This window comes from Heloderma suspectum, chromosome 2, assembly GCF_057233095.1.
Source record: "Heloderma suspectum isolate Gila_16-S chromosome 2, 16-S_ref, whole genome shotgun sequence".
NCBI lineage: Eukaryota > Metazoa > Chordata > Lepidosauria > Squamata > Helodermatidae > Heloderma > Heloderma suspectum.
Genome location: NC_139459.1, coordinates 123,965,070 through 124,086,586, shown reverse-complemented (window position 1 = coordinate 124,086,586; position 121,517 = coordinate 123,965,070). Strand labels below are relative to the sequence as shown.

Genomic DNA, 121,517 nt, shown 5'->3' with positions numbered 1-121,517 from the left:
TAAATTAAGGTCTGGTGGCTGCATAGTTTCCCAGCCACATTTGAGCCAAGTGGGCTCACAGTGTTAAGCTCGAAAGAGAAGGGAGCGACTAATAGAGGGAATCATGTGTGTGACTACGGTGGCCACATAAGAATTGCCCCCCCCTCCCAGAAATGCATCACCCAAAAAGAGGGCAAGAGAGGACACCAATTTGCATAAAATTTTGCATATGCTTATGTATTCATATAGATGCAAATTTAGAAAAAATTATTCAAATTTAAACAGAAATACAGTATATTTCACCATAATGTGGAAGACTGTGGCCAGGTGAGCTATGTGCCTTGCTCAGTCTGCTGTCTGAGGTGGATAGGTAACTTCAAGGCCCAGCTCTTTATCTTTATCCCAGACTTGGATGGACAACTCTTCAAACAGAGGACTGTCCTCTGTAAAAGAGGACACATGGCCACCCTAGTGTGACTAGCCCACTTGGCATAACGTGGCTGGGGCAGTTGTGTGGCTCCTGCCACCTGGCCTTAATTTAAGACAGCAACAGGAACCTTACTCCTAACTCCTTTTGCCTGAGGGCCCGATGAGACCTTCCAGGAACCAAACGCTGCCCATCGCCTGCTAGTTGCTGGTCCGCAGGCTAAGGTCAGGGTTAGATCAGGTGAAGAACCTTCAGCAGAACGTGACAGTCTGGTGCAATCTGTTTTCTGAGAGCATAACAGTTTGTTCTTTCTAAGTATTTTTATTAGATTCAGCAGTGCTAATAATCCTAGGCAATGATGATTTATTAATGTCCATCAAAGGCTGGGAACTCAGCCCAATGCAACACACCCTTCAGTCTGGTAATTGGACTCCCCCCTCCACAATATATTTATTGGAGTAACTGCAGCAGACTATAAAACGCCATATTGGGCTCCACCCACCCTTTGTTTAGAGCCAGTGTCACAAAAAGTGCTTCAAAATGTTCACTTCATTACGATTCTTGTTTTCTGAACCATAGGTTTGGAACAATGGCGAGCTGTAAGGCAGGGATGAGGAACGTCTGGCCCTCCAGCTTCTTCCCTAGGCCCCACCCCCTTTTCTGGCAGGGAAACACCTTTATCTCCGATCAACAGCTGATCAGAGATAAGAGTTTTCCCTGAAGGGGAGAGGGAGCAGAGCCTGAGGACGAAGCTGCTGAGTGAGTCAGTCCTGCTTACTTCTGAGGCTTGCCCTGCTTACTTGTGAGTAGGCACTTTGTACATGCTTACTCCTGAGTAGACACGCAGAAGCATGGTAGTTGGGATGCTATTTGAAAGTGCTGTTGAGTGATTCAGACCTGCTTACATCTGAGTGGACAAGCAAAGTCTTATCTGGCTTACCTGTGAGTAGGCTTAGAATGTATAATCATGTCATTTTTGGCCCTGGCTGCTTTGTCTTTGGCCACAGGTGGAATGGGCCCCCTTCAAGACCTTTCCCAGATTGAAATCTGGCCCTCGGGCTGAAAAACATTCCCCATCCCTGCTCTATGGACTTAGCAACTAGTTTTATTGGTGGGCCACTTTGGGGTGGGGATGGTGGGTGGAGAGCCAGCATCTCACCAAGTCCCCACAAAAGGAGACTAATAGCCAACTCCATGGCCACAGGCACTTCTCCTTACAAATATACCCTCCTGTCTCTGTTTGGCAACTGTGGTTTGGATTTGGCTCCGGGACAGTCAGTTGCTTATTTCTACTCTAAAGCCTGGCATGCAGAACCTGTTTACCAGATGTTTGCATCTTTGCCAACAATATAAGCAAGAAATGCCCATTTTCAAATTTCCAAACAGAGCAAAATAATAATGCTGCCCATAGGAACCTGACTTATCCAGGGTCAGAGTATTGGCTCATCTAGGTTAGTACTGGCAATGCTGATCGGAAGCAGCTGTCCAGGGTTCCAGACCAGGGTCTTCTTCCCACCCAGGGACTGAACCTGGGTCCCTTTGCGTGCAAACCATTTGCTCTGCGACTGAGCTACAGCCCTTTCTCAAATGTGTTTCCAGTTAAAGCAGGAAGACATGTGACAGTCGAATTTTTTTAAGGGGCCAGGTAAAGAAGGAGGGAGGCGACAGTCCATTACTTGGAGTCTGTTACTTTAGTTGGATCAGTCGTGGCTTAAAATCTTTTCTGCTGGATGGAAAACTGAAGATGTCCTTTTACGGACAGGGATTTGCTTTTGCTTATACTAAAACAGCTGTCACATTCCGCCTTAGATGTAATTGTGTATCAGTGATTCACAGACAACCCCCATATGGTTTTGCAGTTTGCTTTACTGCAAATAAATAATGCACCTTTGAGGAGATGATGATGATGATAATATTACAGAATTGCTTTAGTACACCTAGTCCCTGGGCATCAGGTACTTCGGTGCCTTTTGGGGGAGATATCAAGGAAGAAGAAAAACTGCAAAAACCTAGGACATTTTCTTGCACTATAAGTCAATATAGTAAGGTGGGAGTGGGAAATGGAGAGGCTACATCCAGGTCCATTCAACTTTTGCCTCCCGTAGCAAAATCCCATGCATCAATGGGGACCTTTTGAGAAGCCTGGCACAAAAGAATGTCTTCTTTTAGCTTTCAACTCTATGTTCATAGGAATGTGCTTAGTTAAGAACATAAGATCATAAGAAGAGCCATGCTGGATCACGCCAAGGGTTCTGTTCACACAGTGGCCAACCAGCTGCCTATGGGAAACCCACATAGCCATCAGGGTGAGTAGCCATTTACAGCTGAATTGTTAATCATTCTCACATGCCTCCACTAAAGGAATGTGCAACACCAAACCCCATATGGCAGGGGTGTTGAACCTCTTTCAGCACGAAGGCCAAATTCCATTTTGGGGAAAGTCTCGGGGGTCGCAATCCAGGGGTAGTTTTTAATTTCCTTATGGACAATTCATGCCTATGATGACAGATTTACTGATTCAGAAGTCAAAGTGGGACTTTTGCTTTTTTGTGAGATGGAATTGATAATATCCATGTATGTTGGCTGGTAACAATGTGAAATTTTGTTTTGTTTTTAATTATGTTTTGTAAAAATTAAAAAAAAAACTTTCAATAAGCAAATAAAAAGCATTTAGGAAGATTTGTTAGTTTTGCTTTATTCAAAACAAAAATGTTTTGAATACTCATAAACAGATAACTAGCAACTTATGTTTACATATGTATACTGCATAATGAATATGTCAGATGCTAATTATCTCAATTCACAGGACTGTTCCTGGCATGATAATAAAACACACTCTGTCCCTGAGCAGCAATTGCTGAACTTCCCTCTCCAGCTATCTATCTTCCACTTCGCAGAAACTTCCATCATTCAGAATCTATTTCCAAGGCATGACTCTGCTTTTGCACTCCACTCCAGATCTTAAAGAGACCATTTATATCTGTCTTCTAGTGCAGCAACATCTGTTTTCAGTTCACACAGTGAAACAGATTCTGTTCCAGTAAAAAAGCTAAGATAAAATGGGCGATCAGGTGAGTAAGCAAGTATGTTCCAATTTACCCTCGATTTCTTCACACAACACATGATTAATTTTCAAAACTCACTTGCCCACAGTGGTGCTGTTCGTACATTACTGCTCTTGTGTGTATGGCTTGTTAGACTGAGAACAAAACTTGTGCCCATGCTCAGGCCCTCCTCTCATGCATCTGGCTTTGGTGCTTCTAGCCTGATTCATGAAACTGCAATTCCACATTTGAGCTGGGAAATTGTGGTTTAATCTCTTTAACTAACCAGGATATGAAACCAGGATTTATTAGACCAATATTGTTATGGCTGAACCGGCCAATGTTGTGATGGCCATTACACTCAGGTGATTGCTCTCATGAAGGATAAGGTGATCAAAGGCTACTAGTCAAGATGGCTATTTATTAGTTCCATTTTTTTATCCAAGGCTTTATGTATACCAGTTATTGGAGAACACAGGCATCTGGCTGGCCATGAAGGAACAGAATGCTGGTCTGAGCCAACATAGCTCTTATGTTTTTAGATGGCTTTAAAGTATTTTGACCCTGCTTCATCTTATACAGGACTTGTTTTGGTAATGATTAGAAGTGGGACCTGCGATGATCAATGTGACAAAATGTTGCAGTGGATTTCAGCCAGCAGGTTAGCCATGCTCTTTTCCAGGATACTACATTCCATCCCCCCAGTTTTTCAATCCCACTCCAACAGTCAGCATTTTGTGTCCACTGAGCATGTTCAGTCCCCATCAAGCTATTTTTGGATCCCTCCTTTCAGATACTTTTTATACTTCAGCACATTTTGGGGTTCCCCCAAGCCTGCTGATACCTTGAGCATGGATAGTACTGTTTTGCCTACCTATGGATCCACATTTGGAGAATGAATTCACTATCAGAAAATGACATATGGTTATGAAAGAAACATTCTCAATCAAAATAAAGTTAAGAAGAAAAAGGTTAGCCATGATAGCTAAATGTGGCATTGGTGTTCAGAGGAGGATATATATCTAAATTCTAGATGCTGGGGAGAAAGCACAGTGGAGAGTTGGTGTTGCAACACATGCTCTGCAGGCATAAGGTTGCAGGTTCAGTTCCCACCATCTGCAGCTAGAAGGATCTCAGAAGGCTGGAAAAGGTCTCTGCCTGTGATAATGGGGAGCTACTAACGGTCAGGCCAACCTTCTCCGGCTTGGTGCCCTCAGTATGTTTTGGACTAACTCCCATCAGCCCCAGCCAGCCTGGCCAATGGTCAGGAATGCTGGGAGTTGTAGGCCAAAACATCTGGAGGGTGCCTTAGGTTGGGAAAGGCTGGAATAGGCAATACTATTGGGCTAAACAGACCAATGATTTGCAGCGTCGTGTGTTCAAAGGAAGCCTGTTGTTGCCTTCTTGTGCAGTTCCCAGAATGCTGACTTAAGTGGACCTTTGGTCTGATGGAAGGATGGGTGAGAATTTCAGTTCAGTTCAGTTGTGATAAGAATTTATCCAAATTTGCTAAGTTTTCCATATTTGGGATAAAACGAACTTGAGATTAAAAGCAATTGATGAGGGAGAAACTGAAAGTGACAGATTCATCAATCCAGTTTCAGGGGTTTGAATGCTTAGCTGTTAAAAGTCTGGGTTTGAATCCCTGTATATTCACCATGTTAGTGTTGAATTAGGGTTGCCACCTCTTTTTTTCCTGACAGGCTCCTCGTCTTTAACAGCAGCTATATGGCAGGCAGGTACATCACGGTCCTTTCCATGCTGGGAATAGGTGGACCTATTGAATTTGGCTGGTGCAGATGAGCAAGAATTTTGTTTCTGTTCGCTTCTGATAATAATTTACCCAGATTTGCAAAGTTCTTCGTATTTGGAAGAAAAAAAAACTTGAGATTTTAACATTCTGAATGCGGGCGAAAGCGAAACCGACAGATTCACCCATCCCTGGTCTGTTGCAGCGAGGGAGGAAGTTTTTAAAGACATACAGTCTTAGAGGAGAACAATGTGTTTGTTCACTCATGGCTGACATGGAAGCGTAACACCTTCTGTTGTACCAGGCCAAGCGATTATTTTAGAAAGGCACTGAGGCATTGTGCTTCTTAAAAGGAATTCGAAAGGGATTTGTGTTCTCTTGTTTCATGAGCCCCCATGTTTTTGATACTGACCTAAGTGGAAGCACACCAGCTGGTCACGTCCATCACCACAGCCAAGTCGGAGGATTCCTGATTATACTTAGAACCCACAGAGTCAGTGGCTGAAAGGAACTTTGCAATGAACCGTGCTGTAAAAATTCAGCAGCCAAGGAGGAATATGTCTGTCTTTGACTAAAGACGACGAATCCCTTTCTCTCCCCCTCTCTCTCCCACCCAGACCGGATTAATCATGAAAGATTCACTCAACATTCCACTTGTACAGATCTTCACTTTGGCTGCTTTCAGCTTGGCTGAGAAACTCCCCAAAGGTTGGTGCAAATAATGTACATCTTCTCTGCTTTGCCACCGGTGATATGTTTACTCTATCGACTGGGGTGACCCAGGCAATGGAATAAATATATAAGCCACCAGGATCTGTATGAATGAACTCCTTTCTCCTGTAACTGCATTGGGAATTGCCTTAACTATGAAAAAGGCATGCCCCTTTTTGAATTTACAAATCGTTGTAAGTTATGCTCTGATGGGCGAAGGAATTCCTCTGCATCACTTGCGTGGGAAGTCTGTTTATCTTATATTTCATGTCAAATAGCAGTGATAAGATGGAAAAGGTCTTTACTGTACTGTTAGCAGAATATGATGTAGTCAGCAGTCCTGAGAATGCTTTTTTGTCAAACTCAGTGGGACATCCAAGAAAACATACATATGATTAGACTGCCTGGAGCAAATGCTTAGAGGTATTCTAGATGGATGGATGGATAGATAGATAGATGCGGTTGGATGCAGACGTATTCATGCTTAGAGAAGACCCATTGAAATCAATGGGACTTGCGTTAATCTGGCTTGAGGAATTACGTCTTTGGTAATACCAGTACAAACTGACATGATCCATATCTCCTGGACTAATGTGCATATTGGAATTTACAGCATAATCCTATGCATGTTTGCTCTGAAATAAGTCCCACTATGTTCAGTATGATGTACTCCCAGGTACGGCTGCATGGCACTGTAGCCTTAAAGTAAAATCCTGTACAGGACTACTGAGAAGTACGTCCCTTTGGCTTCAGTGGGATTTGCTCCCAGGTAATTTGGTACAGGATTTCAGCCTCAGTTATCCACTGGCTTTCATACTTTCCAAAAGCTCTGATGTCGTTTTTGGCTCTTAAAAACATATGAAAGTACATTTAAAAATGAGTGTTTTGAGAGAAAGTCCATTTAGAAAGGCTTATTTTTAGAAAAAATATATAAACGTGTATTGAAATGTGAATTTTGTGTGGATTAAAAAAAACCCTATTAATGCAGAAATAGGACAGGACAGACATACGGGTGAGCGTATGTGAAAGTCACGGAGACTGGGAATGGAATGATTCCCCTATCCCAAGATCGACAGATGTTCTTATGTTTTATGAACACAGACACAAATACTGATTGTAGTCCTTTGAACTATGAAAGGCATAGTCCAACTGATTTCAGTGGGGCTTACACCTGCATTATATATACCTATGCATGATTTAAAGATTCCAAGTACAACAATATAGGGCAAAATCAATACAAAGTTAAACATTTTTTAAACTATGACTGATTTCAAGGTGTGTGTGTGTGTGTGTGTGTAAAATAGATATGATTATGTGTAAAACAGATATGATTGTGGAGTTTTGTGGAAACTACACATTCAGGGAGTTTTGTGATTTTAAAATAAAGGCAACTCCGGAAGGATGAAATTGGAAGTGGAGGTCAAGCAGGGGGAGGGATTGCTTAACCCTTTGTCCACTCAGCTTCCCCCCAAATTGCTTTCATACCCATGGGAGAGAACTACGAGAACTCTATCTCTCTCCCTGCCACCCCTGCCTCCCCATAGCCAGGAAAGCAGCTTGAAGGATGCAGTCTGGAGTAGATGTACTGCAGAAAGGGAAAGGGTTAGCCACCCCTCCTCCAGGCAACTGCTCTGCGCTCAATTGCAGGCTCCAAGGCTGCTTTTCAGTTAAAAATCCCAAACCACAGGGTACAAGAGACATGCAGTTGCACACAACATGTACTTTGGCCACTAAGGACATTGGTTTTGCAAATAGCATCTTTATCAGTTTGGCATATAAATGACATTACATGTGCAAAAATGTGGCAGAAGGAAGACTTGCAAAAATATTCCAACCGAGTGTTTGAATGAGATCAATTAAAATACTGGCATTAAACAGTTCAACAGGTTGATAAATAGACTTGAGTCACAAGTGCAAAATATTAGCTCCCAGTTAATTTCCAGGCCTACAAAAGCTGATGCCGCAAGGCTCTTTGTTGCAAATAAAGAATGAAATGCATGGCATTCATTTCCTTTTCCTGCCTAAAAGAGGCATAAAGGAGTTAATATCCCTCCAAGAAACACCCCCAGTGGATTGATTATTTCACTGAGAAAGCAAAAACATGTCAAGGCATATGTTGATCATCATGTGTCACATGAGGCTTTTAAGATGTAAACAAGCTGACAAGAAGAATGCTTTGTACTACATTTACAGATATTAGGCTCAGCAGTAGTTACGAGCCTCAGCGGGACAACACTTGATCCAAAGCGTCCTTGGGAACATGAAATGCCCTGTCTCCTCCCATCACATGGCAGAAAAGCTGATGGGCAACACACACACACCCTCCACAATTCAGAATCGGGCTCAGCAAACCAAGCTATGTCCCCCAAAGTAAACAAATCAGAACATGGCCCCATTAATTCCAAGTGGATTTCTAAAAGCAATTTGGACTCCATCACCCATCAGATGAATGCAGCAGGGTCTAAATTCCTACCCTTGAACACTCAGTGAGTCCCCTGAACACCCTTCCTCTGGTTGCTGCTGCACTATTGGCAGTTAACGTTGATGCTCTGGTAGCGACAGGGGCAGAGAAGTAGGTCTCTTTCCCTCTCCCTTCTGCATCTCCTTCTTTTTGGTAGTGGCAGGGAGGGAAGAGGCCTTCCTCTTTCCCTGCCATCACATACGTGAGTGGGTGCACGGAGAAGGGGACAGTGGGAGGCAGGCATTCCTCTCTGGCTCAGATTACAACGTGAACCGGAGAAGAACTGTCAAGGAGTACTTCTCCTGAATAATAATAATATTTTTATTTATTTAGTTTGAAGAAAATGACACTCAGGGCGGCTTACACAATCAAAATTGTGTAAAATTGATTAAAAGAATAAAATAATACATTAAAGTACAATAAGAACGTAACAATTACAGGAATAATTTAAAAAGTAAAGAATACTGATGCATTTTATGAATAGTCAGAAAATAATGTTATGAACCGGGTCATTATGAAGTCTGGCAACATCATTAGTAATGGTGAAAACCTGCAGCCTAACACCTGATGTGTAAACCTGCAAGTTACGCTTTTGCAATCACAGAATTTGCTGCATTCTCGCTTTATGTGTTTTGCTTGTGTACTTAGGAGTATACAATATTATATGGCCTATACAACTCCATCTAATAATAATATGGAATGTGTCATGTCACGAGTGGGATCTCCAGCTCCAGCAATAAGTCGTAGACCCAGACCCAAATTGAGACTGTACGGCAGTCTCAAATTGAGACTGTACGGCAGACTGTACGGCAGGGGTGCAGAATGTCTTTCAACCTGAGGGCTAAATTCAGTTTTGGAAAAGCTTTTGGGGGTTGCATTCCAGTAGTGGGTGGGGCTGAAGGCAAAAGGGGCAAGGCCAAGAATACCAGCAGGTTTTAGCTTAAACAGCTTAATGAGAGTAACTAAGAGCATCTCTATACCACCCTAAAGTCCTGCATTTAAAATGGGGCTTTCTGCTTTCATTTTAAATGCAGAATCACGACAGACTGCCTTTACATGTGCTTCCTTTCTCCCCCACCTTTCCCCCCTTCTTCTCCCCCTTAACTGAGTCTTCCATATGTTTCATTGGTCTACCTCCTCTTCTTATGGCTTTTCCTTTTTCATGGAGGGAAGTCAAGCAGAACACAAGCGAGGCAATTTCATAGCTCCTCATCTCCGATCTTTTGAAAAATGGAATAAAGGTCATTTCGTGCAGGAGATGACATCATCTAAAGGCCTGCAAACTTCTGTGCGTGAGCAATCTCAATAGCAGGATAAAAGCTCCATGTGAAGAAGCCCTAAGCAGTAACAGAGGCATTGCAACCTTTTAGAATGGGGAAAAAACTGCACAAAAGCTGGGAAACCACCAAATGATTGGTGGTTGGAGGAAAGGGGATGGGGCCAGGGAAAGGGGTGGGGCCATCTGGGGACCTCAGGAGGGCTGGAGTTGGCCCCTAGTCCTGAGGTTCTGCACCCCTGGTGTAAGGCATGCTGCTACTGTGAAACTATGACATTTAACAGTCTGCCAGGGACCAGATAAACTTGAATCAGAGTCTAGGGGTTTCTCCATACGGGGCTCTTATCCTGCTATTGAGATTGCTCACTCATGGGCCCTTCACATGATGGCGCCAACCTCCAGGGCGTCTGGCACACTAAATGACCTTTATCCCATTTTTTAAAAGAGCCAAAATAATGAGCTATCCAATTATAGCGCGTTGAGTTCCCTTGTGAAAAGAGGAAATCTCGCAATAAGAGGAGCTAGACCACAGTGCCATCTAATGGCTGTATAATGAAACATATAGAACATGCAGATAGCAGGGACAAGTGGAGGGCAAGGGAAGCACGTGTAAAGAGAGTCCGTTGTGATCCTGCATTTAAAACAGAAGCAGAAAGCCCCGGTAAAGTTGCAGGATTTGAGCTTGGTGGAGAAATGCTCTAGATCCATCCCAAAGGCCTCTGTCTGGCCATCGCTGATTTAGATCTTATCCGTCACAAGGCCTCTTTGAGAGTAGGCTTTTTTTTTTTTTTTTTACTCTTAGCTTAAGCTCACCTCACTCGGTCTTTGTAACGATGTCCCTGTTGTAACTGATCTTTGGGCTGGGCAATGTTTTAGCATTCTGTGAAAGTGAAGGGGTGGGGGGAATTCTCTTTTCCACTCGTAGCATTCCCTGTGGTGTGCTATTAAGAAAGTGTCAAACACAGCTGTCAACAATATCTGGTACACAAAGCACTGGATGGATGTCTTTTTGGCAGACATACTTTGAAAGAATGGTTCATGGTATGCCTTTGTGTGCCAAGAGCTGCGGGCAGAGGGAAAAGATTTCATAGGAGGTGCCCCCTTGATCTCCATTGATCATAACTTTATGACATGACATACATGTATTCGCACACAGTTCTTCAAGGCCATGCTGGGCCATTGCACTAAACCGCTGATCTTCACTATTTTGAAAGTAGGAGTGACTTTTGTTCCAGGCACTGCCACTGAGGCAACTTGGGGGCCTTTCCTGGGCCATGGGGGGCTTCTGTCCCCACCCCAGTCAAGCAGCAATGCTGGAGGCCCTTTCAAGCCTCTCCTCCCCATCTCCGTCCGTGTTGTCTAAGCCAGGCCTCAGCCAGTAAGTCACCAAGTCACCAGGCAGGCACATTCTGACAGGCTCACTTAGTCCTTTGGGCTGTCTCATTTCATTCATTTATTGTATTTCTATACCGCCCCATAGCCCAAGCTCTCTGGGCAGTTCACAGAAATTAAAAACCATTAAAATACATTATATAAAATATAAAAACCATTCACATAATGATATAAAACAAATAACACACACAACTACAACAAATACCTAAAACAAATTTAAACGATCAGCCAGAGACAATCAGAGGGATGGATCTTTTCCTCATTGCTGAGGGAGTGGTCTGCTTGATGCAGTACTACAAAATCTCCCAGTACAGGTCCACGCTGCTGTGTCTCTTGGCCACGTGTTCAGTTTCCCCTCAAACGCCTGTAGAAAGTAGTGCAGCGCATCACTGCAGCTAGCCAATCATGTTTCTCTTTGCCTTTTGGACTCCTCCCATACCACAGCTAATTGGCTGATTGCTCCTGCATGCTTCTCCCACCCCCCCAGCCACCTTACAGCTGACGAACGGCAGGTCTCCTGAGTCCCCACCCCAATACACCCTCATTAGTCCAGATCACAGCCGTCGGCCCACCGCTAAAGCAAACAACAAAGCAAAGCTAGAGGGCCCCTGCTGAGAGTGAGTAGCTACTGCAAAATAAAATGAGGGAGGGACTGAATGAGAGAGGGGTGGGTGGGGAAGAGAACTGCATTTGAGGTAATTGGGAGCTGCAAGTAGCCATCAGGCCAGCAGTGAAGAACAGTGCCCTAAGCAGAGAGTTAGATTTGCATTTAGTATTCATGACACAATATGTGCCATGCTTCCAAAGGGAAAGAAAATAGGTGTATGCTGTTCTGTGATGTTGCTGCAGATTAAGGATATTCCTTAGAATTGCCACTGAAATGGTGTCAGGTGAAATTTGGCATAAATTGGGAGTGGGTAGGTCCTAATTATAGGCAAGAAATCTTGCAGGTGCAAGATTTGGGGAAAATTAAAAGAATTTTGATGAGATCAGTGTAATTTCTTAAGGGATGAGTGGTGGTGGTTCATACCTCTAATTCATAAATTAGAATTCATTAGGGCTGATCTTAATGCTCTAAATTGAACATTTTAGGTTTGAAAGGAAGGCCTTGGTGTGTGTGGGGGTGTGAAAGGATTCATGAAGGCATCCTCTTGCTTAACTTGCTTGCACCTTCTTTGTGGTACTGGAGGTGGTAGTTGTGCTCTCAGTCACTGCCCGGCACCATTGCTTCCTGTGCCACACAGCATTGCCTCCACTGTGATCTGGATTTCAACACCATGACACAGCCAGACCTAATTGGCTACATGATGTCATCAGGAAGCCAAATCAGAGCAGGGCAGTGCTTCCTGATCTCACTCTGACACTGCATCATGCAGCTAACGGGGAAATGATGTTGCCAACTAGCAGGGGAGACTTCATTAGCCACCACCATTATGTTAGATGAATATTTTGCCTCCCCTGAAGAATTATACAAAGATGGGCTCTTTGCACCTACAAAGTGAGTGATGAAGTTTTGGTTCAGTCTGAGTTTAATTTAGTGCAGTGTAACGAGCTTGTATAATACAGTGGCAAAAAAGCAGAGCTGTTTTTCTCAACCTCAGCTCCCATCTGCAAAATGGGGATAATGCTGGCCTACCTTACTGCGGCCTTCCCCAACCTGGTGCCCTCCAGATATTTTGGACACTTCCCATCAGCCCCTGCCACCATAGCCAATAGTCAGGAATGCTGAGAGTTGTATTCCAAAACATCTGGAGGGCACCAGGTTGGAGGAGTCTGGGCCATTGTAAGAATTACTGAGAGGTACAATGCATATGAAGTGGTTTGAACACTCAGCTGTGCTATATGAAAGCTAAGGATTGTTCCTATAGAAATGATCCGTATGTTAATTTCAAGTGAAGCATTCAAAATGCCATTCATTTCTTTATGGGGCTGCCTTTAAAAACTATTTGGAAACTTCCATTGCTCAGAATGCAGCGTCCCAAATGCTACCTGAGAGTCCATTAGACCTATCTGAAAAGACCACTATTAGCTCCCAGATAGTTTGCAGGTGCTTATCTAGTTTCTAGTGCTTATGTTTAAAGTCCTAACTGTCCTTGGCCTAGGCGACCTGAGGAAGTACCTTCCCCCACATGAAATCCACTCTCCTGCACTTAAGGTATCTGATGATGTCCCACTCTGAATGTTTCCAGTGTATAAAGTTTGGCACATAACAACAACACCTTCCCTGTAGAATATTATCTCACAAAGGGCCTGCATGACACTCATTCTGCAAGTAATTCTGCCATTTGGACGAGCTTCTAATACTTTTACTCGTTCCTAATCTTTATTATTTTCAATTGGCTGTAATTGTTTTTGGCTTCCAAACTGCTAGAATTGCTATGTTAATTGCTAATTGCCTTGGGGGTCCGTTTCCAATCCAGTTTTCTGGATAAAGGACAGGCATTTGTTTAACTGATGTCAGGATTCTGCCATGAAGATGATGGATTTTCTCAAGCTATCTGCATTGCCTCTTGTTTTTTCTGTCGGCAGCACCCATGATCACCACCCCTCTTGAAACAGTGGATGCCCTAGTTGAGGAGTCGGCCACCTTCATGTGTGTAGTAGAATCTTTTCCCCAGGCAGAGGTTACCTGGGCACGTAATAACATTCTGATCAGGTAAGAATTATGTGTGCAAAAGAGGTACAGGGTTTCTCCAGAAATGAGCTAGCAATACCTGACTCTAGAATACATAGAATACTGTCTGAGACCTATTTGGCCACAGTTACTTGTACACCCCATTCTACGTCTTTATTTGCTGGTGCGATAGGTCTCCTAGGACAATAGGACTGGGGTGGGGAACGTGAGGCCCACAGGCCAAATCCGGCCCTCCTGGGGTCACAAGCCTACCCTCTGGGATTCCCCAGATGGCCACATCCCCTTTCCTGGCCACCCCCCTGTAATAACCAATCATTTGGTGGTTTTACAGCTTTTGCATTATTTCCCCCCATTCTAAACAATTGAAATGCCTGTCCCAAGGCTTATTTACAGGCAGTAAATAAAGAGAGGCTTATTTACTGTAAGAGGTTTAAGCTAAAGGTTTAAGCTAAAATATGCTGGTGTTTTTGGTGTTTTGCCCAACCCTCTTTTGCTTTTGGCCCCGCCCACCAATGGAATGTGGCCCCTGAAAGCTTCTCTGAAATTGAATTTGGCCCTTGAGCTGAAAGAGGTTCTCCATCCCTGCCATATGGCTTCTTCACACATTACTTTTATAGGTGTACACCGGAGCTTTTTTAATGTGCACACCTAAACATGAAAGTGTGAATGTGATAAACACACATTTGCCAACACGTATGCAGGTTCACTCATCAGGAAGCACATGGCTTCCTGGGTGGTCTATGCCTGGGGTGCTTCGAGAAGCCGGGCGCCTAGTGCTACCAATCAAAAGGCAACGTGCAGCTGTTCCATCTCACCCTCTTTAAAAGATTGTTTCTGGCAAGAAAAAAGATGGAAGATGTGGTGGGAAATCACAGGGCATTTGCAAATGGAAGAAGATGTCAGCTGCCCCCACCCCCCAAGGATTCCATGAAGCAGGAAGTGTGATTGTGCAATAAAGGCCTAGTCTGGAAGCCCCCTTGGTGACAAACACAAGTTAGAAACATGAAAGCTTGCATAGACCAAGTCAGACTATTGGTCTATGTAGCTCAGAATGGTCTACACCAGGGGAGGTCAAACTGTGGCCCTCCAGATGTTTTGGCTTACAGTGCTCATCATTGCTCACCACTGCCTATAGTGGTTAGGGCCGGTGGGAGATGTACACCCGGATAGAGTTGTACAACTGGTTGCCCACCTCTGGTCTACACTCAATCAGTAGCTCTTCACTGTTTCAGACAGAGGTCTTTCCCATTCTTACCAGGAGAACTATGGCCCTTCTCCAGTAAGGAAGTGTCTTACATCAGGTTGCAGGTAGTTTAGGAACACTGGAACCTTCCCATGACGAACTATTTGTCTATCTAGCCCAGCAGTGTCTATTCTTGACCCTCAGCAGATCTGCTAATGAACTATGGACCCTCCACATGGTCTGGATCACGTAACGTGTACAATGATCTTAGGGCCAGGATATAAGTTTTGCAAAATCGTAATTTGTCAGCCCCCCCCCCCCCCAGTCTGTCACTTCTTGCTAGAGTTTTGTTTAACTTTGGTTAAATTGTGCTCATCGAGAATGTCAAGATCAAGTGAGAGATGGCATACACTGAAGTTAGGCAGAATGACAAATCATATGCTTACATTCACTGATATCAACTAGATATTACTTTGCCTCCCCCAAATTAAGGGAACTGCACTGGCTGTCTATTCGTTACCAGGCCAGGTTTAAGGTATTAGTATCAAGCCCTAAACAACTTGGGGCCACGATACCTGAGAGAGTGCCTTCTTCCTTACCAACCTGCCCGGTCACTGAGGTCATCAGAGGGCTTGTTCCTGGTGGTTCCACATGGCCCCATGGCCTGGCTGAAATCCATCATGAAAAGAGCCTTCAGTGTGGTGGCCCTTTTCCTGTGGAACTTCCTGTCTTTGGCGATCAGGCAGGAGCCAACGTTGTGTTGTTTCCGGCACTGCCTGAAGATATTGTTATTTTGGGAAGCCTTTGTTGAGTAACCAGCCATGGTTAATTAAAATCGGTCTTATCAGAATTTATTTATTTTCAAAATGTTTGAAAAGAACGTGGTGTTTTATTCTTTTATCTTTGCTGTTCACCGCTCTGAAATCTTTTGATGCGGATCTTTTGAGCCGTATATAGATATTGTAAATAAATAAATTAAGTGAATCGAACAACCATCTGTTCCATAAGTTAAAAATTTGCCTCAGTCTAGTCCACTGTTTCTCAAACTGTGGGTCAGGCCCCACCAGTGGGTCTCAGAAAGAGTTGCTTAGACACCAAGGTTAATATTTTTAAAAATAATAACAATAGCAATTTTTTTTTTTAAATGGGCATCATAATAATATTTTAATGGGAATAAAGAAGAAGGATAAGAAAGGGAGACTGTTATAGGAGGAAGTGAATGTAAAAGTAGAAGGAAGGAGGGATGAAAGAAAAGGGCAGTGTGTGGGGATACAAGTTAAGTGTGAAAAAGAGAAGGGTAGAAGAAATAAAGGAGATGGGTAAGAAGAACGTGGGGGGAAGAGAAAAACAATATCAAATAAGTTTTCTCTACTTAGAGCAGGGGTTCCTCACCTTTTTGTGTTAGTGGTCATATTTGGAATTTTGAGAGAGTGCCATGGCTACTCTCACAAAATGGCTGCCATGGTGGGGCTTGCTCATTCATAAAATGCCTGTCATGGTGGGCATGGCTGGTTGCAAAACACACATTTCCCAGAAGGCACACTGGTGAGACTAATAGAAAAATAACTAGCTCAAGAACCTACGTACAAGGTAGAGCTAGGGGGTCTGAGCTCCAAAATACAAAGCCACTCTTTTTAACCAAATAAAGATTTTCAACCCAAATAAAGGGCAGCACTTTGTTTTGCAGCACAGTAAATTCCAAGTTTAAAAAAAACCCTGAAGAAATAAAATTAAAATCAGGAGCGGCAGGGAGCCTGGTGGGCACCAAGAGAGGTGTCCATGGGCACATGGTTGCCCATGGGTGCCATGCCGGAAGCCCAGACTTGGAGCCTTTGGCTCAGCAAATTCTTCCCCAAATGGGGAAGTTGGGTAATGAATGCCTCCAGAGCCAATATCTGTACTTAACTTGAGGAAAGCTGAATTATGGAACCCCCTGCTACAAAGAAATGGCTGTGGCAAAGAATTTAGCTATTTTCAAAGAGGGATAAGATACCAGTGATGAGACCATCATTTGGCAGCTGATCATGCCAAACTCCACCTCCATCTGTCACCATTTTGTGACTGTTGGGCCTCGGTCATTTTCAACTCTCTCAAGCGGGCCCTGGAGGCAGAAAGTTTGACAACCCCTGTCTAGTCAATAGCTTTGAATGAGCTCAGGTTTAGAATGTGCAGCCTTCTTTAGAATCTCCTTTTAATGCATTTCAATGTGTTTTCAGGCTCTTTGACACACGGTACAGCATACGGGAAAACGGACAGCTCCTAACCATTCTCAGTGTGGAGGATAGCGATGATGGGGTGTACTGCTGCACTGCAAACAATGGAGTAGGAGTACAAGCAGAAAGCTGTGGGGCGTTACAGGTGAAAATGAGTAAGTATATGTACATTGTACTGGATTAAACCTGAGTTCATGTGGGAAAAGCAAACGAGACAGTATTTTCTTTGCCTTAAGTTTTGTAGTATCATACGTTTCAGTCTCCCTCCCTCTCCAGGTCTGTATATTTATTATTACATTTATTTTCCACCATTCTTTCCTCTCTTATCTTGCAAGGAGCCAAAGACAGCTTACATGGTTCTCCTCCTCTCCAGTTTATCTTCACAACAACCCTGTGAGGTAGGTTAGGCTGAGTGTCAGAAACTGGCCCAAACTCACCCAGTGAGCTTCATGGCTGAGTGGAACTAGAACCCAGATCTCCTGAATCCCAGTCCAACACTTTAACTGCTACACCACAAAGGTTATTCAGTTTGGAGCAGGGTTTTTTAATTGGTTACAGATGCACCAATTATCTCATGAAATCACAGGCTTGGGGATATATCATCAAGATCATGTAATGTAGATTAGTTTCCCTTTATCATCCTCTAACATTGCCATCCATCCTCAGAAAACAGTATATGTATGAATGTGGGTCAGCGGGGAACACAACCCTCCATTTCAATATGTACTTTTGAGTGAAGTTGGGATTCTAAACTGCAAGAGTGACTGTAAGTGCAGAATTGGGAAGGGGACATCTTACTCTAGATTGTGAATCCTGTTTAGAGCTTTTTATTTGGCGAGTTTGTTTTAATGAGCCTGTTTTTACATTGTTTGGTTTTAATATTGTTTAATTGTGGTATTCTGATTGTTTTAAGCCATTCAGAGTCATGTGAACACATTTGAACAGAGGGATATAAGTCTTAATCTTTAAAATGTGTGATTAAAAAAAATGCTTCCTTGATATTTTACTTTGGAACTCAGTCATGGGATGGTTATAAACTCTGAAGCTCCATCCTCATCAAAGGGGATTTATAAGGCTCAACTTCCCATGGGTTTGCTGGTTCATCACTCATTTTAGATGGATTTGTTTAATATTATCATCATCATTATTATTTATTGCATTTATATCCCGCCTTTTTTCCTCGTGCAAGGAACCCAAGGCGACTTATATTCTCCTCCTCCTCCTCCTCTTCATTTTATCCTCACAACAACAACCCTATGAGGTGGGTTGGGCTGAGAGTCTGTGCCTGGCCCAAAGTCACCCAGTGAGCTTCCATGGCCAAGTGGGGGCTAGAACCTGGATCTCCCGACTCCCAGTCCAACACTCTTGCCACTACACCACACTGGTTTATTGCATTTATCTATACTGCCTTTCTGGAACCAACAAAGACATTTTACAAAGATTCAGAAAACAAAAATGTTTGTTTTTGTTATTTGTTGTAGTTTGTTATTGTTTTGTAACGTTAAATATAAACATTAGGGTTTATATTTGAACGTGGTGAAATGTGAAAAACCGCCTTAAAAATCATAACAAAGATTTTAAAAGCCAAATTAAAAGGATGTGTTTTGACCTTCCTATCTGAATGCAGAAAGCGTGGGGGTCTGTCACAACTCCAGTGGGAGTGCGTTCTAGAATTTGGGAGCAATGCAGGAGAAAGCCCTTTCCATGTGTATGACGAACAGGCTTCTGCAAGCGAGGGTGTCTTCAAAAGGGCCTGTTCTCCTGATCCTAGTAGTCAAGTAGGTTCTTACCAAGATAGGTGGTCCCTCAGATAGCTGGGCCTTAAGCCGTTTAGAGCTTTAAAGGCTAAAACCAACACTTTGAATTGAGCCTGGAAAACAATGGTCTAGTAGTGCAGATCTTTCCATATTGGACTGATGTGATTGTGATGCCCTGCCCTGGTTAGCGGCCAGCTGCCACATTTTGGACCAGTTGAAGCTTCCAGACGCTCTTCAAGGGTAGCCCCACGTAGAGTTCATTGCAATAGTCTAACTGTGATATAACCAAGGCATGGACAACTGTTGCAAATCAGACTGACTCAGGAACAGCCACAGCTGGCACACTAGACTTTATTATGCAAACATGCTCCTTGCCACCTGTAGATCCAGGGAGAACATAGGATCCAGGAGCACTCCTAAGCTACAGACCTGATATTGCTGGCAGAGTGTCAAGGTTCTTTGCTTCAATGAAACAAAGAATCCTCGATTTCCACTTCTTAGGGTCAATTTGGCACAGGGAACCTCTCTGACATCAACAGAAATAAATCTATTATATGCGCAACACTAACTGGAGGAAGATCTTGATAGTAATTGATTTGTCTTTCTCATGTATGAAAATTCCCAAACAGGCAATAGGATCTGACAGTCTGCATATTCCACATGATATTGCAACTACCAAGCAATGTACCGTGCAATAGTCCTGCTGATTTAACAGTCAAAGAATAACATTGGCCCATGAAACATCTGTACAAGTCATTAGATACAAACATCAGACTTGGAGGACAGATAGCTGCATTTCAGTTGGCGGACTTGGGTATTTTGCGATTAGAAATAAATTAAATATGACAATAAGGGCTCAATAGCATCGTTAATGAATCCCTTGAGAGATTACAGCAAAACAACTCATGTCTGGTAAAACTGACCCGGGCAGGGTGCTTCAGAGCAAGATTGGAATCCCCTTTTAAAAATCCAGCTAGGGGAAATTATTTCCTAGTAATAATGTAATATCCATATTTGTAAAATCTATTCCAGTTACCATTCTAGACTTCTTAGGGCCAAAACAGACATTACTTTAAATATGTGTCTAGCAGCTATGGCTCTTTTTCATTTTTACTCTAGAATATGTGCAGACCACCCAACTTGTATTGTGTGGTGGCGGTTGCGTAGGTGGGTTTTTAAGATTCAGATCAGGCCCCCTGTACCTACTGTAGAATAAAAATGAAAACAAGACATAGCTGCTAGGCACACATTTAAAGTAGTGTCTGTTTTGGCCCTCACTATGATTATAGGGGCAAAGGCATATCACATTGAAGCAAAGAATACATAAATGTATGGGATCATGAAGGTTTTACCAAGTTACCCCCCGCCCCAGTCCCTGTGATCAGTGCCCCAATTATTATGGTGTTTAGTCCCTCACATTATCCTGTTCCTCCCATCGCTTCTCCCTCTCACCTATCTGTGCACAAGGAACTCTGGAACTGGTAGTTACTGAGAGTCCATGTCACAAAGGGAAGCACAAATCTTTCTGTTTCTCAACCTACAGGCCCTAAGCCCTGTTCAGGCATTCACCTAAAGTGTGTACTGACATGGGGCCATACATACTGGCCTTGCCCCCTATGTGTGCCACCCACCCTGCTCAGTTCAGACATTCCCCAAGGGGGCAGGGGTGGGGCACTGGAGATGTAGGGGGTGAGGCCAGCATGTATGGCCCTGTCCAAGTACACACTTGAAGCTTTCATGCATTCAGGTGAATACCAGAATATGGCTCTAGTTTAACTGCACACGCACATTCCCTCTGTTCTAGACAAAGGCCTGAGCCAGTAACTCACTGTTAAGGATGTTACATGTTCTGCCCTAACAGTGCTTCTAACTGGCTCCAGCAAATCTCATATGAGCTGGGCAATAGGGATATAGATACACGGAAATGTGTTCCCTAAAAATCCTCTAGCATGATATACAATTTAATTCCAATCTGCCCACCCCCGCCCCAGATTAACAGGCCCTGGTAAAGTGTACCCCACCCCACCCTGCTTGGGCCTGCAGGATGTGTGTGGGGCAGAGTTCAGGGTTCTCAGCTGCCTCTTTTCCAGTTGAAATTTCTTCCCACCCTCTGCATTACAGGTGTTTGGGGGCAACCTGTGATTGAAAATTGCTTCCGTTCTTCTGATCTGAGTTGTAAGCAAGGAGGGATATTGTTGACACAAACAGTGAGAGGGAAAGTACCCCGTTGTCCCATTATGAAGCTGTGTGATTTTTTAATATGTGGTTGCAACCTCCATCTCATTTTGACCTTTTTAAATTTCAGAACCTAAAATAACCCGCCCACCTTCAAATGTGAAAATAATCGAAGGATTAAAGGCAGTTTTTCCATGCACTACAATGGGGAATCCCAAGCCTTCAGTATCATGGATCAAAGGAGAAAACGTTATAAAGGTGAGTAGGTGCTTGGATTTAAATATAAGCCCTGTTCAGGTGTTCTAAATAAGGGGAGGGTAAACATGCGAGGACAGGGAGCACGCTAGCTCCGCCCCTCTCTGCCATCGCTTTTACCACAGTCTACACGTGGAGGACGACTTTGTGAGGAAGAAAGCTTCCTGTACTCATGGCGGCTCTCCATGCACGCTGGATCTCCTCTTCATAAAGTTGCCTTCTGTGGGTAGAGGGCGATAAAAACAACAACAGAGGGGCCTGGGCTAGCATGCTTCCACTTCTTGCATGTTTCATCTCTCCTAATTTAGAATGCCTGAATAGGGCTCTGGGCACCACCCCTTTGCAGGAGTGAGATGTGGTGGGGAGGGGAGGGGTACTCAGCACAGCAGGCCCATAGTCTGAAAGGCCCTCACTCCTGACATAAAGGATATTCTCTCTCATCTCACCCAGAGCCCAATTTTTTTGTGGCAGGAAAACACTCGGATTGCTATTCTTGAATCAGGCAGCTTAAGAATTCATAATGTTCAGAGAGAAGACGGTGGTCATTATCGATGTGTGGCAAAGAATAGCCTGGGGACAGACTACTCAAAGCCGGTCCTTCTGGAAGTGGAAGGTGAGTGAGTGATCCACATGCACAAAACGCCCGAACATAGACTCTACTTTTGATCCAATGTTCATGAATGGAAACACGTGTTAGAACAGGCGGGGGTGGGTGGGGTCAAGCCTCTTTCAGCCCAAAGGCCAAATTCAATTCCAGATAAGTTCTTGGGGCCGCATTCCAGTGGTGGCTGGGGCTGAATGTAAAAGTGGGCAGACCAAAATACCAGTATATTTTTGCAGGAAGTTGTTATTGTCAGTAACTAAGCCTTTTAGAATGGGGAAAAACATGCAAAGGCCAAGAAACGACCAAACGATTGGTGGTTGGGGGAAAGGGATGGGGCCAGGGGAAGGGGGCAGAGCCACCTGAGGAACCCTAGAGGGGAGGATTGGAGGCTGGATTTGGCCCCCAGGCAGGATGGATTTTGCCCGTGGTCCTGAGGTTCAACACCCTTATGTTAGAGGAAATGTGGAGGTTAGAAGAGAAGCTTTGATTCCATGAGTGAAGTAAGAGCTAATCAGCAAGTCTGTTTGTGAAGGCCCTAGCAGCCTGTGTGTGTGTGTGTGTGTGCGTGCGTGTGCGCATGCGTGCACATGTGCGAGCTTCTGTGTAATTCTGAATTTAAACACTTCTTCAGGAACATACATTTGTGAATTCCTTTCATGTCATTGCCCCACACTAGATATAAGTTAGGGCTGTTCCAAGATGTTTTTTGGTGGGTGAGATGTGATACACTCTTCCACAAAAGTACAGGAGATAAGGTCATATTTACATTACCCAGAGTGGCATGGTTGCCACCAGCTCTGGAGCCACTCCAGTGTTGCTTCCAGGTTGGCTGGGGGATGCTGGAAGTTGTAGTCCAACACATCTGGAGGGCACAAGATTGGGGGAAGGCTGGTCTGGTTCTTCCAACCATGTGAATAGGAATGTACCACCCTAGTGATCCATCCCCTGTTGAACCAGGGGCCACTAGTATGGTACATAACTATGTGATCCACATTACATCACTTCATGGTTCGGAGATTTAGATATAACTAGGGAGGGCACAAGAGAAACCTCAGAGGTGGCGGCAACCACACCAGATAGGTAATGTATAACTGGAGCAGTCAACATTTTTTAGACAATAGACACTGGTGTCTTTTCTCCTATTTCTAAATAGGCCTTCATGTGCTAAACTTCATGCACTAAAGCAAGGTATTAAGTAATGGAACTTCTAATTGTTTGTTTCCTGGGGGGCATATATGGGTCCATCTCAAGCACTATGTCACTGCTCATGCCATCTCTTCTACTGCTCACTTGTGAGGAAAGCAGTTCCCAGAGAGGCAAATATCTCTTGACCCAATGTTTCAAGCCTGTAAGTTTTAAAACTTGTCAACTGGGATCTTGTTTAAGTGAAAATCCATCTTCAAGGGATATCTATGTAGTCTCACCTTGAATCTTAGAGTCGGGGAGGTCTTGTGGACCATCTAGTCCAACCCCCTGCTCAATGCAGGAATTCCAGAGCTGGGGCATCCCCAACAGATGGCTGTCCGGCCTCTGCTTGAAGACCTCCTGGGAAGGAGAGAAATCAACCCTCTAGGTTATTGCTTTTATCCTGAAACTGCTCTTACTGTTAAGAAGTTTCTCCCGATGTTCAACTGAAATTAACCCTCCGGTAATTTAAGTCCATTAGATCTAGTCCTGCCCTCTGGGGTAGCAGAGAACATATCTTTGTCTTTTTCTGTGTGACAGCCCTTCAGGTATTTGAAGAATACTCTCATGTCCCCTGCCACACTTCCAAGTCAAGTCTCCTCTTCTCCAGGCTAAACATTGTAGTCCAAACCATCTGGAGAGCATCACACTGGGTAAGGCTGTAATGCATGGATGGGCAGCTGTTTTGGCCTACAACTTTCATTAGCCCTAGCCAGCATAGCCAGTGGTGAGGGATGATGGGAGTCATAGGCCAAAACATCTGGAGGGCCACAAGTTGCCCACTCCTGCTGTAATGGCTAGAGAGTGTTGGGCTTGAAGGTGGGCCAAACTAAACGTTCTGCTAATCACGAATAACAGAGCAATGCGTGATTGGCTTACTTACTTGAGTATAAGCCTGCGTGGCCCCAATTCAGATCAGGACCAAGGTGATTCGGGAGGGAGGACACCCCCTGGGGAGGAGCTTAAAAAAAATAAAAACAAATGTTCCCATTGGACATTTAGTAACACCTGTTAGCATCACCTTTAGTTTGGTCCTGTGAGCAAGTCCTGTTCAGCCTTGCAGCCTTGGGCATGCTTTTCTCTCTCTCAGACTAACCTATCATACCTGACAGTGGTGGTTACAAAATGGGATACCCACCCTGATCTTGGAGGAGGGATAAGATGCCATGGTGATGAATAAAAATAAAACAGCATAGCCTAAGGATTGTGTTTTGAGGAGTTCTTTGGCTGAATTGGTATGTCTGACATCTGCTAACTACATAGGGTCTGTACTAATCAGAGATGGGGCTGACTATACAAGCTGTGGCTGTCTGGGCAAACTACTTGGGAGTAGGGAGCTACGAGATGTTTGTTTCCACTTGCAAAACAGTCGAACGTGTCCCATTCACAACCTCGAGCGCGAACAGAACAGAAATCTCCAAAAATGTTCATAAATTCTTGAACACACACTTGCATTTGAAAATTGCACAAATTTCAGAGAAAACGCAGTTCAAAATGGCACAATTTAAAAAGTGCCCAATTTCACACTTTGGCCTATGGGGGAAAATTGCACAGCTTTGAAAAAGACTCAAATGTATGCACAATTTTCCTGTCTGATCGTGTTTGATTTGTGTAGTTTTCCCGTCGTGCAAATCAAACAGTGATCGGAAGCACTCACAGAAATCAAAGGAGAGACAAACATCGAGTTGTCACTTGGAAAATCTGGGCAAATTGCTTGTTGGCCCATCTTGGGAGCCTTGAAGAATCCACTTACAATCTCGTGGGTACATCGCAGGATCCCTTCCAATAGTTTCTCATGACAGGACTCCCGTACTTTCAGGAAAAGCTACTAAGATTGTGATGAACAGCTGTTTGGTGTACTAGCAAATGACCAGGACTAGCCCTGGTGGTGATCCCCTCATTGGTTCACAGGAAGTGCCTATCAGCAGCTGCATCACTAAACCTCCACACTAGGTGGTACCTCTTACATGAAGTACCTTTCCCTCTGCTTTTGGTTTCACGCTAGAGACACTGGAGAAAGCCTTCTGGGCCTAATCTTAATGTTCAATAACAGCTGCAGTCAAACTAGTAGTTGTTGTATACTGAGATGAACAGAATCCATGAAGTGCACAATGTTCATGAGCTTTGGATTGACATCCGCCAATTTTCTATCATTAGAATGTCAGCTGTATTGGATTTGTTCATACTTTCTGACCTGTGATCCTTGTTGAATTTGAGCTTCCAGCTGTCAGGTCTTAGAGTGGCTTTGCAAATGCAAATCCCACACCAGAGTATTATACACCAACATGTGTATAACAGGGAAACATGCGTACAAAAATGTGTATATTTGGAGAACTGTGTACAAAAATGCATACATTTAGATAAATAAATGGAGTGATTCATGCATTGATACTTCTACACTGGACTGTTGCAATGCACTCTATGTGGGGCTGCCCTTGGGGTTAGATTGGAAGCTGCAGCTAGTGCAAAATGCAGTGGCCAGGACACATAGTAGAATATCCTGTTGTGCACATATTATACCAATGATGAAAGAATTGCACTGGCTGTCAATATGCTACTGAGCTGAGTTTAAGGTTTTGCTGCTGTCTTAAAAAGGCGTCAGCAGCTTGGGCCAGGCTGTCTGAGACACCGTCTCCTTCTGTATAGACCAGCCCATTCACTGAGATCACTGGAGGAGGGCACCCTAATCATGCTGCATTTAGCAGAGCTACATGTTATAGTGACTTAAAGGAGGGCTTTCTTTGTGGTGGCCTCCATATTGTGGAATGAGTGACCTCCCCTTAGTGATCCAATGGACACCTATGATGAAAGTGTTCCGCCAGTTAGTAAAAACCTATTATTCATGCCAACATTATTGTTGGCATAAATAGACATACTGACTAGTATAGACATACTGACTAGGGCTGATGGGAGCTGTAGTCCAAAACATCTGGAGGACATCAGGTTAGTAAAAACCTATTATTCATGCCAACATTACTGGACATACTGACTAGGGCTGATGGGAGCTGTAGTCCAAAACATCTGGAGGACATCAATGTAGATGAAAGAAAATTGCTGCACTGTATGTGGAGTATATCATTTGACATAGGTGCATAATCAGAGAATGTTAGAATAAAGTGGAGTGTTTTTTGAATCCAGCATTTAAATATACCAGTGGAAGAAGCTGGATGGATGCCAGAAGGTAAAGCATTCTGGTGGTAAGGAGCACCAATGGGAAAAGGGTGCAATCAGGAATCTGAGGATGTACTTTTGGGTTTACAGAGGACAAGGGTATTAGAAGAACAGAGGGAAAGAGAAACAATAAAGAGATAGAGAAGGGCAGATTGATAAGTAAGTGCACGGCTAGCCCAAGGCATTTTGCTATCTGAGGCAGAGCAGCAAAGGCCCTTCCCCCTTCCCAGCCAAGATGCAGTACCCACGGCCAGTCCTGTTCTTTTTGCACCTGAGGTAAAAAATAAAAATCAACAAGTGCCTCTGCCCTTCCCTGGTATTAAAAATACAATATTAATAAATGTACACTGCAATCCTATAGATGTCTCCTCAGAAGTAAGCCCCACTGAATTTAGTGGGACTTACTCCCAGGTACGTGTGTATCGGATTGCACCCTAAGTAACTAACGATCTGCACCCTTTCATGACACTCAGAATCAGCTGCTTGAGGCAGCCACCTCACTTGGCCTGGGAGCAAGAGAATTAAGATGTTTGAAAGTCAATAGAACATGTTTTAGTACAATCTGAAAACAGACATATGCCCCAAGCTGAGCTGCTGAGACGATCCTTTTGGCAGACTTCATAACATTTTTATTAATGATCTGCTATTATTTAATCTTCACTATATGATGAAGCATAAGCATCAAGGAGCAGTATCCAATGGTGTCATTCTGCAAACTCAAATAGTGCTAGCAGAGCTTTGCTGAATCTTTCTGTTGAGGAAGCGGTTGCCCATTACACTTGTGCAATTGGTTGCAAGCAGAATGTGCAACGGGTTGCACCATGGGTTGTACAACCATTTGCGCAAACATAATTTTAGTTGGATTCCTCTTTCCGCTAGTGCAACGTCATTTGTGTTAACAGAATGACACAGTTGGATACTGCCCAAAGTTATTTAGGTCATTACCTATAATTTGCCTCCATAGGAAAGTAAAAATAACTTTGTATATCTTCATTAATCTGAGGTGTGAAATTTTTGCATATTGGATCAATGTTCACAATAGACTATAAGGCTTGAATCAACACTTCAGCCTTGCAAATATCTACAGCATCCGTGCTTGTGAATACAAAGCTCCCATTTTAATGCTGACTTCTATCAAAATTAAGCATTGAATTTAGGATTGAACATGATGATAGTAAGTAATCTGGCTTTCTTTAAAATGGTGGAGTACGCACTTTTTCAAATATAAGTTACGATATTCATCCATTGTTTCCATTTCTTTGTTGTGCAGCTCATAATAAGACAAATTCAACAGATGGAGGTATTTTCAGACCGTGTGTGCTGTGCTTTAGTGGCTATAGTATTAATGATCTTTGCAGTGACAATATTCCAAACCATCAACTCTGTTTGGTTGATGACACTAACAAAGCTTATTGGAATTGATGGAAGAGGGAAGAATATGTGGGAAAGTTAACATGGGGGAACGCTATAAGCCACTCTGTTCTCAATAGAACCCTATTAGTCAAACCCGATTTATACTAAACACCGAGTTACACAAATTCATTCTGTGTGTTCACTGCATAGAGTAGTGTAAATCATGTAACCCCATGTGAATTGCATTCCCATTTATCCAAGCTTCTAATATCTGAATGATTTGGAAGTCGTCCAGGATAAATGGGTACATACTGTATTGGAAAACAGCAGCTCTTTGGCAGTTATGAAAACTGCCCCTTTGTGCATGCATTTTGCATGGTTTAACAAAGTGCATGTCCTAAGCAAAGGCCTTTACAATAATTAGTTTTATGTACAAAGGTGAGATCTAGTAAGCACTTGCAACCTCAGAACCTCATTGAGATCAGCAGGACTGTGCTAGCACTGAAAAAGAATTTTTGAAAAGCTGAAGGTGAAATTCCTGGTTCCAGTGAAATTAATGGTAAAAGCCGCCATTGATTGTAACATACCTTGGATCGCTTCTTGGAAAGAAATGCATTCCAGACATAGGCCAAGTGACATCAGTGGAATTTTCTCAAGGGTGAGATAATCTATGATCAGTATATGGAGCTGGCCAGAAAAAACACGCACATTAGAAGTAAATCCCACCAAATCCAAAAATACGTGTACATTTTGTGATCTAATTATACTTCAACATGCATAACATTTAACTATTGATCTTCAGGGAAGAAATGTCAACTACAGAATAGGTATTTCTATACCACAAACTTATAGGGCTTTTATACAAGTTTAGGTGTCATGCTTTCCCCCTAAAATTCCTGGGAATGACGCTATGAATTGTCTTGGAGAGCCCAGCCCACAGAAGTCCAGTTGCCCATCTTCTCTGAGCAGACAGGAATGACTACTAAGTCTATAGCAATATGTCCCATACATTTAAGATAGATAGACATTTCAGAATTCAGTAGGGAGAGGGCAAAGAGCTTTTGAGATACAGTGCAAGATTCACTGCAAATTTTAAAGACCCATTCTTGGATATATTTAAGATAAAACTGCAAGAACAACAGCAAAGACACCAGTTTATTTTCAGAGCATTTGTTGTGGTTACTTGCATACCTCATTATAATTATAGCGAGGTCATCCACATTGGATAGAATCCTACCTCCTCCTCCTCTTCTTTTAAACAAAGGGATTTGCACCTTTGGCAGGCATATCTAATACATAAGCCGATTTAAGTGTTTATAACAATAGCAATTCAGTGTGCTTAACCAATGAACTGGCCAGAAATACAAAAGGAGGAGATGGTCCTCCCTAAATGTTGCACCTCACTGGAGGTTACATGCCATCTATCTACCTTTTTTAGCTTGTCTGTTCCCAGGGCCTCTGGGAAGGTAACAATATACTTAACAAGCAAAGAGTGCAGATTGCACTGGCAAACAGTATAAATCACCATGATCTCTTATGCGTCTGATGTGCAACTGATCCTGTAGACTGTGCAACCAAACCATGGATTTGTGCTCAGTAAGAATGGTGGCAAATGTGGGGAATCATGTTCAACTGTAGAATTTCATGAGCAGTACCACAAACAGGAGTAAAATGTAGTGTAAAATGTGTCAATAGCAGATGGATATTAAGGAGGCATATGGTACTTTCTGCAATGTCCAAAACACTAATTTTATCTCTGTCTGAGGGCATTTCTACCCCAGCCTAAAATCCTGCATTTAAAATGGGGCTTTCTGCTTCCATTTTAAAAGCAGGATCACAACGGACTCCCATTACACATGCTTCCTTTCCCCCTGTCCTTTTCCCCTCCTTCTCCCCCTTATCTGAGTCTTCCATTATCTTTTGTTGATCTTGCTCCTTTCCTTGCCGCTTTAACTCTTTTCATGGAGGAAACTGAAGTGGAACACAACAGGGTAATTTGATAGCTCATTATCTGTGATTTATTTAAAAACGGAACAAAGGGCATTTAGTGCAGGAGGGTCACAGCAAGGTCATGGCGTCATGTAAAGAGCCCGCAAACTTCCTTGAAGGAGCAATCTCAATCGCGGGATAAAAGCTCTGTGTGATGAAGCCCTGAAAGAGAATCTCTCTGGTAGATGGAGTGCTTCTATCTACATTAAGCCAATGAACAGATAAAGCAATGTTTGCAATGTTATATTTGAACAGTGAGATGTTGCCAAAAGAATACCGAAACCATAACTATTTATTTAAAGTCTACTTATTAAAAACAGTAGGTTGGATCCAGAATTAGTCATGTGTACAGTAGACCCACTGAAATCAATGGGACTAACTTGTCCCATTAATATCAATGGGTGTATTCTAAATATGACTCAAGTTTGGAACCCATCCATTCACTCGCATGTCTTCTTGGAAAAGAATTCATATGGTGACAGCCAGTTATCTGAAAGGGTCACCAGTGAAAATAGCAGGAGACTCATACAAGTGTTTGCCTGGCAATCTTTTTTTTTTTTTTTTAATGTTGAACCATCCAGAAAATCAGTGTCAAATGCATTCTTGGGGAATGACAAAGACTCTCTGGAGAGACCATCACTGCTAATTGAGCAGCCAGTTTGAATGTGGAATATCAGTGTCTTACAAAAATCTGGAGAAACTACAGGGCCAAACTTGAAGTGACATTTGTCATGTAGTACAACACTGAGTAGTTGATTTGTTTAAAAAAATATTTCAGCCAGCATGGAGGCCTGCTATTTGCAATGGGAAGAACGCTTCCATGGGTGGCAATGAGAACTTCCATCCCATTACAAATAGCAGGTGCAACTGGCTGTGTGCGTGTGTGATTCTGATCAGGACTATGGCAGGGGCGAAAGGTTAAAGCCCCCCATCCTTCCCACCACAATCCTGATCCAGCTTCCCCCCCCACCCCTCCAGCTATTTTTAAAACAAAAATCAGTGACTCAGCGCCAAACTATGTGACAAATGTCACATCTAGTTTGGCCTTTATTGGACTCAGTCCAGTGTAGAACAGAAAACAAAACACGTCCTGAAAAGACTGTATGTGGGCATGATGAAGATTGGCACCTAAATGCCTTCAGCATGTCTTGAAAGCTAAACATTCTCCCCGCTTGCCCATTAGATGTGGGAGAGGGCTGTACTTCAGTCGCTACAATGAAGCTCACGAGAATGGAAGACCAAGCCACTGGTGCTTCCTCCTCTTCTCTGCATCATGTAATGTCTGACTGTCATGTGAATTCTTCACGCACAAATCAGCAGCTAAGTCATCATACTTCTGCCTTTGGATGAGGCAGGAGGAAGACAGACAATGTCCTGTTCTGCTCTGGCTAGCCTATGACCCCGCATGGCACTAAGCAAAGGCCTGGCGGGTTTTGACTTTGAATGAGAGACCTCCAGCAGCAAGACAGTGGTAGTAAGTACAGGTTCCAAATAGCAGGAGGAAGTACTGCAAGATCTGTTTGTTTGTTGATGCAATGTATGAGTTGCCCTATAGCCAAAACTCTCAGGGCGGCATGTGTAATAAAAATGAACAGAATGAAATGAATCACCCTGTGGGATCTGGGAGAGTTCACAGGGAAGATGAATGTTGCTTTAAGAGTGGTTTGAGCTCAACACATCTGAATAGCAAAGCAGGCCTTGGAGAGTCTAAGCCATGCCTCATTGCTGAGGGCACGGTCCAGGCTTAGAGTAATGCATCCTGGCATCACTGGATGGCACCTAGGTGAATTCTGGAATTGCCGGAGAGCCTGTGTCTGTTACGTATCTCTGCCAAGCGCTTGTTACGCTTTTAATGGAGTGAAGAAGCTTGGGCAGTTTGTGAGCTGTGGATTCTACTGCCTCGCTTGAGGTCTCTGAAGGTCAGACATTACTTTAAATGCGTGTCTAGCAGCTATGTCCTCTTTTCATTTTTATTCTAGAGTAGGGACAGGGCCCCAAAGCCCCTTACCCCCGGCACTAGGATTCCAATCCGGATCAGGGGCCCTGTGACCCCTGATAGGGGAAAAAAAGACATAGCTGGTAGAGACAACTTTAAAAAGTGTCTGTTTTGGCCCCGAACATCTGGCTGTATGGCAGGAGTGGGCAACGTGTGGCCCATCAGCTGGATCCCACTGCCCCCCCCCCATTGTAATAACATTAAAAAAAAATGAAATTGCACCTGGAACGGCCATTTTGAAGCCTTTATGGCCTTAGCTATGACAAAGTTCCCAAAATGTCAAAATTAGCTTGAAAATAAGCTACTCAGGACACCATTTATTTATTTAAAATTTGGGAGGCATCACGGGGAGAGGTGTGGCCCATGGGGGGATTTGGGGGGCAAAATGGGGGATTTGGGGGCAAAATGGGGGATTTGGTGGGCAAAATGGCCCCAGACCTCCTGAAGGTGCCCACCCCTGCCTTGGCGTTTAGAGCGAGGCCTCATTTTCTCTTCTTCTGGATAGCTTGCCCTTTCCTCAGACTAAGCCAAGGGTCCCCAGACCTTTTGGGCTGGTGGGCACATCTGGAATTTAGAGAGTGCCGTGGCCGCTCTCACAAAATAGCTGCTATGTGTTTGTGTGTCTCTGTGTGTGGGGTGTGTGTGTTGCCCATTCATAAAATGGCTGCCGTGCTGGGCATGGCTAGTCAGAAGCCACTCTTTTTCTAGAAGGCAAACGGTGAGACTAAAAGAAAAGTAACTTGGCCAAGAACCTAAGTACAAGGCAGAGGTGAGGTCTGAGTTCCAAAGCACGAAACCACTCTTTTGAACCCAAATAAAGGTCATGCTGGAGGGAAGCACTTCGTTTTGCAGCATGCTTGTCTCCCAGGCATTTATTTGTAATTAAATACTTTTTTTCAATTAAAAAGAAATCCGATTAAAATGAAGAGGGACGGGAAGCCTGGCAGGTGCCAAGACAAGTGTCTCTGGGTACATGGGTGCCCGTGGGCACCATACTGGAGACCCCAGGACTAGGCCTCAGTTCAGTTTGGCGTCTATGAGATGATGGAGACAGACTCCTGCTTAGTCAAGGCATCTGGGGAGTGGAATATTATACTATGCAGTACTGGATTACACAGACTGCAAGTTTGTTTTCATTGTTTGTCCGTTTATCAGTATTTATATCCCTCCTTTCTTTACGTGGACATGCTCAACGTGACATACAAGTTAAGAAAATACAACAAGTAAGCTATAATACAAACTAAAAATAACAATGAATAACAAAGAGCAACTATAAAACATACCAGCGAACAGCAACAATAAAATGAAGGGCATATATGCAGTAACTGGGTCAGTGGGAGTTCTGTGGCATTGGCATTCGCTGCACAGGGCCTTTGAGGAAAAGCTTGACATCCTCATGAACCTCAGCTCAGCCCCTTCGCTGTGGGAAAGAGTGGGTACAGGCAACTGGGGCTGTTCAGTCAGTTCATTTCTCTGAAATGAACAATATAACTAAATTTTACTATTGATGTGGATTCTGTCCAATTGCGAATCCCCTCATCAGAATAAGGAAAGATCAATCTCTTTAGCCTTTTAGATGTGCAAACTTAATCTCCTCTTGTTCAGGTTCTGGTCCTTTAATATCCTTATCAAATCCAACCTAGAGATGTGAAGGTCTGGGGGGAAAAACAGGGGGAAAATGGCAGGAAACCCAGGAAAATTAAGATAAAACGGGTATCTCCCATTATTTTCCAGGGCGGGGGGAATTTGTGGGGGAAAATTACCCTGCTTTTTTTGGTTTCCCCTCCCAATTTTTCTGGGTTTTTTTAGGCCTTCACATCTCTAGTCCAATCTCACTTTTCATTCTCTTCTCCAGTACTGCAGCCCTTACTAAACCCAGCCTGCAACAAGCAACATTCACTCTTTTAAACAATAGAAGTCAACACTTATATTCTCTTGCTTCTGACAATGCTCAAAGAGGCAAGAGGAAACCAAATCAGGAGGGTGAAGAAAACTGATTCCCCTTTTGAGGCTATCCTGTGGCTAGCAAGAAAGCACACAGTGACTGGCACATGTCCACCCAGCCAGGTTTAAGTGTGAGTGCTGGTGGCGACCATGACCACTTGCATCCTTGAAGCATTGTGATAAAACAAATCAGGTGAGGCAAACTTAAGTAAAACAGCCCTAATGGGGCCTCATGGGTAATTGACACTGTCCAGAATCCATGGGAATGTAGGATGCAATTTAACTGACATCTTCAAAAGAAACTTGCGTATATCCCCCAGCAGAACAAAAGCAATAAAGGGGTAGATGTGAATGGATGTGATGTTTGTTCCTTGCATGGCAACAATTCATCCTCCTGCTCATATATGGGGAAATGATAGAAATGTCTGCATTAAACTGAAAGCAAATGACATGTTACCTTGGTGAATGCATATTCCCAAACCTTCATCTACTGTGGTAACATGCAGGGGCGGAAGGGGCATTTGTAGCTGAAAATTGGGGAAGGAGAGTGCTTAATTTCCTTTGCACTTGCCAATTCTTTCCCTGAAAATGCTTCTCCTGGAAATTTCCCCCTCAGCTGGGCATACTTCTTTGAGTGTTGGAGCTCAGCGTGGAAAAGGAATTTACAGCCTGGGGCACATTTGCAGGGGAGAACCATTGGTCGGGGGAATAGTTCAGTATGCCCAAATGCTCACTGAATCTCCCCTCCATGTGCCCCCCTGCCCCTGTGTTTGACTTATGATGAAGAAAACACATGCTTGTAAGCTTGTGTTTGCCTCCCAGTGTGTTGTTGTTGTTGTTGTTGTTCAGTCGTTCAGTCGTGTCCGACTCTTCGTGACCCCATGGACCATAGCACGCCAGGCCTTCTTGTCCTGCGTTCTCTCCCGGAGCGTGCTCAAGTTCATATTCATTGCATCCGTGATGCTATCTAGCCATCTCATCCTCTGCCGTCCCCTTCTCCTTTTGCCTTCAGTCTTTCCCAGCATCAGGGTCTTTTCCAGGGAGTTTTCTCTTCGCATTAGGTGGCCAAAATATTGGAGCTTCAGCTTCATTATCTATCCTTCCAATGAGCAGTCAGGGTTGATTTCCTTTAGGATGGACTGATTTGACCTCCTTGCAGTCCAGGGGACTCGTAAGAGTCTTCTCCAGCACCACAGTTCGAAAGCATCAATTCTTCGGCGCTCAGCCTTCCTTATAGTCCAGCTCTCACAGCCATACATTACTACTGGGAAAACCATAGCTTTGATTAGACGGACCTTTGTCGGCAAGGTGATGTCTCTGCTTCTTACTATGCTGTCTAGGTTTGCCATAGCTTTCCTCCCAAGGAGCAAGCGTCTTTTAATTTCATGGCTACAGTCACCGTCTGCGGTGATCTTGGAGCCCAAGAAAGTAAAATCTGTCACTGCTTCCATTTCTTCCCCTTCTATATGCCAGGAAGTGATGGGGCCAGATGACATGATCTTAGTTTTTTTAATGTTGAGTTTCAAACCAGCTTTTCCACTCTCCTCTTTCACCCTCAACAAGAGGCTCTTGAGATCCTCTTCGCTTTCTGCCATTAGGGTGATATCGTCTGCATATCGGAGGTTGTTGATAATTCTCCCGGCAATCTTAATTCCGACCTCTGATTCATCCAACCCGGCATTTCTCATTTCTCTGCATATAAGTTAAATAAGCAGGGTGACAATATGCAGCCTTGTCGTACTCCTTTCCCAATTTTGAACCACTCGGTTGTTCCATGTCTGGTTCTTACTGTTGCTTCTTGACCCTCGTACAGGTTTCTCAGGAGACAGGTAAGGTGGTCTGGTACTCCCATCACTTTAAGAATTTGCCACAGTTTGTTGTGATCCACACAATCAAAGGCTTTAGCGTAGTCAATGAAGCAGAAATAGACGTTTTTCTGGAATTCTCTTTCTTTCTCCATGATCCAGCGAATGTTGGCGATTTGATCTCTCGTTCCTCTGCCTCTTCGAAACCCAGCTTGTACTTCCGGTAGTTCTCGGTTCGCATACTGCTGAAGCCTAGCTTGTTTGAGCATCACCTTGCTGGCATGTGAAATGAGCGCAATTGTGCGGTAGTTTGAACACTCTTTGGCGTTGCCCTTCTTTGGAATTGGAATGTAAACTGACCTTTTCCAGTCTTGTGGCCACTGTTGAGTGTTCCAGATTTGTTGGCACATTGAATGCAACACTTTAACAGCATCATCTTTTAGGATTTTAAATAGCTCGGCTGGAATACTGTCATCTCCGCTAGCTTTGTTGTTACTAATGCTTCCTAAGGCCCACTTGACTTCACTCTCTAGGATGTCCGGTTCAAGTTCAGTGAGCGCACTATCATGGCTATCAGGGACATTCAGATCTTTCCTGTATAGTTCTTCTGTGTATTCTTGCCACCTCTTCTTAATCTCATCTGCTTCTGTTAGGTCCCTGCCTTCTTTGTCCTTTATCATGCCCGTCTTTCCCAGTGTGTAGTACTTACTGATTGCTCGGAGCTTTGGGAGCAAGTAAGTTGGTTTATTTATTTAGGACACAATCCTATGCATGTGTAGACAGAAAGAAGCCCGACAACTCCCAACATTCCCCAGCCAGCCATGCTGATTAGGGAATGCTGGGAGTTGTAGGACTTTTTTTTGTCTAAACATTCATAGGATTGTGCCCTTAGTTTATCTCCTGCCTTTCTGCCAAAAAAAGACAGTCACGGCAGCTAACAATAAAATCCAGATTAAAATCTTATCTAAAACATAACATAAAAACAAATATATTAAAAGCACAATTAAAAACACAACAATAAAAGAAATAAACAGCACCAATGAATTAAAAACCTCTTCAACAACAGGCCAGCTTATACACCAAATACCTGCTTGAATAAAAATGTCTTTACCTGCCGGTGAAAGGACAACAAAGAGGGGGCCAACCTAGTCTCTCTCTGCAACTTAAGTCAAAGTGATATTTTACTTAGTTCTTTGTTCAGTCAGTGCCTTTGGCCTATAATAGATGTAGCTGGGCACAATCCACTGAGCATTTCTCTTGCACAAACTCTCTCTTGTTGCCGCTTCCTTTAACAGGAGAATTCCGAATTGATTGTGCACTCGACAGTGGGTTGCAATGTGAAAACCTGGTCTCCTGATACTGATTGACGGAGTCTTTAGGGTTGTTGCTATTATTCCCCTTTTAATTATTTGTTATTGTTTTGTTGATGCGACTTGTGAAACTTTATGGACATTCAGAATACTCCTTTGCATTTTTCCTCAGCCCTGTTATATTTGATCCTGCAAACTTTACAAATAATGCAGCCTGGAGAATTAAACAAAAGGAACTTTATTTATACACTGAGCAACTTGTATAAGACAAAAAACAGCAACTGGTCTAGGTTTATTTTCCTTACTTAGTATTCTCCAGTACTGTTTCCCTCATTACAACCACTCACAGGACACTTCTGGCTCCTGCTTGGGGTCACTGGCTGAATCTGAAAACAACGAAGTCCTGTGGCATCTTATAGACTAACACATTTATGATGGCGTAAGCAATGGAGGCTGGTGGCGCTACACCTTAGATAGCTCTTTTAGAGTTCTGACTGGTTCTGACTGAAACCTGGAGCAGATACACTGACTCACTGACATCGGAGCCACCAGCCTCCACTGGGTGTAAGTCAGCCTTCCCCAAGTGGTGCCCTGATGCATTGGCTGGGCATGATGGGAGATGCAGTCCAACACATCCAGAGGGCAGTAGCTTGGGGAAGGCTGGTAGAAGCTTTCGTGGACTAGAGTCCCCATCATCGGATTCACTGGATGCACTTGGCAGCTGAGCCAGCACACATGGCCCAACTTTAATCTTATACATCCGAGCAAAGGCGCCTTAGTGCGTGCATAGAACAGGGTCCAGCACTGGCATGGAAAGAACTTCCTTACTCATTTCCTAGGGAAGGTAATTTTAACACATCTTATCCTTGCATGCACTTGCCTTTGGGGACTTGCCATGTATATAGAAATGAGTCATTGTATTACAGGAGTTTTATATAGAGACACTGAATATAAATTGTTTACATTTTAGGTACTTTTTTTTTTAACCCCAATTTGCTGTATCTAAATCTGTCAGCAGGGGTCCTTTTGATAATTCACTGGTGGAATACATGTGGCATGAACTCTTTTCACTGATGGTGGATGAATTTGCAAGACCAGACAATTAACAGGGCTGGCCTGATTCTATACGGAATCCAAGCATTTACTTAGGGTAGGGATTTTTAGGGGTACCAGTGAGGCCCACAGTGTTTGACTCAGAATCCAGTCTGAGAGGGGGTTACCCTAATATCCTTTGCACAACCTTTTTGGTCCTAAGGGCTGCATTAGATGCTGGTTTGGTACATGCGCATACATGCGCATACACACACACAGACACGTATACACACACATAGACATGCATACACACACATAGACACATATGCACACATAAAGACACACATGCATATACACATACATATTCCAGTGATCCTGAGGATCAGATCCTTAGGCTGTCAGGTGGAAGAAGTACAAATCCTTCTCTCCACTCCTTCCCCCAGCACTCCTGATACAAATTATTCTTACTTCACTGGTGCTACCAGCAAGGAAAAAGAAATCTGTATCACAATCTCTGGGGGAGGGAATTCAATAGTGGCAGCAAGGAGGGCCAGAGCGCCTGTGGTGGGCCACAGTTAAGGTCTCCGGGGGCTGCATGTGGTCCCTGGGCTGCAAGTTGGGCACCCCTGCTTTGCAAAGAGGTATGGGTTAAATACGATCTGAGAATCACACTCCTGAATTCTTTGTGGCATTGCAAGAGATTCTGGGGTGTACCCTTGGCGACATGTGATGCAGACCACACAATGTCTGAGGCAGGACCTGGTGGTCAAGAATCATTCATTCATTCATTCATTCCTATACTGCCCAATAGCTGAAGTTGTATGGACGGTGGTGTTTGGGGCCACAACCGAACAGGATGTTCACAGCAGTACAGGAGTTGATGGGGCTGGGACCCTTGAATGGACCACAGAAATGCTGCAGATAGGGAAAAACTCGGTTTGGTGTGGAAGAGGGGAGGGCCACCATTTTTGGTCCAGGGGCTGGGTTACCCACCTTCCCCAACCTGTGAGGCCCTGATCTGAAGTCCTGTTCCCTCCCATGACATCATCTGCCCCACCCCACCGACTTTTCCAATTAAAAAAAAATCACCTCCATGCAGAGAGAGGCATGGAGCTCTGTGCCTCTCTCTGTATAGAAAAGGGGACTCACCCTGGCCTAATGGTGCAGGGGAATCCTCATCTCCAATCAGAGATAACAAAGGGATTCCCCTTTGTGCCACTTGTCCTCTGATTGGGAGATGAGCAGTGCAAAGGGGAATCCCTTTGTTATCTCTGATTGGAGATAACATTCATTCATTCATTCATTCATTCATTTAAAAACATTTCTTGGCCGCCTTTCAGAATTCCTCTTCCCCAGGGGGTGGGAACTCAGGAGGGCAATGGCTGGGCTCTGCAGAGGCTGTTCAACCTTCTGTGGGCCGGATTGGGCCTTCCACAGGCGAGATTAGCCGTGTGGGCCAGGGGTTACCCTCAGCTGGTGTAGAAGGAAGAGGCAAAGGCCTGGTCTATATGCTGCAGAATGAAGTGGTAAAATACACAGAACATGTAGCTGTTTGAGTATGTGGACAGTGGACATGATCCTACTTCCCACCTCCCCATACATTTAGTGTATTCATGGAACACAGGGAAAGCAGCCAATGGAGATATGAAGACTCTTATTCATGTCCTCTTGAATGCTGGGCATATCACCCAGTGAACTTGCTGCTAAATTGCCTCTGTGCTGTGCACCTCTTTCAACAGTGTAGGCCGTATCTTCTGCTCTAAGACATTCAACTAGCTAAGGCAGGTGCCCCTATAATTTTGACATCTAAGGAACTGGACTCATTTGCCTCTGTGTTTGGGCCTGCCAGTGACTGGGGTGTCGTTTCAATTAAGCCCACAGCTCTGCCTACCCTAGCAGGAGTATCCTAAAGTATTCAGTGTGACCAATGAGATGCAGTAGTGCGTAAGTTTTAACATTTGTTCATGCCACAGAAGCCATCTTTTTGAGAATAACATTTGGGTTACCATGATGCAGAATTCTGATGATTTGAGCGTGGAGTACACATAACTCTATGTGTGTGTATGTGCAGAATTGGTGGGAAATATGGTTTTATCATTTTGTTTCTTAAAACATTCCCAAACACAAAACCCAACCTTGAAATCTATGCTCTTTGCATTCAGTAATTATTTGGGATCAATCCTTTGCATTGGCTTTGCATTAATGCTTTTATATTGTTTTATCTTGTGCTTTTTGTTTTTAATTTTTGTGAACCACCCAGAGAGCTTCGGCTATTGGGTGGTATAGAAATCAATCAATTAAATAAATAAATACAATAAACATTCAGTGAGCTTTCTAAAGTGAAAAAAATTGCTCATGTTTGACTAGTGGCTGATCTTTATTATGAATCATTTTATTAATGTCTTTGAATTCCTCCATACAGTTTTTGCCCGAATCCTGAAAGCTCCTGAATCCTACAACGTCAGCTTTGGCTCTGTGGTAACACTACGATGTGCAGCAACAGGCATTCCAACTCCTACTATAACATGGCTTGAGAATGGAAAAGCTGTAAGTGTCCTTGCCATTCCTAAGATTTTGTGGTAGGACCTTGCATGATTCTTTAACCAAGGTTCTTGGATCCTTTAACCAAGGTTCGCTGTCACTTGGGCCCTAAAATCAGGAAGAAAATAATAAGCAAAAGATAAAGGCCTTTGCAAAGCAAGCAATGTTGCTGAATGTTGAATGAAAACACAACTCATTCTACTTTCTGATGCAGCTGTACTGTATGACTTATCTGTCCTGAGTCAATCTTGATTGACAAGCAACTTGTTGATATGAAGCCTGCACATACCAATGAATGGACACCTTCCCTATCTAGCAACACTCCCCCCTTTATGGCATATTCTGCAGACCTGGGCAGGATTGTTGAGTTTTGTGGCAACTTCAGCGTAAGAAAATGTGGTTGTCCAGCAAGAATAGTGCTGGTCCTCAAGACAACAGAGTTTAAGAATCATTAGCCTAAAGCTCAAAATGAATGCCTAGAATGAGAAGGTGAAAGAATCAATGCAAGGTTCGGCAAACATTTAAGTGATCTGGGGGAAGTGCCTTAGCTCATTGGCAGAGCACCTGCTTTGCATGCAGAAGGTCCCGGGTTCAATTTCCAGCATCTCCAGCTGGGCCAGGAAAGATCCCAGTCTGAAACCCTGGAGAACCTCTACCAGTCAGTGCAGACCAGGGCTGGGCAACTTCGGAGGGCCCAGGGCCCAGTTTTGACCCCTAGAACTTAGTGGTGGCCTCCACCTCTACAATTGTTGCTGCCAAATTGTGGTTGAATTTTGATGGTGATTTGGCAGTGAAACCCTCCCCCCCCCCATTTTAAAACAAGGCATGCGGAGAGCGTGACCCTTGTTTTAATGCAAAGTCATGCTCCTGGAAGCTGCGAGAAGCACAGTTTTGCATTATAACAAGCTTTATTTCTTACCACTGAATTTGGTGGCAGGGCAGTGGCAATTTGGGGATGGCAGGAGCCACGAAAAAGGACAGGGGAGTCCATGTAGCAGACTCCTGGTGTGGACAATACATGTACCAATGGTCTGACTTGGTGTTCTATACTCTTACTGGGTTCCTGACCATTTCATTTTCTCTTTCTCACTTTGTCATCATGATGTTTTTATTCCTACTCTTAGAATCATAGAATGGTAGGATTGGAAGGGGCCTACAAGGCCATCGAGTCCAACCCCCTGCTCAATGCAGGAATCCAAGTCAGAGCATCCCTGACGGATGGCTGTCCAGCCTCGTCTTGAGCGCCTCCAGTGTGGGAGAGCCCACCACCTCCCTTGGTAATTGGTTCCATTGTTGTATTGCTCTAACAGGCAGGAAGTTTTTCCTGATGTTCAGCCGGAATCTGGCTTCCTGTAACTTGAGCCCATTATTCCGTGTCCTGCACTCTGGGATGATCAAGAAGAGATCCTGGCCTTCTCCTCTGTGACAACCTTTCAAGTACTTGAAGAGCACTATCATATCTCCCCTCAGTCTTCTCTTCTCAAGGCTAAACATGCCCAGTTCTTTCAGTCTCTCCTCATAGGGCTTTGTTTCCAGTCCCCTAATCATCTTTGTTGCCCTCCTCTGAACTCTCTCCAGTTTGTCTGCATCCTTCTTAAAATGTGGTGCCCAGAACTGGACACAGTACTCCAGATGAGGCCTCACCAGTGCTGAGTAGAGGGGAACTAGTACTTTCCGGGATTTGGAAGCTATGCTTCTAGTAATGCACTCCAAAAGAGCATTGGCCTTTTTTGCAGCCACATCACATTGTTGGCTCATATTCAGCTTGTGATCGACAATAATTCCAAGATCCTTCTCGCTTGTCGTGTTGTTGAGCCACGTATCCCCCATCTTGTAACTGTGCATTTGGTTTCTTTTTCCTAGGTGCAGAACTTGGCAGTTATCCCTATTAAATGTCTTTCTGTTTTTTTCTGCCCAGCGCTCCAGTCTATCAAGATCACTTTGAATTTTGTTTCTGTCTTCCAAAGTATTAGCTATTCCGCCCAATTTTGTGTCATCTGCAGATTTGATCAGCATTCCCTGCACCTCCTCCTCCAAGTCATTAATAAAAATGTTGAAGAGCACTGGGCCCAGGACTGAGCCCTGCAGTACCCCACCCGTTACTTCTCCCCAGTTTGAGAAGGTCTTATTGATAAGCACTCTTTGAGTCCGATTCTGTAGCCAACTGTGGATCCACCGGATTGTTGTTTCATCTAGCCCACTTTGAGCTAGTTTGCTCATCAGGATATCATGGGGCACTTTGTCGAAAGCTTTGCTGAAGTCGAGGTATATGATGTCTACAGCATTCCCACAATGTAGTCCACAACGGCGGTGACTTGATCAAAAAATGAGATCAGATTTGTCTGGCAGGACTTGTTCTTGACAAATCCATGTTGGCTTCGAGTAATCACTGCATTGTTTTCAAGGTGCTTCCAGATGGATTGCTTTATCATCTTCTCCAGAATTTTCCCAGGGATTGATGTCAGACTGACTGGTCTGTAGTTCCCAGATTCCTCCTTTTTACCCTTTTTGAAGATAGGGACCACATTAGCCCTCCTCCAGTCATCTGGAACTTCACCCGTCCTCCATGATTTCTCAAAGAGAATAGACAGTGCTTCTGAGAGTTCTTCTGCCAGTTCCTTGATTACTCTAGGGTGCAGTTCATCTGGCCCTGGAGATTTGAACTCATTCAAAGTAATTAGGTGTTCCTTGACCATATGCCTATCGATCTCAAGCTGCAATCCTGCCCCTTCAGCCTGTACTTCACCTTTGCCAGGGGGGTCATAGACCCTCTTTTGGGAGAAGACTGAGCCAAAGTAGGAATTGAGCACCTCTGCCTTTTCTTTGTCAGTTGTTATCATTTTGCCATCCTCATTTAATAGCTGAACAACCATTTCTTTCCTTTGCGTTTTACTATGCATGTAGCTGAAGAAAGCCTTTTTGTTGTTTTTAGCATCCCTCGCTAACCTCAGCTCGTTCTCAGCTTTAGCCTTCCTGACGCCATCCCTGCAATTCTGCGCTACCTGGCTGTACTCTTCCTTTGTTACTTGGCCTTCTTTCCACTTCCTATATGTGTCCTTTTTTGTTTTCAGATCATCTCTAAGCTTTTTGTGAAGCCACATTGGCTTCTTCTGTTGTCTTCCACCTTTTCTTCTTGTTGGAATTGTTTGTAATTGTGCCTTGAGAATTTCCTTTTTTAAAAGCTCTCACCCATCTTGGACTCCTTTTCTCGTTAGCGTCGCTTGCCATGAGACCTTACTGATCATTGTTCTGAGTTTATTAAAATTAGCTTTCCTAAAATCCAGGGTACGCATTTGACTACACTCGGCTTTTGCTTCCCTTAGAACCAAGAACTCAAGTACAATACGGTTGCTTTCCCCTAGAGTTCCTGTAACTGCTAGGGGTGGACGAAAGTCACTTACCTGTCGTCGAAGCTTGTTCGCGGTGGGGGGGAGGCGCTTCACTGCTCCCCCCGCGAAGTTCAGGCCGGTGGGGGGAGGCTTCCTGCCTCGCCCGGCCGCGAACTCCAAAATTAAAAAAAAAAAAAAACGCCCCCGTGATAGGCTATGTGACGATTCACGTAGCCTATCACGGCTAGATCTGCAAAGTCAGCCGTGATAGGCTACGTTAATCGTCACGTAGCCTATCACGGGTGACTTTAAAATAGCGTTTTTATTATTTTCGCCGTAGTCTACGTAAATCTTTACGTAGACTACAGCGACCAAATAAGGAACGGGAATGGCGGCTCCCTATGGGGGCCGCCATTATCCGTACGCGCTTTTTAAAAATTTTTTTTAAGTCACCCATGAAAGGCTACGTGATGATTAACATAGCCTATCACGGCTGACTTTGCAGATCTAGCCGTGATAGGCTACGTTAATCGTCACGTAGCCTATCACGGGGGTGTTTTTTTTTTCTTTTATTGCAATGGCGGCGGCGCCCCGCACGAACACCCGCCGAACTGGACCCGCTGCCGGGAGGGACATTCGGCAAAGGTAAGTCCCGTCCCGGGGGGGTGCGGGGGCGGGGGGGGGTGCAGAGAATTTCTCCCCGAAACTTGTTCGGGGGGCCGAACACGTTGGCGCTCGGCCCCCCGAAGTTTCGGGTAGAAATTCTCTGCCATCCTTAGTAACTGCTACTTTATCCAATAAGTCATCTCTGTTGGTTAGGATCAAGTCAAGGATAGCCGATCCTCTAGTTCCTTCCTCTACTTTCTGTAGGAGGAAGTTATCCACCACACAAGTCAGGAATTTCCTGGAGGGGCCATGTTTTGCAGAATTTGTCTCCCAACAAATATCGGGGAAATTGAAGTCCCCCATTACTACAACATCATGCTTCCTTAAAACATTGGCTATTCACTTTTCAAAAGTTTCATCCTCGTCTTCTCCTTGATTGGGTGGCCAGCAGTAGGCTCCGACCATCAGGTTCCTTTTATTCTTTGCTCCATTTATTTTGATCCAGATGCTCTCGATGGGGCTACCAAGCTCATCCTCCTGTATTTCTGTGCAGAGATATGTATTTTTCATATACAGTGCAACCCCACCTCCCTTTCTGTTCCTCCTGTTCTTTTTGAACAAGTTATATCTAGGGATGTCAGAGAATTTTGCCACGAATCTCGGGGAGGCCGAATGCCAACGGTCTGCCCCCCCCCCGGGACGGGACTTACCTTGGGCGAATCTCCCTGGCGGTGGCAGCGGCTCCGGCGGCGGTTCGGCGGCGGCAGCTGTGGCGGCCAGTCTTCCGACTGGCTGCCGCCGCCACCATTTCCAGTAAAAAAAAAAACAAACGTGATAGGCTACGTAAAGATTTACGTAGCCTATCACGGCTAGATTTTTAAAAAATACCGTGATAGGCTACGTAAATGTTTATGTAGCCTATCACGGCTGAGTAAAAAACAACAACAACAACCGTGCGTACGCAAATGGCAGCGCCCATGGGCGCCGCCATTTGCTTTCCTTATTTTGGCACGTCTAGTCTACGTAAACATTTACGTAGACTACTGCGAAAATAAGGGGAACGCAAATAGCGTAGATGCTACGCTATTTGTGTTCCCCTTATTTTCGCCGTAGTCTACGTAAATGTTTACATAGACTAGACGTGCCAAAATAAGGAATGCAAATGGCGGCGCCCATAGGCGCCGCCATTTGCGTACGTGCGGTTGTTGTGTTTTTTTTTTACTCAGCCGTAATTTACGTAGCCTATCATGGCTGACTGCAGGGACGCAAACGGCGGCGGCTATGGCCGCCGCCATTTGCAGACCCGGCCGGCCAGGATTCGCAGTGGGAGGGACGGGGCGCCTGCCCCCCAGCCAGAATTTCGGGGGGAGGGACGGAGCGCCTCCCCCCCACCGCGAATCAATTTCATCATAAGGTAAGTGACTTTCGTACATCCCTAGTTATATCCTTCAATTGCTGTATTCCAGTCATGAGAGTCATCCCACCAAGTCTCAGTTATACCTATCAAGTCATAATTTCCCTCTTGTATTAAGACTTCAAGTTCGTTCTGTTTGTTTCCCATACTCTGGGCATTAGTATATAGACATTGAAGACCATGTGTTTTATAGTCTGGCTTTCTTCCTACATGTGTCTGAAGACTATTATTGGGCACTATTAGAGCTGTTCTCTCAGTTGCAGTGCATGAGCCTACGTCCATTGTTACCTCCAACTTTACATCTCCCTTCCCCGTAGGATTCAGTTTAAAGCCCTCCTGATGAAGTTCTTCATGCTGTGGCCAAACACATTCTTCCCAGCCTTTGTGAGGTGCAACCCGTCCCTTGCCAACAGCCCATCTTCCAGGAAGTATAGCCTGTGATCCCAGAATCCAAATCTCTCGCGCTGGCACCACCTTCATAGCAGTCATTCACCCAGAGTATTTTTCTTTCCCTTTCTATCCCTCTTCTGACTACTGGGCCCCTAAGTTCTTGAGTTTCCTTCCCAAAGCTTCAAAGTCTGACGTGATTTCTTTGTAGCTTCACTTGGCGGTATCATTTGTTCCCACATGGATGACAAGAAAGGGATACCTGTCAGTGGGCTTTATGAGTGCAAGCAACGTTTCAGTCACATCTCTAATCCGTCCTCCCAGGAGACAACATACCTGACGAGTCCAAGGGTCTTCGCGACATACTTGGGTCTCGATCCCACGCAGCAAGGAGTCTCCCACTACTACCACTCTTCTCTTCTTCTTGTTGTAGGCCTGGGTTTCATTGCCTCTGTTTGACTGACCTTCAGCCTCTTGCTCACTCTCATGTAGGTTCCCCTGTGATTCTTCCTCTGCAGGCTGTCCTCCAGTCTCATCCACAAGTACCTGGAATCGGTTCCACAGCTCCACTGCTTCCCCTGGTGCTGAGTGGCGTCTAGTTCCTCTTCTCCTAACTGTCACCCTTTTCCAAGGAGTATCCTGTACTCCATTTTTCTTCTCCTCAGCATTTTCCACTTCTGCCTCATCTTGATGTTGCTCTTCAAGCTTCTGGTCTTCCCTTTGCTGCTGTAGTTCCCCCATTCTGTCCAAGAACTCTTCGTGTTCTCTTATTCCCCGGAGGGTTGACAGTCGCCGCTCCAGTCCACTTACTTTTTCTTCCAGCAGCGTGATCAACTTGCACTTGTTGGAGGTATAGGCCATGTTGTTCTCAGGCAAGAAAACAAACACTGCAGACACCTTGCAGGTCACCACCACTGGAGAGTCCTGTCCTTCCATAGCCTCTTTTCCCTTTTTGTGTCTAGCTTTGTGATTGTTCTAGACTAGCCTGTGCCTGCTCCTCCACTCAGTAGAGGTTAAAAGCAGAGTCCCACTGGTGTGGAAGTGTGTGTTACAAGACAAATAAATGAAAAAGAAAAAGTTAGTTAAAAAAGAAAAAAAAATGTTAGGTGCCTCCCCCTTGACCTTCCCTGCCAAACTCCCCTGGCCAACTCCTGTTTGCTCCCCCTGTCCGCTCGCTCTGGTCGCTTGCTTGCTTCTGTAGTCCCTGGACCAGCTGGAGCAGCTTGCTCTGCTCTGCTCTGCTCTGCTCAGCTGGGAGGCGGGAAACAGACTGAAGCTTCCCGCCCACTCAGCTGCTGGGAGTACTCAGGCCACCCCCCCCCCAATTCAGTTGGAGCTCTCAGAAGCACCTGGTGAGCTCACAGCCACTCAGAAGGATAAAGGGCAGCCCCCTGGGCTTCCTGCAGCCCACTTACCGCTTAGCCGCTGTCTCCTTTGTCTCTTCTACCACTGCATGGTAGAACCACTCATACCACTCTTAATTTGGATTCTTTTCCTCAGCCCAGCAATTAACAACCTATCCTTGCCTCTTCCCACTACCTGAATCCTCTTGTGCCCTCCATATTTAGATTGCAAGCCTGTGGGCAGGAATTCCTTCTGCTCTACTTTGCATAGCATCTAGCACATTTTAGAAATAAATAACAGCCAGAGTTCCAAAGGTTCTTGTGGAGGAGAACTTCCCAGTCGATTGTGTCCCAGAAAAATAAAGGGGAAGTGGGGAGCCAAATGGATTTTTCACCCAAAATGTCATGGCCAGACCTGACTGTTGCCCTGTAATATCCATCAATAATGGTACTTTAATGGGTCTCCATGAGCTGGCAAATTGATGGAGAGCTGACCACTAGTACAGTGGATCTGAGGCTGAATTCCATCCCAGCACTGAATTTGACTGCATCTATAATGTGAAAGCATGAAACTGGGCAACTAACCATGAAAAGTCAATGGAGCTTATTTATTTTTTTGAAATCTAGAGTGGCTTTGGCCGTAGAGGAGTGTGTTACATTTGGCCTGCTTCTGTTTGCAGAGCTTTCATATCCACAGTTCATTCCTTTACTGTAGCCATGTTTGGGTTGGGCTGTCAGCGATTTGGCATTCAAGCCTGCAAGGCAAAAATCAACTGTGCTCTCCAAAACCAAATCATTTAAAAATATGGTACGCACAACTTTGTTGCGTGAGTGCCTGCCTGAATCCTTCGCCAGGAACAGATGGAATAAAGGGTACCTATTTGAACACTGAGTCTGGCCAGTAGCTTATTAGGTGGGCTTTTATGGACAATTTCATGGAGGATATGGCTATTCGCTGTGATAGCTAACAGTACAATCCTATGCAAGTTTATTTAGAGTAAGCCCTGTTGGGCTTACCCAGTGGGACTTACTCCTGGGTAAGTGTGTATATGAATTACAGTCTAAATGGAATTTAAACTTAAGTATAAAGTGGGGATTTTTAAGTATAATAGAGGATTTTCAGTACCCCCAAAAAAGTACAGTTCCCAGCATTGTTTGGGGAAGCCATGACAGTGAAACTGTTATAAAACTTATATAAACATATAGCCTAGGTATATGCTTGGTGTCTTCTTGGTTAAATTCTTTTAATGGGTTTTTAAGAGATAAAAAGACTTCCTTGACAGTGAGCCATGGGATTTCTGTATACAAGAAATTATAATTTAACAGTCTTGCATTTCAAGTAGAAAAGCTAACTGTCAGCTTAGAAGGGCTAAAAAAGCAATTACTTGCAATGTTCACAGGGTTTTCTGCAGCTATTTTCTATTAGTTTCCAGAACGTAAATTGCTGGATGCAATGCTTAACTGCCTTTCAAGCTGTTTTGAAGCTAGCTGTGCCAAGGTGGTAACAGATTGATTTACCTACAGAGGGCTTGGCAGGAGAATGCCCATACACTAAAGCTATTTTCAAGCCTTCCTAACTGATTTTCCCATCCCTGTGAGTTCTATCAGTGAACGTGGCAAGGAAAGCGTTCTTCACTGTGTGGTCCAGGCTGAGAATGAACCACTCTGACTCATTCTTCAACCTCTCACATTTCCTTTCCAAAGTCTTCAGCCAGAGCAGAATGGCATGTACACAAAAATCATCTGACTCGACCCCCTTTTGGGCTTAGGGGCAGCCTGTATAAGTACCAAGAAGAACAGAAGGGAACGGAAGCTTGGGGAGAACCACATGAAACTTAAAACAGTGGAGCAGCAACTTTGCTAAAAGTCAGAGGAATCTGAACAACTGAATGGCCATGATAATTACAGTATTCTATTCCAAAGAGTTTGGTGGCATACACAGGATCTGGAGAATCTCTGTTTTCCCTTTCTATTAAAACAAAACCTAAAAACCCTCCCACAAGGCTCTAGTCCTTATATGTTTAAGAAAATGTGTAGGCCAAAGCTCAGAAACCACAGCATAGCACAAGAGGGCTTTTATGATCAGAAGAGGAGGCTTTTGAACACGGAATAGTTTTCATTTACTCCCCCTGACCCTTCCCTTGCATCCCTATACATGTTATCCCCCAATGCCATACACACTCCTTCACATCCATCATAGAGACATCTTCATAAATACCTTGGGATCAAGAATCTGACTCTCTCTCTCTCTCTCTCTCTCTCAGTCTCTCTCTCTCTTTTACTATGCATACTGTAAAGTGCCATGTATATATAAATCTAAGTCTCTTTATAACCACAGTTCATCAGGAATCAATTAGAAAAGTTGGACCAACTGATCTAAGAGGCCAAATTTGTTCTCAGGAAAGACTTTTAGTCTCTGGTTTCAGAATTTGGAATCTCTCAGTGCAAAAAATACACACTGTCCCTGCTGAAAGTACATAATTGACCTCTATGACTGCAGAGAGGTCTACAGACGTCTCATGGAAAAATAAAGAAAAGCAGTTTAAACTAGGGATTTTATTAAATCTGGTGCATTAGCTCAGACATTACAGCACCTGGATGAACTCAAGGAAAACCAAGTTCATGCCCTGAGGAAATTGCTTCTGCACACCAGCAAGAATAATTTCTGCTCACTAAATCCAAGGAAGTGAGTTCTGAAGAAAGAAAATATTTTATTAAAATTTTGCTTCGAACAAAGTGAAATGTTTAAACAGAAACAAGAAACCTGTGTTGGTCACCCTGTGAATTCACTGACACAGGTGCTTTTTCAGCTTCTGGTTTGCTTTAAACATTACCATGAACATTCTTATTAATGTAGGAATTACGTCTCCCTATTAAAATGGAATGAGGGTCTCTGAGCACTGGTGTCAATCAGAGCAGGCTATTACATTTTAGTGCTACATCTTTTACTCTTTAACACCTCCTCCTTATTCACTCAAATATTTTTTGAATCATATTTCTTGGGGGGCAAGAGTTCCATATGTGAAGTGTTCACCCCAGGTAAATATCCTGAAGGGATGAGGTTAAATGATCAGGCCTAATTTAACAGCCTATATTGCCTTTTATTGGTTTTTAATTTTTATGTTATTATTACATTTATATCCTGACTTTTCTTCCTCCAAGGAACCCATAATCCTCTTCCTCTTCATTTTATCTTCACAACAACCCTGTAAGGTTGATTAGACTGAGAGTCAATGATTGGCCCAAGATCACCCAGTGAGGTTCATGGCTGAGTGGGGACTAGAACCAGGATCTCTCAAGTCTCAGTCCCGCACTCCAACCACTACACCACACTGGCTTTAGAAACTGGTGCAATGTTCAAATGGTCTGGGTATTTGTAATTAAAAACGCCAGTGATCTGCAATGCTACGAAGTTTAAGGGTGCATCTACATAACAGGCTTAAACTTGCTTGACGGTGATTCTCTCTCCCGGGGAATGGTCGTTCTCCAAGGAGGGCTAGGGATCTCCAACAGAGGACTCTCAGCATCCTTGCCAAAATCCAGTTCTTAGGATCCTTTAACTGGGAGAAGCCATGACACTGGGGAGAGCCAGTGTGTCATATGAGCCTACCTCACAGGCTTTTCAAGGGGATTAAAAGGGGACAACTCAAGGTTCTTGGAGAAAACATGGGATGCGAATTTAATTAATTAAATAGATAAATGAATCTATGTTGTAGTGTAGATATACCCTAAGCATTGCTGATATTGCTCTTTTAATGAACAAAGTGCTTTTCAGGCTTTAATTGCACTCAGTCTCACAACAATCCCTGAAGTCATTCCTTAACGCCCCCATTTTATAGATGGGGAAATGGAGTCTGAGACAGCGATTTGTTCAAGGCCCCCAAATGAGCGAAGACCAGAGGCAGAAAATGAACCCATGTCCCTGCCCAACATTCTGCCCACTGGATCTCCCCTTCCCAGCTTCACTAGTGAGATAATGCCTTTGTTTTATTTAGATGCGGTGCTTCAGTCTTGTTGTCTCTTTGCTTTAGGTCTCAGCAGGATCCATTGTCGAAACGGTAAAAGAGAGAGTGGTTGATTCTAGGCTGCAAGTTTATGTCACCCGTCCTGGTTTGTTCACCTGCATAGCCACCAACAAGCACAGTGAAACTTATGGCACTGCAAAAGCTGCAGCCACAATCAATGTATCAGGTATGTGTTAAGGAAAGAGGCTTGTGGAAGATTAAATGGCATTGAACTCCAGCATGGGATTTAATGCACAGACACACAGAAAGACCTCATAGAAAGTGAAGAGCTTGGCTTCCTCTTAATTTGCAGCAGGGGAAATTTGATCTAGGAGTGCACCTCATTCCCAGCTATTTCTTCCTCTATTATTACACTTCAGAGGTTGCACAGCTATAATTTCCTACATATTTGCTGCCATCCTGATTACAGTGTCCTAAGAGCGCTCTGTAAACTCATCCAGGAGAAGGAAGTAACTGTGATGCAGCACTATATTAATATCACCTAACGGCCATGTGAAAATAGTTCAGCGAGCCACCAACATCGTGAATATTACTCATAAGGAGAGGAGGCATGTTGGTCTCAAAAGAAAACATGTCGAATCCCCAAATGTTGAGAAAATACCCTTTTCCTTACTCATAGTGTTGCACAAGGTTCCTTTGATTTTGACAAGGTTCCTTTGATTTCAATTTTTGTGTGTGGCGATCTTGTGAAAGGTGACAGAACAGGGGTGGGGAACCTCTTTCATTCAGAGGGCTGGATTCAATTTCATAGAAGCTCTTGGGGGCCACATTCTAGTGGTGGGTGGGGCAAAAGAGGTGGGGGGGGCAAACATACAAAAAATAGCAGCTGAAGCTCAAATATTTTGGCCACCTAATGCGAAGAGAAAACTCACTGGAAAAGACCCTGATGCTGGGAAAGATCGAAGGCAAAAGGAGAAGGGGATGGCAGAGGATGATGGCTAGATAGCATCACCAATGCAATGAATATGAATTTGAGCACACTCCGGGAGAGAGCGGAGGACAGGAAGGCCTGGCGTGCTATGGTCAATGGGGTCACGAAGAGTCAGACATGACTTAACGACTGAACAACAACAGTAGGTTAAAGGTCCTACTGCCAGTAACTAAGCCTTAGGAGAGGCATTTCAACCTTTTAGAATGGGGGAAGAACTGCAGAAAAGCCAGGATGCCGCCAAATGATCAATGGTTGGGGGGAAGTTGGTTGGGCCAGGGGAAGGGTGTGTGGCCATCTTGGGAATCATAGAGGGCCAGATTTGGCCCCCAGGACTGAGGTTCCCCACTCCTGTGACAGAACATGGTGACTTGTAGTTTTACCATACCGGTGGCATTTTAATGAAAAAAGTTCACCATGTGAAAACTTGGGGAACTCTGAGATCACAGCACCATGCGAAAACTAACTTTACAGGGGCTTTCCATGTATGTCATACCTTTAAAAGCCTTAAAAAGATCCTTCCCCTTTATCATACTTTGCTCCATTTAAACCAGGGAAGGCTAGGTTTTGTATTCTCTGCAGTCGCCTTTAGTCACTAGTCTGGGAAACAGACAATCCAAATCCTTGTGGATTTTCTGGTTTTCTAATTCGGCTCTACACAAACTCGTCTGGCCAGGGTGGCCACTTGCACATCACCAAAAAAGAGGACAAAGGGGGACACAGGTTGCAAATTGTTTTGCATAAAATTTGCATCTGCTCATTTGTATGTATAGCTGCAGATTACTATAATTTAAACAGAAGTATAGTGGATCTCACTGTGGTGGCAAAGATTGTGACCAGGTCACCTGTGTGCCTGCTGAGCCTGCTGTCGAGGTGCCACCTGTGGATGGGCAACTTCAGGGCCCCTGCTGCTCACCTTCCCCTCTGATGGGGCTTCTTTATCTTTAAGTCAATGTAACATCATTTCCCCAGACCCCAGATTTCATTTACAGTAATGTTTCCAGATGTTTGATGAACATCGTTTTTCTGTACCCTATCACACTTCAATAATGGTTTTAATGTTTGTGAACCGCCCAGAGAGCTTCTAACAACGATCTCTCACTCCAGCTACAGCATATATGAACCCTGAAACAAACAAACCAAATAGTTAAGCCTCTTCTATACCCCAAGTGCAGGCACAGCCTTAGCGACCGCACAGTCTTGAAATAGGGATGTAAGAGCTCTCCTCCCCCTCTCCTGTAGTGAGTCCAGTTGCATGCATGACATCATTACCAAGCTCTGGTTGCTGTGTGGGGATAAAGATACCCTTTTTATGGCAGTACGGGCAGGGTAACGGCACCGAATACAAAGGGAAGGACTGAGCGTGCTTGTTACTCACCAGTTTGGCAGGTCTTTCTCACCACTGAAGGTGTCCCTTAATAACTGGGCCGGCCTAAGAGATTTTGCTGCCTGAGGCAGAGTAGCAAGTGGCATCCCCCCAGTCAAGGCTCAGAGGACCCAAGGTCAGTCAAGCACCTGAGCCAGAAAACCCCAAACACACCCCTCCCACTCCCAGGCAGTAAAAATACAACAACAGAAATAATTTGCTGCCCTGCCAGGACAATTAAAATCAGCTGCCTGAGGCGCCCCCCCTTCCTCTGCCTTATGGTAGACCTGCCCAGCTTGAGGAAGTCAGATTGAAGCCACCTGAGCAGCCCAATGGCTTCACCTGTCATTTGCCCATTCCTCCTTATTGCATGCCAAACAGTACTGAACTGGTCACAGGAAATAATTGCAAAATGATTAGAAAGAGGGTGGGAAGAAGACGTACAGCCCTGGGGAATGTTAAGCCCTGTGGCTACAGTCCTTGAAGGCAGGCTGAAGCTGCAATTCTAGGCACACTTATTTTGGAGTAAACTCCACTGGACTCAGTGGGACTTACTTCTGAATAAACATGCCTAGGATCAGGCCGCCTGTCAAATATCTTCAAAATATCTTTATTCCAGATGTCCATCCTAAGATTACTTGTGGAGAGTAGAGTTACAGCTGCCTCTTTTGCACTGATTGAATTTTGTCAACTGGTTGACAAAAACTGCCTTGGGAGGACGACTTATCCTGATTTATCCTCCCCAAATTATCCTTGAGAGAATAATTTATCCCAAAAGGCACTTTAGAAGTATTATCATTATCATTAGTATTGCCTGTCATGCAAAGACTACAGGTCTCATTTGGCACATTAAAAGTTCTGCCTAGGATGTTGGAGAAATCCGCACTGGATTAAAATGAGTTCACGAGAACTCTCATAAAATGAGAGAACTTTGGCTATTGGGCGGTATAGAAATGGAATGAATGAATGAATGAATAAATAAATAAATAAATTCAGATTTCTATGAATTTGACCTGCAGATTCTGCAGTGGACTGCCTTTTTCTGAGTCACACAGATTTCATAGACTTGTGGAATGGTTTTGCAGTTCCATGGTGGTGGTGGTGAATTTGCATTAATTTGCATTAGCACTGGTGTGAATTAGCACAAATAGAACTAAATTCTGGTAACACCCCCCCCCCCAATGATTCCATCAGTTAATGGATGATGGAACGAAAGAAAGATGAAACTCAGATGGAATGGATTTAACACAATCCGTACATCCCTGCCTGTGCCCCTAGTGACGCTGCTCAGTGCAGCCAAACAACATGAAAAAAGAAATGATAATGGGTAATGAGAGGAGAGGGACAACCCCCTTTTATTATCACCTGGCAGTGGTTTTCTCTCAGGGGCAGGATAGCCACTGGAGGAGGAGGCTCGGTAGCTGGCCTATGAGACAGGCGGTCGGAGAAGAAAGCTGCAGCAACAAGAGCAGCAGCCCCAGCGCAGCACTGCAAACATGACACAAACCCCACGCTGGCTGCTGCGGTTGGGACTGGGCAGCAGCGCAGCTACTTTCCCCAGTCTGCCACTTTTCCTGCTCGGCTGCTTGAAGCAGAGGCTTCACTCCATCTCATAGGAGGGCCGGCTCTGCTTAATAAACATCACTGTAGGCTTTCCCTGTTTGTAATTCAGATGTATTCAGGTGCTAAATAACACATGGAACAGGATCTGGTCCTCTTTCCCCAAATCTAGATTTATCTGATCCATCTTTTGATCAGAATAATGGAATTTAATAGGAAGTGTGGGCAGAGAAAGGAGACCAGTCTTCAATTTGTGCTACTGAGCATGCTCTATTGCACTTGAGCATACGTTAATGAAACCTGAAGGGCTGAGGGAAAATGATGTTACACCAGACTTGGATTGGACAGGCCTTCAAACAGAGGATGGCTTCAAACAGAGGACTGTTGTCTGTAAAGCAGTACATCATGGGCAGTATCCAAGGGGGTACCTGTGCTCCTGCTGAATCTGTTGCAGCCTCACCAGTTCTGTTGCGCAAGCAGTGGGACCCACTGGTTCCATTGTGCAAGTGGGCTTGCACAACAGAGATTTAACGCTTCCTAGAGGAAGCCCCCAAACCAGCAGAAACGCTCATGTCTGGAAGGGGGCAGGTTGCAGAGTTCCCTTATGTGAGCCCTGGTGACCTGCCCCATCCCAGAAAGTAGCATTTCTGCTCATTTCCAGTTGCCCCTGCAAGCGCGAGATCTCTGTCCTGCAAGCGGTGGGCAGTGGGCACTGCTTGCAGAAGGGAAACAGCGGTGCACAAAAGAATTGGCGGGGGATAAGTGCCCCATTAGATACTGCCCATGGCCATCTTAGTTCTGCCAGCTGGACTGGAGGAGGAACAATGCACAGAATCTTCCCCCCCTCTTCTTTTGTGTGGGTTCTTCATCTAACTAGGGATACCAGCTAGAAGCTTGCTTCCATGCATCTGTGCCTTGTAGCTGAACCAGAGCAATTATTTATCCAGGAATATTTTTCTTACTTCCATCTGCCTAGAACTGCCTAGAAAAAGGCAATGTGGTTCTTTCAAGCTAACAATATGTTTTTAGTACAACACAAATAGCACTGACCATTTCTCTCTTTCTCTGTCTCTCTGTGTCTCTCCCCCTCCCAAACATAACTGTTTATTTGGATGGATCTTGTGCCTGTACCTATAGAATGGAGGTGAGTAATCTTGGGATGGATATTGCCAAGGAGAAATGTTTGTGTAGCCACTTGCTGGTTGTGGCATGCTGGGAATTGTAGAACTTTTTTTCTGTCTAAACATGCATAGGATTGCACCGTAGATATGCCTGTTCACTTTATTTCTTTATTTCTTTATTAAATTTCTTAATCACCCATCTGGCCGGTTACCCAGCCACTCTGGGCGATGGACAATGGTACAATTTAAAACAATAAAATTATACATTAAAACATTATTTAAAAATACCCTAACCCACCCCAAATGCCTGCCTGAATAACCAAGTTTTCAGTGCGTGGCAGAAGCTCATTAAAGAGGGGGCATGGTGGAGTTCCCTAGGGAGGGAGTTCCACAGAGTTGGGGCCACCACAGAGAAGGCCCTCTCCCTTGTCCTCACCAGCCTAGCTGTCCTGGTTGATGGGACAGAGAGAAAGCCATCCGAGGCTGATCTTGTTAAATGGCATGTCTGGTGTTGCTGGAGGTGTGCCTTGGGATAGGCTGGGCCGGAACCATATAGGGTTTTAAAGGTCAAAACCATCACCTTGAATTTGGCCCGGAAAACAACTGGTAACCAGTGTGACTCCTTCAGCACCGGAGTGATATGATCACGCCGGCGGCTGCCTTTAATCAGGCGAGCCGCCGCATTCTGCACCAGTTGCAGCTTCTGAACTGTCTTCAAGGGTAACCCCATGTAGAGCGCATTACAGTAGTCTAGACGAGAGGAGACCAGGGCATGTACTCCCGATGGGAGCAGGTGGTCGGGAAGGTAGGGGTGCAGTCGCCATATCAGATGGAGTTGGTACAATGCTGTCTGGCTCACGGCTGACACCTGAGCCTCCATGGACAGCTGGGAGTCTAAAATGACCCCCAGGCTGCAGACCTGGTCTTTCAAGGGTAGCCATACCCCATTCAACACCAGGTCAATATCCCCCAGCCTACTCTTGTCACCCATGAAAAGTACCTCGTTCTTGTCAGGCTTCAGCTTATTCCTCCCCATCCAGCCACTCACCGTCTCCAGATATTTAGACAGGGATTCCACAGCCAACCTTGGTGAAGATTTGAACGAGAGGTAGAGCTGAGTGTCATCCGCATATTGATGACACCACACCCCAAACCTCCTGATGATAGCCCCCAGCGGCTTCACATAGATGTTAAATAGCACCAGGGAGAGGATGGAACTCTGTGGCACCCCACATGTGAGCAGCCACGGGTCTGACACCTCCTCTCCCAGTGCTACCCTCTGGTACCTGCCAGAGAGGAAGGACCGGAACCACCGTAATACGATGTCTCCACTTAGTTGACAGTCATGGCAGAGCCCATGCTTTGCATGCAAAAATCCCAACCCCTAACATCTCCAGGTAGGTCTGGGAAGGAAAGACAGGCCTGTCTGAAAGTCTGGGGAGCCATTGCTGCCAGTCGGTGCAGGCAATGCTGCTGAGCTAGAAGCTAGCTGCTGGATTGACCAATTGATCTGACTCAGTTTAAGGCAGCTTCCTATTGTCCTATGTTACGCATAAGTGGTTTACAGTTAAACTCACTTTGTCTTTTCTCACAATTAATCTTCAGCAAATGCTGTTTACTGAAAGTACCTAAGAATCCAGTGGGTCCTGTGCAGCCCAACTTGGCTATGTGACAAAAGCATCATAAAAATGGATATCTTTCTTTTCCCTCCTATGGCAGGCAACATATTGATTAAATAAAATACTGCTTGAATAAAATTTTAAAAATTATGAAAAATATTAAGAATGGAGCAGGGTTGCTTGTCTGGGGAATGGTGTTATTTAGGGGGAGGATTAAAGTTGGAAACAGGTACCAGAATAAATAGCTTTGATTAATTGCATCAAACATAAAAGCTTCTTCCTCTTGATCATATCAAATGTGGCCTTCAGATCTACAAAGGTGGCATACAAAAAAGCCCTTCCAGCTAGTAATATATTCATTTACATGAATTACCAATGGAGAGACTTGATTGAAATGAGTGGTTGAAATCAGCCTTTTCCCGTGGCGATTTAAATCATGGTTTTGATCAATCCTCCCTTGAAAAGAGACTGAAGGAGATGGTGATGACCTTACAAAGTTAAGACCGTACAAAATAGTTAGAAGTTGTCACCATCATTCCCTCTAATAGGAAACTTAATGTCCCTGTGCAGATAGGATTGGAGCCAAAAGAGAGCCACTGAGAAACATGAGGGAGAGGTATCAGCCTGCTTGGGTGAATCCTAAGGTATGCAAAAGTAAGCAAACAAAGAACAACTCAAAGAGGGAAAACTCGCCCCAAATAGCCCAACAAGGGCTGAGCGTGTTTTGGGGCCTCCAGGAGCCAGTTGGGAAAGAACAGCAGGAAACCAGGGAAGAAAGGCGGAATGCTCTTTTGAGCCCCTTACGGCTTATAGCAGCCTCCCCCAACCTGGTGCTCTCCAGATGTTGTTGACTACAACTCCTAGCGTTCCTGACCATTAGCCATGCTAGCTGGGCCTGAGGACAGCTGAAGTCCAAAACTGGACTTCTGGTGTCCTTGAGGAAAGCATTGACGGCTAGCTAGCACCCTGAAGAGGGGCACCCTTGTTAAAAGGTGAGGATATACTGCTACATTTTGTTACAAGCCCCAGTTGTAGCACTGATTAGGAAACCAGCCCTTGACACAGTGAGACCTAGTAGTAAAGAAAGCTGCAGGTAATGTGTGTGTATCATTCATGAAATGGGATGGAGTAGCCTTTAGCACAAGTAGAAAGATCATTCTTGGCTTGTCTGCTATATCCATGGGGATCTAACACTGCTATCATGTTACCATCATGATTAATAGCTTCCTTTTATACGAGCAAAAAACATTCAACCCTGGTTGAATACCCAAAGAAGTGGAATTTAGGATGCGAGTTGCAACCCTGGGATGGAATGCTGAAAGAGAGAGAGTGTGAAGAGATCAGTGCTCCTACAGATGGGATTCATATATGAAAGCTTGAGTGTTGGGAAATGCTTGAGTCATTTTGTCAATAGCAGGCAGCTCACTGTCCTTCAGGCAAATAGATTGTCGATGAATGTCAGCTGAGGGAAGGACATATTTACAAAGTTGTAGATAGCTAAGCTAGCATTTCCAAATATTTAGGACTGATATAAACTGAACTCTGTGACCTTCATATAAACAGTCACAGAATGAACAGCAATGGTGGATCCAGCTAAGTGTTGTCCTCCTGCATTTTCCTTAAGTTGAGCTGAAGCTAGGGACATAGGAGAATTTCATTTCTGTTTGCAAAACATCTGAGCATGCCCTGTTCGCAACCCCGAATGTGAATGCTAGGAGGGGAAGGTGTTCTCTGAAAGTGTTAGAAAATTCTTGAACATCTGCTCAAATTCAAGAAATGCGAATTTTGATAAGAATAATGTTCACAATTGTGCAACTTTAAAAATGCGCCCTTTCGTGCTTTAGTCTATGGGGAAAATTTCTGCAACTTTGAATATTTGTGCAAATTTGAGGGTGTTCTGCACACTTTTCACATTCAATTGTGTTCATTTTGCGCAGTTTTCCTGTTCGCACAAAACAAACAGATTGCAACCATGAGTGCAAATCAAGGAGAGACAAGCAGTGAGCCGAGGTTCAGAGAATCTGGGTGAACACAAACATCGCTCATTGATACATCTGTAGCTGAAGCGAATGCAGAGATCCCCAGAATTGTGCCTGTAGGTGTTCGCTAGGCCAGAGTTGGGGGCAGAAGAAGGCAGACTTGGGAATAGACACTTCCATGGTTGCTTGTGATGAGCAAGAATGCCTTCATGAGACCAAGCAGGAAACCATTTGCAAACTGGAAAAGGGATTATTATTTTTAAATATCAGACTATGTGCCACAAATGGCTACCATTGCTAAGGGTGGGCAAGTGGGTTAGTGAAAACTAGTAACGTGTGGTCTTGTAACTTTTCTGGACTTGCTTGCAATATTGCGCTAGAGAAAGCAAGAGATAAGAGAACAAAATCTCAAATATTTTCAATCTCCTATACTATTTACATTGGAACTTTCTGTCTTTTAGTTGGAACCTAGCTTCCTATTGTGATGTGCCAGACTTTGTCTAGGGATCCAGGCCTGGACAATGTCTTATCCAGTGATGGAGATCTTTGGATTATTGGCATTCAGATTTCATTCTTACCACAAATCTCTTATGAGGGAGATTTCGCTCATGATTCTGATCTTATAGCAATAATGGGGAACAATGAGGTTGTTTCTGATAGGAACATAGGAAGCTGCCTTATACTGAGTCCATCTTATACCTTATATCTCTTTATATCTCCTGCCTTATACCATTGGTCCATCTAGCCCAGTATTGTCGATAGTGACTGGCACAGGCTCTCCGAGGTTATAGGCAGGAAGGATCCTTTCCCAGCCCTACCTGGAGATGCTGGGAATCGAACCTGGAACCTTCTGCATGAAAAGCATGTACTCCCAGTAAAGAGTAGGCAGGTGAGCCCAGGATTCAGCCAAATTACCCAGGTACCTAAAATCTCCTAGTTTCTGAAGGCAACAAGTTCCTGCCTAGTGAAACAAAAAGCAAACAAACTGTTCCAAATCTCAGAATTAAGTTTACAGGTGGTGACTGCAATCTTATGCATACTTACCTGGGAGTAAGCGCCACTGAATTCAGTGGTGCTTAGTTCTGACTGCATAGGTTCCACTTGTAAAACACATGGCACTTTAATAAAAGGTCTTCATCCATCTGAAATGCAATCTTTAACTTTTAATTAAAGTTGCAAACCATCTTGCAAAGAAGTGTTACCATTTCAACTGCTAGCGTGAGCCCCTTGAAAGAAAAGGGAAGAAGGATCTAGCCTCTCCTTGATTATTCTCCTCATTCTGGGATGTCCTCCTTGGCATGGACAGTTTCAGCCTGAAGGGCCGAATTCCATTTCAGAGAAGCTTTTGGGGGTGGGGCATTCCAGTGATGGGAAGCGTCAAGGGCAAAAGTGGTGGGACCAAAATACCAGAAATACCAGCATATTTTAGCTTAGAGCTCTTACCGTCAGTAAGTAAAGGAGAGGCATCTCAACCTTTTAGAATGGGGAAATACTGAAGAAAAGCTGAGAAACCACCAAATGATTAATGGCTGGGGGAAAGGGGTGGGGCTAGGGGAAATGGGGGGACCCCTGCAGGAACATATGTAGCTCCCGGGCTGGAGGTTCCACACCCCTGGCATAGAGTCTATGCTAATCTATCACAAACAGCAGTAAAACTTGAAAGCCTTGTTATCACCTCCTTCACTAGACAGAGCATGTGTGTATGTGTGTGTTTCTCCCACCAGCAGACTCTACAAAGGCGATGCAGGCTACTGCAGCACATACCAAGGAGAGGTGTGTAGCGCTCTGTTGGCAAAGGATGTGTTTGTTTTCTTCAACGGATCCTACGGAGACCCAGAGGAGACCCAAGAACTGCTTGTCCGCACAGCATGGACTGAGTTGAAAACAGTGAGTTCTTTTTGCCGTCCAGCAGCTGAGTCACTGCTGTGTCACTACATCTTCCAGGAGTGCAGTCCCTCCAGGATCGGACCTGCTCCAAAACCCGTTTGCAGGTAACACAAGTGAGCAAAGTGAATAAATCTGGTCCTTGCCCTGCCCTGCACAGTTTCGCTGCATCATGCAGAAAGGGTAGGGTATGCGTGGCACAGGAGAAATTTTCCCAGAAAATGTGATGCTCATGGGGAGACAGTAACAGAATACTGTCAGACTTTGTGAATGATTCCCATATGACAGTACTATTGTAATCAGTGGTGTAGCGGTAAACTTTGACGTGCAGGTGCTCATCATGACATAACCATAGCCATGGCCCCAAGGAGATCTCCATAGCCATGGCCCCAAGGAGATCTCCATAGCCATGGCCCCAAGGAGATCTCCATAGCCATGGCCCCAAGGACATCCCCAAAATTCAGGCAGTAGCAGTTTTCATCTCATGTAGCAGGCCCTTTGTAAAGTTAATGGGTCTTAATTGCTCGTTCAAGACCAAGCCACCCCAAAATACTTTGCATTACAACAAGGAACAATATATTGTTGCTGGGAAAATTTGTTCCCCCAGTCCCCCAACTACTGTGAAGATTGCACCTAAGCTCAGAGGGAAAGAGAGGTCTGGCAGGGTGGGGATGGCAGATTAAGTCAGCACCCTTGTAAATAAAAAAGTGCTGGTGCCGTGTTCCTGTGAGCCCTGGCTCCACTTCAACACTGATTATAATAAGATACAGTGATCCTGAATGTGACTGGCCAACAAATGGCATTAGTAGTTGCTCTCTATAGGAAATGATTATAACTTTTGTTAACATAAACTTTGCTAGGCTTGGCATCCATTCCCCCCCCCCTCATAGTTTGCTTTACATAAAATTATAAGGATGATGAAATTGATCAAAAGCTTCTATCTGGTACGTACATCTGGTAAAAGCTGTAAAACAGGGATGGGGAACGTGTGGCCCTCCAGATGTTGTTAGAATGCAGCTCTCCACCATTGGCTATGCAGGCTAGGACAGATGGGAGTTGCAGTCCAACAACATCTGGAGAGCTCCATGTTCCCCACCACTGCTGTAAGGAAAGGACATAAAGATACAGACTAAATATTCATTGGAAGAGTCACATCTATATAAATGAAGGCAGATGTGGAATTCTAGACTGGAGTACTGCAACGGTCCTAAACTAATTAGGTTATCAGGGCCGAGGAATTGCAAAAGAACACCGGAAGAGCCCTGCTAGATCAGACCAAAGGCCCATGTAGTCCAGCTTTCTGTTCCCTCAGTGGCCAACCAGATGCTCTGTGGGAAGCCCATAAGCAGGACACAAACATGATAGCGCACTCTCTCACACAGAGACATAGACCACGAGTTTTCATTGGCCTTGCTTCCTTTATTCCATTATGCCACGTTAAATGCTCACTTTTGTCATTGTATTTATTATGGCATTGCTTCAGAGAAATCTTTTACATGAACCCGCAGGCTTGCATATCCTCAGTGTCCTCTCTCTCTCTCTCTCTCTCTCTCACACACACACACACACACACACACACACACCCTAATATCACAAACTGCTCTGGGTGTGCCCCTGATTTTCCAAAGCTGTTCAGCATGGTGTAGGGTGAGGGGCTTGCACATTGTGGGCACAATTCCTTGGATCCTGGCCAATAAATATTTGCACCTTTCGTCCCATGCATGTGCGTTGATTCATAGGTCATTCTTAAAACATTAAGCCTTTCCAAATCCATTCTAAATAGGTTTTCTCCCAAGAGGCTTGCATGGGGCCAGCCCATGACTGTTACCACCACCTGCTAGTATAAGTAAGAAGAGTGGCTTTGTGGTTTGTTTAGAACAGTACTTATCTTGTCATTTGTGGCTATGACCTCCCAGTGCAAGAAATTGATAGAGCGCTACATTTCATTCTTTTGAACTGATTCTCCCAGAATAGGTCAGGCCAACAGTGATTGCATGTTTTGATAGGAAAGCAATGTACTGCTGGTAGCCTTAGATATTGATAGAATACAGCATATATCTTTCTGTAGCTTTTAACAGTTTGGGGCCAGGATATATGAAGGACTCCCTCCTTCTGTATGAACCTGCCCACACTTTATGATCATCATTGTAGGCCCTGTTATATGACCAACCACTTAGAGAGGCTAGGTTGGTGGTTACTCAAGACAGGGCTTTTTTAGTAGTGCACCCTGATTTTTTGGAGCTCTCTCCAAAGGGAGGTGAAATGAGCTCTTTCTTTATTTTGCTTTAGATGGGCAGTAAATAGTGTTCTGTTCCACTGAGGTTTTAATGCTGTGAAATGTTCTACAACGCTCTTCCATTTTTATTATAATGCTATTCTTGAATTAGATTGCATGGTTGGTATGGTTTTTGCTCCTTTGTTTTATGTTTTAATGATATTTTTATTGTAAATTGCCCCGGGTGCCTAGTAGGTGGAAGATATGATTTATACATTTAAGGAGCAATCCTATGCAGGTTTAGACAGAAAAAAATCCTACAGCTCCCAGCATTCCCCGGCTGGCCAGTTTGGCTGGGGAATACTGGGAGTTGTAGGACTTTTTTTCTGTCTAAACATACATAGGTTTGTGCCCTTAATAAATAAATTATAGTCAATGTACATAGCTGTTGACTGTTAGACAGCCAATAGCTAGCAGGTGGTGAAGAAGTAGAAACAATTCCTTTTTATGAATCTCCTAACTGCCATGGGGTTTGCTATAACTGGCCTACTAAGGTAGCAATCTTATGGCGGCTAGCCAGCGGCTAGACAGCCATAGGATAAGTTGGTTCCCTGAGAACTGATTTCTCCCCGCGCTGCCTCACAGGCAGCCTGGAATGGCCCTGCATTCTGCGCTTGGAAGAGGAGTGCAGAGCGGCGAAAACGGTGCGTTCTGGGGGGCGTTCCGGGGGGCATTCCGGAGTGGGGAAGGCAGAAATGCCAGTATGGAGCATCCTATGTGTCGTCCGGTAGCCGTGTCCCCGCTCCGCCTTCCCATGGCTAGAGAGCCTAAATCGGCTGTCTAGCTGCAAATGCAGGGTGGCTGAAGTGCGGAGGGGATGATCCCCTCCGTGCTTCTCCTGCTCTGTATTGGAGAGGCGGTCGCCTCTGAGTTCAGAGGCAGCCGCCGATCTGGATAGGATTGTGCCCTAAGTTGCCTTAAGTGACAAAGAGTATCGTTCCAGTTCATATTGATAATTCTTTAAATTCATGCAACAGTATTTTTTATCCCCATCTGCTTCACAAGAGCACTTGGGCAAAAGTCATTCTTATTTGTTTATTAATGGCTTGGATTTACTGCCTTTCTGCCAAAGCTCTTAAGGCAGTTTACATTTTATAAGAACGGCTTGCAGTCTAAGAAATGTGAGGTAAAAGAGAAAAAAGGGTGGGAGGGAAGAAGAAGATGAGCAAATTGAGATACCCACCCTTTCATGCTGTTACATAATGAAGTTATATAATGATCAGATGGAATGACCGTTCATGAGGAGCGATGTGGTAGAGGAGGAGCCAATTGGTAATTGGTCCCAGCCAGGTCAGTGGAGTAGGGCTCGCCATCTCCCTCACTCCCTCTGCTTTAGTCGGACACATTCTTAGGGAGTGTCTAAATGGAAACTTTGAGCGTTGTTCTTTAATGTCAAAGCAGAATTTCAGAAGAAGCCCCTGCCATCAACAGAGGGCACATTGTGGTGTAGAATAGTCCTGTGTTGTCATCAAATGTTCTTCAGAGAGTGGAATTTACACTGGACCCACTGCTGGCATGAGGACTGGGGTTTTTCGAGAGTCTCTGAAGAGTAAAACCATATGGGTGTATTCTTGAATTACAAGGCAAGACATATTAAACTTAACATGGAAAGTGTTCGTTTAAAGCAAGGGTGAGCAACACGTGGCCTGCAGGCCACAACCAGCTCCCCCATGTTTTGCACTGAGATTTGGTGAGGTGGCAGCAGAAAAAAGGGGGCAAAATAAACCCCTTTTAAAAGGATAACGCAGCAGTTTGCCACCAAAATTTGGTGACACGATGGCAAAACCGGGCTATTTTAAAGCCAAATAGCCCCTTTTTGCCACTGCTGCCAAGCAAATTTGGCAGGGATGGGGGCAAGGGTGTGGCCCCTGGTGGGGTACAGGGGCCAATGCAGCTCTCCAACCCCTGGAATTTGCTCACCAGCATAGAAAACCAAGGAAGTATATCAGCAATACGGGTATTACCCGGTCGGCACAAATGGGATAGTGGCACTGAAAATGAGGTTCAAAGTAGCATTTCAAAACTACGTACAACACATGAATGCATCAGGACCCATTGAAATCTAGGATAAGGGGCAGGATAATATTGATGTATGGACTAGATCCTCAGCTAGTATAAAAGAGCATCAGAATTAGTGCAAGAATACTGACATACATCATTTGATGACCTTCTTGTATACTATTTGCAATCCACTGATACTGCAATATTTGCATCACATCATTGACTGTGGCATTCCACTGTTGTTTGTAAAACAATGTAGAGAGCATTGCCTTGCTGTAAAGGATCTCTACTGCTTTAAGGAATGGCTTTCGATGGAAGAAAATGCCCGCAAAGGGATCTACAAACCTGGACTGATGTTACTAACCCTGCCAGAGTGCAACAGACTTCCCAGCATACACCAGGACCCCAAGGCCTGCACGAGGATTCCATATTTTGGTAAGTGGCTCAATGACTGGGCCATGATCTTAAGTTATGATTGTGTGATATAACCCTTAAAAGGAGCTGTGCTGAAGCTGAAAGCAACCTTGCAAGGTCACTAACTATCAATCTGGAGTTCCTTCTGGGCTTTCCTCCGCTGCTTGTTGCGTAGAACAGGATTCTAAGGGCCAAGCTACACGTTACTTGCTTTCTTACTTACTCTAAAGTAAGTGCAGGGCCCTGATCTGAATTGGACCCTAGTGCAGGTGGTAGGGGGAAGTTAGCCCTTTGCCACCATTGTAGCTCTAATCCAGATTAGGCCCTCTTTGCCTGTAATTTTCATTAGAAAAAAAGAGTGAAATGGATCCCTTTTTGGCAATGAAAATTACAACCCCCCCCCTGCTCCCGAATCTGGATTGGGACCACAGCAAGGGCAAAGGGTTAAAGCCTCCCCACCCTCCACACTATGGTTTTAATCTGAATTGGGGGCCCTGCACTTACTTTAGAGAGTAATAAAGAAAGCTGTTATATATGTCTTCAAGGTAACACTTAGTTTGCGTCTAAGTTTGTTCCAGAGCAGGCGGGGCAAAATGGGTCTGGCAGCACAGCAGCTTAAGCCTTACTCAGTGTCTTGATGCATTTAAAAGTATAGGCACCTGCTCTGGACACCGCAAACCTAGCTGTGCTCCTGTGAAATTTCCCAACCTCAGCATATATATGAATATGTCTGAATCAGAATAGTGTGTGTCCGCCTTATATCCCGTGTTCTGGGGCCTTTAACAACAGCTCGACACACAGAAATTAGCAAATGAAACTTTTCATGGCATGGTGATAAACATAATCACTTGCAAATATCTGTATATCAAGTTGGGTTGAAGACAAGCCATAGTGGCTGGTTGACAAGTTGGCGACCTTATAAATCACATCATGTTAAAAAACAGCAACAAGCAGCTGCATCTCAGAATCATTCATATATATGCTGATTATATCTTGCTTGTGTCTTTTTTCCTCCCTCAGATCTTAAAAAGGAAGATACAACAAGTAAGTAGTTCTCCTCAGATCTAATATATTTTATTAGAATATATTTCTCATGCATGGTATTTCCTAGCTTGAGATGGAGACTGCGTTTGCATGAAATACTAAACCATAGTTTAGCGTTATGTGCATGGGCCTCATGGCCATGCACACTTCTGTCCTCCTGTGTGGCTGCAAGGAAGAGATCAGAAGCATTTGTTTCTGTTTTCAGCTAACGACAGTTGTTATGTCTGGACAAACTGTGGTTAGTGTTAACTACGGTTAATTTAAACAAGCCAACTTTAAACCATGGTTAAATATCCTGGCTAGTTTCAATAAACCAAAGTTGACACTACCCACAGTTCCAGTTTGTATATAACAGTAATAGTTGAAAGCAGAAATAGATGCTTCCAGTCTCCTTGCAGCTGTGCCAGAGGAAGAGAGGGGATGGGAGATTGCATGAGCCCAAGGGTTGTGTACATCACACTATAGCAGGGATAGGCAACATGGTGCCCTCCAGAAATTTTGGACGACAACTCCTATAATTCCTTACGATTTGCTATGCTGGCTGGGGTGATGGGAGCTGTAGGGCAAAACATCTGGAGGGTAAGAGGATGCCTATTCTAGTATTCTAGTATGGTTTAGTTTTACATATGAGCTGGGCGATTGAGAGGCTCTCAAACCTTATTTCCATAAAGGCTTCCTTCCATCATAAAGGCTTTCTCCCCCACCTCTCACCCTGCCACTCTGCAGCAATGAGGCTGGGGCTTGCGCTATCAATAAGACTTCAGGGCTGTGCCTGGAAGGCAGCTGACCCTAGAATACTTTTCAGAAAATCCACATCTCCTTGCTGATTGGGGAAGGAAAAGGAAACTATGGGGCCGATGCATAAAAAGGTAAGCATTTTAAGTTCCATTGATTTCAATGGGAAGAATTAAGGATGTGTTATGTCTCTCTTGTTGATATCAATTGGACTTAAAAATGTTTAAGTCTGACCCCAAGTATATTTATAAATCCTAATGTAATAGAATATAATGTAATGTAACAAATAGAAACCCCAGAATATTTGCCTGAGCCAAGGGCCAGTGGTAGGGCACATGCTTTGCACGGAAAAGTCCCAGGTTCAATCACTGGCATTGCCATATAGGTCTGAAAAGACTCCTCTCTGACACCATGTGAAGCCACTGCCAATCAGCATAGAAATCTAAGGGCGCAATCCTAAGTAGATATGTGGCCGCTGCTGGCGTCGGAGGCGACTGCCTATCCAAAGCAAGGCAGGAGAGGCCCGGGGGGATCATTCCCTCTGCACCTCTCCTGCATTGCTCTTTTTCGCTAGACAGCTGTTTTCGGCTGTCTAGCGGTGGGGGGGCTGGCCAGGAGAGGAAGCTGCCATATGGCACATGGGATGTGTCGTACGCGCAGCTCTGCTCTCCCCACCCCGGAACACCCCCCAGCCCCTCCCCTTTTCAATCGCTCTGCACTCATCTTCCAAGCGTGGAGGGCGGGGCTTCTCCACACCTCCTCCAAGGCAGCATGGACGAGAGGGGAGGTCGGTTCTCCAGGAACCGAATAGACCATATCCTATGGCCCGCTAGACAGTGTCTAGCGGCCATAGGATTGCTCTCTCCATGGACCAGTGTTCTGACTTAGTGTAAGGTGGCTTCCTATATTTCTAAGAGAAAGCAATACTTAACTCTTGCCTTTATTTTATCTGAATTTTCTTACCTACAGTTCTTCTGGTCACTCTCATGAAAAAGACGTTGCATGGCTTATTATTATGAGGCCTCATTTAATACTACTTAAACAATGGTAGATTGACAATAAATGATTGCTATTATATCCTAGTGTGGTATTATATCACTAAATGGTTCAAAATTTGCTTTGATGTATATCTTCATGTTTATTTTTGTATGTGATTTAAAAATAAATTGAAGCCTTAAAAAGACAAAGAAGAAGGTTGCTGAAGTTTGTCTTATGGCATTTCTGGGGTTGGGGAATACTTCCTAAGATCTCCAGCCCAGTTGTTGTCCCATGGGAAGACATTGAGAAGGGAGCATGGCCTCTGTTAAACCAAGAGGTTTAACAGAGCTGTGAAATAGCCCCACAAGCAGTCTTGTGAGGGAGGTTATGGTGTGTTCTGACCTGCCAAAAGCCAGCCGATAACCCTCACAATAGAGTAGGTCTCCCCATCCAACTCTTCAGGACCGACCCAAGATGTTATACTACCTGAGGTGAAGGACAACATGATGCTATCCATTCCACATATAGAAGCCAACCAGACTGGCAATTCAACACTGGTGATGGGACAGCATCCTCCTCTGCACCTGAGGGTTCAGGAGAGACTGCATGGCAAACACAGCTCTATCCTCCAACAGAGGCGAATGGCTGAGATTAGCTCAGGAGAAATGGCTTCTGTCGCTTCCCATGCTCCCAGCATCTGTTACCTGAGGTGGCTGCTTCATTCCGTATAATAGTAGGGCCGGCTCTGTTTAATTAAGGAAAGCTCTTTAACCTGTCACTATTGCTGGTATGAATATGATTTGTTCAGCCAAATGGAACATGTTCCCTGGCCTTTTCTTTCTTTTTTAACCATTCGATTTTACTTGGTTTCTCTTCAGCAACCTGTTACAAGGGCAATGGGTTAAACTACGAAGGTTCTGTCAATGTCACAGCCTCTGGCATTCCTTGCCAGAAGTGGAGTGAACAGGTGAGAAGGGTACTTTTCAGATTGGAAGAAGGGTTTGGTGTAAAGCAGGCTTGAACATAGGTCTCGTCCGGGAGCCAGTGGTAAGAATCATGTCCAGTCAAGCAGGAAGGGGAGCTTTTCTAAATGGGAAATAAGAGAGAGTTGGGGTTTTGTTCCTTTCATGTTTATTTACTTTTTAAGACCACAAAAGCGTTACCTTTGAAGCTGCCTGGTCTCAGATAAGCAGGGAAACTTGAACTTTGATGATTAGTAAGGGATTAAAATGAGGGACACATTAACGGAGGGTAGGGATGTTTGAGTATTTCATTTTGTCCAGTTTTTGAAGTGAACAGACTTGATCCTCACCTGCTGGACTAAGGTGCAGATCAGGACACAGTTATCTTTCGGATTTCACATTTTTCTGAATTCTGTGCTGTAGTTCTCAGATAAAAGAAAGAACGAACTGAAATGCATATTAAAATGCCTATTATAGGATAAAATGTGTTTAGAAAGGTATATGTTCTGAGAAAATACATTAAAAATATAGATGTAAATGTGAATTGTTGTGGATTATTATGTTTTTTTCAAAATTCATGAATTGTGGAAATGGGATGGAATGGAATTATGAATGGATGCATGCAAAACTGGCACAGACTTAAATACACTGATCCATACATACTGGAGGACCATTTTGAGGAGATGATGGTTAGTGGGCCAGGGTTCCATCGCCCGCTCTCTGGAACGTTTGGCTCTTTGTAAGATGCTGACATTATGTATTTCTTGAAAAATGGTTGTCTACAATACCTCTGAAAAAATACAAAGCACTTTTATTTGTTTGTTTGTTTGCAATTTTATATACCGCTTCTCAGTTGAAACAAATCCCAATTATATATTATTCCTTGTCACTAGGCACCTCATTCCCACAGAAGAACCCCTCAAGTTTTCCCAGAGCTCTCCACTGCAGTAAACTATTGTCGCAATCCAGGGGGTGAAAATGTACGACCTTGGTGTTATACAAAGGACTCGTCTGTAAAATGGGAATACTGCAATATACCTCATTGTGGAGATGGTAAGGGATCATGATGCTGAGTTTATAGCAGGAGATGCTGTTTGAGTGAGAACTTTATTACACTGTGGATCTAGTCCAATTAGCTCAGAAAGCTGTGGATTCACTGCTTCAAAACCTTTAATACTGCATTGTTACAGTATATTCTGTTTTAACCAGCTGATAAAGAACCAATAAATGATTCAAAAGTGTTACAGGCATGTCACAGATCTGAATAGCATGTTCTATTGGTAGCTTTGAGCCATTCCACTAGATATCAGGATTTTATTTTTTTAATTAACAATTTATTAGATTTTTTTTTCATTTTCTAATACAATACAAACAGTAAACCCTTTGTCTCTCCTCCCCACCTGCCCCACACCCCTGTTCTCTCCCGTTAAGGTCCCTCCCCCGTCTTCATATTGTCCTGCATTTAAAGTGTAAAGGTTTCATGTATATACGTAAAATCATTAAGCAAAAATTGGATAGAGAATAGTTACATAGAAAATAAAAGTAAAATAAATAAATAAAAAGGTTATTTATACCATCATACATGTCTCTTTGCTGGCTTGCACTGGTTTTGCTATGGATCATATTTCTCTGCATATAATTTTTTTAAAAGTCCCCATATTAATTGGAATTCATTTTCTTTTAGTAATTTGGGTAATATACCTTTTTATGGGCAACTAACAATAGATCTTGAATCCAATATCAGATACCAATATCTAGACATCAGGATTTAATATCTGTTAATCAATAATATTTTATTTTCAGGGTGTAAGAAAAGTGATATAATAAAGGGCAAATTGGTTTAGATTTAGCATGTTGCTGGGCTTTAGCATATGTTAAAAATAAAAAAAATGTAAATGTGTACATTAATCTTATTTAGGGGAGCAATCCTATGCATTTATAGACAAAAAAAGGTCCTACAACTCCCAGCATTCTCCAGCCAGCCAGCCATGCCGGCTAGGGAATGCTGGGAGTTGTGGGAATTTTTTTTCTGTCTAAACATTCCTAGGATTGTGCCCTTCATTATTTATTACATTTCTATCCATGTCTTTCTTCCTAAGAATTCAGGGTAGTATATATGTCCCCTTTTTATCTTCATAACACCCCATTAAGTAGGTCTTAATGAGAAATAGTGACAGGCTCAAGACAGGCTTAACGAGCTTCATAGCCAGATGTGGAACTACTACATATCACCTTGGCCCAAACCTATGAGGTAACATGTTCCTGGGGAAAGTGGCATTTGTTGGGGAGAATTGGCAGTTGGCAGAAGAGTGGGGTGCTTAGCACCTCCTGTGTCTGGTGATGCTTCATGTAACTACTCCCCTGCTTGTTTATTTATTTATTACATTTCTATACTGCCCAATAGCTGAAGCTCTTTGGGTGGTTCACAAGAATTAAAACCACAAAATACAACATAAAATACAACATAAAATATAATAGCTTAAAACTACAGTATAAAAGTACAACCAGAGTAAAACCTAGTAGGAATGCAGTGATGTAAAATACAATAGCAGATTTTAAACAATAAAGCTAAAAAAACTTGAATGCCAAAAATGCCTGGGAAAATCAGGTGAGCCTCTCTAGGAAGCTCATTCCACAAACAGGGTGCCACAGCAGAAAAGGCCCTCTTCCTGGTAGCCACCTGCCTCACTTCCTTTGGCAGGGGCTCCTGGAGAAGGACCACTGAAGATGATCTTAGGGTCCAGGCAGGTACATGTGGGAGGAGACGATCCTTCACATAACCTGGCCCAAGCTGTTTAGGGCTTTGAATGTTAATACCAGCACTTTGAATTAGGCCAGGACATAGACTGGGAGCCAGCGCAGCTGGAAAAGTACTGGCATAATATGATCATGTTGGCCAGCCCCTGTTAACAGCCTGGCTGCCCTGTTTTGGACCAGCTGAAGTTTCTAGACCATTTTCAAAGGCAGCCCCACGTACAGTGCATTGCATTAAACAAGACAAGAGGTTACCAGAGCATGGATAATTGTAGCTAGGTGTTCTCTGTCCAGATAAGGGAGTAGTTCATATATCAGCCTAACCTGATACAAGGTGCTCCGTGCCACCGAGTCCACCTGTGCCTCAAGTGATAGTTCTGGTTCCAAGAGCACCCCCAGACTACGAACCTGATCCTTTACGGGGAGTGCAGTTCCCTCCAGAACAGGTTGAGCATCACTTAGCCAGGCAGACAAACCACCCTGTAACAGTACCTCCGTCTTGTCTGGATTGAGTCTCAGTTTATTGGCCCTCATCCAGTTGAGACACTGATTCAGAACAGCCACTGCCTCACCTGGATTTGATGTAAAAGAGAGGTAGAGCTGGGTGTCATCTGCATATTGGTGACATCCCAGCCCACACCTCCGGATAACCTCCCCCAGCAGTTTCATGTATGTGTTGAACAGCATGGGGGATAAAACAGAGCCCTGTGGAACCCCATGGCATAGTTGCCAAGGCACAGAGCAATAATCCCCCATACTTGCAACTCCTTCCCAAGGCCTACCAATCAAAAGGCAATGTGCAACTTTTTCGTCTTTCCCTCCTTAAGGGATGCAAGTAAGAAAAAAAAGATGCAAGAAGCTCTGGGAAAACACGGGTGGGTTGAAAATGGAAGACAATGACATCTGGACCCAGTGCTGGCTCCAAGTTTTGGAGGGCCCTTGGTCAAGGCAGTCTCAATGGGCTCCCTCTCTCAGCAAGTCTACCTACTCACCACCGTTGTCGCCAGTTGCGATTGCTCATAATTGCTATCAGTTGCTTGCTTGACAGGCGGAGAGCCAGTGAGCAAGCAGGCAGTGACATCTGCTGCTCCTCCTTCTCACCACCACCAAGGTCTGGACCAGTGTGAGAAGCAGGTGAACAAGCAGGTTGGTAAAGAGAAGGAGCAAGTCCAGGGGGCTCTTGTCAGCAGGACAGTTCAGGGTTGTGGGCTCTCAGCAGATGCCTGACCATGCCTACACTTGATGCTGGCCCTGTCTGGACCTCCTGTAAAATTCTATGTTTGAGGCACAGTAGAAGTCTCATCTGGAAGCCTCCTTACTTTTAGTTTCAGAGCTTGTCTGCAGGGAAAGTCCCCAAAACTGTTACAAATGGCATGGCAGGCATTTGCAGGGCAGAAATGGTCAGTGGAGGAGTGTTAAGCACTTCCCTCCCACTCACCAGTTATCTTCTGCAAGTCCCCACCCACCCATGTTCGCCTCATAAGGAAATCATGGCTTGAGAATGCTGTATTTTCCTCATAACCTATTGTTCCACACTGAGCAGGCTTTGAGAGTAAAAACATCCAGTCCTAGTCAGACGCACTATTGACTGCCCCTCGCTGGGAAGGAATTCTGTTTGTTCAAATGGCTTGCATTGTGATATCACATTAATTTCCATGACAGTGTAGTAGTGTCACAAGCTCCCTAGTAGTGAGTACCTCTAAAAAGCAAGACATTCTTTGTCTCTGTTTTAGACTCTTTGCCACAAGGAACAGCAAAGCCGAGGCTGGTGACTCCACATTTCCCTTCACCTTCCTCTTTCTCCCCAACATACTCCATGACCGTCATCATCTCCATCATTTCCAGCTTTGCAATGCTTCTCATTCTCATTATCACTGCTCTTATTTGTTGTCGGAGACGCAAGCAATGGAAAAACAAAACAAGGTGAGATATAGGCTTTCTTAGAAATACTCATCTTGAGAGGGAATTCTAAGTAAACTCATGTAGAATTTCTCACAGTTGGTTTCACTGTTGAATTGGAGTTTGAAATTTCAGTGCTTATTAATTTTTATAGAAAGAATAAGATGGACTTCGCAATATTTTAGAAGGGCCATTTTTATACAACGACCGGTTGCAGGATTCATCTTGGAGACATATCTTTTCACATATCTCTATAGCAATTTTTAAAAAATATTAACCCCCAAAGAAGGCCCAAAATATATGGTACAGGGCCGAAATAAGTTGGGCTACCTCAAAGAATAAAATGATATATATGTTTTCAACATCCTGAGACATTGTGTCTTCTTTCCATTGGGTTATTTTGGACATTCTCCAGTTTTGTCTGATGTGGTAAATTAAGTATGGTGAAAGGTTTGGCTCACAAATTGCATGGGCATTTGTTCAGTAACAGTGCAGTCCTAAGCATGTTTACACAGAAGTAAGTCCCACTGAGGGCAATGTGTCTTATGCTGTGGTCTGTGTGGTTCTAGTTCACACTGAATAATGAAAAAGTTCCTGGGGCAACCAAAGCAGTTGTGCTATTTCAGTTGTGATGGTGATCTCAAAGTACCATTCCTGCCATCAACACCACGTTGGTGATTTCATCTTCCGGTTGCTTTAGTGCCTCTTGTGTGTTATGAGCTGAGGCTGGCTCAACACAAGAGCTCAGTACTGTAACCATATCAGAACCGGGCCCATTCCACAAGTTGAAATGATACATGTTTGACCTTTGATCTTGGAACCATGTACAATTCCCTTTCTCTCCATTTTGGTTTACCATCTGTCTTTCAGACATACATGTAGGCATCTTGCCTTCATATCCCAGCTCATCCTATAATCACTGCCTGAATCTCTTCCTGACTAGCTCCTCATAAACATTATAAAAATAGGATTTATTGAGACAAGAATTAGCATGAAGAATTAGCTATGCAGCATAGTTAAGGAGTGGATTCATATTTGAGTTAGTAACATGAGAGTCCACAAATTACTTACTTTGACTAGTCCCACAGTTGTCAAAGACACATTTATTTATGTATTTATTTACTGACTGACTGACTGACTGACTAAGTCTGCAACCTTGTACACACTTACCTGGAAGTAAGTCAGTGGATCTTACTTCTGAATAGGCATTTAGGGTAGACAGTTATTTAGAGAGAAGGCAACCATATTTTTCTGAGCCAGCAGCTCTGGAAACATACATACTTGTGTTAAGCCATTGCACCATTTGCTTTTTTGACAACATGATAAATGCAGATGGGCATAGAGATGTTGCCATCTTACAGAATATGTACTAATATTGGGAGACATTGGTCATTTTAAATGCTAAGCCATAGTTTAGTGTGATGTACATGAGCTTAAACAAACTACGGGCTTCTATGCTTGGACTTCCTCTCCTCCCCTAGCATGGCTGCAAGGAGCTTTTGCTTCCATTTTGAATTAACTACAGTTTGTTGTGTCATCCAAACCAACAAACTGTGGTTAATGTTAACTGTGGTTTGTTTGAACCCACCAACATGAACCAAGCAACCCGAACTCCTCATGGCCACAGTCCGAGGCTTACCTAGGGTTTAGTGTGATGTCCAAACATGGCCAATGCCTCGCACACCATTCTGATCTTAGCTGTAACAATGACTGTGTTCAGATGATCAGTTCTGCCCCTGGTGTGAGAGGGGAACAAGCGTTGAGCTCTCATACATACCCACCTCTCCTTGCCCTAACTTCTTCCTTTGTAAATATGAATATGTCACCTAGCGCAAAGTTTGCATTTTGATTTAAAGAGTACTTTTGCTTTGCACTTTAGATTCTTTGCACATTCATGGATTAGAATGAAAAAGAGGTACGTTGGCAGTGTGAGGCAATGTACAGACAATAGTCCATGTGGTTCACATAAATGAGCCAATTAATTACCTCTATGGAAACAGCTGCTACTTGCAACTACAGTATTCCTAAGGTTTCTGTGAAGAAGAAACAACCAATCAACTCCCAAAGGGTTGACAAAGAGACTTTGATGTGTGCGTGCGTGTGGATCTTCAGCAAGGTTTAAAGGCCTGCTACTGGATGTATTTGAGGTTAGGGTGCAATAGGGCAGTGTATTTTAGGAGCATTTGTTGTGGTTACCTTTTTATACCTCATAATAACTATAGCAATGTTACCAACACTGGTCACAAAATGGCCTTTTTTTAAAGCAAGGGGAATGTGTCTATGGTATGCTTAGCTTATATATAGGCTGGTTTAATGGTTTATAACTATAGTCACCCAGTGTAGGAATACAGATGCTCCTGAGGAACAATCACAAGGAAAGGGGATATACCCCCTCTCCCTCCCTAAATGGTGCTCCTGTCAACTCCTGGGATATAAATAACATCATACCAGGTCTGGCATCAAGGGTAGGCATGGTTGGGCACCTGCCAAGGACCCACATGAGAAAGAGGATGAGGAGCAACAGCAGCTGGTGACAATGGTAGACTCGCTGAGGGAGGGGGCCACTGAGATTGTCTTGTTCAGGGGCCCCGAGCAACCTGGATCTGGCACTGCTTCATACAGACACCTGTGCTTTATAATGTGATTATTATGTGCTATTATTTCTGCGTATTCATTGCCTCTCTCTACAGGCTGGGTCTTACAGATCAGGATTGCAAAAAGTTATCTGTAGATATGACACATTGTTTGCTGTAATCAAACAACGACCAAAATCTCCCTCGTTTCAGGGAGTCAGCACCACCAGCCCTGACGACGCTTCCTTCCGAGCTTTTATTGGACAGATTGCACCCCAATCCCATGTACCAGCGCATGCCTCTGCTCTTGAACCCAAAGTTATTCAGCCTGGAATATCCACGAAACAATATTGAATACGTGAGAGATATTGGAGAAGGAGCGTTTGGACGGGTCTTTCAAGCGAGGTAAATGACCAGCTAGCCAACCATGTTGTGCAGCTGTCATCTAGTTGTTTCAGTTTAAATAGAACCTTGTGGTAGAAAAAGAAATATTTAAAAAAACGTGCGAATATTTAAACAAATTAACTAAGCAAGGAATGGCTTGGACTCCATCGAGAAGTGACACTGCAGCAAGACAGCATTCGTGATAGATGGGGGTTTCACTTTGTTAATAGTATACTTGGTTTAGGGTGTGATCTTATACATGCCTACTCATAAGTAAGTCCCACTGTGTCCTTATAGGGCTTGCTCTCAGGTAAGTGGGAATAAGGTGATGATGATGATATTAAGGGACTGCAGCCCTTAAAAGTAAATCTGTGGTTATTTGATCTGCCCACGAAGCTTGGTTGTTTTTGAAGAAGCAGAAACAATTTACATCGGGATCAGGAACAAATAATACTAATATAAATCTTGAACTTTAACATCTGCAGATAACTGTATGATGTCAAAGCCTATCTGCTCATATTTGGGCCTAACATGGAACAATAAGAACGGCAAAATAAATCTCTGCCAATATCTGTATATTGGCTTCCCCATTTATAGATCTGACAGAATCAGATAGCTAACTCAAGAATTATTTGTAGTACATTGAATGTGAAATATGAGCATTTAAAAAGAGAGAGAAGAGAATTATATGATGCTTAATAATAATTTTTAAAAGATAATGCATTTCTATAGGAAGCCATTTCTGTCTCTTTTACGGTTCATTGGACTGTGTCCAATCGCAGAGAATGAACTGGCGTATGCATGCTTATCACCTGATCACTGCAACATCAAGTGATGACTTGCAGATTTGAAATAACCATCCTTGGTCCACTGGGCCGGCCCTGCCATGCGGCAGGGTAAAGGGACTTGCTTCAGGTGGCACCATAATTAGGGGATAGATGGAGGTCTGAATGCTACAGCAAAACCTTTAAAAGTATTGGACGTAGAGGAGAGGATGCCATTTGGGCTCTGCTGCAGGCAGAAGGATGTCTTGGGCTAGTAGTGTTGGTCAAATGCTATTGGCAGAGCTTTCCTATCACCCGTTATCATCCCATCCCATACCTTTCATTGGAGGCAGTTCACACATTCAGCGGAGGGTCACTGAACAATTTGTTATTGAGTAATGAGAGATCAAACGTGCAAATAGGGGTGTACAAGAATTTCGCTTCAGTTTGCAAATCATCAGAACTTGCCCTATTCAAAACCCCAAATGCGAACACAAACGCAAGCACATTTTTTTCTGGAAAAAGCTTGCACATTCCCAAACTTGTAACTGCATTTGAAAAATGATAATTGTTCGGGGAAATGCACATTTTTAAGCTTTAGTCAAGGTGGGGGGAGTGCACACTTTTCAAAAATGCACACAGAAATGCACACTTTTCCCATTCAAACAAAAAGTAAAACAGTTTACAAATGAAAACTGGAACTCAGCAAACCAAGTTTCAAAGTGGAGTTTGGAGAATTTCAGTGAGCTTGAGCATCCCTGGTTCTCCTATTCCTATGTGCAAATCAGTCCCAACTGTAGAGCCCAGAGCTCCTCTCCCAAATAAAGACAGTATGAGCAGCTACTTTTAGCTGATAATATGAAAATAGGCTGCAATTTACTTGGCCCAGTTCTGACAGTTGATGATTGCTGACAAATGAATTACACTGTGCGCTAAACTTGTTTAGGGTGGGATGACTATTTGATTTGGAGGAAGCAATGATATGTAGTTATTTACACAGAGTGTTAAAAATATGGCAGAAGAGGGCATGCAGGAGGGAAATAGAAGGCAATTATCTTAGGAATGAGACAAGTGCGGACTAAAACGCAGTAATATTTTTCTTATCCAGGGTTCAGTAAGTGCTCTTGGGAAGACCTGATGCTCCAGCATTGCTGGAACTAAACAGATATGGATCTGGTTAGAATCTTGCCCTGCTCGCACAAAGTTCCAGATTTTGGCAATTCCTCTCTCCCACTGCAACCCAGTAAGACACATTTCACAATATGCTGTAGGTCTCCTCCTGCTCCTGACCCTCTGGAGAGGCATTTCGGGGGTGCAGGGACTGCAAGGGGGAGGAGGGGAAGAGAAACTTCCATTGCGTGAGTCTGTCTTCTGCTCACAGAACGTTGGATTTCACCCACAATATAGAATGATTTTATTCTTGTTTATTTTAAAGTCACAAATAAAAGGTTGAAAATAAAAAAGACGTAAGCCTTCATACTATGTAGCTTCATTGAAGGAACCTGTCATCATTTGTATCAAATCTAAATAAATTGTTTGAGTTGCATAATTTTAGTTTTGTGGCTGCAAAATGTGAGTGTTTTAAGTGCAGAATTCCAGATTCTTTACTTATAGCCCAGTGTAATCTTTTTTTTATTCAAAGGTCCTTTAACAGAAGCAAGCAAATCACAAACCACTCATTTGTCCCTTTGTCAAAGGACAAAATATGTAGTAGGCACATTAAAGGACCTTTCTTCTGCCCATCACAAGAGTGCTAGGTTTCCCAGAAGGCAGAGGTCAAAAAGGCATTTAACTTTAGTGGAGACATTTACAGATAATTGTGTTACTCTTGATTGCAAAACTACATAGGCCTGAAGTGCAGCTGTGTTGCTGTCCTGGAAGATTTGTTTTCGTATGGGCCTTTTGCCATCCTCTGGCATTTGACAATGATGTGACATTTACTGCATCCAGCATGCACCTGTCATGTTGCCATATGTCTGGAGCAGACACTGTGAAAACTGGAAGTTTGCTTTGGAGACTAAAACTTCCTGCAGCTACCGAATAGTGAAACAGTCTGACATTTAAGCAACAGCTGAGCAAGTTGGCTGCAAGTGGCCACTTCATTCCTAAGGCGGGTATCATCTTATATATACTGTCATACATAAGGGACAGTCAGGATAGGATACAGCATGCTCACCGGCAAAGCTATGGACCAATTCAGATGTAAAAATCTCGGCTTCTTAAACTATAGTTCCTCCAGTTTGGAGAGATCTTCTTTGCCCCCCTTTTCATTTTACCCATCTTAAATAATTTGGTGTCATCAGCAAACCTGGCCACCTCACTGCTCACCCTTATCTCCAGATCATTTATGAACAAGCTGGACCACGACGAACAAGTTAAAAAGCATTGGTCCCAATATAGGTCTAATTTAAAACAAAGGAGGAACAATGAGTAGCAGCAGCATAAAAAGAAATGTTTGTCCATAAAAATCTTAGCCATTTGACAGAAAAGGCCTCCTAAAATAGAAGTTTTTAAAACCTTCCTACAAACCTGCAGACTATGGGCATCTCTACACCAGCCTAAAATCCTGCATTTAAAATGGGGCTTTCTGCTTCCGTTTTAAATGCAGGATCACGACTCCCTGTTCCACCTGCTTCCTTCTCCTGCACCCCCTTCCCCCTCCTTCTCCCCGTATCTGAGTCTTCCATTATCTTTCATTGTTCTTGCTGCTATTCTTGCTGCTCTTACTCTTTTCATGGAGGAAACTGAAGCGGAACACAACGGGTTAATTTGATAGTTCATTATCTGCAAGCTATTTAAAAACGGACTAAAGGGCATTTAGTGCAGGAGACTCCTCCAATGATCACAGCGTTGTGTAAAAAGCCCGTAAGCTTCTGTGAAGGAGCAATCTCAATCGCAGGGTAAAAGCTCCATGTGAAGGAGCCCAAGGGCTCAGAGTGAGTCTTTCTGTGTGAACATGATGCTCGCGTTAGCTGCAGTGCTTGTAGACTTTTTAACATGCACTTTTCTCTCGGCCACTTTTTCTGTATTCTTCTCTTAGGGCACCTGGACTGCTTCCTTATGAGCCATTCACGATGGTGGCAGTGAAGATGCTCAAAGAAGAAGCCTCAGCAGACATGCAAGCTGACTTTCAGAGAGAGGCGGCCCTCATGGCTGAATTTGATAATCCAAACATTGTCAAACTTTTAGGTACCGAACACCCATTTTTTTCAAATTGTTGTGTACATTTTAAAACATTTTTTTTCACAGTGCTGACTCGATCGTGCAGACAGCCTTTTAGGGTCGCGTTTTGAGGGAGCAGCTGCAGTGCCAGAAACAGAACACTGGCATTTGCTCTCGTGCTGCTTCTGTCATGTCTGGTCACCCAGAATCCTCTGCAAAATCATTTGGAGTTCTTGGGAGCATTATCTGGGCTAAAAGACATATTACAAAAGACACAGAGCTGCTGGTACTCCATTCCTCTTTCTTATACGCCAGAGCTGAAATTTCTCAGAATACATTTTTCTGAGAACATTTCTGAGATTTTTCTTTTTCTCAGTAGGAAAGCAAGGCCAGTTTGCAGACTTTTTTCTCTATATATTCTACACCAATTTTTGTGGTGGACACTTCCCCCTGCCCTCCCCACAACACCCTGGAACAATGGCAAGTCTGGGGCACTGTGGGGGATGAAAAATGGTGGCCAGGCCGCTATTATCAGTTGCAGGCAGCAGCAAAGACAAACCTTCAGAAAAAAGAAATAAGCGGTGCTCCTTCCAGTGCTAATGGTGAAGTCCACCCTTGAAAAACTGTTGGGGAATTTCTCCTCCACCTGGAGAAATTCAATTAAATGGTTCCCCTAATTTCTTGGGTCACAAATAAGGTGGACAGTTTCAAGAGGCTTTTTGCACACAGCTCTACTTTCTTCACTCTTTCTGGTAACTCTAGCACAAGATAAAGTAGGCATTATTTGATGTTACCACACTGTGTCTTTCTTCCTTGCCCTCCTCACGTCATAGGTTGTTGGGTTTTGCAGTTGTAAATCTCCCTCTGTGAATATGATTGGTGCTAGTAATAAATCACATTCAACATTTATTTTAGTGGCAATATTATCAAGCAGGCATTTTGGGGGACAGAGAGGTTTGAAGTTACAGGGGGAAATGACTGCAAATATTTCAGCAGCAGAAAGAGGACACAGGAAGTGGACACTCAGTTGGAGTGATCTCTTTGTTTATTATCACCATGTTGGATAAATTAGGAAAGGCCAAACAGATACATCAGTTTCGTGTTGCGGGGGTGTGGGACTGTTGAACATCACTTGACCTAAGAACCTTTTACGTGCACACTTTTCTTTTAGCCAGATCCAGATGTTTCTCAACATGAAATGGTGTTTGCTTTTTCTCCAGAAGGCAAGATTGAGGGCACCAGCAAAACTTCAACCTAACCTACTGGATGTGACAGAAAATGTTGATTAGAACACCAACGGTGTAAAACACATAGGCACTGTTGACTCAAAGGTCATTCTCCAATTTTTCTGATTTAAGGCTGCATATTTCAGTAATACATATAGAGTAATGCACAATTGCATTATTATTTAGCTCATTCAGCGGTTAATTTCCAATAGTATCATAATTTCTGGAAACTTTGCCTTCCCCTTACTCACAGATGTGAGTGAACTTGAGTGATCACTCTGAGAGAAAGGCACTCTGCACATGCTTAGATGTCCCCTCATTTTATTATTTCACATGTTCCTGGAATCCAAAGCTTGTTACATCACTCAACCATGTCTGATTCCAATTACACTAAAAGCTAAGAATAAACAAAAAAGTGAGACAGTATTCTTATTTTTGCCTCCCAAGTATTGAACATCTGTGAAAACTGTGCTAAATAATCATTGTCTGGGATCAGGGACATGTACATGTTGGAGAAAACCACAAAGGTTGTCTGAGCATCATTTGCTATTTTTAGCAGTGGGACCTGCAGCAACAAAGAGGTAAACCATTTCTAAAACTGAACAGTAGTTTGTCTCTTCAGCCATGCAAACCACAGAGATGAAAACATTAAGGGCGCAATCCTATGCATGTTTAGACAAAATAAAGTCCTATAACTTTCAGCATCCCCCAGCCAACATGGCTGGCTGGGGTATCCTGGGAGTTGCAGGACTTTTTAAATGTCTAAATATGCATAGGACTGCAACCTAAGAAAAGTGCAATAATAAGAAATTATTATCTCCAATGTGCACAGTCCCTTTGGTTCCTGGCCATTAACTTTTAAGATGAAATGAATCCATGTTCTCTCTTTCTGTAGTACTTGTGGTTTGGTTTTGTTTTTTCATTTTTCCATTTCGAATGCTGTGTTTCTGTACTTCAAATAATGGGCCTTTTTCGAGTTGTGTTTTACTTTGGGATAACACCCGTCTCTTTCAGCATTTTACTTGTGTTGGCAGGAGTAGCTTTGGCACAGAAGATAGTTTCATCTTTCTGTCTGTCTGTCTGTCTGTCTGTCCGTCTGTCTGTCTGTCTGTCCGTCTGTCTATCTGTCATTTGAGAAGGCGGAAGAGCCTTCACACACAGCCTTCAAAGGTAAAACAAAACCAGGGGAAAGTATTCTGAGTGATAGTGTGTACTGAAAATGGTGCAGGAAGGCAGGGAAGGAACTTGTTATTCTCTTCCCAAGGATGTCACTCACACTATTAATAAATGCATTCACACAATGGTTATCCACATGCAGCATTAACACATGCAAGAGCTGCACTTATATGGTGGAAGGTGAGAATCACATTTTCCCAGCAACTCAGCATGAAGGTTTAAGCTGTAATTGTTCATGTTGTTATCTGTCACTTAACTTAAAAAGTAATAAAGCTTTTAAAAACAAGGGTGGGGGACTCATAGTTTGAATGCAGGGAAAATGCAATTTCCATACACCAGCTGGCGAAGCACTGTATGGATTCCCTCTCCCTAGATACCAAATGTTTGGACATAAACTGCGAATGAAAACGCCCTATATGATTTTTCATTCCTGTGTATCACGGCATGTTAGTTATCAGTTTGTTATTGCACACAGACTGCTACACTGGCAAATGAACTGCTGTTTATTTAATGGCCATTCTTGATTTCAGGGGTGTGTGCTGTTGGAAAGCCAATGTGCCTGCTCTTTGAATACATGGCCTTTGGGGACCTCAATGAATATCTGCGGAATCGATCACCACGCAACCTCTGTAGCCTAAGCAACAATAACCTTGACATAAGGATGCGGCCCTCCAGCCCTAACTTGCTTGCTCTCTCCTGCACTGACCAGCTCTGCATTGCCAAGCAGGTGGCAGCCGGAATGGCCTACCTCTCAGAACGTAAGTTTGTGCACCGGGACTTAGCCACCAGGAACTGTTTAGTGGGAGAAAACATGGTGGTTAAAATTGCTGACTTTGGTCTCTCCAGAAACATGTACTCAGCAGACTATTACAAAGCAAATGAAAACGATGCCATTCCCATACGTTGGATGCCCCCCGAGTCTATCTTCTACAATCGCTACACAACAGAGTCTGACATTTGGGCCTATGGTGTGGTCCTGTGGGAGATCTTCGCCTTTGGTATGCAACCCTATTATGGGATGGCTCACGAGGAAGTAATCTATTATGTGAGAGATGGAAATGTCCTGTCTTGCCCAGATAACTGCCCACTGGAGCTGTACAACCTCATGCGCCTTTGCTGGAGCATGCTGCCTTCTGACAGGCCGAGCTTTGCAAGTATCCACCGTATTCTGGAACGGATGTATGAGAGGGCAGTGGTGGCTGATCATGCATGAGCCAGGGCAGCATTTCATGACCTCTTTCTCGAATGATTAGACTTGGATGAAAGAGAGAGCTTGGGCCTGTTAGCTGTGACTCAGGCAATGTTCCGTATAGAAAATTAAAGCAAGTGAGCACTTTTGCTTGAGTGAAGACTGCAAGATCAGGAAGAGTCACCGCTGCATTTTTAAACCAAAGCAAACACCTCATTGTCAAAATATCACGTTTTTGTTTGCTTTAAAAAAATTTTTTTCACGGCTTTCTGTTTTGCCAAAAACAAAAATCAAAGTCCAACATGCATAAATTTCAGTCCTAAAAACAAGATCAGAATAAGCTAACACAGCAGCAGAATCTCAAATACAAAATCAACTGAAAGAGCAAAAAACAAACAAATAGACAAACAAAACTCAGCAGCATCAAGGCTCAGGTTAGTTCTAAAACCCCAGTTCCAAAAGCCTTCCAGGTCTTCACAGTTGATTCTGAACATATCTGTACCCCTGTATACAAATAGTTGCCTTCTCCTGAGTCAGAGCAGTGGCCTGGCTAGCCCCATATTATCTACTCTTGATGGGAAGTAGTTTTCCAAGGTCTTTGTGGGCAGAGGTCTTTCCAGCCCTTCCTTCTGAGATCCTTTAACTGGAGGTGCTGGAGGCTGAACTGGAGACCGTCTACATGCAAAGCATGTGCCCTACTCCTGAGCTGTGATCCCACTATGGAAATGGATGGAGCTGTTCTAGTGAAAGTGATTTGAATATTGCAGCCATACAGAATGAAATGGAAGGGGCATGCTCATGTCAGGCCGATCATTTGCGTTAGAAACACTGAAAGAAGCTAGTTTTCTTGGTAGGAAAAACCTTTACGCCTGCATAGGGCTGCATAGAAGTTCCTATTTTCAATTCGTAATTTGCTGACCTAACACAATTGCTGAATATCCTTGTTCGTAGAGTTTAGCTTCTAGCAGATTCAGACGACTAGTCCCACACCTCCACTCCCAGTGATTTTGCCTTTTGCAGAGGTGGGAACCTATCTTGCCCCAATGGTTGCACTAAGCAGTAGTAGCTGCAGCCACCACTCTATGGGCAAGTAATATTTTCACAGATTTTTCAAGGAATGGTGGTTGCAGAGCCAGATGATATTAGAACCCTTCAAATAATCTTACTTACTTTATTTGATAGGAGTCATCTCAGTGGAGGCTGGTGGCTCCAATTTCAGTGGGGCTGTGAATCCATTCTGGGTTTCAGTCAGAACCAGCCAGAACCCTAAAGTTGCTATCCAAGTTGCCGAACCTATTTTGGGGAGAGGGTTCAGCACCTTGGTAGCTCCTTTAAAGTTCTGGCTGGTTCTGACTGAAACCCAGAATGGATGCACAGCCCCACCAAAATCGGAGCCAGCAGCCTCTGGTGAAGCTTGACAACTGCGAGTCAATGGTCATTAAATAACGTTGAAAACATCAATGACAGTTAAAGCTGAACAGACACACCTCCATCTAAGCAAAGGTTTACGTTGCCTAACTTTCCCGCCCTTCTGGTCCCCTCCCATGTCTATAGCCTCCCACCCCACCTACACACTTTTGTATCTTGCTTTTTAAAAAATTGAGCATTTAGGTTAGAAGTATGGGAAGCGATACCTTGAAGGGAAAGGTACAAGGTTGCACAAGGTTTATGCTACAGGTCCTGGGAGACCCCTCATACACCACCTCAGCCTTTGGTCTGCTGTTCACTCTAGTGGGCATCACCAGAGAGAGATGTTGGACACGCTGATTCAGCATGACTGATATCCAGAATCTTCCATCTGGACATTTAGGGACGATCTAATGATTCCAGCTGAGTAGGAGGAGGAGGAGCAAGTGGGAAGGACTCCATGGGCTTGGCTTTGCCTATGGTTCTAGCCTGTCGAGGCCAATGAAAAATTTATTTTATTTTTATTTTATTTATTTCATTTCTATACCGCCCAATAGCTGAAGTTCTCTGGGCGGTTCACAAAAATTGGCTCGTATACAATCGTATGTATGTGAGCCAAAAAAAATGGCTCACATACAATCACAGTGACGTATGAGGAGGGGCTGTGCTGGACGTTGGTAGGGGCAAGAAATGGGCGAAAGGATGTTTCCAATTCTAATCCTATTTCCATAAATCCTCACACACCTTCTGCTCCCAAAATCACCCTTCCTAAAAGGCCTTTTGTTTGAGACTGGATTTACTAAGGGGCCAGGCTACCATGTAACAGGAAAGCCTAATAAGAAGTGGTTGGATCTTCTCTTTTTGAGATGCCACTGAAAATTGCAGATTATCAGCTGTTGTTTTCTTGCCGAGTCCCAATTTTTGTAATTATTTTTAAGCCTAGCCCCCTATACGCCCACAGGTGTGAAGACAAATTATATGTCCATAAAACAAGTCAGGCACTCTTTCTTAACCAGTCCTACATCTCTTGATATTTGAGTTTCTTAGCAGACATTACATGCAGTCTTCAATGCCCCTGTGTGATGATGCTTCTTTAAGAAAATGGAATCATACGACGTGGTAATAACTAAGTTAACAATCCTCTGTATTGCACTTTCCTTGTTAAAGCCTTCTCTCATGTACAGTATGTCACCTTCAACCCAGTAAGTTTTGGTGAGGATGTACTCGTACAGCTGAGAGGAAAAAGGGCTTTTTGTTGTCCAGCATTCCAGCCTTTGTGATATTAGCGTGAACTAGAGAGTGAAATTGCATTGTGTTTAGTAGCAATTCTTTTCAAAGCAAAGAAGGATAGCATAGCCCTTGTTGTGGGGAGCCATGTTTGACATAATTTAATAGTGAACAGCACCACATGGACACCCTGAGATATATAATTCCCCTTAAATGTCTCATGTTCTGGTGTGCTTTTTTAGGTTGCTGTATTGAAATTGTATCCTTCCACACTTTCTCCCTTTCTTGGTTGAAAATGTGAACGTATTCCAAGCTACATTCCCACCTCTCTCAGTTGATTTCTCCAAACATATGTACTCTCAGCTACATATTTTTAGGCTCAGAGATTATTGCTATGGTTCATCAATAACATGTCAGGTTCCTGAGTTAATGTATTTGTGCAAAGCAACTCGCAAAAGCAGGAAGTGTGGAATCTCTCCTTGGATTTAAATGAGCGTTTCAAGTAGAGCACAGAAAGGCTGCGTGGAGAGGTCTTGTGGTGAAATAAGTAGTGGCAATTACAATTGCTAGCATAGAATGAGCAGGTTTAATACAAATCAAACAGTGAGTGACAAAATGGATGGTAACCATCCACAGGACCGATCGTCTGGAGGTGCTGTTATTTAACTTCATTTTATTTTAATGTGGATCCAGAGGACCTCACAAGTTTCAACAAGACCATTTTTCAGACTCTGCTGACATTGAAACTATTGGTAGAGTGAAATTCATGATTTTCAAAAGACCAGTTCCAAAGCCCACTGTAGTTAGCAAGTGCCTTTCCTGTGACATTAATGGGCTTTGGAAGAGGGCCTTTGCAAGAAGGATACAAGCATTCCCCTTTCAATAGTTTTGCTTGCCACTGAAGAGATGCTATACAACTCTGTAAGTTTGCCAACCAATGGACACAAATCCATCAGTTTATCTACTCTTTTATAAACTGTTCAGTTGTTTCATAAAGATATATAAATAAACTTTATTTTACATTGTTTGTTGGGTTTATAGTTGGATTGATTGTCTATTGTTTGTTATGTTGAGCTAAAAGTATTTGGTTTAGCCTTCAAATTCTACCCAAGAGCTGGTGGATTAACAGTGCAATCCTATACATGTCTACTCAGCACTAAGTCTCACTGAGTTCAGTGGAGCTTACTCCCAGGTAAATGGATGTAGGATTGCAGTTTAAGTTCCCCCTTTTCAGCCAATGAAGGTACATTTTCCATAATAGCAGTAATAGCCTGGCCCTTTCACAATTTTACCAGTCTGCTTTTGTGTTGTATTGTCACACAAGTATGTGACTGGGCACGTATCCCAGTAATGGGCTCTCATATTCTATGGAAGTCTTGTTATTAAAGTGTAGCAAGCAAATTAAGTGTTTGCCACAATGCATGTTATCTTTGCTTAGCTCTTTTTCTGGAAGGAAGAGAGATGCTTATATTTCTCCTCTTTCTGATGCCACTTTCTGATGCTTTCTGATCCTAACTTTCACAAATGTCTGTACAAACCAAATGTTCTACAATGATCTTTTTCCACTCAAAAGGGATTTTTGGGGTGGGGGCAAACTTTTTCACAAAAGCCATCCTCCTCCTCCTTTTACCCTTATTCGCCACTTGATTGTGGTGGCTGTGACTGCACTTCCCATAGTTGCCCCATGCCTTTTTCTAGTTTTTTACAACGACCTGATACTAGAGCAAAGGAGAAAGTATTGGCTTCATTCTGATTTGGCTTCAGACATCATGATGTAGTGGCATCCTGAAGCCAAATTAGAGTGAGGGCAATGCTTCCTGTTTCGACATGAATATCATGGGCATGAGAGACTGAGCAGTAGTGGGAATCATGGTTACTACTGCTAGTAAGTTGGATGAACACTCTGTTCCTGCTCAGAGGCCTCCCCTTCCCAAAATCACTGGAAGTGGTTTCCTCTTCACCATCTGCAAGAAGGCAGTGAAGGTGGAGAAGGGCATTCCAGCTCAGCCCTAGCCCATACAACTCAGTACAAAAACAGATGTGCCAATAGCAGACCCATTGCATCTAAATGCAGGCCTGCCCCAATCACATACAATGTGGGAAATAGGCAGGGTCTGATTTTTAGAGCAAAAACTCTGGGTGGAGCTGAACTCTCCCCATGCCCATTGCTTATTTTCCCATAACTTATTTTCCCCTAAGTGCTTTTCTTCCATCAGAGCTTATTTCTGGTACTGGAGCTTGGCTGAAGATAAAAGATCCTGGCTGCAGGTTGCAGGTAGGTAGGTCCTCTGTAGGTAGGTATTCTGTGGGTATTAGGATGTCAGAGAAATGGGCAATGGATTCAGATGAGTTTGGATTTCTGTGAATCTGACCTGTGGATCCCATTGTGGATTCTGCATTTTTCAAATCACATGGATTCCTTGGACTTGCAGAACGGTTTTTCACTTGGGGGGGGGGGATTTGTGCTAATGCAAAGTAGAATGAAATTCTGGTTTAAAGAATCCAATTCTGGAGTGGATGATGAAATGAAAGATGCCTCACAATCCATGAAACATAGATGGAACAGATTTAACTAAATCCATGCATCCCTAATGGGTACGTAGGGAAGGCTATAGCATCCATACCCTTTTGCTTTAAAAAACTGGGCTGCACCTTCCACTTTAAATGTTATCATCAGGGTTTAAATAAATGGTTCTCATCTAGGCTGGCCCTTATAGAAAATATGACTGCGTGACAACCCTGATATACACATTGTTCCACCAACGGATTGCCATGATGGACAGTTTTATATGTGTAGATAAAAACAGGTACTGTTGAAATGCTTTAAATCAATCCACCAATAAAGCCTCATGCATTTATTTTGTCTATAAGGAGAGTACACTAAATGTACTGACTGCATGCAGATGGACGTGCATGGATATTTCTGTGTATCTGTCACAGGAGACATTGAATTTTCATGACTTTAGATGGGGGAGCAACGTCCTGTGTAAACAAACAACTTGGTGGAAGAGCAGAGCTATAACTGTGTGAAGCCACTGGGGTTATGTGAATGAAAAAGAGCGTCATTCACTCTCCTTGGCAGTGATATCACTGACTTCTAAATTTACCAGCTTGAATTTGGAGCTGGATTTAGTTCATGGTATGGGATGCCAAGGAATAAGGCAGGCAGGGTTGGGTTACAGTGAAGAGGATTGGACGTCTTCGGTATCCTGCCGATAATTAGCAGGATGATACAGCATGTCTCCAAGAAAAGAATGCTGGAGGAACAGGAAGTTCTTAACATCCAGCCATGTGACAGTCTGTTGAGGGAAACGCCAAGAACACTTGACCCCAGGCTAAAAGCCTGCGGAACTATGGAAGGGCTCAGAATTCTCTTAGCATCTACTTACAATCCCCACAGTAATTAAACTGATTAATGGTCCGGGACTAGAGCCCTTCTTTGCAAGGCCTTGGCCTGTACAAATGCACATTGACGCAAACAAGGCTGCCCTCACACATGACAAGGAAAAGTCATAATCTTTCTGAATTAGGGCTCTAGGCTAGCCCAAAACAGGAACTCCTGCTTCAGTCCCAGTTAGTTCCTCCACAAATCTAGTTGATATAATCAGTTGTGACATGAACATAAGAAGAACCAGGTTGGATCAGACCAAGGGTCCATCTAGTCCAGCATTCTGTTCACACTGGCCAATCACATGCCCACAGGAAACCCACAAGCAGGACATGAGTGCAATAGCACCCTCCTGCCCATGTTCCTCAGCAACTGGGGTACATAGGCATACTGCCTCCAATACTGGAGGAAGAATAGAGCCATCAGGACTAGTAGCCATTGATGGCTTTATCCTCCATGGAACTGCTGTATTGTCTATCCTCCTAGGAGCATTCGCTGATGGGTAGCAAAATGCACAGCATGATGGATTTGACTGAGTTGTATGGGAACTGGTGGGATGCAGTGGTAAGTCACCACAGAGATGTCAACCCCCCATGACAAGCATAACTTTTAGACTGGGTCATCATCGTATTCATGCAAAGAAGCATAAGATTTCTGCTGGATCAGATCAGGGATCTGTACAACCCAGCATCCTTTTTCCAACAGTGGACAGGCAGGTTCTTCAGAGAAATTCACAAATGGTAGGAAGGCAACAGTTCTCCTATGTTACTTGTCCAGAGCTCTGTTGGATCTTAGCATGGGGGTCGGGGAGGCATACACCTAAATATAAGAGGGACATCAACATCACAGAAGAGCTATACTTGGAATTCTTTAAAAAGAAGTAGAAAGATGGGTATAAAGTTGTGACAAAGCCATTATCTCCATGTTTTCATAGACGCAGTGTTCTAAACGCTCTCTTGGAGCTTGCAGTAGGAGGACGGGCTGCAGCACTTCAGTCACAATCATGTTTTCTTAGCGACTCCCATGACACAAACCATCACGCCAAACAAATGAGCATGTTGTTTATCCTAAGCCATATGCTGACTCAGCACGATGTAGCACAAATATTTTTCTTGGCTAGCTTACTGTACAATTAAGCAGCCGATCTCTAACAATGTCCCCCTTACTACGCCGGTCCAGAGTGAATGAGCCCGACAGTTTACTTAAAATGTGTTGGATAAAATATTAGGAATATTGAATTCTACAGGGGTTAGGAAGATAAGGACTTTTTTCAAGAAAAGCACAAGCAGGTCGAGCAAATGATAATTCCACGGAAGTTGATTAAAAGATTCTGAGTCAATGCAGAGGAATATGTTTAGATGAATACCTTGCAATACAGTGTTAACTATAGAGTATGCGTATGTTGTGAACTATACACCTGACCATATACTCCATATATGCATACTGTATGTTTTGTGACTTGGTGGGTAGTCTGTGGTCATGTCCTTGAGTTATGGATTCGGCACATATTTCTAGCCTTTGTTTTGTGCTCATGGCACATTGTACTCCTCTTGATTATTATGCTAGACTGACCATGGTGGCTCATAGCATCTGTTGGGGCCTGCCTTCTTCTTGGGTTAGCATCTCCACCCCTGCCCACACACAACACCACCAGCACTGCAGAATTAAGAATGGGGAAGGAGCGGTGAAGCTGAGCAAGAGGCAAACAGAAAGAAGACAACAGTCAAGCTCTCAGCCATTAATATTCAGAAAATGCATGACTGCAAGAGAAAGTTTGTCTTGATTTTTGTGAAGGCAAACTTGCGAATACAAGCAAACTTCATTCGTGCCTGCCTTGAGTTTCAGATGTTATACTTACAGGGAAAAAGTAGATTTTGGTGGCGGCAAAGAGCAATAGCAATTCTGCATTCAAAGAACTAATAGGGGGTTGTTGTTTTCTAGAAACATAGTGTAGACACCCCCCCCTCTCTCTCACACACACACATTTTTGTAATATACAAGCTCCCCCCGCCCCAATATACTCATCAGCCATCGTAACGGCAGCATTTTTGTCTAGTTTAGAAATAGCAGCCATACAAATGCAAAAAGTTCACAATCAGTATCTCTGTCATACTTTTATCCTGCTCTCTCAAGGAATTTAGGGTGTCATTCATGGCATGATCTTATTTTATCCTCACAACTCTGTGAGGTAGGTCAGACTGACAGCAAGTGTCTTGCTCAAGGCTACCCAAAGAGCTTCCTGGCTGAGCAGGGATTTGGTGCTGGATTTCCCACATCCAAACCTATCAGTCTAATCACCACACCGACCAACCTGACTCTCAGCTCATAACATCCAGTGCTTTCCCCATTTTACAACTGAATATAACAGCATTTAGTCTGGTGATGGTGACCAAAATCCACTCCTACAGTATAAATGTTTGAGCCAGTAATCTGTGCCACTGGCTTTCTGACCTCCCCCAGGGGCGAACATTTTGCTCCATGATTCATCTACAGATGGCTGCTTGGATAGGAAGGTAGTTTGGCTTCCAAGTATAGCTAATCCTAGCACACTCAATAGAACTAGGCCCAAGAATGAGCAGATGCACCAGCCCTATGCTTTCCTTCATTCTCATGTTCCTGAGCATGCCCACCCACTAAGATTCCTAATTATTTTCAAAAGATACCAACTTGATTTCTAATGTCTGTATTTCTAATTATTAGGTATTGTTTCCAGAAAGATGCCTACCTTCTGTTGTTAATTTATCTCTCACTCTAGGGTAGATCCATAGTGGTTACAAATATTTCCAGTGACATCATTCAGCTCTGAAAGGGGTTTTTGACTAAACCCTACTAAGAGTGGTCCATTTTCAGATAACTGGCTTCCTTGGCAAGAAGCGATCAAAACCTATGTGATGAGGATTGCCAGGGTACAACCATGAGATTCCCTTGGCTCCTTTACGTGCGCCACTGAATTGAAAGAGAGAGAGAGAGAGAGAGAGAAGGCAGCCATGCACACACTTCTTCACCCTCTGACCTTCCCCGAATACTTTCATTCATCTCGCTCTTGCACCCACTAATGGGGAAATCTAGTCTGCCTGGCTCCTTACTATCATTTTTGCTGGACAAACTCTATCCTGCCCTCTCAAGCCTTTGCTTTTTATGCTGTCTCTGCTCCCATCAATTACCTGATCTGCATTTTTAAAAATCTGTCCTTGCTTCTTAGCTGCTGGCTCCTTATGCTTTTTTTATCAGCTGTTTTATTCTGCTCTTCTGTTATTGGTTGGTATTTGATGTTTTATCATATTCCAGTAATTTTGTATTAAGCTGCTTTGAGACTGTTGAAATACCTAAAATGAATGAACAAAGACATAAGCAAATGCATGGACAGGACAGCTAATGTCAGAAAGCTGAGAAAAAGATGGGAAAGTGATATACGGTGTTTGGGGATCCTGTTACCTTTCACCTGGGAGAGAGCTCATTGAACGCCAAGGCTCTCTCAATGCAGCGAAGAGTCACTGTGACATCATCAGCCAATAGATTAGGGGTGCTGAACTTCTTTCAGCCCACAGGCCAAATTCCATTTAAGAGAAGCTCTTGGGGGCTGCACTGCAGTGGCAGGCAGGGCCACAGGCAAGAGAGACAAGGCCCAAAATAGTTTCCTATTTTAGCTTAAAGTTCTTACTGCCTGTAACTAAGCCTTAGGAGAGGCATTGCCACCTATTAAAATGGGGGACAGGCAGAAAAGCTGGGGAACCATCAAACGATTGGTGTTTGGGGGAAAGTGGATGGGGCAAAAAGAAGGGCATGGCCATCTGGGAACACAGATTTAGCTTCTGGGCCAGAGGTCTTGCACCCCTGTGGTAGACCAATTATCTTTGCCCTCTCTCCTATTCACATATTTGAACGTTCTAAACTCACAATGCCTGCGGATGATACCTTGGCTTATTGATGTCAGGGTGGAAACTGAGCCCATAGAACCCCAGAGCAGTTCTGATTCTGAGGAGGAACAGCAATCCGTGGGAGAGAAGCGCGCTCATCTCTCACAGGCACAGCAGCTGGCAGAGATTCCTCCTGCCAGCATTCCTGAGATAGATAGTGACCCTGGCAGTGAGAGAGTGCGGGAGGGGGGCTTGCTAGATGCTCAGTGCAGATGCAGGGAGCGACGAGAGATGGAGGGCGTGGAAAGGAGGTGTAGCGCCCGTTTGGCGTGCAAGCAACAGCTGCATCCCATGGACCCAAGGGAAAGAGGGAGGATCTCTCCCTAGCCCATAAGTTCAGGGTCTTAAAGTGATTCTCCTTCAAACGGGGACCAACTGCCTACCCAGAACATAGGCTACTCTGCTGTTCATTGCTTAGTCACTGGTGATAGCACCTGAAAGAGTCATTAAGTTGTAAAAGGATTAAAGCCTTGAAAAGAATCCTTTTGTCTGTGTCTTGAGTTGGCTATTGGAGTAGACTGAAAGAGGCCGCTAGGGCGCTCCTGACAATTAAGCTGAGAAATGCACAAGCCTTTTGCCTGTGCCCCCGGCCCTTTTGCTCTTCCTTTGCAGCAATCAAACCAGGATGTCTTTAATTAAACATAGTTTCCCATTTCATCCTAACCAGGAAACTATCATTACCTGTTTCAGGAACAAGCCAAGATATTTGAAGTAGGTCTAATATCCGGGGCTGTGGTTAACTAGGGTTAAATTTAATGTCGCTGTTCATGCAGTGGGACTTCCCCATGTTCTCCTCCCCTCTTCAGCCTCCCGCCATGCTCCCAGATCTGCTCCAGCGCCCGCCCCCCCGACCTTCTGGAGCATATTTGAGTGGGGGTGAGTGGGGGCTGAAGTGGGGAAGAGGAAATCCATTTTGCCAGCAGTTTCTGTCTGTCTGGCCAATGGCCAGGGTTGGATATGACCCTTAGAGACTTCCAGGTTGAATTGCAGCTCATGTGAAGGCGTTTTGTTTATAGGGAAATGGTTTCATTTCTTATGCCCATCTGAACTTGGCCAGTAGCATTTCAAAACATCCCCACCATTTAAGTGGTGGGCATCTCACTAGTGGTTCATGATGAATGACCCAGATTTCAGAACAGCCCAGCTCCACTGTTCCAGAGCCTCTCTTCATTTTGAAATGTTTGACCTATTATACTTTGGCTACCCTACCTATAACATCTGCTTCGTGTCCCATGCTGGAAATACTTATGTGACACTATGTGATTATGTATATGCCATAAGGGCCGAGTTTTCAGAAACACTCAGCTTCACCCTGAACGTTCTCCATTGTATGAATGGCTTCCAAAAGAAGCAGTAATAGCATCACACTGCTTGTTTTTTAAAAATCCCGCCTGGGACTCCAGACTGTGGCTTTTACAACATCTGTGGTTCTGCAAGGTTAAGATTTAGGGCTCCAAATGCAAGGTGAGGGAGACGTTTTCCTGTGTGCTCACAGGCTGTTTAAGCAGATTTATGAATTGCTTCATGCTCTTGCTAAAGTTACATAAATGTGGCCTGTGGCTGACCTTCCTGGGCAGCTTCCCGGGTTTGCGACACGGGATCTCTTCATTACAAAAGCTTGTTGGGATCCAAACCATTTGACTGATTCTAGACACTCATTTTCAGCAAGCTGGATATGCAAACACCCTGAAGCTCTCCCCTTTAGAATGTCACTCCCTGAGAGTTGCATACTTTCACGAGTAGATGCATAAAAGGAAAGGCCTTCAAAAAACACACATCCTCACTCATGCACACAATATGTATGGAGCTTTCCAACCAGTGACACCGTTAGCCCTGGACCTCCGAGCAGAAGTCCAGGGCCCCACAACCCAGAGGGCCCCCAACCACCCCAGAGTCATGCAGCACTAGCCCCCTAAGGCAGGGGGTGGGGAACCATATCCAGCTCTCAAGTTGATCACATACCCTTCCCTCAACCACCATGAATTGGGTGGTTTCCTGGCTTTTGTGCAGGTCCCCCCCCCCATTTTAAAAGTTTGAAATGCTTTTCCTATCGCTCAGTTACAGGAAGATTTTCACTTTGGGGGGATAACTTTGGCCCCACCCTCTTTGCCTTTGGCCCCACTTACCACAGGAATGCAGCCCCCAAAAACTTCTCTGAAATTGAATTTGGCCTGCGGGCTGAAAGAGGTTCCCCCCAGCCTCCTGCCTTAGGGGAAGAAAAACCACAACAGTTCAGCAATGGCAGGCTGTGCCTGTAGCCTTGTTGCCACCACCTTCGTTTCCCAGGGTGCCTCTGAGTCAAAGGGGCATTCTGGGAAACAAAGGTGGTGGTGCACGCATGTGGATGCAGCTGGCTCTCAGACGTTTTTCTGACCAGTGCACCTGCCACCATTGAACTGTTACGTTTTTGAAGGAAAAAGAAAAAAGAAACCTGTCCCATTCTGGATGCTGCCTAGTAAATGGGGGTGGGTTGTGTGAGAGAAGAACAGAGTGACTAGGGTGGCCCTGGTATTCCCCTCACCATTTTCTCCCCCCACCCCAGCTTACCAGGCAGCCTTGGGATGAGAAGGGTTTCCTTTTTCTTCTTAAAAAAACAGTCATATGGCTCTTTAGCCAAGCTCCAGCCAAGCTTGCTTAGGGATGTACGAAAGGTACTTACCTTTCGGGGATTATGCTGATAGTGCGGGAGGAGGCATTCCGTCCCTCCCCCCGGAATCCTGGCTGGGGGGGGGAGGCACTCCATTCCTCCCCCCCACCCGGAATCCTGGCCGGCCGGCTGTGCTCCGCAGCGATTCTGCGGAGCTGCTGGCCGGCTCCGCCAGCAGCCGGACATCCGGCCACTGGCTAGCAGGGACGCAAAGGGCGGCGGCTGTAGCCGCCGCTGTTTGCGTCCCTGCAGTCAGCTGTGGTAGGCTACATAAATCTTTACGTAGCCTATCACGGCTGATTAAAAAACAAAACAAAAAACATGCGTTCCTTATTTTGGCACGTCTTAGTCTACGTAAACATTTACGTAGACTAAGACGGCGAAAATAAGGGGAACGCAAATAGCGTAGCATCTACATCTAAATGTTTACGTAGACTAAGACGTGCCAAAATAAGGAACGCAAATGGCAGTGGCCATGGCCACCGCCATTAGCGTACACACGTTTTGTTTTTTTTTAAGTCAGCCGTGATAGGCTACGTAAAGATTTACGTAGCCTATCATGGTGTTTTTTTAAAATCTAGCCGTGATAGGCTACGTAAATCTTTACGTAGCCTATCACTTTTTCTTTTTTTTTAAACCTGTAAATGGCGGCGGTGGCAGCCGGTCAGAAGACCGGCTGCTGCCACCGCTGTCGCGCCGCCGCCGGAGCCGCCGCCGCCAGGAAGATCTGTCCCAGGTACGTCCCATCCCGGGGGGGTGGCGGGGGGTGGCAGGCCGTTCCGCCAACAATTTTGGGGGGCTGAATACGCTGGCATTCGGCCTCCCCGAGATCCATGGTGGAACTTTCGTACATCCCTAAGCTTGCTCCAGTGCTTGGCTGGGCAGCATGTCTACCACTGCACAACTGTCTTTTAGAAAACAGGGAAAAACCGGATTTCCTGAGACTGCTTAAAGCCCAATCTTTTTCCTTACGTTGGGTTCTCCGCAGTATAGTTGTTTTGTGCCCCAACCCCGGCATTGACCTTGGGTATGCCAGCCCTGCCCAGGGGTGTGCCTTTCACCCTGACCCCAGTCAAGGGGTGTTTCCTGTCCCTGTGTTTCCCAGCACAAACCAATTAGTGTCTACTCAGAAGTAACTCCCATTGTAGTCAATGAGGCTTGTCCCCTGAATGCGCACATCAGCATTTACAGAGAACCCCCTCAATTGAAATAACACAGTTTAAAGCACGAAAGGCTGTAAAGTGCTTTCCCAAAGTGGCGATTCTTCATTGTTTGGTTTCTTTCCTTTGAAAATAACTAATTCACACCTTCGTTCCTGTGCACCATCGGGTTAGAAAGGGGGCTGGTTCTCCATCCCTTTGTTTTCCCTCCCTGTATTTCCCAGCACAAACATATATGTGTCTACTCAGTAGTAACTCCCATTGTGTTCAATGAAGCTTGTTCTTGAAATGCGCACTCCCAAAGTTACAGAGATTTCCATGAATCGAAATAACGCATTTAGGAGCCTTAATATCGAAGCTTCGATTGATTGCAGCAGGGCAGCGAGAACACTGTGTTCCTATAATGATTGTTTATTAAAGGAAGTAAATAATGCAGTGGGGGATTGAGAGAGAGAGAGAGAGAGAGAGAGAGAGAGATTGTTTGTTTGCATCTTCTGCAGCTTCAAGCCAGGGGAAACACTGTGTTCCTGTGATGATTGTTGCTTTAAAGAAGTAAGAAATGCTGGGGGTGGGGGGGAGAGAAGGAGAGTGATTTTTGTCAAGACACAGGAGGACACCTCAGGATTTTATCAAAGGAGAAGCGGTGGAGAGCCTGGATGCGGGGGACGCCTCTCTTATTGGTTGAGCAGCCCCTGCCAGTCAGATGACATTCACTTAAACCCGCCCACCCCACCCGGAAGTATGTTCTATGAAGTGACTTATACTGGTGCAGTGCACTAGCTCGTGGAGCCCTGCATGGACAGAATTGCACTAAAGCTGATCCCTTGAAAAAATCCAGGTAATCCTCCATTCGCTTCTTCTTCTGTTGTTGTGGAGAAACCCCTCAGGACTCATTCCTCATTCAGCAAAATATGATGCAGTACCCAGCATCCAGAATTTCCATAGTGTCGATTGACAAAAGAAGATGAAACAGTAATGCTTAGAATACATACATCAGTAATTCTTACAACAAGGCAGTAAGGGAGGTCCCAATTATTGCCCTCATACTGTGTGTTGTTGTTCAAGGCTGTGGCAAGATTCGAAATGTGGATTTCCAAGCTCACACTCTTGCCCAATATGCTTCACCAGCATTCTGTAAAATGCAATGTACACACAGGCCAAGTAGTACCCTTTGGTGCAATCCTATGCATGTTTAGACAGAAAAAAGTCATACAGCTCGCTCCCACCATTCCCCAGCCAGCCATACTTCTGGGAGCTGTAGGATGTTTTTCTGTCTAAACATGCATAGGATCGCACCTTTAGATAATTTTAGACTCTGGACTTAATGGTCTAATGGAGGCCCCCACTTTAGCTTGTCATGTCATGTGTATTATTTCACTCACTTCAAAATGTGATAAGCTAGCCCTGTGTTTTTTGGAGGCCCACCTGCTCATTCTCCTGCGCAGGGCCCTTGACTTCAGCCCCAAAGTCCTCCCCTGATGGCACCACTGAACATGCTGTATAAAACGTGAAGGGATATTGGATGATATCTGTAGATCTTTTGAATAAAGATTAAACACACACACATTTAATTCCAGTGATATCTTTTTCTAGTCAAAATTTTAGTGGACCTTTTTAAGAGACAGATGATACCGAATTCTGGCCTGCAATCGTCTACATGAGTCCAAAAAGGTACAGAAATCAGGCTTTCCTTACATAAAATAATTCAGGGCTGGATCATGCACACATGTTTGTCATTTGCAAGTCAAATGATTGCTGGTATGTGTGTTTTCTTGCATGTTGCACCACAGATAAAACTGCCATATCTTTTCACGTCATCACCATGCGTGCAATGCATTCCAGTGGAGTCAGTTCATACATTTAGCTGCCAGTTTTCAAGGGCTGGCTCACAGATGCGTATACATCACTTTCTGTACACTTCATAATCTGTGTGACTTGATTCAGTTGAACAGCATGCAATTCAAAGTGATATGAATGAAGTGATATGAACATTCAAATATGGTGTCATATTTGTGATGGCCCATTCACACACGCATGCCACAACTTGAAGCTGCAGTCATCAAGTGATGAACACGCATGTGTAAAACAACTCATATTCATCAAGTACAGAGAGACCAAGTACTTGATGCATATGTATGTGTAAACCAGGCCTCAGTTCCACCCTTCTCCAGTATCTGGAGACCTAGTTATGTGTTTTGATAAACATGCTTTTAAAGAGTCCGTTGTACATTGATTTTCAAAATCCTTTCAACATACTGAACTTCTGTAATCTTTTCAAGGAGATCGGTCACAGTTGTGGTTAACAGAAAACAAATTAAGAGCTGCTCCCTAGCAGGAGATAGACAGCAGCACCTCAGGGTGGGGTGACCTCGTATTGAGATGCAGTGATTTCCAAGAAAACAGCAATCATTTATCACTTTGTTCTGTGTTAAAGAAACATTCCACACAACTTATCCATTATCATCGTTACTGTTATTATTATGTTCTTTCATATTTCCAGAAGATTTTATAACAGGATTACCATTTTAGAGATGACCAGAGTTCAAAAGATTGCCTTCAGAAGAAGACATTCAACAATCCTTGTGTGGCCTTTCAGACCACACAAGGTGTTGTTGTTGTTTTTAATTGTATGTAACAGGCATGTTTCCCAAGGCAGCAGAAGGCCGAACAGCAATCACAATGTTAACCGTAACATTAAATACTCTTTGTTTTTAGTACAGTTCTTAAACATTTAACCTCCCCAACCCACCACGCCAATATGCAGCATCTTAAGGTTACAAGGTGGAATAGTCTCTCCTGGAGGCTGGCCATCCCTCCTCCAACTTTGAGTGAGCAATTTTTGGTTTGAGAGCTAGAAGCAAAAGATGTTTAGGATGAGAAAGGTGGAAGAGGAGGAGGCCAAGCTGGATTTTGTTGACCAATGTCAGATTGCATCTCTTAGTCTTAATAGGGCAGGAATGCAGAACCACAGGCCAAATCTGACCCATCTGGCATTGCATTCTGGCCCTCTGGGGTTCCCAAGAAGGTCATGCCTCTTTCTCCTTTTCCCCAACCACCAACTGTTTGCTCGTTTCCCAGCTTTTGTGCAGTTTTCCCACCCATTCTAAAAGGTTGAGATGCCTCTCCTAAAGCTTAGTTACTGGCAGTCTGAGCTTGAAGCTACAGTATGCTGGTATTCTTGGCCCTACCGCTTTTGCCTTTGGCCCTGCCCACCATTGGAATGTGGCCCCCGAGAGCTTCTCCAAAATGGAATTCGGCCCTCAGACTGAAAGAGGTTGACCACTCCTATAACAGAGATGTGGGATATGAACAGCACAATCCTATGTATGTTTACTCACGTGACTACTCATTGAACCGTGCATAGTGGGGCCTACTTTGAAGTAAGTATGCATAGGATTGCAACCTAAGTGATAATTCTCACATGAGATGTTACACTGATTGAGCACCAACTTGTCAGGTTTGAATGCACCTTGGCTTATGGGTCTGTTTTCCGTCCCTCCTTTTACTTTGTGCTGCTTAGCTATTTTACAGTTTTACTATTTAAAACATTATATTTGCATTTATTAATTGTATGATTTTGAATAAAAGTACACATGTTAAATAGTAGTGGGTAGTCTCTTTCTGTTTTTATTTTATTCAAAAGTAAGTTTAATCCTTCCTTATGCAACAGCAACCATCCTGAAAATTCCTGTCCGTACAGCAGTTAGTGGTATGGGAGGCTATCTACACTGCTGATTTAATGCAGAGGGGGAGCAGTTTGGGGTCATTTGCGACACATGACATTGTCACCAATCTACAGCAATCCCACAGATTCCCTTTGGGAAAGGCACATTTTTGCAGAGTACTTTTAGTCCGGTTTTTTTCCTTAATGCGGCTCCCATTTGGCTCAGCTGTTGAGTGCCTGATTCCTCTGGATTCAGTCTGGCATGATGGGTGTGCCCAGAGGTGTCTTTCACCTGGCTGTGACCTCGCTCCTTCCCTGTTTTTCCCAACTGCTGTGCTTTCCCACCATTTCATGGTAGCCTGCATAGATACAGGTTAGCTTTCTGTACTTTGCCACTCTCTGTAATTCATTCTTCTTTCCTTCTCCACCTCCCCTGTGAAGTAAACAATCTGGGATTAGCTGCCTAATTTTCTAAAATCCTAAATCTCTAAGTCTCTAAATTGCTAAGACTCCAAAATCCCAAAATCATTAAATCCCAAAATTGCTAATTCGCTATAGCGCTAAATTGTTATACCACTAAGTTGCCATACAGCTAAATCGCTATAGCACTCAATCGCTATACCGCTAAGTCACCATACAGCTAAATCACTATTGCTCTAAATTGCTCTACCAGTAAAGTGCCAAAGCAGCACCTGGGGCTTTTTCCTGCTTTAGTCCTGTAGCAATATGGTGATATATTGTGGCTCCATATGCACAATATTGCTGTATCGTTCTATCTCACAGTAGGGACATGGGAGTCTCATTTCTGTGGAGACTGGCAGGCTGTGGAGACTGGCAAGCACACTTGTTGGTGGGACATGGGGAAAGTTCCAGAGAAAAGGCTCTGCCCCTTTTCTCTGGATGCCTGATATCCCTTACAATACATTTCCTTTCCCTGAGCAGGGGAAAGAGGGGGGTGGGGAGTGGGGACCAAGCCTCTCATACTTGATGACATTCGTTTCGACTGGTGGGTCTCTGCCCCCTCACCCCAAACTAAGGCAGATTAGAATGCAGTGTGACCTGTGAAAGTGGCTGGTTTGGGGGCGGTATAGTCTGCTTTTTTTCAGCTTAGTGTGCTGCTGATGCACCAAAGACAATTTCAGGAAAAAGTGGAGAAAAGCTGAACGCGATTCTCAATGCGTTTCTTTCAAGATGGCCCCCAGTACTGAAGTAAGATTCAACTACCAGTTCAGTTGGCTTCTCTACGTGCAATGGGAGGGGGGCTCAGGCTGAAATCGGGGGGGGGGGGCACTCAGGCAGCAAAATGTCTTGGGACACTCCTGGAATAGACATAATAATAAAGTGTGGAATCTCTATTTCTTATAAGTTGAAAACTTTTTTGGTAGGATCATCAGTGGCCACTGAAACTTGCTTTTAAAGGCCAGATTTAGCCTAAAAACTACCAATTGTCCATCATGTTATAGAGTATCCCCTGATCCCGCCCCCCCCCCATTGCAAATCCAGAGGGAAGAGAAATGTATGGAAGCACTGATGGTGGCAAAGGGACTTCCTGGTAGTCCATTTTGAAGGAAGAGGTGGTGGCAGCAGTCCCTTCTCAAAATGTCCCTGTCATAAAACTAGTTACTCCCCAGGGATATATTGAATATCTGCAACCAATACTTTTTCCTTTACCTTTTAATCTCATCTTGTAAAACAGATACCTTCTACCACATACTGAGGATTATATATACACACACACACACACACACACACTGCCAGACATCTTGTGCCTAAAAGCCAGAAATTTGGCTTGGTTGCTGGAATATTTTAGGCAAGTTTGAATTTTTATTTTTTAGTAAAAAGCAGAATAAATTTCACTTAGTGAGCATGGTTAAAGCATGTAGCCCATTCATGCACAGTAGAGTGCCAGACTGTTAATCTCAGCCCTTATTTTCAATCCTTAGAAATTACACTTTAACAAGTGGTATGGAGCACAATGGAGTAAAAAGTATTATGATGTTCAAGGGGCGTGTTTCCTCATATTTGACTAGGTTAAATCCAACAAGCCTAGGTGAATTAAAATTTACAGGATACCTTAGTTTTAAGTACTAAATTTGAACTTTGAAGGGATCTTGTAAGAAATCATCACATCTGATGGCCTTCTCTCTCTCCCATCAGCCAGGACAGCTAGACTGGTGAGGACAAGGGAGAGGGCCTTCTCTGTGGTGGCCCCCGCTCTGTGGAACTCCCTCCCTAGGGAACTCCGCCATGCCCCCTCTTTCATGAGCTTCCGCCACACATTAAAAACGTGGTTGTTCAGGCAGACATTTGGGGTGGGTTAGGGTATTTTTTAGAAATATGATGTTTTTAATGTAGAATTTTATTGTTTTAAACTGTTTCTATTATTTTACATCGCCCAGAGTGGCTGGGTGACCAGCCCAATGGGCGATTAATAAATTTAATAAATAATAATAAAAACATCTATGATCCGTATGTTCAAAACTGAGCTTAAGTATAAAATGGATTGTGTAAAATAGGGAACCACAGATACAAAACTGGTATCTGCTTAAAACTGATATAAAGACGAGGAAAACCACACCGCTTAAAGCCACTGTAACACATGACAGTGACTCCAGAAAAGGAGGAGCCATGTTTTAAACTTATTGAAACATTTTGGTTTTGGCGGTGGCCCCCTGATTGTAGGATGCCCTCCCCAGTGAGGCTCATCTGGTGCCAGCATAGTTACCTTTTTGGTGCCAGGTTAAAACTTTCCTCCATTCTCAGGCATTTAGCTCTCTCAACTGCACAGAGCTCTCTCAGGCTCCGTCCAGTCTCTCCTCAGGCCAGCAGCAGGGTGTGTTGTCCTTAGCTACTTCCTGGTTCCTCCCAGAAAGCACAACCCTTTCAGGCTAAAACTAATCGTTCTTTCATATTATTACAACCATGTTCAGTGTACGTATTTGAAGAATGTCTGACAAGGCCCTCGGTTCTAAGGAAGGGTCATACACTACACAATGTGTAATATTACCGTATACAGTAGTTTTAAACTTTTATATTCTGTTTTATCATGTTGTCTTTTATGGTTTTGATTGTCGTGAACTGTCCAGAGAGCTTCGGCTATTAGGTGGTATAGAAATGTAATAAATAAAACAAAATAATACACATATCAGGATCTGGAGGGAGGGATTCTTGTGTGTGATGGGTGCAGTCAACTGGTTTTCAATCTTGACATTTGAGAAACCATTTGTTGAAGGTCCTGCTACACTTGGCCTTTCTATTTTGATCTAGACTGTCAGATTGTTTATTGCTTCAGAGGTCATGCTGGGTGAAAGATCAAAGAGCAGCCTTGGAATCTGCACTTCTGCTACTGAGGGAGGAGGTACTCCATCAAATTAATAGCTGGGCCCTGGGTGGGCTCTGGGTGGGCCCCCTCCCTCCATTGCCATCCTGCTCTTTCTCAGGTCAAGACCATTATCTACATCCTGAAGTGTAGGGCTGCATTTGGGAATGGCATTATGAACGTTCCCAAGTCGTTCATGCTTGCCCAGCAAAAAATAAACACAAAAAAGGTTGTGTGTGCGCGCGCGCGCACGCGTGTGTTCATATGTATGTGTGTGTGTTTTTACTAACACTAGTAAACAAGGTACACAATTAACATGCCTTATTTTTTGCCCGTATTGTGCTTTGATGTTCTCTTTGTTTGAAGAGAGTGGGGATATTTTGTGTGTGAGCAATTGAGCTGATGAGCACACGTGCTTGGAGACAGCTGACCGAACTCGAATGAAAATCCTGCAGCTCATAGGACAGGGCAAGGGGAAAGCAGGTGCAGGGTGGCATGTGTGATGTGGCCAAAGCCCCAGAACAGTTGCCTTGCGCTAGAGAAGATTTAATGCTAAGACAACGTCTTCGCAAGCTGTAAAAGACATGTTGTTAAAAACGAAGAGCGATTGAGATCCCATCCTACCCCTCTCCTGGGTTTTAAGAAGCCAGGATTTTGAATGAAATGGATGTTGAGGTGAAGCCCAGAGGGGCTGAGGTCTGTATTCCCTTTAATAGCCCAGGGTGCTGAAGGACACGTCAACTTGAGAATCAGTGTGGAATAGTGGATAGATTGTTGGACTGGAACTCAGGAGATCTGAGTTCTAGTCCTCATTCGGCCATGAAGCTCACTGGGTGACTTTGGCCCAGTTACGGACTCTCAGCCTAACCTACCCCACAGGGTTGTTGTGAGGATAATATGGAGAGGAGGGAGACTATGTGAGCTGCCTTGGATTCCTTGCAAGAGTAAAACAGGCAGGATAGAAATGTAATAAAATAATAATAGTAATAATAGTAGTAGTAGTAGTAGTAGTAAAGCACTTTATGGCCAGTATCCAAAGGGCTAGGTGCCAGGTATATGCTAGTGGAATGACTGGGGCAAATAATTAGGAAGCAGACGGCTTCCCCAAACCATAGGTGTAGCCTGTAAGCAACTGCCTACATCAGGGGGCTAGCAGGACAGGCCTGGGAGAAGCTGTAATCTCTGACATTTGGGGGCAGTTTCCCCCAAATACAATGTGGTTATTTGACTGCTTGAGTGACTTAGGGCAAAACCTGGCAGGATTAAAGTTGGGATGATCTGCAATGGTGGATCAGCTGAATGAGAAGGCCCAGTTAACTCTGTGCTGCAAGTCTCTTGGCTAGAATGTATATTGTCATATGCCCAGCCCATCTGCAAGCCTAACAGCTGTATGTTGTATCCACCTGGAACTAAGAAAGAATGAGAAAAGTAGAGAGGAGGATGAATGAACTCAGTGATGCAGAGGGAAGACAGATTGAGAGAACAGCAGCCAGGAAATGACTTGCATCATAAGGAAGAGAAAGAGAGAGCAGCAGAGGGAAATAGTGATGTTAATGTTTGTTTAAAGAGAGAGTTTGTTTGATTTTACTCCTGACATACTCTCAATTGGTAGGAAAACTCAGTTTTCCCAACATATATGGGATTGCTAACTTCCTTTTAAGCAGAATTCCTCCACCTTCAAAAAGCTGCACTGCAAAAATCCAGAGGGTGACACTTGTGACTTGTCCCGCCATCGCACTTGTCTTGCATGCAAGAAGCCTGCTGAATTTCTGCAGAAACCATGTCAGGGAGGAGGAAAGATTGGCAACTTTGATATAGAGGCCATCTATCTTAGCGCACTGCTGCTGTGAGTGTATTAGACATTTATTTGGGAGTAAGTTCTACTGAACTCAATTGGGCTTCTGAGTGGATTGCACTATAAAGTAATGTAATTTAAAGCATTGTCTTAAGAACCTTCTCTGTTTCATAGACGAACATGCTGCCACTCATATGCTTCCCCTTACTACCCTTGCTTAAGCATATGCTACCAATACATTCTATGGAGACCATCTTATCTGGAAAGATTACAAACAACAGTTGGTAACCGAATAGCTTTTTTGCTGGAATTTTAAGCAGCCTCTGGTTGGTCAAATGATCTTTCCTGTCTCCAGCTGAGTCCTATCAACTCCCACCATCACCCATAGAGCTAAAGTCAGAGCTATGTTGATCTCTATCAGCCTGGGCGGGCTGCCCCAAGCAGAGGAACTGAATTAATTAACCTTTGCAACATCAGCAACTCTATCCAAACCACCTTGTGGGGCACCAGGAAAGTTGGAAAGAAACCATCTGAATTAATGCAGGGACCTGATTTAGGATACAATATTTACACAATGCAGATCTTGCAATTAGTTTTTGCTCAGCACAGCAGGCAGTAACCATTATTTTTTATTTATCATCATCATGCTCTTACGTTGTATTCAGAGTGGTTTCTCATCCAGGGAATCAGGGCACGCCTGCTTAACTGGCTATAGCATTTGCTGCAACATTAACTGCGATCAAACACAAAGCTGTGATCTAAGAGGTAAGTCTAGGGGTGGCCAGATGCAAAGAAGATCGGCCTGCACTTCAGGTAATTGTTTAGAACAGCTCAGCTGAGGAAAGCTAGATTTCCCTGTTCTGTGCAACTATTAAAGGTACAGGAGCCCTGTCCGACTGTGCCTCTGGACCTAACCAGAATCTTTGGTAAGGTCACGCAGGATCATAGGGAATACCTCTCGGATTGTATTTTACACATACTTACAGATGTGTAAAGTAGATTATGCCAGTGTCATTGACCCAAATATGGATGAGCACCTCAGTTATTTGGAAATTCCCATTTGAAACATTGGATCCAATTCACTGCTTAGGGCTAGAGGCAGGTCTCATCCTCCCCCAAAGAGAAAAGAGGAATACAAGCCAGTGGAGGCTGGTGGCTCCGATTTTGGTGGGGCTGTGAATCCATTCCAAGTTTCAGCCAGAACTGTAAACGAGCTATCCAAGATGCTGAACCTATTTTGGGTATGGGGTTCAGCACTTTGGATAGCTCCTTTAGAGTTCTGGCTGGTTCTGACTGAAACACAGAATGGATTCACAGCCCTACTGAAATCGGAGCCATCAGCCTCCACTGATGTTAGAGTGGCACAGTAGCAGGAGTATTTGACTTGGATCAGGGAGACCTGAAGCTTGCTGGATGGCCTTGGGCAGATGCCACTAGTAACTATATTCCAGGCTCACCTTGAATACAAAAGGCAAAATATGGCTCCAGGTTTTAACCTGAGCTGAAGCACAACAGCCTCCCTCCTTCTCCCACCCTTTTTCCCAGCTGTGGTGGGTCTCAGCCCCCCCTGCCCCATTCTATTTTTCCGATTCCTCCCCAGCATGTGAAATCTGCTAGGGCAGTGTGTTCAGGGCCGGCCCTACCATTAAGCAGAGTGAGGCAGTCGCTTCAGACCGCAGGTGCTGGGAGGCAGCAGCAAGGCCTTGGAGGAGAGAGCTGTGTGCCAGGCAGCCTGTGTGCTAAGGTAGGGGATGCTGCCCCATTTCCAGTGTTGAAGAAACAGTGTCCAGCTGGCTTTGGTACATGGAATGGGAGAAGATGACATCTTGTTCTTCACCTCAAGTAGGGATGTACGAAAGTCACTTACCTTTTCGCAGCTTGGCTTCGCGGTGGGGGGGAGGCGCTTCGCTTCTCCCCCCGAAGTTCAGGCGAGGGGGGGGAGGCTTCCCGCCTCGCCCGGCCGAAATTCAGGCCGGGGAGAAGCGCCCCGTCTCCCCAGCCGCGAAACAAAAAGTAAAAAAAAAAAAAGACCCCGTGATAGGCTACGTGACGATTTACATAGCCTATCACGGCTAGATGTCCAAAGTCAGCCGTGATAGGCTACGTAAATCGTCACGTAGCCTATCACGGGTGACTTTGGAAAAAAAAGAGCGCGTACGCAAATGGCGGCAGCCCATGGGCGCCGCCATTTGCGTTCCTTATTTTGGCAACTCTAGTTTACGTAAAGATTTACGTAGACTCCGGCGAAAATAAGGGAACGCTATTTGCGTTGCCCTTATTTTCACCGTAGTCTACATAAATCTTTACGTAGACTAGACGTGGCAAAATAAGGAATGCAAATGGCGGTCCCCATGGGAGCTGCCATTTGCGTACATGCTTTTTTTTTTTTCTTTCAAAGTCACCCGTGATAGACTATGTGACAATTTACATAGCCTATCACGGCTGACTTCTAGCTGTGATAGGCTACGTAAATCGTTACGTAGCCTATGCATGGGTGTTGTTTTTTTTTTTACTTTAGTTTTTTTTTTTGCAATGGCGGCGGCGGCAGCTGGTCGGGAGACCGGCCGCCCCCCCCCGCCGAACCGCCGCTGAACCGCCGCCGGGACCCGCCGCCGGGAGGGACATTCGCCAAAGGTAAGTCCCGTCCCGGGGGGGGCGGGGGGGCGGAGAATTTAACCGCCGATTTCGGGGGGCCGAATGTGCTGGCGCTCGGCCCCCCGAAGATTCGGGGAGAAATTCTCCGCCATTCCTAGCCTCAAGCAGCAAAATGCCTTGGGCAGGCCCTGAGTGTGTTCAGGGAGCTCTGGGCAGGAACTGACATTTCCCAAGGCTCTGTGTGTATGTTGCTGTAGTGGCATTCCACACACCAGTGAGAAGGGAGAGGGACAGAACGCCGATTCCTCTCGGTGCACCAGCAGAACATAGCAAGGGAAAAAAAGGGTGGGGGAGGGAAACTAGAGTCCCCCTGGAGCAGCAAGGAGATGGCAATTACAAGCACCTTTTGAATTATTGGGGACTAAAGAGATCCCCCCCAAACATTCCTCATTTTTGCAATCCTGGGGGAGATGACTTATTTCTCTATCTCATAGGGCTTTTGTCACAGCAAAGGCACAATCCTATGAATGTTTAGACAGGACTTTTTTCTAGTCCTAGGACTTTTATCTGTTTAAATATGCATAGGATTGCACTCTAAAATAGGCTAATCCTATGTATGCCTTAACTCTTTGCAGAGGGGGAATGTGGGCTAAATAAAATATGGTGTATGTACACAAGAAAAAACATTAATTCCAATGTGTTCATAAGATAGTTTAGGAGTGAAATAATTGGGGAAAGGGAATCAGCAAGTTTTTGTAACTTGTTTCAAGGCATTTCTACACAAGGCATTTATTGTGTGCTTGTCATTCCCAACTCACAGTTGTTTACAGGTTCTTTAGATGACATGACCTCCAGTTTCACTTCTGTCTCTAAACAGCATTTTCTGCAAGTTTTTGTAGAGCAGGAAAAATGGGGTATTATTTCTGATGGCAGAAAGAAAACACTGTTTCTACTTGTGTATATGCACTTCTGCTATATCACAGTGCCATCTAGAGGTTATGTTGCAGAAAAACACAAAAGGAAATGCTCCTCATGTAGTGTCTGGATCTCAATTCTGCAGCAAAACTTAAAGTAGATGCAGTAGACTTTTGTCTGGAAAAAAACCCCCTCATTCTTCTGTCTCATGAATCTTTGGTTTCTTACAGTGCAACCCTATACATAGGGATGGACTAATTTTATTTATTTATTTATTTATTTATTTATTTCATTTCTATACCGCCCAATAGTCGAAGCTCTCTGGGCGGTTCACAAAAATTAAAACCAAACAGCACACAATAAAACAATTTAAAATATATAGAACATTAAAACCACAATATAACAATACAACCACAATAAAACCTAGCAGCAGTGCAGGAGTTTAAAATACAGAGTTAAAACAGCAAAGCTAAAAATTTAGAAAGCTAAAATGCTAAAATGCCTGGGAAAATAAAAAGGTCTTCACCTGGCGCCGAAAGGAATACAATGTAGGCACCAGGCGAACCTCACTTACGGATGTCAGAGAATTTCTCCACGAATCTCGGGACAGGACTTACCTCGGGCAAATCTCCCTGGCGGCGGTGGCTCCGGCGGCGGTTCGGCGGTGGCAGCAGCCGGTCTTCCGACCGGCTGCCGCTACCGCCATTTCCAGTAAAAAAAACACAAACCAAAAAAATGTGATAGGCTACGTAAAGATTTACGTAGCCTATCACGGCTACATTTTAAAAAAAGACCATGATAGGCTACGTAAATCTTTATGTAGCCTATCACAGCTGAGTAAAAAACCCCAAAACACTGTGCGAACACAAATGGCGGCACCCATGGGCGCCGCCATTTGCTTTCCTTATTTTGGTACGTGTAGTCTACGTAAACATTTACGTAGACTACGGCGAAAATAAGGGGAACGCAAACAGCGTAGATGCTATGCTATTTGCGTTCCCCTTATTTTCGCCATAGTCTACGTAAATGTTTACGTAGACTACACGTGCCAAAATAAGGAACGCAAATGGCGGCGCCCATGGGCGCCGCCATTTGCGTATGCGTGGTTTTTTTTTTTAAACTCAGCCGTGATAGGCTACGTAAAGATTTACGTAGCCTATCAAGGCTGACTGCAGGGACGCAAACAGCGGCGGCTATGGCCGCCACCATTTGCATTCCCGGCTGGCTGGGATTCGTGGCGGGAGGGACGGGGCGCCTCCCGCCCGCCCAGAATTTTGGGGGGGAGGGATGGGGTGCCTCCCCACCTCGGCCAGAATTTTGGGGTGGAGGGACAGGGCGCCTCCCCCCCCGGCCAAAATTTCAGGGGGAGGGACGGGGTGCCTCCCCCCCACCTCGAATCAGCTTTCGGGAACAGGTAAGTGACTTTCGTACATCCCTAACTAGGGAGCTCATTCCAGAGCCCGGGTGCCACAGCAGAAAAAGCCCTCCTCCTAGTAGCCACCTGCCTCACTTCCTTTGGCAGGGGCTCACGGAGAAAAGCCGCTGACGATGATCTTAAGGTCCGGGCAGGCACATATGGGAGGAGGCCATCCTTCAGATAACCTGGCCCCAAGCCGTTAAGGGCTTTGAATGTTAACACCAGCACTTTGAATCGGCCCCGGAAATGGACTGGCAGCCAGTGCGGCTGGAAAAGTACTGGCGTAATATGAGCTTGCAGGCCAGTCCCTGTTAACAATCTTGCTGCTCTATTTTGGACCAGCTGAAGTTTCCAGACTGTTTTCAAAGGCAGCCCCACGTATAATGCATTGCAGTAATCCAGATGAGAAGTTATCAGAGCATGGATAACTGTAGCTAGGCTATCTCTGTCCAGATAAGGGCGTAGTTGGTATACCAGCCTAAGCTGATAAAAAGTGCTCCGTGCCACTGAGTTCACCTGTGCCTCAAGTGACAGTTCTGGATCCAAGAGCACCCCCAAACTACGAACGTGATCCTTTAGGGGGAGGACAACCCCCTCCAGAACAGGTTGAATATCACCTAGCCGGGCAGACGAACCACCCACTAACAGCACCTCCGTCTTGTCGGGATTGAGTTTCAGTTTATTGGCCCTCATCCAGTCCATTACTGTGCCCAGGCACTGATTCAGAACAGCCACTGCCTCACCTGGTTTTGATGAAAAAGAGGGGTAGAGCTGGGTGTCATCCGCATATTGATGGCACCTCAGCCCACCCCTCCAGATAACCTCCCCCAGCGGTTTCATGTAGATGTTAAACAGCATGGGGGATAAAATAGAGCCCTGTGGAACCCCATGGCACAATTGCCATGGCACAGAGCAATAATCCCCCAGCACCACCTTCTGGAATCGGCCATCCAAGTAGGAGCGGAACCACTGTAGTGCAGTGCCTCCAACTCCCAACCCAGACAACCTATCCAGAAGGATACCATGGTTGATGGTATCGAAAGCCACTGAGATGTCCAGAAGAATCAACAGGGTCGCACTCCCCCTGTCCCTCTCCCGGCAGAGGTCATCCCACAGGGCGACCAAGGCAGTTTCCGTTCCAAAACCAGGCCTGAAGCTTGATTGAAATGGATCTAGATAATCCGTTTCATTCAACAGTGCCTGGAGCTGTCCTACAACCACCCGCTCAAGTACCTTGCCCAGGAAGGGGATGTTGGTCACTGGCCTATAATTGTTAACATCTTCTGGGTCCAGGTTAGGCTTTTTCAGGAGTGGTCTAATTACTGCCTCTTTTAAAGCAGCAGGCAGCACCACTCCCTCTCTCAAGGAGGAATTTACAACCTCCTGGACCCAGCCAGACATCCCCTCCTTGTTTGATTTAATAAGCCATGAAGGGCAAGGGTCAAGCACACAAGTGGTCGATCGGACTTGGCCAAGCACCTTGTCCGCATCCTCAGGCCTCAGTAACTGAAACTCATCCAATAAAACTGGACCAGATGGTGCTCTGAACGCCTCTACCAATGGAACTGCGTTAATGGTGGTGTCCAATTCATGACAAATCTGAGCGACTTTATCTTCAAAGTGCCGTGCAAACTCGTCACAGCGTGCTACCGAGGGTTCCACCATCTCTCTCCCTGGCCCAGAATGTAACAGGCCGCGAACCACTCAGAAAATCTCCGCTGGACGACACTGAGAAGATGCAATGCTGGTGAAAAAGAACTGTCTCTTTTCCACCCTCACCGCCACAGAGTAGGCTTGATAGTGTGCTCTTGCCTAGTGATGTACGAAAGTCACTTACCTGGTCCCGCAGCTTGCTTCGCGGTGGGGGGGAGGCGCTTCAGTTCTCCCCCCGAAGTTCAGGCCAGGGGTGGAGGCGCCCTGCCTCGCCCGGCCAAAATTCAGGCCGGGGGGGGAGGTGCCCCGCCTCGCCCGGCCGAAATTCAGGCTGGGGAGAAACGCCCCGTCTCCCCGTCCGCGAAATAAAAAAGTGAATGAAAAAAAACCCACACACCCGTGACAGGCTACATAACGATTAACGTAGGCTATCACGGCTAGATTTCCAAAGTCAGCTGTGATAGGCTACGTTAATCGTTACCTAGCCTATCACGGGTGACTTTGAAAAAAAAAAAAAGCATGTACGCAAATGGCGGTGCCCGTGGGCGCTGCCATTTGCGTTCCTTATTTGGGCCCAGGTAGTCTACGTAAAGATTTATGTAGACTACGGCGAAAATAAGGGCAATGCAAATAGCGTTGCCCTTATTTTCGCCGTAGTCTACGTAAATCTTTACGTAGACTACGTAAATCTTTACGTAGACTACCCAGGCCCAAATAAGGAACGCAAATGGCGGCACCAATGGGTGCCGCCATTTGCGTATGCGCTTTTTTCCCCCCCAAAGTCACCCGTGATAGGCTACGTAACGATTAACGTAGCCTATCATGGCTGACTTTGGAAATCTAGCCGTGATAGGCTACGTTAATCATTACGTAGCCTATCACGGGTGTGTGTTTTTCTTTTTCATTCACCTTGTAATGGCGGCGGCGGTGGCAGCCGGTTGGAAGACTGGCCACCGCCCCCGCCCCCGCTGAAACGCCGCCGGGACCCGCCGCCGAGAGGGACATTCGAGGGAAGGATGTCCCATCCTGGGGGGGGGTGTCGGGGGGGTGGCGGAGAATTTCACCAACAATTTCGGGGGGCTGAATGCGTTGGCATTCAGCCTTCCCGAGATTCGTGGAGAAATTCACGGCCATCCCTACTCTTACCTGTGTTCGGTCAGACTCAGCACGAGTTTTCCTCCACCTGCGTTCTAGCCGTCTCCCCTCTTGCTTCATTGCCCTCAGCTCAGGTGTATACCAAGGAGCTGGCTGGTCAGTTCCATGTCAGTTCCAGTTTATCTCATTGTCTCAAAGTCATTCCATCCCCTATACACATTGGTTTGTGAAGTTTTTTTTAACTGTATGCATTTGTGTGTACATTACTGCTAAAATATACATCTTTGTATGCAACTTTGTCTAATATACACATTGTTTCAAATGATTTCCCATTATACAATTCATTTTTGTATGCTATTTTCACCAATATTATTACTCATTTTTGTGCATACATTCCCCTAACACACACATTTTTGTACATGTTTTGATTGTAGAACTGCATCATGAAATCCAGAGAAGTGCAATTAAAGTATTTTTATCCTGCTCCTTGGCCAAAAAGGAGCAGCTTACACGTAAAGCAACACAGTCCCTGCCTGCAGGCTTACAATCTAAAAAGACACGACACACAAGAAAAAAGGGACGGGGAAGGAAGAGAAAATTAAAACGTGAACCAAACGTCTCTGATGTTTTCCCCTTCATCTCTGAGAAGTAAATTGCACTGAATTCATTGGGGCTTACTCCCAGGTAAGTGGGTATACAATTGCAGCCTTAGCCCTGATGAACAACCATCCTTCCATTCAGAGGAGAGGCAGACAGTACCTGCTTAAATTGTGAAGTCAATAGATTTGTTATTGGCACATCCACAAATATTTTAAACAAAGTGTTGTCTGTTGTCATCCAGCAGCAGCAGCTCTAAGCCAACCCTTTTGGTTAATAAACATCAGAGACAAGAATAGGAGGCAGGGCTTACTTTTAGGTAGGCAAACATAGCTCTGGTCATCCCCTGCCCCCTTTTCATGCATCCATTACCAATGGCCCAATTCTCATGTAATGGCAGCCCATAGGTTGTTTAAACCATGGGTTGTTGGCGCACTGCCTCTCTTGCACTCTTTGCTTCAGCATTCAATTAACAACCCAGGAACGGTTCCTGCTTTGCTATCCCGACATCCAAGCCTGAAAACTCTGGGATGTTTAGGGGATAAACAATCCAGAGTGAACTCATAGTTTGTTGCTGGGTTAAGTCTGGGTTGTTTAATGGGTTGTTTAACCAACCCATGATGTCTGGGTTCAGGCATCATGATAACAACCCAGGAACAATGTGTTCTTGGGTTGTTAATTGAAAGCAGAAGTGATGAGTGTGCAGATGGGAGCATCCTCACTTGCTTCTGCTAGATATTGGCAACCCAGGAGTTGCCGTTTTATGTGAGCCAGGTAGATTTGTTCTACATGGACCAGTACACTGCCTTTAGAAAGACCACGAGCTGGAATTTTCTTGCTGGAATTTTAAGCAGCATGCAATTAGCTGCTCTCGTTCAGCTACAGTTGAACCCTATTAATTCCTCCTCCACCACCATTCCACCAGGACCACTCCTCTTTGTAGTACACCACCTGGAAGGGCTGAAAACCAAGCACATTTTAAAAGTAACTTGATTACTAGCATATATTTAGAAGAGAACGATAACTTGATAAGATACAGAAGGGAGCGAGGGTGGAAAACGGGGGTGGCAACAGGTTATCACACAAAGCCAGTAATTCGTATCTTGGAGGAGGTCAAAACTGTGCAGGGAAAAAAAATTCTAAGAACGTTTCCACCCCATTCTGCATGCTATTTTATTCTGTAGCTTCATCTCTGGGGAAAGAAAAGGTTTTAATTAAGCTTTGAACCCAACTTCTTTATAAAATGAAAAACAGCTAAAAATAACACAAACCATTCTAGCATTCATGGTGGGTGGGGGGAAGCCCCTGTAAAGTAAAGGGCATAATTTCACTTTTAACAACAACAGTCTTTGCTGGCTGCTAATGGTATGGAAAAGGAAAGGAAATAATCTTATCAGGGATACAGTCAAAGAAGATGCTAGTGCCCCTCTCTGAAATCAGCATGGCAACTGTTTGCTGCCTGGAGAGAGGGCTTACCACCCTGTTAAATAGCCAGGCTCCTGTGTCTTCAAGAACTTTGGGAAAGCCAGACATGCACAGCTGAAGCCTTTCGTAGCATGGGATCTATTCTCTATGCCATGAATAGGTTCAGCTGTTGGCATTTCTGTCTTTCAGTAAACTCTTCAAAGATGTAAGAGACTGGCCATAAAACAGGGCAACCTTACCAACAGGGCAATTCTGGATGACAGTCATGGGGCCTTTTTGGCCCTGATCTACCATTAAATCCCAATAGAAGAAGAAGACAGGATAACTCTGCTCAGGGGCCAGTATCGTCAATGACTTTAGCCAAACCAGCATTTTGAATCATATTGGGAGCCCCCACGGATACAAGAGTCTCTCCTCTTTATAAAGTCACCCTCCACATGTCGAGGGCAATGAATGTGATGGGGGCGGGGTAGCATGCTCCTCCTCCTCGCATGTTTACTATTATTGATTATAGAATCCCCGAAAGGCCTAAGGATGTCTCCCCCTCTCCCCACATCTGATCTAGGGATGTTTATTTTCACTGTCTGTTTCTTTGTGTGGATTTTTAAAAACCACTCTTATCACTAAATGTTTTCTGTCTGTTGCTGTGCCTTTATTGTGGGGTGGCCTGATGGGAATGGGGGAATGGTGGTCCAGGGCCTTTAAATACTTGTGGTGAAACAGGAATTTCAGCAGGTGCAAGTTGTCCTGCTGCACCTTTGCACTTGCTCTTCTACTCAATGGTTTAAAGGCACAGGGGCTCTATTGGGCTTTGCATATGCCCCCTCCCCTTCAGAGCATGCAGATTAACTTTATCCTGTACAGCTTTGCGAGCTGCTGTTAAAGGCCTTTGAGCAGGGATTGTAAAAAAACAAAACAAAAAGCCTGGCAACTCCAGTATGTACCAATGTTAAGAAAAATGTGAAACCATTTCAGATACACCCCCCCCCCTTTTAAAATGCCCTCTACCTTCTCAGCTACGTTCATGGAAGGATTTTTCAGGAAATAGATAATTTTAAAATTCCTACGTCTAAAGTTTCTGGCCCCAGTCCTTCAGGTTGCCTTGAAGGAAAAATGTTACCAGCTGTAGCTTCTCACACTGTGAAGCAGAAAAGAGGTTATACTTTTGCAAAATGGTCAGTTCGGTGCAACTCCAGAGGGTCTGGAGAAACAGAGAGAATTACCTGGATTCTTTTGAGAACAGGCCTGGGCTCTTTCAGACAAATAATTAGTCAGCTGGGTAGCAATAGCCTGGCCTGTGTTTATACATGCGGCATAAGAATTGCATTGGTCTTGCATCAAACACTGGCTGTCCACCAACAGAATGGAAACCGCTGGTGAAATGGATTTCCCCTCCCTGCTCCCACCCACCCCAGATTTGGGGGACTGCAGGGCGAGGACAGCAAGGGGAAATCCCTTTGCATGAGCAGAAGTCCACTCCCACAATGTTGAATTTAACCCACAGTAATGAACAGCACAGTCCTCTTCATGTTCAGTCAGGAATAATCAGACTGTGTCCAATGGAGTTACTCCCTGGTGTGTCTAGATCTTCGCAGCTCCCATTTGCAGTAACGGGAGCTGTGAAAATGGGGTGGACCCTGGATCACCCTTGAAACGACTTGCTGGAGACTTGGGGAGGTGTGCAATGGATGGGGGAACCCTCAAAGGTCAGTTCCACGCTTCAAACCTTGAGGACAGCTATGCTAAGGGGTGGATCTGGACCCCTCCCCTCTGACCTGTCAATGGCTGTCAAACTAGCAGATGTGCTATCCTGCCTTGTCAATTACCTTGTACATTTCCTAGTACACTTTGTTCCCTTTGACAGCCTAAACACACAAGGCAATAGACAAGGCAAGGCTTTATACAGTTGGACAGCTGTTACGTGCACACTTTTGCAACTGCAAAAAATCAAGGAAGGGGGGAATAATTTCTAGAAAACCAGGAAGACATTTCAGCACATTCCCGAGGATGAAAAAATAATGCCAATTTTTTTTGGCCTCATTTGCACAAATGTCGCGGCCCAAATTCCTTTTTTTTAAGGGGTTGGCAAATGAGTGACTGCTCCTCCCAAGTGCCCTTTGGGCATCATTGCAGGGGCAATCACTGGCAAGGGAGGCTTGAGGCACAGGTAGGTGCAATTGCCAAGAGCAGCAGGATTTTTTGCTGCTCTTGCTGAGCGGCTTGCTCACCGCTTCCTGTAACCCACTATGGGTGGGCTGTCCCAAGTTCAGACGACATGCCAACCCATCATAGATAGAACAACCCTAGAACAACAAGCCATGGGTTGTCAGGGTGGCTTGTTGCCCACAAACAAGCCACCCTGTAGGAAGCAGTCCAGGTTCGGACAACATGACAACCATCGTGGCTTGTTACCTACGATGGGTTGTGTTGTGCAAACCCAGTCAATATTACCAACCTATAAGACTGTTGAAGGGATATCAACATATGTGAGATACTTTGAACATATGAACATCCTAAGTATTTACTATGAGAAGGGTCCCACATAGAGGTCAATCTTGTCAGACCGTAGTGAGTCCACTAGAGAAAGAGCCATTCTCTTTGGGATGTTATGTTGCACAGCAGATTTGCAGGTAACGTAGTCGCAAATATTTTTCTTTGAAGACTTCTTAGTTTTTCTCCAGATGTTAGCTTTATGGTACAGATTAGATATCTGTTCTATAGCTTAGGATCTAACCCTAACATAGACAGAAATCTGGAACTTGCTTAAAATGTATGTCAGGTTTAGGGAACTGCTTTCTCCAAATCCATATTTGCTTTTCCAGTTGTGCCCACACAAGCAAATGCTGTGTGTGTCACTGCAAGCGTTGCTTGTTCAGTGTCAAATAGAGTGTAGGACAAATAATTGAACTTTGACAGCAAATGGTTGTTCAGCTTTTAAGGAAACCTCAGAAGTATCAGGATACATTTTCATGAGTTGTGATTTATGCAGTAATGGTATATTTTGGCTTCCCACTTTTTATGTGAAGGTAAATTAGCTTTATGGTGCCATTTTTATACCACATTTTTGGCCCATGAATAAAGCTTTAATGTTGGCTTAGAAAGCTTATGCCCTTTATTTCTTTTTGTAAAGGAACTATCTGCAAAAAGATGGAAATAATCATGGTTCCTCCCACCCTTTATTTCTCAGGGACATTTTGAAGTTATCAAGAACAATGCTTCCTTAGCTTAATGTTTCTCCAACTTTATATATACTAGCAAGTTTCAAACGTTCTCCACTTTGAATGGTTTTTTGTGTGCATCTTAAAGGACACAACATGGTAAATTCAACTGGGAATAACTAGATCATGGCTGGGATAGCTCTGAAGTAAATGATACTATGCATGTGTTTTATGCTGGTATACCATGAGTATTTGCTCTACTGGAGCCATCTCAGGGCCATTTCACACATCAAATGGCAGAACATAAATATTTATCACCATGTATACACATGACAGGACACCACAGCCAGTTCGATTCCTAGTCTGTGGTAACTATATGATATATGCAATAGTAAACATGTTATGGTTATGTACGCTCACTGCATTTTTGTATGTACGTATTTTAGAAATGAAATGTGTGAAGCGGCTCTACATTCACAAATTGTCTTTTGCAAATCATTTATAATCCTTTAATCATATTCCACTAAAATGCTCTTCTTTGCTGCAAATGTAGAGCCTCTGCTGCATAAGAGTATTCAGTATATCCAGAATATATTTTGCCATAAGGTATGGAAGGAAGGCTATGTGCAGTCTATACAAAGGAAACAAATGTTTTATTTTATACTGCAGCTTAGATTCTGGTGTTCTTTTAGCTCTGGCTGTCATGGCTTGTTCTTATGGTCTTTTCAGCTTTGGTATATTATTTAGCTTTGCTGTGTTAATGTTTTGTTGCATTTAATTAATCGGACTACTTTTTATATTGTATGCATTTCTTAGCTGCTCTGATGTCTCCATTTAGAAAGGAAAATGTGGG

General features: G+C 44.2%; 1 protein-coding gene across 1 annotated transcript; it reads left to right on the top strand.

Moving 5' to 3' along the window:
• The first annotated feature begins 5,823 nt into the window (after nucleotides 1–5,823).
• MUSK (muscle associated receptor tyrosine kinase) lies at nucleotides 5,824–85,433 on the top strand. Its single transcript, XM_084832153.1, has 16 exons — nucleotides 5,824–5,908; nucleotides 13,570–13,696; nucleotides 17,075–17,226; nucleotides 21,134–21,261; nucleotides 21,730–21,871; nucleotides 40,070–40,194; nucleotides 51,299–51,462; nucleotides 61,590–61,856; nucleotides 66,285–66,460; nucleotides 67,460–67,483; nucleotides 70,075–70,163; nucleotides 71,052–71,211; nucleotides 74,646–74,835; nucleotides 77,598–77,789; nucleotides 81,573–81,721; nucleotides 84,627–85,433. Exons 1-16 carry the CDS (start codon nucleotides 5,830–5,832, stop codon nucleotides 85,307–85,309), a joined length of 2,847 nt encoding a protein of 948 aa, XP_084688279.1. The 5' UTR covers nucleotides 5,824–5,829; the 3' UTR covers nucleotides 85,310–85,433.
• The last annotated feature ends 36,084 nt before the right edge of the window (nucleotides 85,434–121,517 follow it).

Excerpts from the sequence above, each read along its gene's own strand:
- MUSK (XM_084832153.1), top strand. The coding sequence starts at position 5,830 with ATGAAAGATTCACTCAACATTCCACTTGTACAGATCTTCACTTTGGCT. Across the intron at positions 13,697-17,074 it reads CGTAATAACATTCTGATCAG|GCTCTTTGACACACGGTACA; the intron begins GTAAGAATTATG and ends ATGTGTTTTCAG. Across the intron at positions 21,262-21,729 it reads AAGGAGAAAACGTTATAAAG|GAAAACACTCGGATTGCTAT; the intron begins GTGAGTAGGTGC and ends TTTTTGTGGCAG.